Consider the following 144,179-nt stretch of genomic DNA (forward strand, 5'->3'; position numbering starts at 1 on the left):
CCTGCCTTCATGACAGCTACAGCAGTAGCCAGGTCCTCATCACGTTGAAGGACCCCTGTAGTTGTGCTCCAGCATCCCCTGTGTTCAGGAGCATGGGAAAAGAGCACATCATGTCCCCGAGCCCTTAGATTGGAACTCACAGTACCCCGAGAGCCAAGACAGCCAGTATCCTATTGTTTATTGCAGTTGAACTGCTTGGAGCCATGTTTCCAGAATTGTTTGACAACTCATTGTTTGTCTTTTTAATCCTTTTTTGCAACCTCAAAGAATATTCTTTTTGAACATTGTGGTTTTTTAATATCCTTTTCTCCTGCTGTCTCATTACTCAGAGTGCTGCATCTATTCAGGCTTTGATATTCTGTGTTCCTTCTACAGGGGTTGGGTTTTACAGTATTTTCTTGTTATTTATTATTGTACATGGTGTCTTTTATTAATGTGTATATTTGTACAGAACCCTAATTGGACATTCCTTTATTTTGGAATATTATTACTTTGTTGTTTGGGTTACTACTGAACCACATTCACACAATCTTGAGAGAGTAAAGACTTTCCGCATCCCACGTTACCACAAAAGGTGAAGGAAGTACATGTCTTAACTCCCACTCTCGAGACCCCCCCTAACTGTGGTTACTGTTGTACTGTGATATGTGTCCCATGGGCTCTCTCGCACTCTCTAGGTCCCCCGTGACTGTGGTTACTGTACCTGTCTGCCCCTTCTGTTTGTTCCCTACTGTGTGACCCCCTCCTGTACCTCCTGCATTGTGCGGCACTGAGATGTGCACCTCTCCTCTCTCTCTTTTGCTCCCTTCTCCTCCTACTACTTCCTCGTCTCATCCTCTATGGTGCTTTACATCTCACCTATCTTCTCTAATTGCTACTCTATCTCTTATCCTATCCCTCTCCCTAAGTCGGGAAGGAGGAAGTTCAAGAGGGACATCCTGGTCTCCAACTCAGGCCACCCTATCGCTGATACCTACATCAGTGCTTCCTCCAGACAGACTCTTACCGACATCCTCTTTGTTGTCCCCTCTCCAGACCTATGGACCCTGAATATGGTCTCTGTTCTCTCTGCTTTTCCCTTCTCTCCATTAATGGTGGCACTCGGTTCTCCTATTGGCCTCCTTAAACTCCTCCAAGACCATAATTAATGTCTATCTGAATGGCACTGTCTTGGTCCAGGGCCCTCAGCCCAATCTCCTCCTTTTCAATAGGCGTTGCCCATGTTTTATCAACTTCCTTCCTTCTCCTGCTACTCTCCTACCAGCACCTATCTGGCTCCTCCAACACCTCCTTCTTCTGCCTGCTCTCTGGCACCCTCCTCATCTGCTTGGGGTACTTTGCCTTCTCTTTCTACCTTCTCTGCCCACTCTCAAACCTCTCTACCACCTACGTAGGGCATGCCTCAAATCTGTACCCCTCCACTGAAGTCTTTTAAATGTTGCATCCTGCTCCACGTTGTGTCAAACACTCCTCTGACATCTGCCACCTTCTTGAAGAACTTGACCTGTATGTCCTCGCTCTCACCAAGACATGGTTCACAGCCAGCTCTGTCACAAGTTTTGACACTCTCCTCCCTGATGGCTACAAGATCCTCTCCAAAGCAAGAACCAACCGTCCCACAGCAGGAGGAGCTCTGATCTTTCTGGAGTGGGTCCTGCTTCTGTCTTTCCTATGCAGACCTACTCCTCCTTTGAATGCCTGGTCTGCAGGCTCTCTATCTCTCCTGGTCTCTCTATGACTATGGCCATCATTTATAGACCACCTGGCCAGGTCGCCTTCTACCTCTCAGAGTGGGCTGACCTCTCCTCTTCTCTCCTTGTTCTCTACCTCTTACCTTCTCCTACTCAGAGACCTCAACATCCGACTGGATGCTTCTAATCCCTCTTCTGGGCTCTTACGCAACCTCTGCAACACTCTCTCTCTTTTCTTTCTACCCTCTGGTCCAACACACTCTGCCGGGCACTCTTTGGATCTTCTCATCTCCTCAGAAATCCCTCTCTTGAACCCTCACACCGCTCCCCTCTCTTGGACTGAACACATTCTGCTGTCCTCTCACCTGAAGTTCTCCTTGCCCCAGGCAAAGCCCACCCCAGCGCTACCACCTACCTTCTTGGTCATTCGGCCCATGAACCGTGTGTCAGTGGAAGCTTTTGGTGCTACTTTCTCTGCTCCTCCTATGCCTGCGACTGGCTCACACTCTGACAGGGTCCTCTCAAACCTACATCTTTCTATCTCCAACACTCTGAATGTCCTTGCCCCTGTCATGAGAATCTGTCTGAAGCATAACTCCAAGTGCAACTCTTGGTATGACTCTGACCTCACCATCCTGAAACGCAAGTGTGGGGTGGCTAACAGGAATCAGATGGAATTGGGCACGAACTGGCATGCCGCCTGCTCCAAAGACAATACAGACCCTCTGCCCTGTCCAAGAAGAGAGCCCATATCCAAGCCTGCATCATTGCAGACTCTAACACAGCCACACTTTTTAAAATCTGCAAGGAGCTGGCCAATCCTTCTGCAGTCTTCACCTCTCCTGTTCTCTCCCATACCCTCTGTATGGTTCTGGCTTTTCACTTCTTTTGTTTAATTTTTATTTAACATGTTTTATTAATTTGATTTAGTTGCTTATGCAACTTTACAAATATGCATTTGTTGTTTCCTGAGGGAAACTTTTTTTTTAAAAGGATTATACATAATATACAAAATACATTCATACTTAAAAATATGTTGCAATTTTGGGTTCTAATTATCACATATCAGCAATTATCCAGGCAATATAATTCAAAATTCAACAATTCACAATACTATCTTTAACAAGCATGATTGTCTGTATTATGTTTCACTGACATTATTATTAGACAATGACAGCATTGCCCCATAGTTCACAATGCAAAGCTTGCAGTTGTTTCATATAGATACACAGTTCAAAACTTTTTATTGTGTATATCATTTTTGTGTCCCATATCTTGAGTCTATTATGGATGTAGATCTGTAAATTCATCAAATGGTATTCTTTCTAGACTAAAACACGGACATCCTGTCCTCTCTCTCTCTACCTCTCTCAGCCCCCCTCTGGCTGCCTCTCCCTCTCCTCCTCCTTTTCCCTCTTTCCGACTACACTTGATGATGTTTCTAGACAAGTCTGATCAACAAAAGTGTCGTCCAAACAAGTGTTCCTCTGCACTCCCTTGTGTACCCCCTCCTAAAAAAGCCTTCTGCCAATCCTACCTCTCCGGCAAACTACTGCCCGATCTCTATCACTGCTTTCCTGACAAACTCCTGGAAAAGCTAGCGATCTCCCAGGTTACTTTCCACACTGAATCTGTTGGTTCTCTCCATGACGATCAGTCTTGCTTCAGAGCAGCCAGAGGCACGGAAACTGCTCTGCTGAACACCCCTGAAGATCTGCTCATTCATCTCAATTCTAGATTTCCTTCTGTTCTCATCTTCCTTAACCTTTCCTCTCCTTTTGACACGGTCAATTATGCCATTCTGATCAATCGTCTCCAGGCAGAGAGTGAGGGTAGATCTCTCTCCTCTGCAGGTGCCTCCCCCTGGAATGCCCTACCTGCCACTCTCAAACTTGTGCCTAACCACCTGAAGTTTCAGAAGCAGCTCAATACCTCCTCTTCACCTCTGCTTTCTTTCTCTCTCTCTCTTTCTCCCCTGCTGCCCTTCCTGTCTGCTGCGCTGACTGGTTGCCTGTCTACCCTCAGAGTCTCACTGGGTCCCATGCTCCTCCACGGTGTGTAGCCCCTGCACTGCCTTTGGGCCTACCACTCACTTAGGGACTGTTATGTTATGTTATGTTATCACTACTTATATAGCGCATGGTCGCCCAAAGGCATCATGGCGCTTAATCGAGAGAGAGCAGGCAGCTAGGAGAGTTAGAAAAAGTAGGTTTTGATCCTCTTTCTGAACGGAAGGTAGTTAGAGATTTATTTGATGGCCAGTGAAAGTTTATTCCACAGAGATGCTGTGGCAATCGAGAAGGCTCACCTGCCTACACGTTCACGCTTGTATCACCATAACACCACTAGTAAAAAAACCTACGCTGGACCCTCGAGACCCCAACAATCTAAGACCTATTATTAATTGTAATTTTACTCTCAAAATACTGGATAAAATAGCAACAGCCCAACTCCAGGAGTATGTGGAAAGCCACAAGATCTTACACCCCCAACAATCTGGCTTTAGAGCAGCTCACAGCACCGAGACTGCTATGCTGGACTTACAGTCCAGAATGCTGAAAATTATGGACAAGGGTAAGGCCGGCCTATTTGTCTTGTTAGATCTAAGTGCTGCATTCGACCTGCCAGACCACCAGCTCCTACAGAATGCACTCGAGAAAAATTGCAAACTGTTCTAAAGAGTCCATATGTTGGTTGTCATCATTCCTGGAAAACAGAATATCCAGAGTACACTGGGACGACAAATTCTCATCTGAGTTTAACATCTTCTGTGGGGTACCACCGGGAGCTAGTCTGTCCCCTCTGCTCTTTAACCTACACATTTGCTTCTTATGTGAGCTACTACAAAAACTCCAGGTTTACTTTACCAACTATGCTGACGATACTCAGCTGGTTCTAGAACGGAGTGGGGATCATACTAAAGATAGTATGACACTAAACACACTATACGAAAACATCAAAGATTGGATGGACAATAATTGGATGTGCCTGAACAGCAATAAGACCGAGTTAATGGTTTTCGGCTCCACTCAGGCCTGTGCCAAACTCTCTGATGATTATAAGGCCTTCCAAATTAAATAAACCCAAATTCCAGTGGCAGACAAAGTCAAAACATTAGGCATGACACTGGAAGCCTCCCTAAACTCAGATGCACAGGCTATGTACGTTAGCAAAAATTGCAACTATTACATTAGGCTCCTTAAAGCAATTAGACCCCTACTGAGCGAGAAAAACTGCGTAACAATAGCAAGAGCTACCATCATGTCGCGTTTGGACTACGGGAATGCCCTCCTGGCAGGAGCTAGCAAGCAAAGTATCCGTAAACTCCAGCTGGTCCAAAATAATGCGATTAGAATGGTAAAAAAGAAAGCAAGAAGTGAACACATTAGTGAAGCTAGACGGGAACTTCACTGGCTGAGAATAGAGGATCGCATTCAATTCAAGCCCATGTGTCTAGCCCACAAGTGCTTATATGGTAAGCTTCCGGCCTATCTGAAATCCAAACTTTCCTTCTACCATCCCCCTAGGACATTAAGATCAGAAGCAAACAGACTTATGACTCCCCAGAAATATAAGAAGGAACTCGGCTTGGGTAGAGCTTTCCCCAACCGAGCGGCAGCCAATTGGAACAAACTGCTGAAGTACATCAGATTGGAGCCAAACCTTACAGCTTTTTGTAAAAAGCTTAAAACTGAGCTATTTAAGTAACCTCGACCTAGAACCACTTAATTAGGTCTCCAGTATCTTTGTATCTGTCCTGTTTTACCTTCTAGGCTCTCTCAGAGTCTTGTCCTTGTCTCTATGTGAGCGCCCCGATGCCTGCGGGTGGTCGGCGCTATACAAATAAATAAATAAAATACATAAAATAAATCAAGGTACTAAAAGCATTTTGGCAGCGGCGGAACGAAGATCTCGAGTAGGATAATAGCGAGAACATTTTGCTTGGAGATACTCCGCTCCCTGATTGTGAAGAGCACGATGAACAATACACAGGGCATTAAACTCCACCCGTTGGGCCACCGGAAGCCAGTGCAGAGTCCGGTGCACCATTGAGATGTGAACTCCGTACGGGATATCAGTGGCCACTCGAGTGGCCAGGTTCTGTAAGTGCTGCAGTTGTTTTATCAGCTTCTTAGGTTGGGCCAGATATAGAGAATTACAATAGTATATCTGCGATAGTACCAAGGCGGCAACTACCAGGGATGAAGAGGGCCCGGGATCACGGGCAACACCTTCCTAAGGGTTTTTAATTGGAGGTGACCGGCCTGGCACACTGCCGTAACCTGTTGGTCCATAGACAGAGAGGCTGATAGCATGACACCAAGGTTTTTTACTTTCTTAACCAGGGTAGGTAAGGGACCCAAAGAGGAGGGCCAGAAAGAGGACACCCAGAGTTTAGGATTAGGGGGGTAGCCCACCACCATCACCTCGGTCTTGTCACCATTCAACTTGAGCCAGTTGTGGCCCATCCATTCCCCCACCGCCGCCAGACACCCCCGCAGGCACGACGACACCTCAGATTGATCAAGATCTAATTGAATCAATATCTGGGTGTCATCGGCGTACGAGTAGCATCTGACGCTGAAGAAGCGGATGAGACACACCAGGGCTCAGATATAAATGTTGAACAAGATAGGTGACATGGAGGAGCCCTGTGGAACCCCACAGCTCAAGTGACAAGGAGAGGAAAGGAAGGGTGGCGTTGCTAAGGTCTGTGAACAATCCGCAAGGAATGACTTGAACCAGGCTAGTACCTGCCCTGAGATACCAAACTGGACGAGGCAGGACAGCAAGATGGAGTGGTCGACTGTGTCGAAGGCCGCTGATAAATCCAATAAGATCAGGGCCCCCACACCACCAGTGTCCAAAAGCCTGGTCATGTTTTCCAGAAAGGCTACCAGAACACTCTCCGTGCCTCAGCCAGGGCGAAAACCGGATTGAACTGTGTCCAAAAGCTTATTGGATTCCAGATGGGAAGAGAGCAGAGGGGACACCAGTGACTCCAGGAGTTTAGCCAGGAGAGGGAGTAGAGAGATAGGGCAAAAATTAGATGAGATAGCGGGGTCCAGAGTCGGTTTTTTCAGCAAAGGGACCACTCTTGCTGATTTCAATTCCCGTGGGATGAGCCCTGTCGGAAGTGAGTTGTTAACAGCAAGAGTGATATCCGATACTAAATAAGGAGCCATCTCTTTCATGACCCTCAAAGAGATGGCATCAGAGGGGGAGCAAAATTTAATCTTCTTAATAGCTGCCAAGACTGCTTACTCAGAGAAAACTGGGAACCAGTGGACCAGGTATTAGTTGTGTTAGGAGCTGTGATGATGGGAGAAGAAATAGAAGATGTCAGGGCCGCCCGACAGTAGTAGAAGAAATATTTTGCCTAATAGTCTCGATTTTCGTAATAAAGAGACGAGATGTGCATCGCATAGTTCTTGAGATTTATATTGTGCTTTAAGAATGGGATCATAAGTCCTACACCATTTCCGTTCTGCTTGACGCAGTTTAAGGCGCTCCTCCTTCAGAAAGTCAGTGAACCATGGCTCCGAGGGCAGTCAGCGAGGTTGGATCAACCGGAGCGGGGCCACTTCATTAGCAGCCTCAGTGATTGCCTCGGATAGTAAAGATAGAGACACTGTAGATTCCTTACAGCATTTCGTTTGAATTATATTAAGCACATTAAGGGTATTCACTGCACCCCAGGAGCGCTGCCAGATTTTTCCTATTGGGATGTTAGTGGGCTTACCTATATTTTCAAGTCTGCCCGAGATCAGATAGTGGTCGTACCATAAAACAGGTTCGACTGACTGAAGTGTCAGGAGAGTTTTTTCAGAGAAAATCAAATCTAACATATTGTAATCTGTAATCTGGAACCCTACAATCCCCTGCCTCCCTACAATTACGCAGAGCCTCGCTGCTCTGGTTGCATTTACTCAATGCTGCATAGATTGCACTTCCCCCTTCCCTCCCCCTGGCACGTCCCTCTTCCCACCTGCCCTGCACTTTGCATTATCGAAATTGCGCAATCTCAATGACACAAAAAAGCCTAGTAAGATTTTTTGTTTTGTCCTCCTTCTGTCTTCCCTCCATTTTCTTGTTGCGCCTATAAACACTTGTGTACAGGCGCTTTATAAATAACATATGTCATATCATAACTGTGGCTGTTTTAGATGTATGATTGTATTGGCTCTTGCTTTGTAGAAGTGTGAGGGCTGAGTGTGTACTTTAGCCTATACTCATCCTTGTACTCCTGCAGGGCAGAAGTCAATGTCACAGAAATCTCCAGCTCTCCTACCGCTTTGTTGTTATGCTGATTGACTTGTTGTCTCCAACAAGTTGTTGGAGCCATACTTAGCGTTCTAATCTGTCAATACTGTAGACTAGGTACAGGTTATCTGTTTTGCATTGTATTGTGTGGGCTCTTTCTTATCGTTCCACCACCCAACGTGCTTTACTCTTCTCCCATGTGCATTAACTTAGAGGTATCCTGATCAGAAGGTTCCAAAAACTGTGAATTGCCTTTTATGAATTCCTGCATCCTTGGTCTTGTCCTAACCCCTTTATCGTGAGTCACCACTAAGGAAGCTGCACATTGCAGCTGATGCCATTTACATGAACAATAAATCCACAGATCCATACATATTGTGCTTGCTGGGCACTATGAAAAATAAATGAAATAGAGTCATACTGAACACGAAGGCCAGCATAGTATGTGAGACTTGTAATGGCATCATTCACACTACATCTTTAAAATGTTTAAAGTATAACTATTACATGAACCTTTTCCGTAAATCATGATAATATGAGAAATGTTGATCACATAGAGACTTGGTGGGTCATATCCACATGACTTTACAAAACGTCAGGCTTATGGGTACAGCTGGTCGGTTCGGCGAGTCGTGATTCAATGGTTATGTTAGTGTTGTACTTCCACATTGACGAAATATATTCAAACAGTGGGAAGGGGGTAGTAGATCCCTACTCCCCCTTATTGATACTTTTGTATAGTTGCAGTTCACTGGATTGACTGTAAGCCAATAGAAACCCGTCATAAACAATGAAAAACACTAGAAGTAAGATCCAGGACTCTGCGCCCAGTTTTATGAGTACGTATTTTTTATGAGTTGCCCTTAGGTTGATAACACGTGTTTCGGTCTTCCTCTGCCTTTTTCAAATCAGGGTTGTTATAATCACAATTTATTCAAATGAGTACCCCTCTGTGTAGGTCAATTTATAAATTACATATAATTTTGCCAACAAAAAACCCCAACTCAAAAATAAGCATCCATTGAAATGATCATTGAAAAATAACAGTGAAGTCACAAAAGATGCATATGGATAATAAACCATAACATCGAGCAAATCAATAGACCATTGCATCACCAAAGACAGAAATAAGGGTTGGTGTTGGGAGGTGATGCAAAGGGTATGTAAAGAGACAACAAAGTAACATGATGCATTAAACAAGTCAAAGTAAAATGGGTGGCGGAGAAAAAAGGGGGGCAAACAAACAGACAAAGACAAGAAAATGGGAGAAAAAAGTATATCTTCATTAGTCCCAAATATTCAAATTAAAGGATAATATTTGTTGCTATGTCGCAATGTTCCAATGACTTACCCTCTGTGGGAGTCACTTTATTAATTCTTAGTCTTGTTCTCATGCACTTGATTTACTGGTAAATTCCCTTGATCATGATTCTGGTGGGATATTGGTTGTTAAAATGTCATTAGACCCTGTCATGTTACTGAAATTATGTATATACATGAAAATATGTTAAACCCCACATTCTAGACCGCAATGTTTGTCTGTTCATGTTAAGGAAGGAAACTAATCTGTAACTATCCCTGAATACAGGGGTGCCTCGTATCTCTACCACGTATTCTTCAAGTTATGTGCTTAAACTATTGTAATCTAAAAATGCACACTGTGGTTAAGCCGAGTGTGTGAACTTACTTGAAACTGCTTCGGTCATCCGTGTTGGTTTGCTGCTGTGTCCTACAATGGCTGCCGCCATTTTTGGGACTATAACTGTTGTCAAGGCGACGGATCGCCACATCCGCCATTGTGAAAAGGCATACGGAAGAAACCCCTACCAGTTAAGTCTATATGCTAATGCTTCATAGTGCGATATGTGCAGGAATTGAAATTTTGGAGGGCAGAAATCGCTTCCTCCAGACCAACGGTGCATGTATTAGGAGCTCTGTTTCCCGCGCTCGGAAGGTCGCCATGATGACAATAATGTAAGCAAACCTCATTAAAGGCATACTCACGTCCATCCTGTCTCCGGATTTGCAGTGATTTCAGTGAAGTCTTCACAAAGAATGCTAAGACTTCTTCAATGATCAGAAGGAGCTAATCATATTAACAATACTTCAGTACTTGAAATGCGACAGTCTGATACAAAACTATCACATTACTACGTTAGCATACAGTCGTATCTCGCCTAGGAACACATGAGTAACGTGTAACTAAATCCAATATTGCATCCTTAATCAGTATCTCTCATCAGTCATAGATTATTATCATATCAATCTGGTGTTAACCATAAAAAAGAGAGACTAGGTTATATTTGAAAATCCAGAGCTTCCTCATTCTGGTTGTGTAATGGGGGACATTGTACCCAATCTGTTATAATGGGAAACCAGTGGCAAAGCGACATAGCTGCAAAATTCATTAGCAGATTATAAACAGTTAATTGAAGGCACACATTTAATATTCTTGCATATTACTCTGTGATATTATACAACACTAATCAATCTGAAACTATGGTGCATATGCTATAGCCTACTTATGTAGCCCTACAGGAACGACGCCATTTCAGTGTCAAAATTTAAGCCTAACACAGTTGTATTAAACAAACAGATTAGTCTGGCTTCTGCTTGGCGTAATGCTTTCACTCTATCACCTCCTCTTTTGGTTATTGTAACATACTTTAAGCCCACAAATCTGATAAGGCTTGTATCATCCATTTGGTGGTTCTTTTGCAAATACACGGATAGTGGTAGGTCTGAATCCTGACTTCCAGTTTTCATCAGCTGCTCCCGAATCCTAGTCCTCAGTTCCCTTTTTGTACTGCCTATGTACATTTTCTTACAGGTGCAGATTATTACATAGACCACATCCTTGGTTATACCATTGATCATATGTTGGATTATGATGATTTTTCCCTTTGGACCTTCAAGTTCTTTCGTCATGTCACTTGCAAATTTGCACATTGTGCAAAAAACACATTTTCTACAGCCTGGTTGATTTGTATTCAGCCAGGTGTGTTGTGTCTCCCCTTTTGGGTCAGGTAATAATGATGGGCAAATGATTGATTTAAGTGTATTTGCTTTCTTGAATGTAATGATTGGTCTGTCCTCAATATGATCACGTAAATGGTCATCCAAATGAAGTAGCTGCCAATATTCTTGTAAAATATTTCTAATTCTTTGATGGTCCTTATTAAATTGGGTTACAAACACTGTTTTCATTAGTTTTCCGTCTGTTTTAATTTTCGGGGTTAGAGTATCCTGCTGTTGAAGATTTTTTGTTTTCTCAAAGGCCTTTTGCAGGCATTTATTAGGGTATCCTCTTTTCTTGAAACGATTCCTTAGAAGGTTACATTCCTGTTGAAATTTATGGTCATTTTTGCAATTGCGTCTTGCTCTAATATATTCCCCAAGAGGGATGTTACCAATAGTTGCACGTTGGTGACAGCTGTTCACATGCAAAAGAGAGTTGACTTCGGTTGGCTTCCGAAAGGTACAAGTTTCCAGATGGTCATCTTTGACATAGATGGTAAGCTCCAAAAAGTTCATTTGGTGAACATTATTTTCTCCAGTGAATACTATGTCAATGGGTTCTGGTTGAGTCTATTAGTAAATTCATGAAGCAGTGTATCCGGTCCATCCCAAATTAGAAAAATGTCATCGATGTATCTTATCCATAGTTTGACTCTCTCGTCAAAGCATGGCTCCTGATACACTGAGAGTTCTTCCAGCATGCCCATGAAGATGTTAGCTAGTGCGGGGACATATTTCGTCCCCATTGGCGCTCCTTTAAGTTGTTGATACAAGCAATTATTGAAAGTGAACAGGTTGGAGTCCAATGTTATTTGTAACATCTCTTTGAGCATGTCAATTTGTAAGTAGTACGAAGCAGAGTAGTTCCTGAAGGCAAAATCAATGGAGGCAAGTGCCCATTAATGTTGAATTGACATGTATAACACTTTGACATCCAAGGTGGCCCGTCTGAAGGAGTCTTTCCATACAAATGTTTGAAGTAAACGAATTACACTGGACAAATCCTGTAAGTAAGATTTCACTCGACTTGCTCTTGGTTTTAGTATACCGTCCAAGTATTCTGATAGATTTTCAGTCCCCCATCCAATACCAATTAGAATTCGGTGACCTTCAGGTATGTTTTGATAGTCCTTATGAATCTTAGGTAGAAAGTACATGGTTTGTGTTGTTGGATTCTTTGTCATGAGATAAGATCTTTCCTCATCAGTAATCAGGCCTTTTCTGTGCCAGTTCATTATTGATTCCTCAATGTGGGTCAGGATTTCTTGATGTACTGAAAAGTTAATTGACCTGTAACATCCCGGTGTTGCCAAATGATTAGCGGCCATACGTAGATAATCTTCTCTGTCCATTCTAACAATATTGCCCCCTTTGTCTGCCTCCTTGATGACTATAGAGGTGTCCTCCGAAAGGGTCTTGAGAGCATCCCGTTCTGCTCTTGTCAGATTATCTTATTCCAAGGTGGGGCATCTTGTGTCATATGTAATATGCTGAGAGAGATTATATACATCTTGCGTGACTGCTCTATAAAATGTATCAATGATGTTATCACTTGATAATTGCGGAATGAATTTGGATTTGGTTTTTAATTCTTTAGTGGTCAGGAGGTCTGGTTTAATCCGTAATTCATGTAGTAAATTCCGTATCTCAAAGTTCTAATCTTCCGTCAATGATTGTAATACAAAAGTGTATTCAATATCTTGTATAGTTAAATCACTGATTGCTGTTGGCACTTCTTTAGTCTGGTAATCCCCAGGTGCCTTTGTAGCGAAGAATTTCTTGAGTTTGAGTTTTCGTATGAATTTGAACAGGTCAATATGTATATCAATATCTTGCAAGCTTTTAGCTGGTGCGAATGATAATCCCTTATTCAATAATTTTCTCTCATCCACTGTGATGGGTCTTTTAGAAAGATTCATGACCAAATCCTTATTTATTTGTTCTTGTTGGTTTCCTTCAAACTGGCCCTTGTCTGTCTTTTGTTTTCCGCTGTATTTTCTTGTCCTCCGCTGCCTGCATCCCCCCCTCTTTCCTCTCCTCCTTGGGGCAAATTGGGTGTGTTTGCTATTGGTGGTAATTGAAAACGGACTGTTTTCTGTGTCAAATTTCTGTTCCCCTTCTTAAACAGCTTGATCTGATTCATATATCTTTTATCCTGTTTTTCTTGTGTGATATCCACACCCGCAGTATCTGGTTCAGAGTCAGCCTCTGAACTGGCAGAAGATGTGTTCGGTGTGGAGCTTCTCGATGATGGTTTTATGCTACTGTCATATTTCGTTTGGATGTTTGCACCCTATCTTCGCTATAGTCACGGTCATCCAGATAACTTTATCTCAGTTTTCTGATTTTTACTTCATCCTGGTTTATTTGGAGAATATCATACATTTTGTCATAATTCTTGAGTTTGGTTTCCTCATTAGATTTCATCTCTGTTATTTCCTTGTTAATGGTCTTAATCCCTTCTACTGCTCTCTTGTGCTCTCTTGTAGCATGCTCAATTAATAAATCCATCATCTTCATTGAACTGTTGCTGAGGTTAGCCTCCCATGCTTCTGCCAGATAATTATCTTCACTACTGTTATATTTGGGAATATTAATATTCTTAGACCCTGTGGATCTTGGTCATTCTTTACATAGTTCTCTAGGGAGACTTTCTCCCAATATTTCTCTATTTCCTTTTTTGACAACCTTTCCAAGCATATAAATTTGCTACGGAGATCTTCTTGTCTTTTTCTCAAGTTAGAGAATGCATGTGTCATATTGCCTTTTTTCGTAAATACATTTCTAGTTTCTTCTTCTCGATTTTTAAGGTATGCTGCCATTTTTGTGAAATACGTCAATAGGTCTGCCAAGTTGCCAAGCTGCAATGTTACACAAGTTTACAAAGCGTCAGGCTTATGGGTACAGCTGGTTGGCTCGACGACTTGTGATTCAATGGTTATGTTAGTGTTGTTCTTGCCACGCTGGCAAAATATATTCAAACAGTGGGAAGGGGGTAGGAGACCCCAACTCCCCCTTATTGACACTTTCGTATAGTCGCAGTTCACTGGATTGATGGTAAGCCAATAGAAACCCATCATAAACAATGAAAAACACTAGAAGTAAGATCCAGGACTCTGTGCCCAGTTTTATGAGTATGTATTTTTAATGAGTTGCCCTTAGGTTGATAACACGTGTTTCGGCCTTCCTCAGCCTTTCTCAAATCAGGGCTGTTATAACCACAATTTATTCAAATGAGTACCCCTCTGTGTAGGTCAATTTATAAATTACATATAATTTTGTCAACAAAAAAACCCCAACCCAAAAATAAGCATCCATTGAAATGATCAGTGAAAAATAACAGTGAAATCACAAAAGATGCACATGGATAATAAACCATAACATCGAGCAAATCAATAGACCATTGCATCACCAAAGACAGAGAAATAAGGGTTGGTGTTGGGAGTGGATGCATAGGGTATGTAAAGAGACAACAAAGTAACATGATGCATTAACCAGGTCAAAGTAAAATGGGTGGCAGAGAAAAAGGGGGGGGGGGACCAAACAAACAGACAAAGACAAGAAAAAGGGAGAAAAAAGTATATTTTCATTAGTCAGGCAGGCTGCGTGTGTTCCCACGAACTAGTCAGCCGGTGGCTGGAACATGCAAAATTAAACAGAAGCAGACAAGTGGAGGGCTGCAGCCCATAAGTAATGGTATGGCAGAGCAGGAGCTCTGTGGAACAGACATCATGAGGTGGCAGGGAGGTCTGGCTCGGCATGTGTGGTGACCTGCCTCTAAGTTCCGGAGAGACTGGTATAGCACGGCGAGCTGTGATGAAGGACTCTGGAAGGAGGAGGGCAATCACTTGTAGCCTGAAGCCAGTGATCGCGCGACGGATATCGCAGTGCCAGAGCACACTCTACTCCCTTGCGGGCATTGAAACAGGTCAGCAACTTTTGCATATAGGTTGGGAGTACCAGCAGTTTATGAAAAGAACTACTGCTTCACCCTGTGGGTGCTCTGATCAGCTTGTACTACATGGCTACTGAGCCCAAGGCTAGTTAAAAGTAGAGGGTGGAACAACTTTCCCCACAGTGTTGCTGAGACTTGTACCAGCAGGGGGGAGAGGGGTAGCATGTCCCCTGCTGTTGTGGCTTGTGTGTTCTGTAGAATCCTGAGGTCCATATAACACATAGCACTGAGATAATCCAAGGGAGAGAACAAAACTCACGCTGCACTTCGGAGACTTCGGCTGCTGTCTTATTCGAAAGACCCCCCACTTCACGCTGTAGCTAGTGCAAGCTTGCCAATAGGACAATGCTACTGGTGCTGGTTATTGACCATCTATGCTGTGAGGGTGCAGTCATTGTAGGCAAACCCTGCTGTCTTGAACCGGCTGGATCATTGACTTGCATGTCGCGGTGCACCACTGTGCGCAGTTGCTGAATACCCTCTGGCATGCCGACTAACAAACAGAAAGGAGGGAACAGAAGCACTATGTCATGATCCCAGCAAAGGAACACTGTTCCCATTCAGAAATACCAGTGAAGCAAGGAACTTCATATCAGTCAATGGGTTGTCAGTGGCTTCAAGCCTTGCACAAATGGCATTTGCCTCATTCATAGCATAGCGCCCATAGGCTCACATAGCGCTTACATTAGTTTTTTCCTACACTCAACATGGCTGCCGCCAAGTCCATTGTTAACTCACAGCACATACTACACCTGTTGCAGAGGGAGCTACTTAAGCCCAGCCCCACTGGAACACTCGCTTCGCATCTTCTCCACTGACAGCGGGTAACGCTTCCAGCGATCTCCTGAAAGAACCTGTCAAAGGAAAAACAAAGTTAAGAGATATTAGTTCCACAGAAAATCGATATAATTCCATTGTTGTAGTTGTAAAGACTTACTGAACAGAAGTATTTCCGAAGCGTTTCCTCAGCCAGCAGTTTATTTCGTAGTCTCTGCATCTCCTGTCAGAAGTTCCGTCGCAGCCGCAGCACCTTCCTCACAGCAGCCTTCGTTCGCAGTCGCAGTGCCTTCATTCAAAAGTTTCCCTCAGCAGTCTCTGCATCGCCCAAAGGTATTTAATCCACAGCTTTCTGAAAACCTGCAAAACAAAAGGTATTGTTGTTAATGAATGATCTTGTTAAATAAGAAAGAAGAAGTTTTACATATGTTGCTTATCTGAAGTCCCAGCAAGTTTTTCTTCGCTTGTTATTACCGCGCTCATCTCTGAAGGCCGCAAATTACTCTGTTAAGATGAACTTTCATTCATTAAACGTTTCCCCATACCGAGTATAGTCACAGTCATACCGCAACATTTATCCTTTTCTAAGAACCAAGAACCTGCAAAATAAAAGGGAACATTTTAGAAAGAGAGATCTCTCCAACGTAGGGACTATTCACAATCTGACAAACTATATATTTTTTCACCAAAAACTCACCCAAGATTACTGTAAGAAAAGACAAGGACATTATTCTCACAAGACTCTTTTGAACACCGCAGCCTCTCAAGTTAACAGTTTTCCAACCAATGCGCCCCTGTACAGTACAGGATGGAGAGCTCCACAAAACATAAGCACAGGTGAGAAGAGAGGGATTTATCAAAGGCACACTTCACTACAGTTTTTTCATGCAAATAGAAGATAGAGTAGTTCTATTGTTATAATTGTTGTTTTCACAGAATAAGAGCCGAGATAACAGATCCTCTAGCTGAGAAGGCATTATGCTCCCGGGAGAGTCCCAGGTAAGCGTTACACACTATTATGGAATCATTTGCAGCCATGGGAAAACAACAGGATCCTGCATCATTGTGGGAGGAGGAGCAATCCATGGCCCTGACAGCCCAGGGGGTCGCACATAAGGAATAATTCCTAGCAGCGATTGCGACTTCGCAAACCTCGCAGGAGGACAAGCTAGACGTGGTTAAGATTGATGTGAGGACAAGCTAGAAGTGGTTAAGATTGATGTGAATCTGTTACTGCATGATGTCTGCTCTCTGGCTGAGAGGGTAACGGTCACAGAATCACTGTTGAACAAAAATGTGACTGCCACCTCTGTTGGAGGCCAAAGTATATCATCTGGAAGCTAATAATGCCTTGGAACTATGTGTTGAGGATGCAGAAAGGAAAAATGATATTTGTATCCAGGGCCTACCGGAAGGTGAGAAGGGAACAGATCCAACCTCCGATATGGAGAACTTCATCCTGCAGGATGTGAGCCCAGGTAAACTGTCCTAAGGCTTTGCAATCAAGAGGGCTCACCATTCCCTACATAGAAGACCACCACTGGGTGCTAATCTAAGACTCATTATTGCAGGGGTCCTCAACTTGAGAGACAGCAAGGTGATCCTGCAACACTGCAGGGGAGGAGGCTCATACAACACGGTAACCTGAAACTCGCTATATTTCCAGACTATACATCTCTGGTACAGAAAAGGAGAAACATGTTTGTTCCAACAAATTAAGGGCTCTATAGCCTCGGCCTCAATTATATGCTCAACTACCCAGCCACACTGAAAGTGCTTTACAAGGGGAGAGCGATCTACTTTGAAACCCCAGAGGCTGCAACTTGTTGGATGAACCATAATGGTATTAAGGATAAACTGCAGGGGATGGACATGATCCACATGGGAAGAGCCCTTGAGCCCAATGATGCTTTGATCCCTGCTGTGCTATGCTGGATTGGATAAGATATACACACACACTACTGCTGACTGTGGAAGCAAGCTGCAGTGGGAGCATTGTGCTGCCCCACACTGCATGGAACATCTTGTAGTCCATAGATGTACATACTAAGGTGGTACCAAGCACCTGCTGGAACACACCACCTGACACCCCGATGGTGACGTCTCATCTTGTGGAAGCGGGCAGCCTCGATCAGGACTGTGCTGTTGAGCTTTGTTGTTCCCTCATTGTTTGTGCCAAATGCATTAAGTTATGGAGAGGTTGTTTTTCTTTGTTATGTATGGTTGAAGGCATCTGTGGAATAGAGGGAGGTGGATGGGAATCCACTTGGGCATGAGCAGGGAGGTTATGTTGCGGAGGACGTATTTAATCAAAGTTGGACCCCAATGGTTATCCAATCAACATTGGCAGCAGGACAGTACAGTTTCTGGACCCAGTGGGTGTGGCGTGGCTGCTTGTGAGGAAGGTACACTAGACAGATGGATACGCTCAAGGTGTTGACATGGAATGTCTGGGGGATGGGCTCATATTCAGGGATATGAGCCTCGTCGCAGGGGCTCTCCAGCCCCTGCGACGAGGCTATACCAGCAGTAGACCCGCCCACCCTCGTCCTGCAGTCTGCTCCTGGATCAGGTGAGCATCACCCTGGATGCCCATATCTGCTCCCTCGACAAACGATCGGCAGCGCGGAAAGGCTGCATCCCGAATTCTACATGCTACGACCATTTTCCTGGCCGCTCGGCATTGTTGCATCAGCATTGCTGGGCAACGCGTGTAGACTATTACTGCTTTATTTCCACCGGCGAGGCGGAAGCTGGCCCACTCCTGCTAAGGCCCACGCATGAGAAGGCGCCTGTTCTGCGCCTGTTCGCGCACTGGTCGCCAGTCCATAACTAGCTCGCCCACCGGAGGTAAGACAGCATTCACGGCCACTTTTTGCCTTACAGAACTATAAACTCACACGTTACCCAATCAACTGCTCACATACGCGATTGCCGGGCTTATACCTGTGCATGAGTTATACTGCGTAGTGTCTATACCAACTCGGCATCCCATACTTGCAACCGTGCAAGCAGTGCACACCGGTCTGGTGTGAATTGCGCTAATCTCAGCAGACATTCCAAAACCTGCAACTACTGCTCTTGCAAACTCGCTCATCATACGTTCAATAGCATCCTAACGTGTGTGACTGCATAACAATCTATTACAATGTATTATGAACGCCTGTACTCTTAATTCAAGTAATATTCGAGAGATCAGCTCATACTGCAAGCCACTATTGTGCTATATATGATATATATACATCTATATATATATATATATATATATTACATGGCCACGCTAGTGGCCATGTAGTTATGGTTAAGTTGCTGTTTCCATAGGAAGAGCACTTTTTGGGCGGCTTATAACTTCGCTCTCCCGGGACAGATCCTCACCAAACTTGGCAAAAAAAAGTAGTTGGGTCACTCTGAATTTTTTTGCAAAGTTTGGTGAGGATTCGTCCAGGGGGGGCAAAGTTATAGGGGGGGTCCCAAAACTTTTTTTTTCCCATAGACTGAATGGGAAAAAACTTTGTGCACGGCTACAGCCCGAACCGCTGGACGGATTTACACCAAATTTGCGGCAGGAGCGGCGGCCTGGTCCCAAAAGCGTTCTTTTGTAAATTTGGTGTAAATCTGTCCAGTAGTTTTTTTAAAAATGACTAAAATGTAAGGCAAAAAAATTAGTGATATCTGCGTTCGCTTCGCGGACGGACTTCCCTGTTCGCTCCGCGGGCAGCACCCCGATTGGCCCATGGGCTTGCGTCATGTCCGCGGACATGCGACGTGTTCACTGATTGGACGGCGAGGGGTGTGGAGCGCGTCAGATTTTCTGTGGCGCCCGCCATCTTGTATTCGCAGTCGACCGCATACAGCGCAGTGAAACGTGGATAAAAAATTGCATTTAGTGCCGTGTGTTGGTGTGTAAGAGTGTTTGGGGAGGGTGGGGGAGTATGAGATAGGTTCAATGCTTTGTTCTTTTATGTGCTAGACGTTTTTGTTGCGTTCGATTTGTCCGCGGAGAACACGGCTGTTCTGACATTTTGTAAATAAACTAAATGGTGGGGTGTTTAGAGGACAGAGTATGTGTCATTTTTGTTCGCAAGGAAGGTAAAAATGAGCTATGAACACTCGCGGTGTACTTAATTGTTCGTAAATACACAAACTGGGGGTGTCCTCAGGACGCTGTCCGTATTGTAATCTGTCTAGTTGATTGTGTTCTAAGAACACTCACAGTGTCCCGAAATGGTTGCAATTACACAAAATGGGGGTGTTCTGAGAACGTTGTTTGTATTGTTCGTTTTCAGGGTGAAAGTGTTTTAAGAGCACTCCTTTTGTCCGCTAATAGTACAATTTCCTAGGGGCGTCAACCGACTATTTGTCCACTAAAGAAACGATAAATCCGGCTGGTGTGCGTCGACATTATGTGATAATCCTATGACTGGCGCTATTGACCTGGCTGACTTGCTTTTGCGACACTAAATCATATCTCCCGCCACTAAGCCTGATATTATCAAAGCATTCATATTCCCCGCCTCTCTCCGTGACGTTACAGGGTGCGTAATGAAACGCGCCCAGTCGTCTCCAGTACTACGCGACTTTACACAGAACCCGGAAGACAACACACATTATGTCACAACACAGCGCGCCACAATTCAGAATATGAAACTGTGATTTAAAAGCAAAGAGCAAGATTGTAAATGTTGTAAAGTACATTTATTTGACATCAAATGTTTAGAGAATATTCAGCAATTTGCATTTGTCTTTGTTGTCGATCCGCAAAAGTTCATGTTGAGACACGCAATGTTCCTTTGCGGTACAGAGAGTGTTAGATCAGGTTACAACTCAGTGCGCCACAATTCGGAATATGAAACTGTGGTTTAAAAGTAAACAGCAGGATTGTACATTTGGTAAAGTACATTTATTTCACATGAAATGTTTAGTGAATATTCAGCGATTTGCTATTGTCTCTGCTGTCGATCAGCAAAAGTTTATTTGGAGCCGCGCGTTGTTCCTTTGCGGTAGATAGGCTGTTGGTTTATGATAAAAGCAGTAAATGGTCTCTCTGATAATCGGCAGGTTGCTCCAACAACGAGCCATTAGACCACCATATTGGTTGGTATGTTGTTTGTAGTCGCTAGTACTGCGTAAGGGCATATTGGTCCTTGGCGATTGTCCCATAAAATGGTGAGGGTCATGAAGTTGCATATTTGGACTTGCACCTGGCAGTTGAAGACCCCATCCGCTGGAGTCTGTAAATCGTGACATAGACAAAACGGGGCCACGTACCTGTTTTAAAAAACATAAAATACTCTCACCAGGCGATCTTCATTAAAAATCATCATTTTATTTATTAGGGCGTGAAACTATTTGCTATCGAAGATAGTGCAACAGAGTATGTTAATAATAAAATAATAATATTTTCCCATTCATATAGCGCTAAGAACTGTGAGGTATCTAAACGGTGCTTATTATTAACCATGGTGTGTGGTGCTCATTTATCGACCACGGAAGGATGAAAGGCTGAGTTTGGGCTTGCCGGGATTCGAACTTGCGTTAGCAAGCTGTGCACGGATGTCAAAGCGAGCGCTGTGCTCGCTGTGCCACTTGACAGGCTACAGTAAAGTGGCACAGCGAGTAGAGCGCTTGACCGCCTATAGACCGGTTAAATTATTTCTATTAACCCACTCTGTGTCGTCTGCCTTTTTCAGAGCCCTCTAAACGACAGGGGATCAATTCGGCGGTGATAGTACGCGGTAGAAAACATTATGCCACTTTCAACGAACAAGTTCAACTTCAGCGGTCTTTAATGCTACGCTATTGTAATTATATTTGGTATAAAGTAATGTAAAGGGTTACTTACAGTCCAATTGCAATTTCCATTGTCTACGAGTGGTGCAGTCCGAAAATACGACTCCGCGTGTGCCAACGATCTTTCGCATAGTGATATAATATGTAAAAGTGGTTTCGTTTTCGAAATTTCATCTTTATCTTCTCTTACGTTTTAGCAACACTCCTTCAAGAGAAGTCTTTCATCACAATCTCTGTCTGTCAAGGTCAAAACACAATACAACCTTATAGTCTGCTTCGTGAGCCTCTCCGGGGCCCGAGAAAAAAATGAAGCAGCTGACCTTCACTGTGAACGAGCATAAATTCTTACTTTGCAACATTCTGTGTAAAGCCATCTGTAGAAGTTGGTTTTTGCACGCCATGTTTGTATATTGTTTGCGTGATATTAAAAAAAGTTTGTTTAAAGGACGTTATAGTTCTAAGTACAGCCGAAAGACCCCTGAAAATAGCAAGTTATGGTAAGCTATGAAAAATAACTCGCGCCAACACCATGCACTGCTAAGACTAACACCCAGGACATCAAAGATGACATCGCAAATGTCATTGATGAAATCACTGATGACATCACATGTGTATGTATTTTTCATGGAATTTGTGTACTAGGGATTTTCATTATAATGTTTTTAAAAAAGTGTCAATGATATTGCAATAAATATCATACCGTTATTAGTGCTTTGAACGATGCAGTTATATAAATAAATAGCATTGTATTATGGGATTCTATGTAGTATACTGAGCTGCTAATGGAGAAAGATAGCATTGTGTGCAGAGTACAAGATAAAAGTATAATATTTGTAATGTTAATATGTAGAATAATGAAATGATAATTGTCCTGAAATGTTGGAAAATTCACAAAATGGGGGTGTTCTGAGGACGTTATTCGTATTGTGTCATTGCTTAGCTGTATGCAATGAGGGAATGGTACAGAGAGTAAAGTGGACGCCGTCCGCGGACACCGCGGCTGTTCGTGGACAGGGCGTGGTAAATCCGGGTTTTTCCAGGAAATCCAACATGGAAAGAAGACTGTGCGGATCAGCCAATCAGATGTCGAGGTTGTGGATTTGTGTTGAAAGAGACTGTGTGTGGTGAAGATGGCAGAACTGGAGAAAGTGAGGGTGTTGGTGCTCGGACATGGTTTACAGCAGTACGCTGAATGCAGGCATGTTGCAAAGAACTTTGATGTCAAAGGAGTGGAGATGGTGTGGAGCACTGTGCCTGATTGCAATGTACAGGAAATTGTACGAGTTTGTGCGGATATGGCCACGATAAAAAGTCCGCATGTGGTAGTTTTGCACTATGGTGCTTTCCATTTGGGCAACGTCAGTGCCCCTACTTTGTTGGCTGATTTGGAACGCTTGGTTCAAGCCGTAGTGAAGATCCTTCCAAATGCGAAAGTAATTTTTTCTGGATTACTACCTAGGGCAATATGGGACAATAGTTCAGTTTTTTGTCCTCAGCAAAACATTGCTAGGTGTGTCATCAACCGAGGCATGTGTGCCTTCATGCTTAGAGCTGGTATGTTCTTCTGTAACAATGAGAATATTGATGCCAGTAATGCTGTTAATTTTAAAGAAGATGGCATTTCTTTATCTTTTACCGGAAATGCCTTTTTATTTTGGAATGTAAGGGTTGCTTTGGAGAAGGTTATGTTAAGATTTTAGGAGTAAAGTAAAAAAAAAAACAAGAAAAAAAATATAAAATAACAGGTGTCTGTCAAGCATCTGTAAAAAAAAAAAAAAAAAAATGTCTCTTTTTAGAGCCAACTTCAAAGGGGAAATGGGGCACACTATTTAAATTTACATTCACCACGCTCAGATTTTCGATGTGTCCGCGGACATGGCGGTAGTCCGCGGACATGAAAATCACTACGAGGGGGTTAGTATGTTCTATGTTACATGTCAGGGATATTATGGTTAAGTTGTGTCACTAAAAACGTATGAAATTCAGTGAAAAAACTTTGTTAAAGGGACGTTATGGTTCCAAGTAAAACCGAAAAACCCTTGAAATTCGCCAGTTATGGTAACATAAGCAACCATAACTCGCGCCACCGTGCACTGCTAACACTAACACCAAGGACATCAAAGATGACATCACAAATGTCATTGATGACATAACTGATGACATCACATGGCTGGCTCTCCCTTTTTATCCTTTAGTGACATATCAAAGCCACATAGTTTTCTACAGTAACAGTCAGGAAGTAAAAATTGAAAAGGTACTATATTTGTAGACTTGGGTTCCTGTCACATCATATATGAAACATGTACGTAGCGGAAGATACAGGCTTGAAAGAGAGGAATCCTTTCTGTGCATGAAGATAATCATTATGGTATCAGCACTTTGTCTAGTTTTATTTTTATTACTCTACCTTCCCTCTATATGCTCATATTTGTATACATTATAGTCACTCTCCATAGAGTGAATGGGAAAAAATGTTTGCTCGCGTCTACAGCCCAAACCGCTGGCTTGGTCCCAAAAGCGTGCTTTTGCAAATTTGGTGAAAATTCGTCCAGTAGTCCAGTAGTTTTTTTTTAAAATGACCAAAAAGTAGGTAAAAAAAATTAGTGATATCTGTGTTCGGTTTGCGGCTACACTTCCCTGTTCGCTCCGCGGAAATTGTCCTGATTGGCCAATCGTCTTGCGTGATGTTCGCGGACATGCAAAGTGTTCGCTGATTGGACGGCGTGGAGCGTGAAGCGCGGCAGATTTTTCGGTAGCGCCCGCCATATTGGATTCGCGGACGTCCCGGACAGCGCGGTGAAACTTTGTTCAAAATGTGTATTTTGTAGTGTGTGTTGGTGTGTAGGAGTGTTTGGGGAGGGTGGGAGTGTGTGAGATAGGATGAAAGTTGTGTTTTTTATGTGTTAGACGTTCTTTTTGTGTTCGATTTGTTTGCGGACATCACGGGTGTTCTGAAATTTTCTAAATAAACTGACTAGGGGGTGTTCTAAGGAGTCAAAATGTGTCCGTTTTGTTCGCAAGCAAAGTGAAACTGTTCTAAGAACACTCGCGGTGTCCGGGGAGTGTTCGTAGGGGGTGTCCTGAGGACGCTGTCCGTATTGTTCTCTGTCAAGTTGAATGTGTTCTAAGAACACGTGCGGTGTCCTGAAATGTTTGCAAATAAACAAAATGGGGGTGTTATGAAGACGCTTCTAAGAACACTCGCGGTGTCCGGGGAGTGTTCGTAGGGGGTGTCCTGAGGAGGCTGTCCGTATTGTTCTCTGTCAAGTTGAGTCTGTCCTAAGAACACTCGCGGTGTCCTGAAATGTTCGCAAATAAACAAAATGGGGGTGTTCTGAAGACGCTTCTAAGAACACTCGCGGTGTCCGGGGAGTGTTCGTAGGGGGTGTCCTGAGGACGCTGTCCGTATTGTTCTTTGTCAAGTTGAATGTGTCCTAAGAACACTCGCGGTGTCCTGAAATGTTCGCAAATAAACAAGATGGGGGTGTTCTGAAGACGTTTTTGAGAACACTCCCGGTGTCCTGGAATGTTCGTAGGGGGTGTCCTGAGGACGCTGTCCGTATTGTTCTCTGTCAAGTTGAATGTGTCCTAAGAACACTCGCGGTGTCCTGAATTGTTCGCAAATAAACAAGATGGGGGTGTTCTGAAGACGTTTTTGAGAACACTCCCGGTGTCCTGGATTGTTCGTAGGGGGTGTCCTTAGGACGGTGTCCGTATTGTTTGTTGTTAAGTTGAAAGTGTTCTAAGAACTATCGCGTTGTTCTGAAATGTTCGTAGGGGGTGTCCTGAAAACGGTGTCCGTATTGTTCGCTGGCAAGCTCAAAGTGTTCTAAGAACACTCACATTGTTTGCGGACATTAAAAGTTTCCCATAGATCATAGTTGAAATGTTTGACTCTATGGATGTGATATGCTGCGGTGGTTTTTGCCAGGGCATAGAGTCTTGGGTGCATGGCCATTTGGCCATGCACCCAAGACTCTATGCCCTGGCAACAACCACCCCAGCATATCACATTCATATTTGTTTATAACTTTGGGTGAAAAACAAATGTATAAGGAACAAAGGTATTAGATACTATGGATGTGATGTGCTGCTATGGTTGTCCTTATTATTGTATACTTACTGTTTGGTCTAGTAATGGGTGTCCATGTTTTTTTTCTTCATTTCTGTGATAAAAGAAAATAGCATGTTAGTATTAGTATTTTGTAATGACTTATTACATTGTATAAGCAATATACTTTTATTTTTTTTCGACCCTCATATTTAGTAGAGTACAAATCAGAGTACTGTGCAATTTGCTCAGTTTCTGTATTTGTTGCTAAAATCATTGGGTCTGTGGGAGAAAAAAGAATCCATGTTGGATTTAAAAAAAAAACCTTTTTCTGTTATGCTACAGTTTATTTGTTTGTTTGTTTTCAGTGTTCACTTGTTGTTTCTGGCTAATTCTTTATACTTTGCTTTGTTGTATTTCTTTTGGAACAGTAACAGATTCTTCATTAGTTTTGATATTATAAAATTTTGGAGCAGTTAGATACCAATTGGCGTATTCTAACTGTCTATTTTTTTAATATATTGTAGTGGTTTTCATTTACCTATTTGGATATTGTTAAATTTTGGGACAGTTAGATACCAATTGGCGTATTCTAACTGTGTATTTTTTGGCCTAATTTAGTCGTATTCATTTATCTGATTAGTTGTTGTAGAATCTTTGAGTGTTAGATAGCTTTTGGAGTATTCTAACAGTTTATATTACTTTAACACACATTTATAATTTTGGGACAGTTACATACCAATTGGCGTATTCTAACTGTGTATTTTTTGGTCTAATTTAGTGGTATTCATTTATCTGATTAGTTGTTGTAGAATCTTTGAGCAGTTAGATAGGTTTTGGAGTATTCTAACAGTTTATATTTTTGTAACACAAATTTACTTAAAGGTTTAAATACAGTTTATTTATCAAATTTTGGTTTTAAGAACATCAAATAAGCGTTTGTAAGATTTGCTGGTAATCTCTGCTTTAGAGTAATGGTACTATCATTACATTCAAACCATCCACATTTCTTTTTTATGTATGCAGTGTAGTGCCCTGAATTGGTTGCGGCTCCTGCGTGGTAGATTATACCTATTGTTGTGAAGGTTTTCTTACCAAGTGATATTTGACCATGTGTTAATCCAGTCAGCTTGCAGTTGTTTTTGGTACCATCTGCATTGTAACGTAGAAGCATTAGTATTACGTATTTACTATGTATTTGTATTACTAACGTGGAGCGATTATCTGAATTGCAGGTAGATCATAATCTACCATGGTTTGCATTTTGTACAAGTTGCTGAAATGGAATGGATTCTCAATTTGGTATTGATATATATATGAAGCGTTCATTGGGGATTTCTTCTTGTGTCACATTGTTGCAGAGAGTGCATGTATGTTTCCACATGTATGAAATCTGAAAGATTTCATTTATAAGTATGTTTTTGTTTTCCAGTACTTGTAGTAAGTACATTAGAAATTCTTGTGGATCTTCCTGTGAGTTTATAGTGAATTTCACCATTCCAGCACAGTAGTCCAATTGTCGTCTTATTCCAAAAACACTATATGTGTTGTCAGGATTGTTTGCTGCATTTCTGTGAAGTACTAACATTTGCAAACACAATGGGTTTGTACTGTGTGAGTAAATGTTGTCAACAATTGGTGCTAATTGAAATAGAATATTCATTGCTACATTTGCATAGCAACTTACACCAACTATATTTGAGAATTTAAATGGTCCATGTAGTTCTGTATCTAACTGCTTTTTTGGAGTTTGTCTTCCTTCTTTAAAGAAGTACCTGGTTTACTTTCTCTAATTGATTCTTTTTTGTTTGTGGTACTTGATGGAGTATTAGTTTCTTTTACTCTCTTTGGAGGATTTCCATTGACATCCTGTTGCATTTCAGTTTGATTTAGTTTTCTTTTGCAACTTTTGCAACACAAAATGGGGGTGTTCTGAGGACGTTATTCGTATTGTGTCATTGCTTAGCTGTATGCAATGAGGGAATGGTACAGAGAGTAAAGTGGACGCCGTCCGCGGACACCGCGGCTGTTCGTGGACAGGGCGTGGTAAATCCGGGTTTTTCCAGGAAATCCAACATGGAAAGAAGACTGTGCGGATCAGCCAATCAGATGTCGAGGTTGTGGATTTGTGTTGAAAGAGACTGTGTGTGGTGAAGATGGCAGAACTGGAGAAAGTGAGGGTGTTGGTGCTCGGACATGGTTTACAGCAGTACGCTGAATGCAGGCATGTTGCAAAGAACTTTGATGTCAAAGGAGTGGAGATGGTGTGGAGCACTGTGCCTGATTGCAATGTACAGGAAATTGTACGAGTTTGTGCGGATATGGCCACGATAAACAGTCCGCATGTGGTAGTTTTGCACTATGGTGCTTTCCATTTGGGCAACGTCAGTGCCCCTACTTTGTTGGCTGATTTGGAACGCTTGGTTCAAGCCGTAGTGAAGATCCTTCCAAATGCGAAAGTAATTTTTTCTGGATTACTACCTAGGGCAATATGGGACAATAGTTCAGTTTTTTGTCCTCAGCAAAACATTGCTAGGTGTGTCATCAACCGAGGCATGTGTGCCTTCATGCTTAAAGCTGGTATGTTCTTCTGTAACAATGAGAATATTGATGCCAGTAATGCTGTTAATTTTAAAGAAGATGGCATTTCTTTATCTTTTACCGGAAATGCCTTTTTATTTTGGAATGTAAGGGTTGCTTTGGAGAAGGTTATGTTAAGATTTTAGGAGTAAAGTAAAAAAAAAAACAAGAAAAAAAATATAAAATAACAGGTGTCTGTCAAGCATCTGTAAAAAAAAAAAAAAAAAACGTCTCTTTTTAGAGCCAACTTCAAAGGGGAAATGGGGCACACTATTTAAATTTACATTCACCACGCTCAGATTTTCGATGTGTCCGCGGACATGGCGGTAGTCCGCGGACATGAAAATCACTACGAGGGGGTTAGTATGTTCTATGTTACATGTCAGGGATATTATGGTTAAGTTGTGTCACTAAAAACGTATGAAATTCAGTGAAAAAACTTTGTTAAAGGGACGTTATGGTTCCAAGTAAAACCGAAAAACCCTTGAAATTCGCCAGTTATGGTAACATAAGCAACCATAACTCGCGCCACCGTGCACTGCTAACACTAACACCAAGGACATCAAAGATGACATCACAAATGTCATTGATGACATAACTGATGACATCACATGGCTGGCTCTCCCTTTTTATCCTTTAGTGACATATCAAAGCCACATAGTTTTCTACAGTAACAGTCAGGAAGTAAAAATTGAAAAGGTACTATATTTGTAGACTTGGGTTCCTGTCACATCATATATGAAACATGTACGTAGCGGAAGATACAGGCTTGAAAGAGAGGAATCCTTTCTGTGCATGAAGATAATCATTATGGTATCAGCACTTTGTCTAGTTTTATTTTTATTACTCTACCTTCCCTCTATATGCTCATATTTGTATACATTATAGTCACTCTCCATAGAGTGAATGGGAAAAAATGTTTGCTCGCGTCTACAGCCCAAACCGCTGGCTTGGTCCCAAAAGCGTGCTTTTGCAAATTTGGTGAAAATTCGTCCAGTAGTCCAGTAGTTTTTTTTTAAAATGACCAAAAAGTAGGTAAAAAAAATTAGTGATATCTGTGTTCGGTTTGCGGCTACACTTCCCTGTTCGCTCCGCGGAAATTGTCCTGATTGGCCAATCGTCTTGCGTGATGTTCGCGGACATGCAAAGTGTTCGCTGATTGGACGGCGTGGAGCGTGAAGCGCGGCAGATTTTTCGGTAGCGCCCGCCATATTGGATTCGCGGACGTCCCGGACAGCGCGGTGAAACTTTGTTCAAAATGTGTATTTTGTAGTGTGTGTTGGTGTGTAGGAGTGTTTGGGGAGGGTGGGAGTGTGTGAGATAGGATGAAAGTTGTGTTTTTTATGTGTTAGACGTTCTTTTTGTGTTCGATTTGTTTGCGGACATCACGGGTGTTCTGAAATTTTCTAAATAAACTGACTAGGGGGTGTTCTAAGGAGTCAAAATGTGTCCGTTTTGTTCGCAAGCAAAGTGAAACTGTTCTAAGAACACTCGCGGTGTCCGGGGAGTGTTCGTAGGGGGTGTCCTGAGGACGCTGTCCGTATTGTTCTCTGTCAAGTTGAATGTGTTCTAAGAACACGTGCGGTGTCCTGAAATGTTTGCAAATAAACAAAATGGGGGTGTTATGAAGACGCTTCTAAGAACACTCGCGGTGTCCGGGGAGTGTTCGTAGGGGGTGTCCTGAGGAGGCTGTCCGTATTGTTCTCTGTCAAGTTGAGTCTGTCCTAAGAACACTCGCGGTGTCCTGAAATGTTCGCAAATAAACAAAATGGGGGTGTTCTGAAGACGTTTTTGAGAACACTCCCGGTGTCCTGGAATGTTCGTAGGGGGTGTCCTGAGGACGCTGTCCGTATTGTTCTCTGTCAAGTTGAATGTGTCCTAAGAACACTCGCGGTGTCCTGAATTGTTCGCAAATAAACAAGATGGGGGTGTTCTGAAGACGTTTTTGAGAACACTCCCGGTGTCCTGGATTGTTCGTAGGGGGTGTCCTTAGGACGGTGTCCGTATTGTTTGTTGTTAAGTTGAAAGTGTTCTAAGAACTATCGCGTTGTTCTGAAATGTTCGTAGGGGGTGTCCTGAAAACGGTGTCCGTATTGTTCGCTGGCAAGCTCAAAGTGTTCTAAGAACACTCACATTGTTTGCGGACATTAAAAGTTTCCCATAGATCATAGTTGAAATGTTTGACTCTATGGATGTGATATGCTGCGGTGGTTTTTGCCAGGGCATAGAGTCTTGGGTGCATGGCCATTTGGCCATGCACCCAAGACTCTATGCCCTGGCAACAACCACCGCAGCATATCACATTCATATTTGTTTATAACTTTGGGTGAAAAACAAATGTATAAGGAACAAAGGTATTAGATACTATGGATGTGATGTGCTGCTATGGTTGTCCTTATTATTGTATACTTACTGTTTGGTCTAGTAATGGGTGTCCATGTTTTTTTTCTTCATTTCTGTGATAAAAGAAAATAGCATGTTAGTATTAGTATTTTGTAATGACTTATTACATTGTATAAGCAATATACTTTTATTTTTTTTCGACCCTCATATTTAGTAGAGTACAAATCAGAGTACTGTGCAATTTGCTCAGTTTCTGTATTTGTTGCTAAAATCATTGGGTCTGTGGGAGAAAAAAGAATCCATGTTGGATTTAAAAAAAAAACCTTTTTCTGTTATGCTACAGTTTATTTGTTTGTTTGTTTTCAGTGTTCACTTGTTGTTTCTGGCTAATTCTTTATACTTTGCTTTGTTGTATTTCTTTTGGAACAGTAACAGATTCTTCATTAGTTTTGATATTATAAAATTTTGGAGCAGTTAGATAACAATTGGCGTATTCTAACTGTCTATTTTTTTAATATATTGTAGTGGTTTTCATTTACCTATTTGGATATTGTTAAATTTTGGGACAGTTAGATACCAATTGGCGTATTCTAACTGTGTATTTTTTGGCCTAATTTAGTCGTATTCATTTATCTGATTAGTTGTTGTAGAATCTTTGAGTGTTAGATAGCTTTTGGAGTATTCTAACAGTTTATATTACTTTAACACACATTTATAATTTTGGGACAGTTACATACCAATTGGCGTATTCTAACTGTGTATTTTTTGGTCTAATTTAGTGGTATTCATTTATCTGATTAGTTGTTGTAGAATCTTTGAGCAGTTAGATAGGTTTTGGAGTATTCTAACAGTTTATATTTTTGTAACACAAATTTACTTAAAGGTTTAAATACAGTTTATTTATCAAATTTTGGTTTTAAGAACATCAAATAAGCGTTTGTAAGATTTGCTGGTAATCTCTGCTTTAGAGTAATGGTACTATCATTACATTCAAACCATCCACATTTCTTTTTTATGTATGCAGTGTAGTGCCCTGAATTGGTTGCGGCTCCTGCGTGGTAGATTATACCTATTGTTGTGAAGGTTTTCTTACCAAGTGATATTTGACCATGTGTTAATCCAGTCAGCTTGCAGTTGTTTTTGGTACCATCTGCATTGTAACGTAGAAGCATTAGTATTACGTATTTACTATGTATTTGTATTACTAACGTGGAGCGATTATCTGAATTGCAGGTAGATCATAATCTACCATGGTTTGCATTTTGTACAAGTTGCTGAAATGGAATGGATTCTCAATTTGGTATTGATATATATATGAAGCGTTCATTGGGGATTTCTTCTTGTGTCACATTGTTGCAGAGAGTGCATGTATGTTTCCACATGTATGAAATCTGAAAGATTTCATTTATAAGTATGTTTTTGTTTTCCAGTACTTGTAGTAAGTACATTAGAAATTCTTGTGGATCTTCCTGTGAGTTTATAGTGAATTTCACCATTCCAGCACAGTAGTCCAATTGTCGTCTTATTCCAAAAACACTATATGTGTTGTCAGGATTGTTTGCTGCATTTCTGTGAAGTACTAACATTTGCAAACACAATGGGTTTGTACTGTGTGAGTAAATGTTGTCAACAATTGGTGCTAATTGAAATAGAATATTCATTGCTACATTTGCATAGCAACTTACACCAACTATATTTGAGAATTTAAATGGTCCATGTAGTTCTGTATCTAACTGCTTTTTTGGAGTTTGTCTTCCTTCTTTAAAGAAGTACCTGGTTTACTTTCTCTAATTGATTCTTTTTTGTTTGTGGTACTTGATGGAGTATTAGTTTCTTTTACTCTCTTTGGAGGATTTCCATTGACATCCTGTTGCATTTCAGTTTGATTTAGTTTTCTTTTGCAACTTTTTAGTTTTTGTGGAACAGAATATTTGTTTAGATGGAGAGTGTACAGTGAGCGAAGTCTATTATATTCTAAAATGCAAGGAATATCAGCGTTTACTTTACTTGCATCAAAGTTGATTAGAAATAGACCGTCAAGTGTACGTAAGCGTGATAGTGCTACGTAGTTCATGCCTTCTTTAAAGACTGTGTTACCAATATCTATCATTGCCTTGTCTAGGGTAAGACCTTGTGATTTATGAATTGTGACTGCGTATGCAAGAGTTAGAGAAAATTGTTCTCTGCGTACATACATATCTTTGAAGAGAAGGAATCTAGCTGTTGAGCGTCCTATAAGTTTTACTCCTAAAAGTTTGTCAAAGAGTATATTGACAAACTGAATTTTGTTGTCACGTGGGTATGTTTGAAAGCCAACAACTGTACCCAGTGCTCCATTAACTAGTCCTTGGTCCACGTCAAGGTTACGTTTAAGCATTACTCTGCAATTTAAGGATAATTTTAACATCTTTTCTAAGCCTGCTGTGTTTGAGATTGATTTTTCTAAACTATTTAGTCTTGTTGTGGCTTGGTCACACATGGGTAGTGTCATACCATGTACATCTAGTTTGTCTGTGGTGCTAATTTCCATTATTGGTTGCATTTCTTTACTTAGCATGATTTCATTGAATTTGAAACAGCTTGCAAGAGTGGGCATTAAGGCCATACAATTGACATTTTTGTGGGCTAATTGTTCCATAACATCTGTAGCACATGCATTATCGCCATAAAGTGCATTAATGTGCCGGGTTTTCAATGTTGCTTCTGCTTCTTTAGAAAGTATACCAACTCTCAAACTTTTTAAAATGTTGGCATAAGTGAGATCTGCAGATTGGCGCATGTTTTCTGTTAATTCTCTGTATTGGAAATGTTGCCAAAGGTTGACATTTCCAATGCTGCCAACAGTTTTACGGCAGAGTTTGTGCCCTAATGTTTTAAAAATAGGTTCACCTTTTACTGGTGTTAATTGAAGCAGATCTCCAAAAACAATAATGTGTTTTCCTGCAAAGAGCTCTTCATAGTCTGTTTTGAGTACTTCTTGTAATCTGAGGTGAATCAAAGCTAACATCAGGTTGGAGACCATGCTCACTTCATCTATTAGTAGCATTTTCATTTGTTTCAATACTCTGCATAATTCCATTGCAGCTTCTGCAGAAAGTTTGTAATAGTCTAATTTGTTCTGGTGTTCTACTGGTAATAGTAGTAATCGGTGTAATGTAACACCACCTATGTTGTAGGCAGCTAAACCTGTGGGGGCAGTGACAACAGCTGACAGTTTGTTGTTTGTCAATTGTTGAAGGAACTTACTAATGATTTTGATTAGGAATGTTTTGCCAGAACAAGCTTCACCACTGACGTACAGTAGTATAGGTTTATAATTATGGCAGGAACATTCTTTATTTTCATGTTTTACACCATGTGCAATTTGTTTTGTTACTTCTTGAAAAATGCTACTTTGCTCATTGTTTAGTTTTGATTGTAGTATAGTTAAGTCTTCCTTATCCTCATACTTACACATGGTGTTTTCTACTTCTATCATAGCTAATTCTGTCTCATTTGTTATTAGTGGTTCTCCCAGTGGTTCTTGGCTTCCTGTTACAGAAGGTTGACTACTGTCATGAGTATCCTTATCTAGTTGAGCTTGGAGTTCTTCTTCATGTTGCTGTTCATTGCGCAACATTGTTTTGTACTGTGTAAAGTTTACATCAGTTACAGTGCTTTCATTTGCTTTGAAAGCATCCCCATATGAGTCATAGTTATCTAGTAATTGTTCTTCTTTTCTCCATGGTTTGAAGAGTTGTAGCAGGGACATGTAATATACTTCTTTATGTTGAGGAGTCTTCAATGACAATTTGATATGATTAATTAAATTTGGTTTAGTGAGTTTAACTAAGCTGCCTTCACAGTCTGTCACTCTATATTTACCTTTTTATTCATCGGGTTTCATATTATTTTTGTATGTGTAGTTTTGGGCTATTTGGTATAGACACATGTTTTCCAAAGTATTACTTCTGTTTGGGTAGTATGTGTCCAATAAATTGTTTTTTAAAATGTCTTGGCTGTTGGGATCATGTTTGGCTATTGTTTCTATATCTTCATATGATTTTAGAACTCTTTTTCTAGATTTAGCTGGACCAAGACTTAGCCATACTATATTTTCAGATTTACCATACAATGAAGTACCAGTTAAACGATCAGCTGCTTCATAAGATCCACATTCTCTATGGGTGAGCATTTTTATGCCCAAGCTGTATAATTTCTGAGATACTGTTTTATCTGATGACAGGTCATTCCAGAGGTCTTGGAGCTCTGTCTTTTCTGCTTTAGTTAAGTATGCTGTGACATATCGTGCAACTGCAGTAGAATTGTCTGCAATGTACTGCACATCTATGTTTGCATTCCATAAGTGGGCAATGATTGCATTATAATCATTGATATATTTTTCTTCTTCTTTTCATTTTATGTAATATGTATTTTTAGGTGACTTTCCTTTAACAGTATGTCTAACTGAAGACATGAGGTTGTTTACTTGACCTGTATTTGTAACTGGTCTAGGGAAACCAAATCGGCATTTGGTGTAGTATTTGCCTTTGTTTTTGTATTTGCGACGACAATATTTTCCCCATTTGTGTCTTTGAAATTGTAAAATTTGTGCACAAAGATCACTATTTGTGGCTTCTGATGGAATTTGACAAGTGATATATTTTTCAATAAACTGTAAAACAGTGGCATCACTGTCTTGACCAAATTTAGGAGCATCTTTAATCCATAAAAGCATGTGGATATGTGGTGCTCCTCTGGCTTGGTATTCTTTTCTCCAAAAGAAGTGTTGCACTTCTCCAAGGGGAGGAACAGTTTTATTACAAATAAAATGTAGCATAGCAATGAAGCGATGGTGAAAATATCTTGAAACATTAACAGGATCCAAAGAACAAAGTTCTCAAGGTGTTAGAATATCTATGTTTGTTTTGTTTTTGTTTGATATGCGTAGGAAATCATGTAAATCTTCCCATGCATATTCTGCACAACTTAATGTAACAAACCAAGTGGGTGGGCCAAGGTTTCTGATCATACAACGTACATCTCCATGACGTCGAAACCAGTACTCTTTAGTACCACGCATATTTGCTAATAGATTTGTAATATTTGATTGTAAAATCTCATCCTTTTGTTGCACTTTCTCTAATAATTGTGTAGCTGTCATATTTTGAAAGTGTGATCCTGATTTTAATATGTGCATAACTCCGTAACATAAAGTTGCTAGTTCACTTTCAAAGAGTAGGTGGAATATGTATTCCACATTTTGTCTAAATCTGGGATCTTCAGAATACATCCGTAATGAGCGGTATTCTGAAGCTGATATTTGAATAGGTCTATCATCATATCTTCCTCCTTTGCCAGTTGGAAAGAGTAGAGGAAAAGCACGTCCTTCTATACTTTTTTCCCATATACTGATTGGCGATCCTTTTGTTTGACGCATTTGGTAAGTTTCCAGTACATCTTGTACGGTGTCATTACAGTGCAAAGGATGCATTGTATACTGGTCTAAAGTATTTGATATTGTAGCAGGATCTAGTAGCTCAAATTGACCAGCTTCTTGTGTTTCTTGAATTATTTCAGTTGTATCTTTCAAGTTTTCTTCAATATTAATTTCTTTGTAATATTCATTATTCTCTTTAAGATATTGGAAGGCTTGTCTAACTTTATATAAATCTACCAGCTGTTGCCATATTTTTTGTCTTTTGTAGGTACTCCATTTACTAATATAATTAAAGATTGGTGCATTGGACGTTGCACTTCTAGAGTATGCACATTTTCTTTTAGATTTAATGGTAAATAAACTACTTTTCCATGAATGCCTTTTACCAATTCAGAGGGAGGTAATTTTGTTGTTTTTGGTTGAAGGCGTACTATTGCTTGAAATGGGTGTACTGTTTGAATTATGATGCTCTCATATAAATTAAGTTGTTGTAGAGGTTTTGGTACTGGGTATAATTCCAAATTATTTTTGATAGAATGTGAAGGAGTTTGGTTGTTGTCAAGTTTTGTGGTGCAATAACTTCAAAGTATTAAGGGCTCAGTTATTTCATATTTGTTTTCTGCTAGAAGGTAGAGAGCTAATTCAAACCATTTAGAATCTTCATTGTCTTCTATTTTGTATGATAGGTCCACAGTTTTTGTGTTACTTTTATAAAAAATTGTACCGCAACATACACATACATGTTTTGGTACTTCAGCTGATGTACTTTTAAATTTTAGTATTTCTTTTTTGTATGTGTTTAGCAAAAGGTTGCCATGTGTAGAATTGTTGCTTAATTGGTTTAAAGCTATTTCATTCTGTAAGTGGCTTTCACTTCCAAAATATTTTTTCTGGATATAGTGAATTTCTTCAAGTAGGTCTTTTGCTGTACCATGTAGAAGGATGTTATTTAACTTTGCTAGTGCTAAAGCAGGACTTTTAGCATAGTACAGTTTATAGACTAGATTTCTTATAGTTGAATGATGTGTTGATATCCTTTTGATATCATGGAAAGTGGTTTTACAAGTAGGTCCTGTAATGTCCTTGTAGTCCTGTGTACTTGCACACTGGACAGGTATCTATATTTTGCAGTAATTTAATTTTGATTTTGTCTTTGCTTTTTACATATTTATTGAGGAATTGGTGTAAAGATTTGAAACATTGTTTGGGAATGTTACACTTTGACGTGCATGGCCATTTGTACACTAGACATTCTGATTAAGTTGAATGGAGGGGTAATTCTAGGTTTTCAGGGCATATTTTTGTAAGGGGTACTTCTTGTTCCATTATGGTATTATTCACTTTTTCATAACCTCGACCACTGCTATTTATGGCAATTGTATTTGTTTGCTTTTGTTTGTACGCTTCTTCATTAAAATATGGTTCTGTGCTCGTAGTGTGATTCCATTCACCTCCGCAGATACTTAACAAGTTCTTTCTGTTGACATTTCGCTTATTGAGAAGTCTTTTTTGTAATTTAGTTATTAGTTTTGTTAGTGGTTTCATTTTGTATAACAGTAAAATAAATACATTTCTTTTGAGAAGAATTGCACTGTCCATCAATGCTTCTAAGATTAATTTTCTATGATACGTTTTAAGCTTTGAACCTGATTTCTCTCCTGTTTTTATAAGATTTTGAAGGACTTTGTGACGGTATATTTTGGCTAAAATACTTTTCTTGGTATGCTTACTTTGCACTATATTAAAATTTGAAGAAGTAGTTTTATCTGTACTGATAGGTGATTTTCTGTTAATTGTTTTTTGGTTTGTTTTACATTTTGATAGAGGAAGCGAAGTTGTTGTACTTGAAACTTTTTGTGTTTCACTGAATGATTGTATTAGCTGTTTTGTTTCAACTTTTTTTACAAATTCTGCTAGAGATGGATGCTTATGTTGGACACCTTTATTTTCATTTGCTATAATTTTGCGTTGCTTTCTACGGAGTTGTCTTTTGGTAGGCATTCTTTAGGGTCTGTTGAAAAAAATAAAGAAGATATGGGTTGGGGTGTTCTAGAATGTATGCGTGCTGTGTGCATGAGTGTTTGAGTAAGATGATAAAGATGTATGTAATGGTGTGTGATTGTGCATTGGGAACTTAAACTAGTAGGGGTAGGTATTCTTGAATTTATGTGTCACTAAACTGGGGTTCAGATGACAAAAAAAAGTAAGCTAGTGCTGTGGGAAAGTACAAATAGTAAATGTAATGTATACAATTAAAACAGTTGTTTGTTCTATAATATGAAAATTGTAGTGGTTCAGTTGGCTAATTTGTGTGTCCAAAAATAGAAATTTGTGGGCCATTCTGGTTGTAAATCGCTGTTTACGACATGGAAATTTTTGGACAAAATGGTACAAAATCTGTATTTTAAGAAACCAAAATAGCTGGTATTAATGTTATAGTATATTTGATTAATAATATAAATAATATGGTGATATTTTACTTACTTTTTCTTTTAAATTAACAGGTAACTTCTTAGTTTTTCTTTCTTGTTCGAATTCGGCTGCTTCTTTTCAGGAAACTGGTCTTCACTGCAACTGTGAAAGCTTCAAATTAGTAACTTTGTTTGTATATAGCACTGTTTTTAATTTAGATATTGATTTTTTTAATTGAAATACTCAGTGCCTTCTGTAAAACTATTAAACTAATTTATTTACATAAGATACATTGCATCAGTTCAGTGTATATGATATGTTCTTAATGAACAAATTGTATTGAATGACTAACTGTAGCAAAAATAAAATATCTTTACTATGTCTTGTGAAATTTATAATATATTAGTGAATACCACTATTTCTGTAAGTAAACTGTTCTAGGTAATAGCGCCTCAATGTCATGTCTAATTTAAAGTAATTAAGTAAATAAATAAATAAAAACAAAAAATATGAAATTGTATAAGTATTTTTATAAAGGTTTAAACATAGATTGTGTTTGCATGCAATTTTGTTTGAATATATGTAGTCTATATATTTCATTTAAAAAATGTTAGTTTAACATGATTTGAGTGTGTGTGTTTAAAGAAAGTAAAAAGTATAAAGGTGTATACTTGGTAGTTGATTTTAGGAAATTGAAAAAAGTACAGTAAATTCATTTAACAGATTTTACAAGGTAAAAGTCTGTTTGAAAATGTGTTCATCTACCATAGCTCTCAAGTCACACGCTTTTGGCGGGTGTCACATGCCTTGTAAAGGGCAGACTCACCCGCCAAGCCTCCTGCACACCCATTCATTCCAATGGGCGTCTCACCCGCTAAAAACAAAATCGGGTGATTTCACCCGCCTGTAAAACAAAAATGGTTGAGAGATATGTCATGTACTATACAGATAATATGCATACCTGAAGTTTGTGTTCATGCATATGGATATGCGTGGAGCTGCAAGTAGAAATCTTGAAGACTTGTACAGTATTTGTGGTAGATGCTGCTTGCCAATGATATGACACTTGTACTCAGAGAGATTCAGAGTACATTTGCAGTGCTGATCTATGATGATGCAGTTAGCTGTAGAGGTCTTGAATGTGATTGGTGCATGGTCATGTGATTTTTGAGGTACATCCAATGAGGGAATGGCAGAGAGAGTGTAGTGGAAATGGTAGAAGTGCTGTTCATGTTACGATATGTCCGCGGACATGGCGCTAGTTCCAGGACATCGGGAGTTACATCCGGGGATTTTTGGGTTCAGAAGTCATGCAAATGAGAATAAGCACTGAAAGGGATTGGTCAGGAAAGTTTGGTGGGTGTGTTGTGCCAGGAGAGATTTTTTGAGATACTATTTTTGCTGAGAGAACAAAAGATAGCTATGGCTGTGTGTTTCAGAAAACAGATTGTTTGGATTTTAGGGGATTCGTGGATACATTGGTTGAAGGTGCATGCAGAAAGCTGTGGAGTAGCTGTAGATCTTGGATTCCCACATGTGGAAGTACACTGGCATGGAGTACCTGGAATGAAGTGGTTGGATTTGCTACCTCTCTGTGCTACTTTGGAGACAGAGCAACATCCAGACATAATTGTAATTCATTGTGGAGGGAACAGTTTAGGGCATGTGACTGGAATTTTTTTGCAATTTGCTATGAAAGAAGGACTGAGGAAGGTTATGGACATGTTTCCTAATTCGCAGGTGATATTTTCACGGATTGCGCAGAGACAAATGTGGCTTTGTTCTTCTTCATTTGGTCCACAAATGGAAAAAGCAAGGCGTAATGTTAATAAGGCTGTTTGTGGCTTTCTAAGAGATTTTGACATGTCTTCTTTTCACAATGAAAATATTATGTTTTGTAGTACATACATTTTTCGCAGAGATGGAGTCCATCTTACTTATGCTGGCAATCAGATTTTTCTGAGAAATGTACAAAATGCATTGCGACCTTTTTTGGAATTACAACAACGATTTTGAAGAAGATGTTAAGCATTTACAATTTTTGACTTACAAACACCACCCAAAGGCTCTTTTCAGAGCCACCACTTCTTTCCAGAGAAAATTACAATGTTTGTGATGGAGTAGTAACCCAATTTTTTTAATGTTCGCGAACTGTTCGCAGACTTCTAAAAAATACAAAGAGCCCTGCTTCATTTATTTTCACTTCTATTTTTTAACTGGGAAAGGCGGCTCTGAAAAGAGCCTTATTTTTTTTTGATTTTTGTAATTTTGTATTTTTTTTGGTTTTTCAGACACGACACAGTAAGAGAGGAGGGTAAAGGAGGTTAAAGGGGGGGACACCAACCACAGGGATAAGAAAGGGCGAGCTGAGAGAGGAAGATGTAGAGTGGGTTTTATTTGGGTAGTGAGCAGGTCTTCTCGTGCTCTGAGACGATAGTCTCAAAAGCACTCAGAAGTCGCTCCCCCCTGCAGAGTACTGTGTCACAGTACATACATACAACTGTGACCCTCGAAAGGTAAGGGTCATCAGCATTCTGTATGGCCTGTGAGGCAGCTTGAGAAAGACGCTGTCCCACAGAGGTGGTCCTTGTGGTGACAGGATCAGAAACAGAGGATGAAGTAGAGGAAATCAACCTGCTACGTTCTTCGCAAGGTACAAATAGCCCCAGAGTGAAATGACCTCAGGTGTCGCTTCATAGTAGTGGTCCCAAAGCTGTAGTTACCGTGATTCACGCGACTGAGTATCATTTTGCACTCATTGCAGGTAACATGGTTCGCACGAGCCTTAGGACCATTACCATGAATGGTAAATAACCGCCACACCCAAGACTCACGCCTAGTGCGGGTAGTAGGGATTTCCTCTACCTCATTCTCATCATCCTCTTCTTCCTCCTCCGCATCCTCACTCCTGTTCCCCTCTTCAGGCCCTTGGGGAGGTGGTGGTGGTGGAGGGGGTGGTGGTGGTGCTGAAGCAGGTGCAGCACCAAGTGGCAGTTCAGCAGCCAAGGATGCCATGTCGTTGATGGTGTAGTCTGCAGGTGGCAGCAAAAATCACTGTGTTCTGAAGAATAGCCAGAAACACAATGGGAATAAGCTCTTGGGCGTGGTCTTTTATAGGGGTGCTTGTGCGCGGTCCGCGGACAGATCGAACACAAAAAAAGGATCGGAAAGTTTCAAAACGTATATAGAAAGTCAAGATTGCTATGTGGGACTTGTGGCATGGTGAGATTTTATTGAAAAATATTATGGATTAACTGAAAATGTACTTTTAAATTGTTCGGGGACACGAACAGTGTCCACATTTCAGGACACACGATGAGCGTGGGCGCGGTCATATGATCTGTTTGCGAACTAGTCTGCGAAGGAAGCGCCTGTCCGCAGGACACCAAGTGCACGGAGATTGGTTAGCGCATGCGCATTGATGTCCTACGGACACTGTTCGGGTTCTGAAGTAATTAAAAGTACGTCACACGTGAAACGAATATTTAAGGACACCGCGTATGTTCTTAGAACAGTTTAAACTTGGTAGCGAACAGCAAGGACAGATATGGTGTGATGACATCACTGATGACATCACATGTCTGGTTCCGCCTTTTTTCCTTTACTGACATATCTAGGCCACATGGTTTTCTTCAGTAACAGTCAGGAATTAAAAGTGGAAATGGTAGTATATTTGTAGACTTATCCTTTAAGTATGTTCTTACAATAATTCCCTTAGGATCCAGTCATATCATATGAAACATATACATAGGGGAAGACACAAGCTGGAAAGACAGCAATCCTTTCTGTGCATTAAAATAATGAGTAGAGCTGTCAGCACTTTCTGATAGTTATGTTGTTTTTGTATTACTGTACTTTCCCTGTATATGCTCATATTTTTATATCTTGTATTCACACTACTTTCCTTAGAGACCAGGCACATCATGTGATATATATATATAGGGTAAGTAGCAGCTTTGAAACAGAGCAATCATTAAAATTAAAATTAACATTACAATAAGAAACCCTTGTACAGACTTTTCATGAAAGGTAAATGCACATGTGATGTCATCAGTGATGTCATCAATGACATTTGTGATGTCATCTTTGATGTCCTGGGTGTTAGTCTTAGCAGAGCACGAGTTATGGTTGCTTAGCTTACCATAACTGGCGAATTTCAAGGGTTTTTCGGTTTTACTTGGAACCATAACGTCCCTTTAACAAAGTTTTTTCACTGAATTTCATAGGTTTTTAGTAGCACAACTTAACCATAACGTCCCTTTAACAAAGTTTTTTTCACTGAATATATATATATATATATATATATATATGATAAATATCTGCTAGACCCAACTTCCCTGCACTTTGCCTATGTATGACTGTATCCATGTGCCATCTAGCATTTTAGCCTGTGCCAACCTGCATAGTACACGTGCATATTGCTACTTTTGCACTGCATCAGGTCTCCTGCATGTGTTCCATGCTATATCTGCTAAACCCACCTTCCCTGTATGCATGCCTGCATTTTATATAATTTTGTCATGCTTGGTATTTGCTTAGCTCCCTCTGAATAGCTCTAGGTTTCTATACACCCTATTGTGCTAGATCTGCCAGATTCATGTTGCTATGTGTTGTATTTGCTCAGCCCCCATTGAATAGCTACGTGTTTCTATGCACCCTATTGTGTTAGATCTGCCAGATTCACGTTGCAATGTGTTGTATTTGCTATGTGTTGTATTTGCTCAGCCCCCATTGAATAGCTACAGGTTTCTATGCACCCTATTGTGTTAGATCTGCTAGACTCACGTTGCTATGTGTTGTAAATTTATTACATAATGCTAGCCTTCCTAGCTGTTACCGAATCCTGCCTTCACCTGGCAGCTGGTCCAACAATTATGCTAGCCATACCAGATGATTATACCCTTCTAAGACTTGATCGCACCACTTCTCGTGGTGGAAGTATCACCTTAATAGCCAAAACTAACCTAACATTGAAACTTTCTCCATCCCACAGTACAGGTTCATGTGAATCCCTAACTGCTAAATTAACATTATCTAATACGCAGTCTGTATCTATTCACATCATATACCCACCTCCCGGCCCTTTAGGATTGTTTGAAGAAGACCAAACAAACATCCTATCAAATAACCTCAAGAACTCCTCCCAAAGCATCATAATAGGAGACTTCAACCTTGGTTTCAGCGACCCTCTAGATGCTAATGCGACTCTAATTAATAACACCTTAGAGGAATTAGGCTTCACCCAACATATTACAGATCCTACTCACATCAAAGGTAGAACCCTTGATTGGTTAGCTGTGCATAATTGCCCAATTACGGTCTCATCTATAATGCCACAGCCTTGCTCTGATCATTACTTGATCACGTTCTCCTTAGAGGCAGTATCACCCTCGCAACCTGACAGCATAGCTCCAGCTGCCCCGACTAGAAACAAAAGAAACATTACTCCTGAAAACCTTATTCCCTTGATCCTACCTACTCTTAACTCCATCTCGGACCACACAGATCCTTCTACTATGGTAGACTTGTATAATAAAGTAATGCTATCTTCCCTGGACGCCATAGCACCACTGAAGATGAGAAAGAGTAAACCTTGCAAACACGTGAATATGTGGTTCTCTCCCGACCTTAAGGCTATCAGACAAGAGAAACGACGTTGTGAAATAATCTGGAGGTCAGATCCTTCAGTAAATACCAAGAAAAAGCTGAGCAAACTAGCCTCCCAGTACAAAAAAGAAATTATCCTCGCTAAACAAACCTCCTATAACCTCAGAATTTCCCAAGCCAAATCTAGCACCAAAGAACTCTTTGTAATTCTGGAAGAGGTAGAATCCCTTGTTAAATCCCAGACTCTTGCCTTAAGGATAAAAATTGGTGCACAGGTATACAAAATGACCTAGCTAACAAAATTACCTCCCTGCAAACCAAGATTAGTAATAAAAAAAGACTCCCTCTTCTCCACTCCCATATCCAGCAACACTAACTCTTCAACGTCACAATCCATCCTAACGCCTCCAGCAGCGCCTATTACCCACTTTAACTTTCGCAAAGTATCTACCAAAGAGGTTGAGAAAGTCATTCTCACTCTCAAACCCTCGAATTGCCATGGGGACCTATGCCATGCACAATTGATAAAAGATGCAGCTCACAAACTTTCCCCATTTATCACCAAACTAATAAACGCATCCTTTATGTCAGGCAATATACCCAATAATTTGAAACAATATTGGGTCCTCCCACTCCTTAAAAAACCTAATCTAGGTCCCTCCACCCCCACCAATTACCGCCCTATCACACAGTGCCCTTCCTACTCATAATCCTTGATAAAATAGCGTACCAACAAATTCAACACCAGCTTGAACACAAACACCTTCTAGGAGTCCGACAGTCAGGCTTCAGACCCCAGCACGGAACTGAGACTGCACTTATAGATCTCAAGGCACAGATAGATGAGCTGAGAGATGAGGGTAAGACAGCATTACTGCTACTCCTTGATCTCTCCGCTGCACTCGATCTGGTTGACCATGAGATCCTCTGCAACCACTTACAGTCGGCAGCCCATTTTTCCCAAGAGGCAACCGACTGGATTCACTCCTTTCTCAATAATCGAACCATGCGAGTCTTCTCCCCACTAGCAGCTGCTGACCCAACGCCCATCACCTGCGGCGTGCCACAGGGCTCCTGTGTCTCCCCTACTCTGTACAACATTTTCACAAAGCCCCTTTTCGATGATCTAGATGGTCTGGGTATCACCTACACAAACTATGCTGATGATACCCAGATCCTCGTCCCGCTGACGGGGAATTATGACAAGGATTTGGTCTTTGTAAATAGGGTGTACCTCATCATCCAGGCATGGATGGCCTTACACGGACTATGCCTGAATGATGACAAAACGGAACTCCTCATCCTAGGTACCACACCCAACCTTAATAAACTCGACCAAAACTACTCTTCTTTTGTAATTGACAATAACAACATCTCCGTAGCCAAGGAGGTTAAAACCCTCGGCTTCTACTTAGACTCCACTCTTACCATCAAAAAGCAAGTAAATGCTATGGCATCCGCCACGTCTTATACATGCAAACTTATTAGAGCAGCCAAACCGTTCCTTTTACCTAATAACTGTATCACTTTAGCTAGAGCGTTGATCCTGTCCAAGTTGGACTATTGTAATACATTACGAATACAATTCAAATTTTACAAAATAATGTTTTAAGAGCAGCCCTAAGCTTCCCGAAGAAAGCCCACATTTCTGAGACTAGAAGATCTGTTAATTGGCTCTCAACGAAAGACATTTTCCTTAAATCTGTCTCTCTGACTCACAAATGCCTCCACCAAGCTGCCCCTCAATACCTGATAATGAGATTCTCTAGACAGGTATCCGGCCGCCCCTCCAGAAAGGCATATTCCAACCACCTTCTGGTGCCAAGATTCACATGTACTATGACTGGGGGGAACAGCTTTCCGCTTAGAGCAGCACAATTTTGGAACTCCCTACCACCATCCTTTAGGGAAGACCTTCCCTACCCACAATTCAGATCCAATACTATCCTCTGGATGAAGGAACATGACACCTAATGTATTTCCATACTGCGCTAGAAGATAAACACTGTAAATTGTGCATATTCAGTGATCCTCTATGCTTAGACTTATTTATAACCTGTAAACTATGTATACTTCCTTGTAATTATAACCTGCTGTATCGGTTCTCAATGTTTTGATGCTTCCAGCAATGTAACCTCAGTTGGATTCTATCTACTGTGTTCTCTGCAACCTAAGCTTTATAATCCTCTTGTTGCTCTTGCGCCCTGCTACCCCTGGGTTAGGTGCGCACTACAAATAATAAACAATCAAACAAAATATTTGAGAAGAAACTGGTTAAGGTGCTACCTTCGCATATTACAGGAGACGCATCTGCTGCCTGCAGATCAAGAGAGGGTGGTAGCTAGATGAGAGGGGGCTGCTGGATCCACATGCTCATGATATGCCAGAAGAATCTTGGTGTGGATAGATGATGATGTCCCCTGATGATGTCCCCTCCCGGCTACTTGATATTGGCACTGCCAAAGAGGATAGACTTGTCATAGTACACGGCTACATTGATCATCAGGAAATATATATAGTGACTTCCTGGTCTCCCAGTCACTCAACACCTACATTTCCTTGCCCCTAGAGTGGTAAACTAGCATGTCTAGGGCATACATTGTTCTATTAGGGGGTCAACTTTAATTGCACGTTGGACCCCGTTCAATATAGGTGATGCATACCCCCGGGCATCCAGACCACGTCCATCAGCCCCGGGAGCACGCATCATGTTGCCTTGAGAAAACCAAGCAACCCCTGCTAGGGGCTGTCTGGGTTCAGTCCTGGCACCAATGGCGCCAGGCTCATATGGGACATCAGTCCTGGCGCCATAGGCACCAGGCTCATAAGTGCACACTTACCTGATGCAGACCATGCTGCAAGAAGATCCAAGCCCATGTGAGGCCTGGAAGGGACTACTTTACCTTAGGGACTATTTTGTTACTCGGGTGTGGTGGGGGAGGAATGCCTACCTGGGACTACTTTGGTGGCTATTTAAACCACGCCCGAAGAGCAGCACATGCTTTGCGTTATTCTGCATCCAGCAGCGTAACGTTCACTGTGCCAGCAGCAGCATCCAGCCTTCTGCTATGCCCGCCTCGAACCTGCAGCACCTAGAAAGAAGGAAAGAAGCAAAGGTTAGAACAAGAATATTACCTGATTTCTTACCTGATCCCGGATTCATCGCATCTTCAAACCTGAGGAAAGACTTTGTTTTAAACGCGCCACATCGCCAACAACAGCGCCGCGCCATACTCACCGTTCCACGCAGCATCTCTTCGATCCGGCGCTGTCTCCATCTTTACATCGCAGAATTCCGGCACCTAAGGGGGACAAGAAACAACAAGGTGAGCAGAGAGAACAGACAGAGACAATCTCTTTAGCCGCCATATGCTTACCTGATTTTACTGCCGGAGGTATTATTCATCAGCACGCCACCTCTTCTTATGCCGCACCTGTGAGAAAAGGAGAAAGCAGCAAGTTTAACCCTGGGCATTATTTACCTGACAGTGTTGGGTAACTCAGACTTTTACCGGAGCGCTTTCAGTTGTCAATCTTCTTATTGGGTCAAAGCTGCAAGATAAAAGAGGAATTGGACAGGAGTGAATTCCAGACATTTTGAACTCTTACGAACTACATACTTACGGCTCTTCGCCAGGACCTTTTGGAGTCAGGATTCGTCTACAACTCTTCCAATATCTTCAGGCCAGTGAAGTAACTGGTTATCAACGAGCCCCTGTGTACTTCGCAGGATGGAAGGCTCATCCTTCAAGAATATAAGGTGCAATTGCTGAGAGGGTGCTTCCGTGGTGATTAGAGGGGAGGACAGTGGGGGTGCTATCACTTGAATCCACAAGTGGCTTAATCCATCTCTCCACTTGTAGGAGAATATTTCTACGAGTCAAGCAAACAAGAATTGGAGGGCAGATCCAGTCAGTCATTGCTGCACTACGCATCACGTGGGTTGAGGCCGCAGCAATCCGGGTTCGACCGACGCCCCTGTGGGAGCCAGGTGAGCGTAACAGTCCTTCTCTGAGTCTCTTTTTTGATGCTCTGTTGTAAGACATTCAGGAATTAAGTGAACATCTATAATAATTGTTTTTGGAGAATTAATGAATCCACCGCATAAGAAAGATGCCATTGTTTGTATACTAACCTGTAGAGAATAAGAGTTATTTTTCTATGTGATCATGCAAATCATGATGTGTTATATGTTTTATAACAATGATGTACTTTAGACCAAGGATCTCCTTTAGCAGACAGAAGTTGTTCCTGTTTCCCGTGGTGGGACTATGTCAATTTAACACTTGAGACTTACCAGACCTGGGACTACACATTCAAGTACTTAGGCATTCACATTGCAGACACACCGTAGAGAATGCATGCCTAGAAGACAATTAACAGCAGATGGAGAGAAATGATCTATGACATTTTGGAGCAGATGGTCCTTGTTGTTAATTGATCGCATAGAATTGATGAAAATTGTTGTGCTACCAGGTCTGCTATATTATTTCACCAAATTACACTGTTTTATTGCGGTTGGTTTCCTCCGACACCTTGATTTCATGATTAGGAACTTCCCGTTGGGACATGGCAGACATAAAATAGCTCTGACCACACTCTGAATGATTTATGATGATGGAGTGTACAGATTCCATGGTTCAAACTCCAGTACATAGCTGCTCAGCTCCTGTATATATCTGGCTGGCTACCAGATGTACTGTGTACTGACAGTGGAGTCAAAATTGTTGATGGTCATGACACACCCTGCAGTGCCCAAAAAAGCCTTGTGGATGACGGACCGCTGTCTAGGGCAAACATCACTCATTACTAGACTAGGAATATGGGTAGGAGAACGATCAATGACAGGGACTCAGACTGCGGAACCCATACTCTCTGCACATACCCATGACGGCAGACTCATGCTTCGATGTTGATGACTTAACAGTTGCCAGAAGGTGGGATGAGGGACGGCCCACTTCATGGGGAGACATGTACAAGAACAGGATGTTTAGGGACTTTGAAGACTTGGTAGAGATAGAAGGGCTTCACAAAGATACATTCTTGAGGTACCTGAAACTTGTTAAGATTGCAAAATGCAAATGGTCTGATTGGCCAGGGGAAACGGAACCTACTAAGCTGTTAACACTATGGTATGAACTTGAGGATGGCTGAAGGCCTGTCTCCTGGCTGTATGGGAGTTTAGAGTCACACAATTGAGAATGTTATGGGAGACTGACTTGGGACAGGTACTGGAAGATAAACAATGGGGCAATGCATTCTATTTAGTGAACAAGATCTCCTGTAATGCCAGATCCCCCCTGCTCCAGTTTAACCTGCTACATAGGTCATACATGACCCCCAGGAGGGTTGTTACACGTGATGCAACAGCGTTGCCCAACTGCCCATGGTGTGTGAATGATAGTGAGTACATTATACATATGTTTTGGAATTGCCCTAAGGTGCAGGCCTTTTGGCACCAAATTGACTTGCCATGCGTAAAGCCAGGGGTCTGCAGATACCAATGGTCTCCGAGGGAATGCGTCCTTGGCACCTATTCCAGGCCTGATGAAAATAGGCATGTGGTCAAATTCATGGAATTGGCTTGTGTTTTAGCTAAGTGGAGAATAGCCATGGCATGAACGCAGAAAGGGTGCTCTTAATATCACCTTTGGTGGAGCGCCCTAAAGGTATGGAGTGCTGCTGAAACTATGACTTTCTACAGAGCCGTTAAGCAAAGAATTCGGGAAACCACTGAGATCATTGTAGCTCTGGATGCTCTCCTTCTGGCAACGTTTAGCCCCTCTGATGATAGGCCTCCGTGAACTCCTAGGGGTTTCTTCACTCAGATGCACAGGCTAGTAAGTGGACATACTTGGGACATAGCTTGAAATTGTAGCATAGGCCCATTATGATTGATTCTGGATGTGAAGCTGTTCCTCCCCCTTGCAGCTTAATATACAGATTATGTAATTGTGAATGTCTACCAACCTCTACCTGGAAATTGTATGATAAGCATGTCTGATGCCTGGTTTTATTGTTATCTTTTATTTAATGATATGATCACTACATTGACTTCTGTATTACGATAATACACACTCACCAATAAACAGATATAACAAAAAAGAAATAGCATGGAGAAATAGTCATTCTAGTACCTGCATTCTATTGTCATTGTGTGTAACATTTTTGCCACGTGTAAATCGCATTTAGTTTAGACACACTGTATAATATATTTTAGGGAGTAGGCCTGGGTGGCATATTGGGCAGTTGCAAGTGAGCAGTAGCTGAATTGGATTGTGCCACGCGTATACTAAGGAGAAGTTGTGGTGGATACTCTTTTGTATTGAAGGAAGATTTTTTATTTAGTTTTAAGGAGTCCATCAGTGCAAATATTAAGGAAAATAAATGCAGTGTTTATTAGCAGACCCTCGGTTATGTTAGCTAGAGTTTTTTTCAGGTTGAATTGTAGTTGTAATTTTTGGGTGCCCCAGATGACTAGGCTGCAGCTTTAACTTTGGTTTTCGTTGTTAGATTTCCTTTCTGCTTCCCCAGCCAGTGAACAGTCAGTGTCAACGTCCTTGGAGGTGGGGTGAAAGGCTGCCTAGTGATTGGTTGATGTTGTAGGGCCTAGCAGTATCCTAGGCTTCAAAAAAGGACATTGTTTTGGGCTCATGAGATTGGCTCAGCACCTTCGTGGCAAAGGACATATCTGGGTGAGAACAGGGTAGTGCTGAGCTGTGGCCAGAGGGCTCCGATCAGGTTGTGTTTATACTGCCCCAGTAAAAAATGGTAACACAATTGGAACTGCTGTTAGCAGAGTAAATAAAACCCATAAATCAGAGAAATGAATTTCGAAAGAGTGGTGTCTTAGTGGTATTTTTTGTAAGGCTATCCATTCTCATAGGAGATAGGGAAGGATACATCCTTAAACTGAAGCATATTTCCAAATGGGAGTTGCAATATAGGATGTCAATTATAAAGCAATAGGAGTGAGAACCATCAAAGGGTGCCAAGTCTTCTGATCGCATGGGAACATGATTATGTGTTCATTTAGGTTGTCACACTGTTTACACCTCACCATCTGATTGGTCAATTCTAAGGGGTGAGCTCACCATGAGATACTTGGTGGTGAGTCAACCAATGGGGAATGGTTATCATTCCAACAACTGTACTCCAAAAATTCAGCCAATGGGGACAGAGAATTTCTGCTGTCTCAGACATTAGGTCTTTGATGGAGGGGTTGAATTTGTTTGGTATTGGGTAGAGTTGGGCTAATGGCGTCAACCGATGGGATGTTCGGGATTTACAAGTGCCTTGTAAATGTTGCAACTTACTGCTTGTGATTTTTACTTTAAATAGCGCCATTTAATGTGGGCATTTTGAATTAAGCTTGCTTTTTTCCCCGGATGAAATAACATGTAATAAAACCTTGTTTCCCTTGCAATTCATGAACTCTTTATTGCTCCTTGGATTATTTTTGCTCATTCAGGCTTTGGCCCAACCAATCAACCCGATAGAGTTGCCACTGGAGCAGATGCACTGAATTCATGCCAGAGCCCGATGTATGAACTACAAACTGTTCCAATGCACACCCTTAGGAGAAAAAGCCTTAGGAAATATCCCATGGTACTTAAAATAATCCCCTATCAGAAGATGGAGAAATTACTTTCTAAGATTCAGACTTAATCTACACCCAACGCAAGGAATCAGTGGAATAAGAGCACATGCACTGCAACTCTTGAGGGTTTGTAGATTCTGTGAGACAATTATGCATTTGAAACTCTTTACCATCTGTTAATGAATTGTCACCATTGTCAGTGGAGATGTATGGCTTATTTTTCAAGATTTCTTGAGTCGTTTAACAACATGTCATTAGAAAGTATTTGGAGTTCTATCATGAGTAGAATTTGAATCTCTTGGAGTATTGCAGTGGTGAATTGTGTCTATGCTATTTATAATTATAACAAAGAAAATATGTGAGATCACATTTTACGAAATATTATTCCTTTTATCTATTCTGATTCACGTATTAGGAAATGTATTGCTATTTGTATTAACTGTGTGATCTGCGAAAGGTCTAATCTAGAAACCATAGCACAATTAAATTACTGTTTGTTGGATGCACATTCTATAATCCTCAAGTGACAGAAAGGGTTTTATTTTGCACTGTCCGCCCATAATTATACACCATGTCCTCCAAGCAACACATCGTGTCACTTTCAAAGACAGGGGCCTGTTATGAAAGTAGTTGCAACATAGAACAGGAGGCTTTATGCTGAAAGCGTGCCCCTGATTAAAACATTTCTTACAGACAAGGGAGCCTGAGCAAATAGGCACAAACACATGGTCATGTGACCCTCCTAAAGGGTGGGGCACTTGAAAGAAGGCATCACTGCAATAAATACACTTTGGAGATGTTCAAAAGACAACAGTGCAGAACTTGTAGAGCACTGTGACCAACCACCTGCAGAATTAAATGTGTAGAAAACGGGCATTTGTGCAGCCCAGTGACCACATGCCTAAAGAGTGGAGAGTGTGGAAAATGCAGCCCTGGTAGTGATCTATGCCCTCTCTGGACTGGACAGTGCAGAAAATACAGCAGTGCTGCTTCAGAAAGCCTCAAAGGAACAGAGCGTGTATAATGCTCAGTGCCAATACAGTCCTGTGACCCTCAAGAACTGATGAGTGAGAAATCACAGCACTGTTACAACCCTGTTGCCCCCCAACAACTAGAGCGTAATGAAAACACATCACTCGTACATCCTGGTGACCCCAAGAGCAGGTGAAAGCACAGCAGCACTGTACGTTCCTGTGACCCCCAACAACTGGAGAGTGGGGACCCCTCAGCAATAGGGAGTGAGGAATGCACAGCACCTGTACAGCACAGAGCTGCCTCCATCAATTGTCAAGTGAGGAAAATACAGCGCAGGTGCAGTCCACTGACCACCTCACCATGGATGGAGGATATAGAAAAGATGCATATGGGTGCTTGTGTAGCCCAGTGACCCCTTACATTTTATGGAACTTGAAAAACATAGCAACGGCACAAGCAAGTGACCCCTGAAAATAAGAAGCCTGCATGGACGTGGTACTGAAGATAGAATGAATAAATATTGAAGTTATCACCTTAACTTAGGCAAAGACTGTAGAGAGCCACTGATTTAGGCAACTCTGTGAGAGCAGTCATTAATTGTATTCTGAGAATAAAGGGTGTCCCTCACCACATTGGCAATATACTTCCCTCCCTTATCATATATGGTCCTCATATTATAGTGGTATAAATTACCCATTGTAAGTAGCAGTTTCAAAATGGTGCGAGTAGCTGGGAATCTAATAGCAGTGCCTGGTAAAAGCTTAAAACGTATGCACAAGTTGAAAATGTTGGCTCTGACAATGCTTCTTTTAAACAGGACTTCAGTGGCTTTGCCAATGCTTGTTTTTAACAGGACTTCAGTGAAGGACACCCAGAGTGGTCACGAATCGAGTGGCTGAAGTCAGGCCTGGTAAAACAGCGTGTTTACAACTCCAATTAATCATTAACTCTCAGAAGACTACTTTGAACACATACTAGCAGGCACTTTGAATGCAAAGCCTGATGGGAAGGCTTGTTTAAAGTGATCTCAAAAAGAGGAGACGTTTTGGGCGGACAGAGGCAGGAATGGGTGATAATGTCCATAGGAATTGGCAAGGCCATGCAATGGGCGGGCTCATTACCAAACAACACTATCAAACTGTGTGTCCCTCCACATAAGTCTTTCCTTGCTTGGTGTCCCTCCTATGCCATTCCTCGCCATCTGTAGTCAAATGCAAACGTTTTGGTTTACAGGAGTCACAAGTGATACCTACTAGCCGAAGCTAAACATGTTTTCGCTACGAATTGTTTGAAATCTGTTCATGATGAATTGTGCTGCACCTGAGGCCTCCAAACAGCGGGGTGACTGCGATAACAATCAGGATCCATGCTTCTAGAGTTTTGAAACATGCATGGATGGGTGCAGTAGAACAATACAACTGCTTCCTTCTAGGGTAGCGGTTTCATGTTAATAAGACACCTGCTTTCTGATGAACCTTTTGTCTGCAGTCTTATTCTAAGAAAGGAATTGATTGGGGTCCCTCCTTATCTAGGGTCCTCCTGGCATTGAATGTAGACCAGGAGAGATCCCATCCATTGTGGCATAAAATGGGGCATGTGTAAAGACAGAAAACTGGTGCTTGACTGAGGACATAAAACAGTTGAAATTGAAATGAACTAGTGCTTATGCCTATGAAGTCTTAACAAGGCAGCAGGTGCCTCAATTGTATGAGATAAAACACAGCTCACTCTCATAACACATAATATAAACACATGAAACAGTCTACCCAGGCATAGTGAATACATCAAAATGTTTATTCAGTTTGAAGCATTTAAAACATTTCATTGTATCCATTTTTTTGAAGAACTGGTACCTCCTCTCTCACTGCTCACATATACCCCAAGTTCATGAGGCCCACACTCCCACGACTACATCATGCTGCCAGGAGCGCTGGCTCACATTTCTCACAATACATACATTGAAGGATAACAGGTGTTAGGGCACCGCGTTGTTTCACCAAAAGTCATTAACTTCATGGTCATTTACAACAAAGCAATTACTTTGAAATGTTATCAAATTGTATAGGTATTTGTGGGTAGAGGGTAAAAAGCGGGTGGGGGATGAAGTAGGGGCGGTAATGGGGGACCCATCTAAATATAAAATGTAAACAAATATGGGGAGGCCGCCAAAATAAAATGGTATTTTATTGTGCAAGGAAGTTTTTGATGTTTATTCATCAGAACGCTGACCTGAATCCAAGCACCTTCACACGGCACTGCGAGCACAGCTCTTGCCGTGAGGCCCCCTGCTTCCTGGAGGAGGCGGGACCAGTCCGTGCCACGTGACTGATCACGTGACTTTTCGAGTGCATTTAACGAGACTCGAGCGGCCCAAGCGGCATATTTTATTGTGCAAGGAAGGATTGTTTATTCATCAGAATGCTGACCTGAATCCAAGCACCTTCACACGGCACTGGGAGCGCAGCTCTTGCCATGAGGCCCCCTGCTTCCTGGAGGAGGTGGGACCAGTCGTGCCCTGTGACTGATCACGTGACTTTTCGAGTGCATTTAACGAGACTCGAGCCGCCCGAGCGACGTATTTTATTGTGCAAGGAAGGATTGTTTATTCATCAGAACGCTGACCTGAATCCAAGCACCTTCACATGGCACTGCAAGCACAGCTCTTGCCGTGAGGCCCCCTTCTTCCTGGAGGAGGCGGGACCAGTCTGTGCCACGTGACTAATCACGTGACTTTTCGAGTGCATTTAACGAGACTTGAGCCGCCCGAGCGGCGTATTTTATTGTGCAAGGGAGGATTGTTTATTCATCAGAACGCTGACCTGAATCCAAGCACCTTCACACGGCACTGCGAGCGCAGCTCTTGCCATGAGGCCCCCTGCTTCCTGGAGGAGGCGGGACCAGTCCGTGCCATGTGACTGATCACGTGACTTTTCGAGGTGCATTTTAACGAGACTTGAGCCACCCTCATGGCGTTAAGCCCATCGGGGTCAAGGCCATTGGCTGTTGTGCGGCTGTTTGGCGCGTGGTTTGCGTGTGTACTCTGGTGCATACAGTAAGGGGAGCTATTTGGGGTCCTTCACACTGTATGTTGGCGTGTCGTCTTGATTTTTATCTGCTTGAAATGAATAACTGTACATAAATCGATGCTCCCTGTATATCATACTTCTTCCATTGGGAGTTTTTGTGAGACCTGGCCCAGCGAACGACGGGAGACTGCGGGGTGAAACCCTTTGATCCCAGTTGCTTCCAGGCCACATTTAATGACGCACTTTATAGCGATTGTATCCAGTCTTGAAGTTAAGAATTTTGTCACAGTGTTAGTGCATTAGTGGTAGCCAGAAAGCCCCGGTAAAGCACTGTGGGCACACAGCGTGATACTTTATATGCACCATTTGTTGTAAATAGTATTACTATTTATTTGAGGAGTTAGGGCTGCTTCATGCCAATTCTACTTACCCCACTTCCCGGTAAAGAAAGTATCTTGTATGCTTTTTGCTCCTTACACGCTGAAAAAAAACATGCCAGACGCTCTGAGCGCCTCACTAAACACTGCAGTGATTGCACCTAAACAAAAGAAATCATCTCGCATCTTGAAAAAATCGATCATTTTAACACCTATTTTAAGAATACCATTGGTGAATAAAGACATTCGTAACTTCTGCGCAAAGCGCAAGGAATGCATGTCTGATGATACTGCCCCTGTGCCCTCCACGACTGACTCCATTATGGCAGTCATTTTGAGCACACCTATTGTTTCCGGTGCTACTATTTTAGCTAATGCACAATCAGACTCCGTTTGCCTGGATATTAGACCTAGTGTTCCTATCTTTTGACCTTTAGCAACAATACTAGAGATAGCTCCCCAAGTTCCTGACTTGTCGGATGTTTCTAATATTTCCATCCATGCTAGTGTAAATAAACTAAGTAGATCCCATGAGATTCACCCTTGTGAAGATGCCATTCAAAGCATAGTGGGCTCCACTATCCACTCTATTCATGACTCCTTTTTATTACCTATACGTCGGCGGCGCTTACCGACTGATTCCTCTGCAAATCCAACTGAAAATCTGGCTTTAATTGAAATAACTTTGGCAGCTGTAAACACCACTATAGCCAGCATATACAAACTATTTGAATCGCTTGATGTTAAAATCTAATCACAAGCTAACCAGATAAACCAAACTGCAGAAGGAATCACAAGTCTATCTGCCTCCAATTTAAATCGTCCAAATGGTCCCCACAGAGTGGACGCTGCTGTTGGCTCTGATATACCTCTGTTTGAAATTCAGGACGACAATAGTCTAAATCCAGCTATACCTATCTTTACTAACATCATTTGTTCTGTCTCTTCTCCAACGTCGGAGGTGCCAACTGCCAATGACTCTTGGATAAATCTAGACAGTAGTCCCAAAGATAGTCGCCCTAAAAGATTGCCAACTTCTGTCTTTGTCGACTCTCAAAGAATATCTAAACTTGGCAATAGACTGAATAATCTAAAGGCAAAAACTGTACTCAGAAAAAGAGGTTGTGGGGCCCGCCAATCGCAGGCTTCTGCTCAACGTTCAGTGACTTTGGCTCCAGTGTTCTTACCTGCCAAACAACCTTTAGTAACACCTTTGGTATCTTCACACAATCTTCCTAATGTGCAAACTGAATGGTTGGTGTCCTGTCCCTCATGTAGCACCCGGGCCTGTCATCAGGGTACGTGATATCAGACCCAGTCAAATTACCCAGGTGAATTCTGATAGGGGACCCCTTGCAAACGAATTTGGTGTTGAAGATCAAGTTAAATCCATTAAGGCGGCTGTTGAGGCTTATTTAACCGAGCGCAAAGCCTTAATTCCTTCTGCACTAGCGTTATACGCTAGAAACTCCACCTCGCGCATAACGATATCCACCTCTCGATAAGTCTCTAATTAGTGTGAAATCAAATACAACGGGGACGAACTTTAACCAGACCTCTGTAAGTGACTGTCCGAACTCTCAGAAGAAAGTCCACTTTGGTTCTGAGTTGGGGGCCTCATTAAAAAATGATAAACGCCCACTAAGACCCACAAATAAAAAGGATGTTGGTCGAAGGGGACAACACTCACTCTGGAATACATTCTCTAATTGTCATTCCATCATCCTTAAATGCAGAGACGCTCCATATGAAAAATACGATCTTTGTAGGTCTAGCATTTTAAATATCTTTGATGACGTGAACAACTTGCAAGATATTGCTTCAGGTGACATAGACCAAGTTGAGTTTGTATGTGACCAAAATTTTGCAATTGTACGTTTATGGATCAAATCAGGACTGGTCCTGAACTTAATATGGAAAGAAAAAATTTAACTTTTCAGGATGGGTTTCTTGGTTGCGCAGGATCCAGAACGTTTGATAGCTGAAGCGCAAAATTGTGATCAGTCCGATCCCTCTACCCCAGTATTAAACTGCCCAACGGTCTGTACTTGTTCTGTATTGTGGCCCTGTGACCATCCCTGTCCAATCACATCCCACCACGCATCATACAGAACCATTAATAGAGTGCCCTCAGAGAAAACTATCGTTATTATCCTGGAACACTAGAGGTCACTCCCACCTTCAATGGTCCTCTTCACTTAATATCGACAACTATGATTTAGTGGCCTTACAGGGAACCTGGCTTGTACCAACTCCTGTGTGGGATGACCATGTTTTATTCTTTTGCCTGCTCTCACGGCTGCCAGAGGGAGACCTACATCTGGCCTTTTGGTAGCCATCAGAACTATCAGGGGACTAAACATTACGGAGTGGGCATCACCTAATAACTTCATTCAATTGGTGAAAATCACTTTTGCTACCCAAACCTTAGCTTTAATCAATTTGTACCGTAACCCTCTTGGAGTGACTGATGACATTTTCTATAAAGATTTGTCAATGGTTATGGAATTGATAACTTGTGACCAATCCATTGATGCTATAATGATGGTAGGAGACCTACATTAAATTGTATAAGCCGAAAACAAAGTGTCAAAAGAGTGAGAGTATGAGATGGATCAATTTTGTGAAAGATCACAATTTGCATATGGTGAATGGAGCAATTGTGGGTGACATCCCTCCTAAAGTAACGTGGGAGAGAGGAAGCTCCAATTCGATCATTGACTATATCTTTGTCTCGAATAGTCTCTTCCAAAGAGCTGTCAATTTTGAAATTCTATCACAATCACTAAGCGATCATCATATGCTGGTTTTTGTGTGGCAAGCAAATTGTGATCTTACTTCACAAAACCAATTATGGTCAAAGCAGACTTTAAATGTGAACTCAGCCAGGACACGATTCAAGTGGTCGGAAGCCTCATTAAATGCCCTTAATCGTGTCACACAGGGTTTACATTTGACAAAGCGTGATTTTTATATAGATATTCTCCCTTCCTTTGGTTCTAAGAATTTTGGGAAACTTTGTAATGTAATGAATCACAGACACCAGCATGATCCAATTCTTCAACAAGTAAGACATACTTATCGAAAAGAATAAAGAGATACTCTCAAGCTCTCCCTTGAAGAACGAGAATGTATTCGTAGGAAAATAAAATGCCATTATCGCAACTGGAGTCGAGCTAGAAGGGCCTCACTCTATCAGCGAGACAGTGAAGCCTTCCTATGCTCGGATAATAATAAGAACTCTGCTCAAATTTGGTCGCTGCTTAACAGCGCATCAAGTCATTCTCAACTTAACCTCCAAGTGTGTAGTGTTTCTGAAACACAATGGCTCAATCATTTTTTGAAATTGTATGCAGACCCCAGTTTCGCTGGCTTTACTTATTCTCAATCGTCTTTAACATATTGGAATCTAGAATCTTCTCCTTCAATCATTGAAGCTCTTATTAAAGAATCTTCATCCTCACGCGCTGCTGGGCCAGGTGGTCTAAATCATTTTATGCTTAAACAGCATTCATCCAAATGGGCTGTAATATTAAACAACGTATTCCAGCAAATTATTCTTTCCAAGAAAATTCCCACTTCATTGCAGTCATTGTTACTCGTTCAGTTTTCGTGAAGGGTGACAGGGAAGCGCCCACTAGCTATCGTCCGATAGCATTGCTTGATGCTCCCGGGAAACTTTTTGCCCGGTTAGTATTGAGAGACTTCTCTCGTTGGACTGATAGCTGCAAGCACCACGACCCGTGTCAGACTGATTTTGTTGCTGGTTTGGGTACAAACATTAATTTACTGACCCTTAATGCCCTCAAAGCTTAGGCAATATTAACTAAACAACCATTATATTTTGCTTTTGTTGATTTACACAGCTTTTGATTCTGTCTCTCGAGTTAAACTAATGGAAAAATTACTCTTGGCTAATTGTCCTTCAACTTTGTGTGACATTATCTATGCTTTTCATTCGTCCACAACCATAATGGTCAGACTATCCATGCTCGGCCTGTTATCAGCTGCGATACCCACTTTTAGAGGGCTGAAACAGGGCTGTGTTCTGGCCTCAGCCATCTTTAATTTTTTCATTCATGATGTGAGTGAATCATTTGCTCAGGTATCGTCTGATGCTCCAAAAATGAATGGTATGGTCATCAAAGCTCTTTGGTATGCAGACAACGTGATATTGGTTTCTAAAACGCTGGTAGGTCTTCAGAAGCTATTGTCTGCACTACATGCATATTTGAATGATAATGAGTTAGTAATCAACTTAAACAAAACTCAAGTTGTTGTGTACGCTCCAAGACCCTCTAGAAGAATGCAATTTGATTGGAAAATTGACAACAGGACAGTGGATGTAGTGCCTTCGTATCTCTATTTAGGGATCTTATTTGACGGCTCTCCTTCCATTGACTCACACTCAAGGATATTAGACCACAAAATCATAACTGCCATCTCTCAAACCAAAATTATTTTATATAAATTTGGTGAATTTACAATCAGACCGGCTATCTCCTACTGTAGACAGAAAGTATTGCCTACCCTATTGTATGGTCTTGAGACTAAGAATATTATCTCCTCTACTGCTCTACACCGATTGGAGGCTAAATACTGGAGAGGTGTTTTACACCTCCCTCAATGTGTACCTGGTCCTTGGTTAAGACACAAACTGGGCCTTACTTCCTTGAGTGCGGAGTATCATTGGAGATTGTGCGCCTTATTTCGTAAATGTCTGACTTTTGCACAAACTGACAATATATTTACCATTCTATCATCATATATGTTAACATCTGGACATCTATTTGTTAAAACCTGGGTATAGTACATTTATAACATCATGGCTAAAGCCGATTTGACGTTGGAAGTTCTCATTGCCAATCCCACTCGAGCAAAAGAAAAAATCTTTAGACACAACTGGATTAATATGAGAACAGAGTGCCTTTCTTATAATGATTATCAAGCACTAGTTTACGAACATAAAAAACTCAATGTTCTGGCCTCTTACTTAAACCAGTCTCCTTCACCTCGAGTAAGAACATCTATTCTACGTCTTCGTTTCAATCTGTTCCCTACGCGTGACATTTTGGTCAGAAGAAGACTTTTTCCTTCGACTGAAAATGACTGCTCCTTCTGTCAAAATGTTGCTGTAAAGGAAACTATTAAACATATTATAGCTGAATGCCCGGCAGTAGAGGTCCAGAGAAAAAAATATTTTCAGTCACATATGTCCTATATTAGTGCGATACCTGCTGACACTCAATGGTCAGTATTGCTTTCAACTAGCTCAAATAACATTCAGATTGCTATTCATAACTTTCTGGCTGTGCTTAAATTGAATGTGAATTTTGTTTCATGTTTGGGATCAGAATCATAAGAACTTTCTGGGTTCATCACCTTTTGGATAATCTTTTAGGAATTTCACCCCTGAATTGAATTATCCTTTTGTCCTTTTACCAATTGAGTGGTATTCCAATTGTTTTAATTGTTCTTCTGGTTTGAGTTCTTCTTCAATTTTGATCCCTTATGTAATCTCACAATTTTTCTTTCTTTTCTCTTTATTTACATTAAGTTTCTGCCAGCTGAGTCTTCTTCATTCCTTTGCAACCAGTTCTGAATAATTAGCACATGAGTAGAAAAGTGGAAGCAACACCTGAAAATTTGAAAATGGAAAAAGTTTTGTGATGTTTTGTGCTCGTGAGAAGGTTATGTAGGCCCACAGACATTTACTTATTGAAACTCATTGGAAACATGTCTGCACTTTATCTTACACTGAAAACCCTGTGCAAGGAATATGAACATCTGTATAACATTTCTCTACACCCTAATCCCAATTGCTTTTCAGAATTTACAGATTGATTTCACAGGACCAGCACAGCAACATTCTTAAATAAACAAATATGTTAACTGACACAAAACTGTAAGTCTGTGGGAGTCATTTTACCACTGAGATCATGAGCAAAATGTGTAATAAGGAAAATATGATTATTATTATTATTATTATTATTATTATTATTATTATTATTATTATTATTATTATTATATTATGTACACTTCTTAATAATAATAATAATAATAATAATAATAATAATAATAATAATAATAATAATAATAATAATAATAATAGTATTATCATTATATTATAGTATTATAGTGCATATGAGCATGAACATTGCTTCTGGATGCAACAGATTGCTCTACAATTCATTGGTAGAAATAAATGGAAGGGGAAGCTGATTGCAAGTGATCAATACAAGGGAGTGGAGAGCTGACAATAGCAAAGGGTGGTCAATTTGGAAGTAAGGGATCTACAAGCATCCAGGAAGTATAAGGTATAAGGACTGGTTGTTAGGGAGGAGCCATCACTTCAGGAGGAGGATCTTGAAATCCTTCCTGAAATACCAAAGTGAGGGGGCGAGTCTGGTGATGAGGAAGAGTTTCTAGAGTCTGAGGGCATAGAAAAGAGAAGGTCTGTGTTCTGGTTATTTCTTTCCTGCACCAGCAGAGTTTGATGCAGTGTTCTTGCAGTAGTTGGCCTTGGCAATGGTAAATAGTCATCTGCACGTAGCACAGAGTTCCTGGAGCAGGATGAGGTTGGAAGTGCTGTGAACCTGCCAATTAAGGAAGTCCTGAGCTTGGGGGGACCGTAAACGACATGGAAAGTGACTGTGTCCATTGGGGAGAGCGGGAAATGGCAGAAAAGATTTTCGGAAGATCTCATAGTAGTGACATCAAGTTGGGTGCATGGCAACAATGTCTTGTGAATTATGGCAAGCACTCTGCACATCTTGTTTGGTTGGTCTCTTTGTATAAGAGCTTTAGTCATTGGGGATGAGGTTTCTAGGATGTGGGGGCGTGGATGATGTCATACAGGACCCAGTAAGGAAGATGGAATCCAGGGTCTGTGTAGTGATGAGGTTTTTGATGTTTTCTGGCTGGTTGATTGCTGAGCAAACATAGGCAAGCATCAATGTTAATGTAGTGGTGAATAAAAGAGTGTAGATGGGATCTATGATGACAAAGGTGAAGTTGCAGTGATGCCTTCTCTGTGATGTTACTGATGAGAAGCATGATTGGCCATGAATGGTGCTGGTGAAATTAGGCTATAGAGAGAGAGGGATGAAACACATATTTGAGGGGGCTTACCTTATGTCTGAGGAGCAGAGGTTCTGATCTGATCCATTACAGGCCAAACAGGTCCAAACAGGAATTTATCTTTTGTTCAACTACCCTTTGCTTCATGATCTAAAAGCTTAAGAAAGAAAAGGAATGGTCAGTGCTATGTAGTTTGGTGGGAAAGATGTCACGTGAGCTAGGTCTACTTTTACCAGCTGACCAACTGCAAATTAAATGAGGCTAGAAGTCTGTTTAAGTATGATATGATATGATATGATATGATATGGCATTTGTAACGCGCCTATACACAAGTATGGAAATAGAGCAGCAGAGCGGAAAGAGGTCAACAGATTAGAAGTGATTGACATGTGGGTAGGGAGGAGGTCATGTGATCTTGAGCCACTTGAAGCAGCTAACCAATTGCAAAAGAAATGAGGCTGGAGGGCTGCTTATATAGGGACAAAAGAGCAGCAAACAAAGAAGGCACTAAAAGATTAGCAGTGAATGACTGCACCATCCTCACTGCTGAAGCCCATAGCCCAGCTCAGGAGAGCTGTAACATCTGCAATACTGAAACCGGCAACGTGATCAAAATTCACACTAAGGGAAGCCCAGATGGGTTACATGTGAAGGCATTGCCTATTAATAATTACATGCAGACCCCTGCCGAAAACAATAAAAATTTGAATTGCCATCACTTGATTTTGGCCCTTTTAAAATGGTTGTCGTGTTTTCTCCAAGCTGCCCTGCTGATGTTTTGCAGGCCCATAGCCCGCCTCCAATTGCAACCGATTGGCCCTTTCCTGATCATATTCCTAGGACCAATGGGAGCAAGCTAGTGATGCGGGGCACCAGCAAAGGCCAACTGCTAAGGCCTGAGACCTCCCGTGTCTAGCCATGTCAGACCGTGACAGCCAGGACACCACTCTCCAAACCTCTGCACGCAATAGCCATCCTGCCATCGGATAAACACGGTAAGGAGAGATCATGTGCTGTACCCCTGACCTGTACATGCATTGTACCCTTGGATGTCCTCTGCCTGTTTCCTTATGACCTACTTCCCCCACCCCCTTCCTACTGCTTCTAATGCTCCTTGTCATTCCAAGCCCACTTTCTCCATTGCACCACCAAGCCCACTCCTACCACAGTGCTCGCCAAGCCCACTGCCCCATTGCACCCAACAAGACCACTCCTACCACAGTGCCCGCCAACCCCATTGCCCTGTTGCACTCTCCAATCTCACACGTACCACATTGCCTGCCAATCCCACTTTCTGCATTACAGCCGCCAAGACCACTACCACCACAATGCCCGCCAAGTACCATACTGTCTCTAAATCAGCCCCCCAAAAATCCCCTCCACGAGATATCTCAATTCTTAAACAGGGAGCCAGTCTCTCCCACACTAACCTAACTAGTCTTGCAGCTACCTCATCTCACCTACACCTAAAACATGCACCACAAACTAGTAACAATAATAATACTATTCTAGCATCACATCTATCCACTCTCTATCAATCCACCACTCCCTCCCCAATATATCCTAGCTCCTTTGACTGGTAAAGGAAGCAACACCCCTAGCAACATTCGACAAGAACTTAACACAGTGTTGCCTAGCCCTTTACCACTCCTAGCAATCATGAACAAGCCCCCCTCAAAATCATCTAAGTACCCCAATTCTGAACCCAGATACAATGCACCGGCCCATCCACTAAGAATACATAACTGCTCGTGTGTCCCCTGGAGGCACCCGCACACCACTCCTTACAGTCCTGACAACACTAATAATGCTAAAGCCTGCGCAGCACTTGCACACTCCTCACAATTTAGAACCAGAATGCTTCATGTCAATAACCACCTACCCCCCTCAACTGTCCCCTCTCTAAGCACCCACATCCTTAACAGACTTGGTACTCGTACCTCCTCCTGGCTCCTCACAGCTTGCCAGGTCCCACATCTCCCACAGCACCTGAACAATCCTGAACCCACCCCACTATTTAATACCTATGTACATCAGGCACGGCCGTTTTCGGCAAGCACAGCCACACAACCACAACCACCCTCCTCTATCACTACCACTCCCCCGTGCCCATCAGAGATCACCCCCTGAACAACATAAAACCCTAAAATGTGCCCTCAATAATACCCGTCGCTAGGAGCACGTGCTATAGACATCCACAATCTACTGCTAGAAGACCAAATGGATATTCTAGCTATTATGGAATTATGGTTGCATACGGCCTCAGGCCCCACCCTTGCCCTGGCACTCCCTCCTTAATACACTATCCTCAGAGATGACTGTCCTGGCACCATAGGTGGGGGAGTTGCACTTATCGCAAAAACCTCCCTACAAATCAGATCCTCACCCATAGCAACTATCATTGGTTATGAACTGCTGTTCCTGAAGCTACCCACCAACATCAAAATGACCTTTAAGGTCTGATTGTTATTCCGACAACCTAACGACCTAAGTCACCCTGCCCTAGACATCCCACTCCTTGTCACACCATTCCGGAAAACCTCAACTAAGTTCATCAGATTAGGCGACATTAACCTTGGCTTTAATGACCCAGATGACCCTAAAGCATGTGCCTTCTCCGCAGCCATGGATGACATGATCTTCAACCAATTAGTCAGCACACCCACACATAACAAAGGCCGACTCCTAGACTAGATTCTCACCTCCAACACCAGCATCAATAGCTCTGCTTTCACAAAAATCCTCTGGTCAGATCACTTCCTCATCAACCACCAACCTGCTCATTACATGCCCACCCAATCCCAAGACCATCATGGTCAGAAATACACCAAAACTCACATTTGATGGCCTCAACCCTGCACTACTTGCCTCAGTCTCCAAGCTCAACCACATCCACAGCATTCCACACAACATTTCCAGCCTCTACCACAGCTGCCTGCAACTTACGCTAGATTCCCATGGTCCACTCATTGGTAAAACCCTGAAACCTCACAAAGTAGCTAACATTTTTTTTTGTGAGGAACTCCTTAATTTATGTCTCACCAAAAGAGTCTGTGAACAATTGTACAAAAGAACCCCACCTCTCCCAATGGCAAAGTCTTAGCCACAGCCTCAAACATTTACAAAACAGCACTTGTGGAACACAAAAATAATTCCTACAATATACGCATCTCCAATGCTAGCTCTAACACCAACGAGCTCTTACTATACACAGAGAACTGGAATCGTCAACCTCTAATGCCCCACTACCCAAGCTGACAAAACATGGAGCACAGTCATTCAAAATGCAAAAGCTAACAAAATGGACTCTCTCCTAACCAAAATCAATGCCAAAAGAGACTCCCTCTCAACCAAACTGCCCTCAGCTAGCAGAATCGACCACAGCAAACATGTCCTCCCTCCTGACACTCCACCATTCAAGTTCCCAAAAGTATCACAAGAACAGGTGCAGTCCATCAGCCTCGCCCTAAAACCTACTTATTATAAAGGCGACACCTGTCCCGCACACGTAGTTAAACTATGTGCCCCCACTCCCAACCCCATTATCACAGACTTCATTAACGCATCTGTAGAGAAGGAACTAAGTACCCCAACCTCAACCACATCACCTATATTGCCTATATCTTGGGTGCCAGAGTGTGCAACTTGTGCAGTACCAGGGGAAGTGCCCATACCCAAGAGAATCTGGAAGACAAGGTTCCCATTGAGAAAACCATACCTGCCTCCAAGACAGTATGATGGCTACTTGAATGAAAACCCATAAGGAAAAGGACGAATGCATGAGAGAGCAGATTGTTGACGTCATGCGATAGTCGAGCTGATGAACGTAGAAGAGATGCAGAGACTAGAGAATACGGATATTCTATAAGGCATCAAGAACGTATCAAAGATAAGCAACATCTTGGGCTCAAGATGAAGAGGCTTATGCTGAAGAAACTATTACATTTTTAAAGTCAATTCACACATGTACAGATGCAAAATAACGCAAGCAGACAAAGCTTTCATGAGGCTAGCTTATAGTAAAATAGATTGCGGCAAGCGCCAATATATATATATATATACATATTTGTGTATAAAGTACAAGTAAGAAATGGAGTCTTCCACCACACATTATAGCAGAGGTGGACCAAAAGAAGGAAAAACGTTTGTTTCCACATATGTTGCAGTAAGAAAAGAAGTGAATTACCGGCTAATTTCAGAAAAGCGAGGTTGACTGAGCCAAGAAGCCATGGTCATTTTCAGCTGGAAGGAATAGGAATTAGTTACAATCTGTTAAGGAATGAACCACCTGTTCTGGAGGTGTGGATAAGAACAAAAAAGATGTCAGAGGCTCAATGGAGAATAGTCTTTTTAATATGCCTTGGCTGGATTTTGTGGTCTTCTGTCACGTGGAGGGAGGAAGTTGGACAAGTATAATGGTAACACCTACGCATGAGAAATGAGTGTTTCTCTTCTCCCCTGTATTCTGCAGGAACAGAGAATATTTTCAAGGACAATTTCAAAAGGCCTAATTGACAGCAGACCACTGAGGTGATGATAGATGATGTTCTAATTGGTGAGAAACTATGGTCATGACCAGCTCACCAAGCACCTGGCAGTCTGGACTTCGTGCTGCTAGTGTGGGTGGAAGAGGTCTGACGGAGGTTAGAAATCAGCCAATGATAGATGGCTGCATAATTAGGAGCCCTATAGTTAAATAACCAATGGGACGTTGTGTATTTTAGTGATGTTCATACTGACCTGTTTTGAGGGAAGGGCTTAGTTGCCCCACCTGATGTTAAGAAACCTATCACCACTTTCATGCCCATTAGACTAGTATGGAACATATTCAAAGATATTCCTTAGACCCAATCACACTTGCTAGTAGGTTTTGTAGTTTGCCACATAGGATGATGTCAGTAATACACAGGTTGTACGTCACCTATGATGAGATTTTAGTATAAAAGAGTGTTTTTTGTGAAGTTCATTGAATTTGTGCTATGATACGCCAAATGACATTTGTTGTACTCCCTGTTTTATATAATTGATATTAAAACAGTTATCTTTTTGCCTGCTTGCTGAGTCGTTTCATTTATTGATGTTTTGAGTAATTTCTGCATCCCCATTCATCTCACAGTATTGCTACCTCGTCTTAAAGGGGTGGAAGTTCTCCAGTTCACGTGGTAGCAGAGAGAGGATGGTTAAAAGTCTATGGAGATAAAGTAAGCTTTGAGGTTCCCGACAATATCGGATGCCCTCTGCCATTCAGCTGAAAGGACGTGAGGCTCCCTATAGATAGCGGATTAGAATAAACGCAAATTCTTGCAAGCTAGTGTAGACGGGTCCCTTGTTTTCAGTCTGAAACCCCTTCCCAGCATCTATGGGAAGCTGATCGGATGAAAGGTTGAAGGGGTGAATAAAAGAGGTGGACGATCCCAAGGGTCGAGAGCTGAAAATAATAACACACTGAGTGATTTGGCAAAAAGTGTGAATGGGGACTAAGGGAAGACAGTGAAAAGAGATAAATCAGTAACAGTGGGTTTTAAGGGATGGTGGACTTGAGATGACAAATGTCGAGTTTAATGGGGATAATTGACTGGAGACGATAAGAGCGTTGAGTAATTTAAGAAGGTTGACTTGAGACGACGAGCATCAAGCAACAAACTCTGTGAGGTGAGGAGCGTCACAGTGGGATATGCCCAGTTCCTGAGTTTCAAAGAACTTCAGCAGGATCTATTCCCTAGAGCCCTATTACGGGTGACGTAGGAGACAAACTTGTTTTAAAGAACAGTTTAAAGAAGGAAGATCAAACTCAACCGGAGTATTTTTTTAGGGGTGAAGAGGTTGAGTCTTGAAATATAGACTGATATATGTGACCGGTCGAGTATTTCTGTCTGTCTGTTTGTTTTATGTGATTGTGTAATGGTGAAGAAAATATAGAGGAATTGGTAAATGTGGAAAGGAAAGATGAGAGTTGAAAAAGTTGATTATTTATTTATTGGAATTTAATTGATGTGTTTAGTGAAAAGAAATTAAAAAATAAGATAAACATGTTATAAAAGGTTTGGAGCCTGCAACGATTGATGCAAGCTCCTATTGTATTATTCTTCTGAAAAAGTACCTGTTTGAATAAAATTGCAAAGAGTAACCGATGATTATTGACCGTCAAGTCTGATGAGTCAACAATGGAGGATATTACTCCGCTTACACACCTATGTAAACAGCTACCGAAGCACACACCCAAGCTTAGACAGTATAGTGTGGAATGGGTTAAGGGCATGGCAGATGAAATGTTTATGCCATGGCCAAAAGGCGGATCATTATCCAAAGCAGTTTTGCAGCATACGATGACATATTTGCATGCTGTATACACCGGTAAAAGTTAGACAAACGACTAGCAAGCTTAGAGCTCTGGAAAATGTATCAGGAGGAGAGTGAAGAGCCTCCTCCTATAGATTGGATACTTAATGTATGCACAGAGGGGGTTGACGAGCCTTCCGCTCCACCTGCTGCACCCGAACCAGATGGCGATAGTAAGAAAGATAAAGGGTTCTACCCACTAAGGGAGCTCAAGGCAGCAACAGGGTCTAGTAACCTGACATATGAATCGCCTTCGAAAAGCAGCGATGAGGGCATGGAAAGAAAAACTGAGAGATATGTAATCTCTCAGGTCCTGAGAGACAAGGAACGTGATAAGGAGAGAAGTGATCGACCAAGTACATCCATAAATATAGGATGAGAGATAAAAATATGGAAAGGGGAAAGGATAAGGCTGATGAGGTAGCTCTTTTACAGAATGAATAGATGGGAGGTCAGATTTGGCTCAAACACGATGGTAAGAGCATCGATGACATAAGGCAAAGAGAAGATCGTGATGAGCAAGATAAAATAAATAGAGAAAGAGAGGAGCAGCTGATAGAGGAAAGGGTGAAAAGGAAGGATAAACAGAGACAGGAACAACTGTACCAAGATGAGCAACAGCGAGAGAGGGAAAAGGCAGAAGAACAGAGGAAACATGATAACAGACAGAGGGCAATTACGGAACGAGAAAAGATAGAAAGAAAAAGAGAAGAACAAGAGGAATAAAGATTAAGGGAGAAACAGATACAAAGGTGAATAGATGAAGAGATATGGAGGGTGAATGATAGAACAGCACTGAAAAGAAAAGAGGAGTCAAAAGCAAGAGAGGAAGCAACAAACTGTAGAGAAATTGATGATGACATAGAACAAAAGAGAAGGCAGCAAGCATGTGACATTGATCTCCTAGAAAAGGAAGTAATGGATCTTGATCCAGTTTGTATCATGGGAAGATTTAAAAGAGTTCTTCCCCACACACGAGCCACTACCAGGTCCGTCTGGAGTAAATCTGGAGGAAGAATTCTACTCCAGGAGTCTTGGGGAAGCAATGGATAAGGTCTATCATGAGATGAGGGAGAAGAAGGATTTAAAAGGGAAGGGCAAACATAATTGACTTGAGCGTAGGCAGCTGTATGATAAAGAGGGAGGCTCATGCAGTTTTGAGCCTAAAGAGCTGTCTTTAGACAGATTTACTCTGGATAGAGACAAAGAGGAACGATGTTACACTAGTTGGGGACAGGAGATATCAGGTGAAGATGCTGAAGTTATCTGTGGGGGAAAGGAAGGTAACGCAGGTGGGTCTGAAGGATGTTTTTCTATGGATAAGGAAGTTAGATGGTCGGATCCAGGCCTCCCTATCTCTCAGACGTCATGGTCCTTGACGGGCTGGGTCAACCTAGAGGGCGTTCCTATGGTAAGAGGGGGGATTTGCCATTATATGTGAGCAGATTGCGATCGTTGCCAGGTAGAAGGCAATGCGGAACCACTGTCTCTGGTTTGGAAAGAGTAACTGAAGGGGACAAATGTGAGTTTGGGCTTGCTCAGTTTCCTTTACTAGAAAAGGGTGGGGCCAGGCCACATTATATACCATGGCCACAAATAGACAAGGATAATTTGAGGAGCAAACTCACAAGTTTAACTTCTGGTGCTGGGAAGTGGATACATGAGATAGAGAAAATGACTGGAGGGAACACTTTAGCTATAGGCAATATTAAGGGTCTTCTGATTGCCATTCTTGGAGAAAGAGCTGATGATGTTTGCTCGAGAGCAGGGTATTCTGGTGTTAGTACAGTTAACACTGCTCATGATGGAGCACCGTTCAACAACTGTAGGCCGGCAGTCTGGAAAGTGCTTAGAGTATTGTATCCAGACACGTCTGATGTGGGAGCTATAAAGATCAAAACATGCAGGAGGGGCAAGTTAGAATACTTCCTCCTATATTTTGGATGTGTGGTAAGTCAGGGCACCTTGCTCGCATTTGTAGAAGTCATTGATACGTGCAAAATGGGCAGTTCTCAAGAGGGGGGATTTCAAATCTGCCTACATATTCGCAGCTGAGTGAAGATGGGTTTTTTCAGGATCAGACAGCGCAGCAACCACATGCGGCGAGAGTGCAACAAGGCTTCCAAACACCGCAGACAGCAGTAAATCTGCCACAAGGGCAGTCACAGCAGTCACCTATGCAGATAGAGCAGAGCACATATACAGGACAGTTAATGACTCTGAGGGTAGGGGGTGTTACTGTCAATGAAGGGAACCCCTTCACAGGTACAGGGATGAGACTGTATCCACAAAAGGACAGCTCACTGGGAGTCTTGACGTGTTCAGTACTATCATTGATGCCTAATCCTCAAGAGGAACCCAGGGTTGACATCAATATAGGGGGTAGATCTTTCTCGTGTTTAGTAGACACGGGGCAACATGCTTATGTATACGGGAGGGGCCATTTTCTATGTCTGGAAAAGCCATGAATACTCAAGGTTTCACAGAAGCTACACGTATAGTTCTGTTTACTGAAAACTTGCCAATCTCTATAGGAGAGTGTGACATGTCTGCACCATTGTTATATTCAAGGCAGTCACTTGTCAATATTTTAGGTAGAGATTTAATGACTAAGTTGAATATGACAATTTTGTTTACTGATGACGGCATAGTGTGTTCAAGACCAGGAATGCATTATTTAAATGTATGTGAAATTATCAAGGCATTTACGGGACGAATGGCCATGCAAACCATGCCACTAGAAGCAGAAGTTTTTCTCTATGGAGTGCGCATTTTGTTACATGGTTGCCAGGATTAGTTGCTAAAACTGAGGATTCCTGATGAAATGTTATTCAGGCCAATTATACCTATGGATGAAAAGGAAGGACTAGTCTTTCCATTAGATATTGTTTCAGCTATAGTATGTGGAGAAATAGCTATGCTTGATGGAGTTGGTTATGATGGCAGATGATGGTTGTGAAGTAATTGCTATAGGGGAAGGTTACAGATAGGGGAAGGTTACAGATTAACAGATGTCACTGATGAGGATATATTTGGTGCCCACCTGGCAAATGAAAAAGTATTATCTGAGTTAGAACTGGATATTACTTATTGGGGGAAAGTCATCAGATCAGAGGTCCCTCAGGTAATGATGGTAGTGCGGAAAACATCTGAGTATATTGATGAAGACATGGCAAAAGTGCCAATTTCATTATGGACCTAAAGCTCATATGATGTAAGCCTATTTAAGATTGGAGAAGATTAAATTGAAACCAGGAGCACAACATTTATCCTACATCTCGATAGTCAGACAAAGGTATTTTTAAGATCATATCTGCCATGATGAAACAAGGTATCTTGGTGACATCAGAGTCACCATGTAATACCACCGTTTATCCGAATAAGAAATCAAAAGGTGGGTTGTGGCATCTAATTCAAGATTTAAGACTGATTAACCAGATTGTAGAAGCTGAGTTCCCTCTAGTTCCTAATCCTGCCACGATCATATGTAATGTCCCTGTTGAGGCACAGTATTTCACTGTGATTGACTTGAAAAATGCATATTTCTCAATCCCACTGCATAAAGACTCACAGGATTTGACGTCATTAAGTTTTAGACAGACTAAACTGAAAAGTACTGGCTTTCCTCTGGGGTACTGTGAGTCTCCATCGATTTTCAATAGAGTCCTGCAGATGGACTTGAGCAATATTGACTTAGAAAGTGTTGTATTGCAGTACGTAGATGACATATTGGTCTGTAGCCCCACAGAGGAAGGGTGCAGACATGATTCAATTCAACTAATGATTATCCTTGCAGAAAAAGGGTATAAAGTAGACAATGAGAAATTACAGTACTGTCAGGAGGAAGTGCTGTATATAGGGTAGCTAATCTCACATGATGGAAAGAAGATTACTCCAGAAAGGGCTGAGGCTATTTTGAAAACAGCAAAGCCACACACGATAAATCACATGCAGAAATATTTGGGACTCTGTAATTATGTCAGAGCTTGGGTCTTTGATTACAGTACATACATAAGCCCATTGTTGCAAGCCTTAAAGACAGCACAATTGAATGGGGATAGAATGATCTGGACTGAGGAAATGAAAGAAGGGTTTGATGAGTTTAAAAAGGAAATCTGCACAGCCCCAGTTTTAGGGATCCCCAATTATGGGGAGGAGTTCTTTTTATTCTTGCATACGAATGGTACAGTGATGACAGCTGTGCTTACGCAGAGGACCACGTTGGGGTACAAGCCCCTGGATTATTACAATGGAATCTTAGATCCAGTAATGAGGGGTCATTTTCCGTGCAAACAATCTTTGGCAGCCATTGCTTTCGCCATTGAGAAGGCTGCCAGCATGGTAATGGGGTGTTATTTGTTGAACATGCATTATTTGCTATTTTGGAGAAACCTAAAAGTATGTTGATGTCTCAAAGGCCTTCGGACTACAAGGTGGTCATATCAAACTCAGCGATTAAAGTAGTTAGATGTAAGATTGTGAACCCTGCCATGTTTGTAGCAGAACCACTGGCAGAAGGTAAGCAGGCACATGATTGCTCAAGTTATGAAGGATTCTATGATGAGCTTGCAAGGATAAAAGAAAATGCATTAGCTGCTGGGGAGATTCTCTTTATTGACGGTTCACAAATCGATCAGAATGATGGGAAAAGATATACAGATGCCTCTGTGGTAAGGCACACGGCCAATGGAGAATTTGAAGTGTTGGTAAGTTTACAACTACCGTCTCACTTTTCTGTACAGGCTGCAGAATAAGTGGCACTGATTGTCATGCTTGAGAAAGATGCCGGTCAAGAAGTAACGATGTACAGTGACTCCACCTATGTGACATCGACAGTACATGCAGGGTTAGCACGTTGGAAAAGGAGGGACTACCTCCGAGCGGATGGCACTCCAGTACAACACACAGCTTTATTGGATAGACTCATTAAATCACTGCAACTCCCAGTAGCTATTGCAGTGGTTAAATGTGCAGTACACACTAAGGGAGTCAATTTTATTTTATGTGGAAATCAAAAGGCAGATGAGTAAGCTAAACATATTGCATGCACAGATGATGTAATGACTTTTGAAACACCTGATGTGGATGAAATAATTGTGGTAATGAGGAGTGTGTCTAAGTATTGTAGTAATTTGTCTATAACTCAGCTCATGGACGTCCAAGGGGAAGCGCCTCAGGATGAGAAAGACCTGTGGAAGCGGAGGGGGTTTTCCTTATCCCCTTCCGAAGCTCTATGGTGACAGAACAGCATTGGTAAACCGGTGATGCCTGTAGCCGTATTAAGGGTAGCATTGGAACAGCTGAACTACCCTGCGCATGTCACTAGAGAGAGCCTCAGCGCAACTATTGCAGAGGAATGGTTTGTTCCAAATCTGGTAGAACACGTTACATTTTATATAGTAAACTGCATCGTATGTCAGAAGTTTACCGCTGGGCATATACTGTGCACAGTTAGAGCAGTTATGCCAAGGTGTGTAATGGATACAGATATAGGATTGTAGTACTTTGTCCCTTTTCAAGGTGGATCGAAGCTGAACCTTGTACTCACCCAGATGCCACCAGTGCTGCTAAACTTTTAATATGAGAAGTGTTTCCTAGATGGGGAATATGTGAAGTATTAAGATTCGATAATGGCCCCCATTTTTTTAATTAAGTTTTTGAGCAGATTAGCTTGTTACTTAGCATAAAGCAAACGTTCTTGTCTGCTTATCACCCGCAAGCAAATGGGATCTGTGAGAGACTCAATGGATTTCTTAAAGAAAGAATAAATGATAAGCGGGGTCACAATGAAGGACAAGCAGGAGGCAGGTATGTATGTCAATGGGGAAGGCAGTGGCCTGTCTCTCCCTCAAGAAGAACACCCTAGCCCTAGCGGGGGTGCCTATCCTCAGAGAGCGATTGATGAGTCGCCTATCTAAAAGAGGATAGATCAAGGATGCTGTCCCTAATTCTCAACAATGTGTGGGCAAAATTCTCAATAATTTGCAGGTATAAAAGTTTAAGGAGCAACAAAATCCAGCATCAAACAACTGTAAACAATGTGTGTCAACAGCAAGAGCTGTGATTACATCTTGCGAGGATTCAGCTGAAGAGCTGTTCGTATGATGAGTGGTGCCGTGTGGATTTCCATACTGCCTTTATTCACCGTAAGGCAACCACTTAACCAAATGTGGGTGTTTTGGGCATAAAATAAATAAAATCGACCTTAAAACAAAGTTGTGTAAAAAAAGGGTGTCCCAGTACAAACTAGGGCTATCCTAAAAAACTCACTCAACATGAGGAAATTGTATCAAGCACAAATAGAGTCCCCTCTGACTCATGGGGATATCTCATCACGTTATGTGAAGTGAAGCGACCGGTTTCGATGGTATCAGTGGTTTTAGACCATCTTCCTCAGGACTGGTGTTTTTGAAGTAACAGCATTACAAGTTCCAGCACATCTCGAATGGAGGCTGCATGGGTTGGCTGCTCAGTCCCCTTTGAACGGGGAGCTTGACTAGCAGGACGCCAGATTGTGCGTGGTTTTTTTGGGGGACACGGGACAATGGTCCATGCTTGTCCTAAAATATGGATCAGGGAAACTAAGCCTTGATCGCAGCGGTGACTGAGGGACAGCATCCTTGATCTATCCTCTTCTAGATAGGCGACACATCACTCGCTCTTTAAGGACAGGCACCCCCGCTAGGGCTAGGGTGTTCTTCTTGAGGGAGAGACAGGCCACCATCTTCCTCATTGACATGCATACTTGCCTCCTGCTTGTCATTCATTGTGACCCCACTTATCATTTGTTACTCCCAAAGAACGGTGTAGGTTGTGTTACGTCAACTGCCCTGTTATGGTTAGGGAAGGTAGTTTCCTTTCTTTTTGCTTCTTTAGACAAATAAGCCCTGTTGTTATTCAGTGTTAAGGAAAGAATAGCCAAATTGAAGCTCACCGTAAAGAAAGGATGGTTGCATTGCCTACCAATGGCATTACATGCATTGAGAAATCAGCCAGGATCTGATCACTATCTTACCCCGCATGAGATAGTGACAGGGAGGCGAAAGAGGACACCCCTCACACCTCCATCTAGAACTAGAAGAGATGCCCAGTCAACCACAGAATTGTTAGGAAAGGAGATATGTGAGTATCTTACATGTATGACTGCAAGTATCTCTGTCATTTCAGATCAGCACAACGACAGGGGTGTAGGGCCACATAGAACACAACAAGCCAACAACCAAAGTTAAAGGACTGTGGGCCTCATTTGGAGTTTGGTGGTAGCCATGGAGCTATTAGCTCCATGGCTCCTGCCAAACCGGGCTCCTTTACCGGGTTCCCAGAATGGGGAATTACCGGGCCATTCCTAGTTTGGAGCACCCGGTAATTCCTTCCTCTGGGAACCCGGGCACGGACATTCCCCATTCCCATCTGAACCCCCAAAGGGCTCAATGGGAATGGGAGAGGGAGCTAACAATGGGCCGATTACGACCAGCCCGTTGTTAGCTCCCTCTTCCCCTCGAGGGACCCGGTAACGATGCCTGGTTTTACCAGGCATCGTTACCGGGTCCCGCGATGGGACCTTGTAATGAGGCGGAAAGGTGTTAACGGGCCCGCCACCATTAGCGGAGCCCGTTAACCCATTCCGCCTCACTTGTAATAAGGCTGTGTCTCAGAAAATCCTTTCCTGGAGATGAAATTCTAATTCGTAACTTAACAAGGAAGTGGCATGAACCGCGCTTCAACGGGCCTTTTATTGTGGAAGACGTCACACTGTCTGCAGTCAAAGCACAAGGCCGACATGCTTGGGTCTTCCTTGGCAACACAAAGATCTACACTAGAGAACCCCCATTACCCACCCCCCCCCAACAAAAGCAAGCTTCGGGGTAGAAATTCAGCATGTGCAGACTAGGACAATGATGAAGAAGTAGGACCAAGAAGCAGCTAAATAAATAAAAGGAGTATAGTGGACTATGGCTTGTTGCAGGATATTCTTTTAGGCTAGAAAAGAAGAGAGTTAAGGAAGATCATTTGTTCTTTTAGCCATAAGAGCTTGCTGATATTGGACTAAGACATGTTTACGTCTTGATCTGGAAGGAGAGTTTGCCAAATTCAAAGAGCCCCCCTTTTCGATGACTGGGATAGGATACAGTACCCTGATTCCTTTCCCATTGGAATTCTCTTTGGTGGTGCCCATGGTGCTTCCCAATGACAATGTGCACCGGATGGTTCATGCTAAATCTACCTACATTTTGCTCTCTTATCCTTCACTCGTGGAAAGAACTTTTGACGTACAAAGTTTTCTGCAAGATTCTAAAAATGGCCCAATCGTGAGGAGACTGCTTGCAGCTATTATAAAACAAGTGCTCCAGCTTCCTGAGTATCAGCTGAAAAATAGTACAGATGCCGCTATCTGAGAACAATGCACAGAGACTGGTTGGTATGGTCTTCTATTATCTTATAGAGGAATGCCCACATCTCGTTGGACGATCGACTGATGTCCGGACCTTTCTGAGAGACCCAAATAATAATGCATCGCTCAAACAATTGCTAAGAGACATTGTTGTGCAAGTGAATTGTTATTCCGAGAGGACACTGAGACCCGAATGAAGCTTCTGGGTGTTGAAACAGAGAACATACTATCTTTTGTCTTCTACTACCTGCTGGAGAAATATCCACATTACGCATTTAGAAGAGATGATGCTTTTGTGTATATCAGAAATCCAGTAAATCATCCAGTAATTAGCCAGCTGATCGAGGAGCTTGTAGAGAAGATCAAAGAGCTTCCGGAGCACTTTATGATTTTGCCCCAATAAATGTCATTCTTTCCTCCCATGAAAAGAATAAGAATGGGCAGCAGCAGTAGTACCAACGTAGTGACTGACATCGAAAGATGACCATGATGGGCAAGAGGCCATTGCTGCAAGAAGTGGACCTACTTGTATTTGATTTATTCATGCATTTTGTTCGTAGTGGTGCTTCTTTTGCTTACAGTACTCACTGCATATTATTTTGATTTCAATAAAGCAAAAGGTTCTGTTCATCTTGTTCCCAAGGAAGGTACAAGTGTGGCAACTACCAGAAAACCAAGACCTTATATGATTATCCCTAATGTAAAGCCACATGTGCAGGTGGTTAAGCCTGAGATAAAAAAGCCAGGGCTTACTTTTAAGGAAAGGTTGCGTACAGAGGCTTTAGTAGAATCTCTATGGCCATCATTTGCCGCTGCCAGGAGACGGCATCAAAGTAGGCAAAGGCTTCTAGAACTCTCTCCTACACAGGTAGCACCTAGCATACTGACAAATGATATGAGAATTGGTCCAGTAAGAAGAACATACACTGAGATCCGTCATGATTTGATCAAAGAGGCTCATGAGAGAAACATTAGACCTAAAAGAAGCATTAGGGGGGATGATCACGAGTTAAATGATTACCTGGACAGTACAGCATATTTGGGGAATAAAATATGGTATCAGCATATGACAGAAGTGGGGAGAAGTCCCTTGAAGGAGGAATGCTTTGTATGTGCACTTCTGCCTTATAGTATGGGAACGTCTAAAATCTTAATAGCCATAGAGGTAGACGTTCCAACTACACATTGTCTATCCCATCTTGCATTCTCTCATTCAAGAGGCCAGTTCATGGGTCGAGATGCCTATCTCAAATGGGCAACTGAAAAGACAGATCCAGATGAAGATGATTATGTCCAGGATACAAAGGCAAGACATAGGGCACATACCAGGAATCATGTAATCATGTATGAGGCACCTGGAGTGGAAGGAGCAGCAACCAGATGGGAAGTAAACTGAAGACTTGAGAGTCCAGGAAAGACTACTGAAGACATTCCGATATGGAAGAACAGAGGCCAAATGCAGGTCAGGGGATCAGTGTTATCACCAGATGGATGGGAAGATGTAGTAGTTATCTGTAGAACCTGGATGATAGCTAATCGCCCTGAATAGACTGTGTGGGATGCACAAGTGGCATGCAAATCACTGTGGCCAAAACTTGACAGAGGAGGACCTTTACAGATAGTGCCCTTGAAGAGTATGAAGCTGTGCTTCAGAAATAATGGCACCAGGAAAGTTGGAGAGAATCAAAAATGCTGATGAATCTTTGAAGCAACAGGAATGAACATCGGCACAGCAGTTCTCATGGATCATACATAATTGGGCATGCAGCACCAAGGCTTACATGAAGCTACCCAAAGATTGGCGAGGAATATGCACCTTGGTGAATATTCATGTTCCAGCATTAGTGATTCCGAAAAGTGATTTGAACATTGATAGTTTCCCAAAAGCAGACGCTCACCTGAGGAAGAAGAGATCTGTGGGGCTGATAAGTAGAATGAAGAGGAGAACTATTTTTCAGCCAAGTCAATAGAAGCTTTTGACTCTATTCCCTTTGAGCACAGACTGTTCAGCCAGACTACGTCAGTATTTATGATGATCGTCATGCCAAGAATTCAGGTTGGCGCAAATACCAAATGGCTGCGGATTACCAGATGGGAATTGCTGCAGACAATAACACGACCATAAAGGGATTCAATGCTATCAAGGAAGAATTGAGAGCTGTAAGACTAATGACTCTTCAGAACAGATACGTCCTGAATATGATTACAGCTATGGATGGAGGTGTTTGTGCAAACATTGGAAAATCATGTTGCACATTCATACCTTCTCATGACGAGAATGGCACCTTGACAAAAGCCATAGAAATGCTGACAAAACTGCAAGGCCAGATGATATAAGAAGTACAAGACATTGCTGATGACAGTTGGTTTGGATCATTCTTCTCTTGGATTTCACAATGGAGGGCAGATATGTTCAAATTCCTTAGAGCACTGATTAGTGTTGCTAGGATTCTGTGTGATCAAGATAATAATTTCTGAATGCAGGAAGACAGCAAAGAAAGCCAGGGATGTAGATCATGATCGATGTTGAATCAGGATGGAAATTCAAAGACTTGACAGATGAAGAAATCAGAAACTTTGTAAAGGCCAGTATTTATGCACCTGAGGGAACAAAATTCCTGTATCCAAAGGACTATAGGAAGTATGTGGGAAGATGGATTTACTGCAGTCCAAGTGGACAGTGCATGCTCATGACCTGGAATAAGGATCAGCATGTGGAGACAGCTGGATGCCTGGGGGTGGGGAGGGTCAAAAGATATGGGTCCCGAAGAAACATTTCTTCAAACAAGGATCTCTGGATGTAAATGATGAAGGAAGAGTGGTCGATGAAGCACCCAGAGGAAGGAGTGTAGAGAAGGAGCTAAGTACACCCACCTCAACCATCTCACCTATATTGCCTATATGTTGGGTACCAGAGTGTGAAACTCGAGCAGTACCAGGGGAAGTGGCCATACCCAAGAGAATCCGGGAGACAAGGTTCCCGTTGAGAAAACCATACCTGCCTCCAAGACAGTATGATGGCAATTTGAATGAGTCCAAGTGGACAGTGCATGCTCATGACCTGGAATAAGGATGAGCATGTGGAGACAGCTGGATGCCTGGGGGCGGGGGGGTCAAAAGTTATGGGTCCCGAAGAAACATTTCTTCAAACAAGGATCTCTGGATGTAAATGATGAAGGAAGAGTGGTCGATGAAGCACCCAGAGGAAGGAGTGTAGAGAAGGAGCTAAGTACACCCACCTCAACCATCTCACCTATATTGCCTATATGTTGGGTACCAGAGTGTGAAACTCGAGCAGTACCAGGGGAAGTGGCCATACCCAAGAGAATCCGGGAGACAAGGTTCCCGTTGAGAAAACCATACCTGCCTCCAAGACAGTATGATGGCAATTTGAATGAAAACCCAGAAGGAAAAGCACAAATGCATGAGAGAGCAGATTGGTGACGTCATGCGAGATCGAGCTGAAGTACGTAGAAGAGATACAGAGACGAGAGAATACGAATATTCTATAAGGCATCAAGAAGGTATCAAAGATAATCAACATCTTGGCCTCAAGATGAAGAGGCTTATGCTGAAGAAACAATGAAATTATTAAAGTCAATTCACACATGTACAGATGCAAAGTAACGCAAGCAGACAAAGCTTTCATGAGGCTAGTTTATAGCAAAATAGATTGCGATTGCGACAAGCGCATATATATATATATATATATATATATATATATTACATGGACGCGTTAGCGTCCATGTAGTTATGGTTAAGTTGGTGTTTCCATAGGAAGAGCATTTTTAGGGTGGCTTATAACTTCGCTCCCTCTGGACGAAGCCTCACCAAACTTTGCAAAAAAAGTATATGGCTCACTCTGAATTTTTTTGCAAAGTTTGGTGAGGATTCGTCCAGGGGGGGAAAAGTTATAGGGGGGTCCCAAAAACTTGTGTTTTTTCCTATAGACATAATGGGAAAAAACTTTGCGCACAGCCACAGGCCAAACCGCTGGACGGATTTACACCAAATTTGCAGCAGGAGCGGGGGCTTGGTCCCAAAAGCGTGCTTTTGCAAATTTGGTGTAAATCCGTCCAGTAGTTTTTTATAAAATGACCAAAACGTAAGGCAAACAAATTAGTGATATCTGTGTTCGCTTCGCGGACGGACTTCCCTGTTTGCTCTGCGGACAACACCCCGATTGGCCCATGGCCTTGCGTCATGTCCACGGACATGCAACGTGTTCGCTGATTGGACGGCGAGGGGCGTGGAGCGCGTCAGATTTTCTGTGGCACCGCCAACTTGTATTCGCCGTCGACCACGTACAGCGCGGTGAAAAGTGGATAAAAAATTGTATTTAGTGCCTTGTGTTGGTGTGTAAGAGTGTTTGGGGAGGGTGGGGGAGTATGAGATAGGTTAAATGTTTTTTTTTTATGTGCTAGACGTTTTTGTTGTGTTCGATTTGTCCGCGGAGAACACGGCTGTTCTGACATTTTGTAAATAAACTAAATGGTGGGTGTTTAGAGGACGGAGTATGTGTCATTTTTGTTCGCAAGGAAGGTAAAAATGAGCTATCAACACTCGCGGTGTACTTAATTGTTCGTAAATACACAAACTGGGGGTGTCCTCAGGACGCTGTCCGTATTGTAATCTGTCTAGTTGAATGTGTTCTAAGAACACTCGTGGTGTCCCGAAATGGTTGCAATTACACAAAATGGGGGTGATCTGAGAACGTTGTTTGTATTGTTCGTTGTCAGGGTGAAAGTGTTTTAAGACCACTCCATTTGTCCGCTAATAGTACAATTTCCTATGGGCGTCAACCGACTTTTTGTCCACTAAAGAAACGATAAATCCAGCTGGTGTGCGCCGACATTATGTGATAATCCTATGACTGGCGCTATTGACCTGGCTGACTTGCTTTTGCGACACTAAATCATATCTCCCGCCCCTAAGCCTGATATTATCAAAGCATTCATATTCCCCGCCTCTCTCCTTGACGTTACAGGGTGCGTCATAAAACGCGCCCAGTCCTCTCCAGTCCTAAGTGACTTTACACAGAACCCGGAAGACAACACATATTATGTCACAACACAGCACGCCACAATTCGGAATATGAAACAGTGATTTAAAAGCAAACAGCAAGATTGTACATTTTGTAAAGTACATTTATTTGACATCAAATGTTTAGAGAATATTCAGCAATTTGTCTTTGTTGTCGATCTGCAAAAGTTTATTTTGAGCCACGCGTTGTTCCTTTGCAGTAGATAGCCTGTTGGTTTATGATAAAAGCAGCAAATGGTCGCTCTGATAATCGGAAGGTTGCTCCAACAACGAGCCATTAGACCACCCTATTGGTTGGTATGTTGTTTGTAGCCGCTAGTACTGCGTAAGGGCATATTGGTCCTTGACGATTGTCCCATAAAATGGTGACGGTCATGAAGTTGCATATTTGGTTCTGCACCTGGCAGTTGAAGACCCCATCCGCTGGAGCCTGTAAATCGTGACATAGGCAAAATGGGGCGACATACCTGTTTTAAAAAACATAAATTAGTCTCACCAGTCGATCTTCATTAAAAATCATCATTTTATTTATTAGGGCTTGAAACTATTTGCTATCGAAGATAGTGCAACGGAGTATTTTAATAATAAAATAATAATATTTTCCCATTCATATAGCGCTAAGAACCGTGAGGTATCTAAACGGTGCTTATTATTACCCACGGTGTGTGGTGCTCATTTATCGACCACAGAAGGATGAAAGGCTGAGTTTGGCCTTGCCAGGATTCGAACTTGCGTTAGCAAGCTGTGCACATATGTCAAAGCGAGCGTTGTACTCGCTGTGCCACTTGACAGGCTACAGTGAAGTGGCACAGCGAGTAGAGCGCTTGACCGCCTATAGACCGGTTAAATTATTTCTATTAACCCACCCTGTGTCGTCTGCCTTTTTCAGAGCCCTCTAAATGACAGGGAATCAATTCGGCGGTGATAGTGCGCGGTAGAAAACATTATGCCACTTTGAACGAACAAGTTCAACTTGAGCGGTGTTTAATGCTATGCTATTGTAATTATATTTGGTATAAAATAATCTAAAGGGTTACTTACAGTACAATTGCAATTGCCATTGTCTACGAGTAGTGCAGTCCCAAAATACGACTCTGCGTGTGCGAACGATTTTTCGCATAGTGATATAATATATAAAAGTGGTTTCGTTTCAGAAATTTCATCCTTATCTTCTCTTACGTTTTAGCAACACTCCTTCAAGAGAAGTCTTTCATCACAATCTCTGTCTGTCAAGGTCAAAACACAATACAACCTTATAGTCCGCTTTGTGAGCCTCTTCCGGGCCCGAGAAAAAAATGGAAGCAGCTGACCTTCACTGTGAACGAGCATAAATTCTTACTTTGCAACATTCTGTGTAAAGCCATCTGTGAGAAGTTGTTTTTTGCACGCCATGTTTGTATATTGTTTGCGTGATAATAAAAAAAGTTTGTTTAAGGGACGTTATGGTTCTAAGTACAGCCGAAAGACCCCTGAAAATCGCAAGTTATGGTAAGCTATGAAAAATAACTCGTGACACCACCGTGCACTGCTAAGACTAACACCCAGGACATCAAAGATGACATTGCAAATGTCATTGATGAAATCACTGATGACATCACATGTGTATGTACTTCTCATGGAATTTGTGTACTAGGGATTTTTATTATAATGTTGCGAAAAAAGTGTCAAGGATATTGCAATAAATATCATACCTTTATTAGTGCTTTGAACGATGCATTGATATAAATAGCATTGTATTATGGGATTCTATCTAGTATACTGAGCTACTAATGGAGAAACATAGCTTTGTGTGCAGAGTACAAGATGAAAGTATAATATTTGTAATGTTAATATGTTGAATAATGAAATGATAATTGACCTGAAATGTTTGAAAATTCCCAAAATGGGGGTGTTCTGAGGACGTTATTCGTATTGTGTGATTGCTTAGCTTTATGCAATGAGGGAATGGCACAGAGAGTAAAGTGGACGCCGTCTGCGGACACCGCGGCTGTTCGCGGACAGGGCGTGCTACATCCGGGCTTTTCCAGGAAATCCAACATGGAAAGAAGACTGTACGGATCAGCCAATCAGATGTCGAGGTTGTGGATTTGTGTTGAAAGAGACTGTGTGTGGTGAAGATGGCAGAAGAAGGGAAAGTCAGGGTGTTGGTTCTTTGAGATATATTTGTGCATGGTTTACAACAGTACGCTCAATGCAGGCATGTTGCAAAGAACTTTGATGTGAAAGGAGTGGAGGTGGTGTGGAGCACTGTGCCTGATTGCAATGTACAGGGAATTGTACAAGTTTGTGAGGACATGGCCATGATGAACAGTCCGCATGTGGTAGTTTTGCACTACGGTGCTTTCCATTTGGGCAACGTCAGTGCCCCTACTTTGTTGGCTGATTTGGAACGCTTGGTTCAAGCCGTAATGAAGATCCTTCCGAATGCGAAAGTAATTTTTTCTGGATTACTACCTAGGGCAATATGGGACAATAGTTCAGTTTTTTGTCCTCGGCAAAACATTGCTAGGTGTGTCATCAACCGAGGCATGTGTGCCTTCATGCTTAGAGCTGGTATGTTCTTCTGTCATAATGAGAATATTGATGACAGTAATGCTGTTAATTTTAAAGAAGATGGCATCTCTTTATCTTTTACGGGAAATGCCTTTCTATTTTGGAATGTAAGGGTTGCTTTGGAGAAGGTTATGTGAAGATTTTAGGAGTAAAGTAAGAAAAAAAAAACAAGAAAAAAAATACAAAATAACAGGTGTCTGTCAAGCATCTGTAAAAAAAACAAAAAAACCGTCTCTTTTCAGAGCCAACTTCAAAGGGGAAATGGGGCACACTATTTAAATTTACATTCACCACGCTCAGATTTTCGATATGTCCGCGGACATGGCGGAGGTCCGCAGACATGGCGGTAGTCCGCGGACATGAAAATCACTACGAGGGGTTTATTATGTTCTATGTTACATGTATATGGAGTCAGGGATATTATGGTTAAGTTGTGCTACTAAAAACCTATGAAATTCAGTGAAAAAACTTAGTTAAAGGGATGTTATGGTTCAAAGTAAAACCGAAAAACCCCTGAAATTCGGCAGTTATTATAAGATAAGCAACCATAACTCGCGCCACCGTGCACTGCTAACACTAACACCCAGGACATCAAAGATGACATCACAAATGTCATTGCTGACATCACTGATGACATCACATGTCTGGCTCCCCCTTTTTTTCCTTTACTGACATATCTAGGCCACATGGTTTTGCTCAGTAACAGTCAAGGGGCCTCATTACGACCCCCTGGCGCTAAGGGATTACCGGTACCGGTAAGTGTACCGGTACCGGTAATCCCTTAGCGTCTGATTACAAGGTCCCTTTGGGGGTTCCCTCCTTAACGGCTGGTTTTACCAGCCGTAAAGGATTGGACCCGCAAAGGGACCTTGGTGCTAATTACGGTACCTTCACAGTACGCAAAACTCTAATAAGAAAGCAGTTATCTTTTCACTATTCAACATGGCATGGCAAGATTATAAATATTGCACCTTCATCATGTATGCTGCACACACTGCCTATGTTTCTGCATGAGTAGCTTACTATACTGGATAGAACTTCATAATAGAATGCTATTTATATCAATGCATTGCTTAATGCACTAATTAGCTCATGATATTTATCCCATTGATCCTTGACAGTTTTTGGTCAGCATTATAAGAATCCCTTGTACAGAGTTTTCATGAAAAGTACATACACATGTGATGTCATCAGTGATGTCATCAATGACGTTTGTGATGTCATCTTTGATGTCCTGGGTGTTAGTGTTAGCAGTGCACGGTGGCGTGAGTTATGGTTGCTTATCTTACCATAACTGCCGAATTTCAGGGGTTTTTCGGTTTTACTTTGAACCATAACGTCTCTTTAACTAAGTTTTTTCACTGAATTTCATAGGTTTTTAGTAGCGCAACTTAACCATAACGTCCCTTTAACAAAGTTTGTTCACTGAATATATATATATATCACATGGCCACGGTAGGGGCCATGTAGTTATGGTTAAGTTGGTGTTTCAATGGGAAGAGCACTTTTTGGGCGGCTTATAACTTTGCTCCCCCTGGACGAATCCTCACCAAACTTTGCAAAAAATGTATATGGCCCACTCCGAAAAAGTTTGGTGAGGATTCGTCCAGGGGGGTAAAAGTTATAGACTGAATGGGAAAAAACTTTGCTCGCGCCTACAGCCCAAACCGCTGGATGGATTTTCACCAAATTTGGAGCAGGAGCAGCGGCTTGGTCTCTAAAGTGTGCAATTGTAGATTTGGTGAAAATTCGTCCAGTGTTTTTTTTTTTAAATGACCAAAAAGTGGGTCATAAAAAATTAGTGATATCTGTGTTCGGTCCGCAGACACACTTCCCTGTTCGCTCCGCGGACAGTGTCCTGATTGGCCAAGCGGCATACGTCATGTCTGTGGACATGCGACATGTTCGCTGATTGGATGGTGTAGGGCGTGAGGCGCGTCAGATTTTCGGTGGCGCCCACCATCTTGGATTCGTGGACATCTGCGGACAGCGCGGTGAAACTTGGTTCAAAATTTGTATTTAGTAGAGTGTGTTGGTGAGTAGGAGTCTTTGGGCAGGGTGGGAGAGTATGAGATAGGTTGAAAGTTGTGTTTTTTCATGTGGTAGACGTTCTTGTTGTGTTGGATTTGTGTGCGGACATCACGGGTGTTCTGAAATGTTCTAAATAAACTGAATGGGGGGTGTTCTGAGGACTCAATATGTGTCTGTTTTGTTCGTAGGGGGTGCTCTGAAGACGCTGTCCATATTGTTATATGCAAGCTTAATGTGTTCTAAGAACACTCACGGTGTCCTGAAATGTTCGCAAATAAACAAAATGGGGGTGTTCTGAGGATGCTGTCCGTCCTGAAGACGCTGTCCGTATTGTTCTCTGGCAAGTTGAATGTGTTCTAAGAACACTCGCTGTGTCCTGAAATGTTCGTAGGGGGTGTCCTGAAGACACTGTCCGTATTGTTCTCTGGGAAGTTGAATGTGTTCTAAGAACACTCCTGGTGTCCTGAAATGTTCGCAAATAAACAAAATGGGGGTGTTCTGAGGATGCTGTCCGTATTGTTCGTTGTCAAGTTGAATGTGTTCTAAGAACACTTGCGTTGTCCTGAAATGTTCGTAGGGGTTGTTCTGAAGATGCTGTCCGTATTGTTCAATGGCAAGTTGAATCTGTTCTAAGAACACTTGCGGTGTCCTGAAATGTTCGTAAATAAACAAAATGGGGGTGTTCTGAGGACGCTGTCCGTATTGTTCATTGTCAAGTTGAAAGTGTTCTAAGAACCCTCGCATTGTCCTGAAATGTTCGTAGAGGGTGCTCTGAAGACACTGTCCGTATTGTTATATGGCAAGTTTAATGTGTTCTAAGAACACTTGCGGTGTTCTGAAATGTTCGCAAATAAACAAAATGGGGGTGTTCTGAGGACGCTGTCCGTCCTGAAGACGCTATCCGTATTGTTCTCTGGCAAGTTGAATATGTTTTAAGAACACTTGCGGTGTCCTGAAATGTTCGTAGAGGGTGTTCTGAAGACGCTGTCCGTATTGTTCGATGGCAAGTTGAATCAGTTCTAAGAACACTTGTGGTGTCCTGAAAAGTTCGCAAATAAACAAAATGGGGGTGTTCTGAGAACGCTGTCCGTATTGTTCGTTGTCAAGTTGAAAGTGTTCTAAGAACTCTCGGGGTGTCCTGAAATGTTCGTAAATAAACAAAATGGAGGTGTTCTGAGGACGCTGTTCGTATTGTTCGTTTTCAAGTTGAAAGTGTTCTAAGAACTCTCGCGTTGTCCTGAAATGTTCGTAGAGGGTGTTCTGAAGACGCTGTCCGTATTGTTCGATGGCAAGTTGAATCTGTTCTAAGAACACTTGCGGTGTCCTGAAATGTTCGCATATAAACAAAATGGGGGTGTTCTGAGGACGATGTCCGTATTGTTCGTTGTCAAGTTGGAAGTGTTCTAAGAACTCTCACGGTGTCCTGAAATGTTCATAAATAAACAAAATGGAGGTGTTCTGAGGAGGCTGTTCGTATTGTTCGTTGTCAAGTTGAAAGTGTTCTAAGAAGTCTCGCGTTGTCCTGAAATGTTCGTAGCGGGTGTCCTGAAGATGCTGTCCGTATTGTTCACTGGCAAGTTGAAAGTGTTCTAAGAACACTCGCAGTGTCCTAAAATGTTCGTAGGGGGTGTTCTGAAGATGCTGTCCGTATTGTTCGATGGGAAGTTGATTGTGTTCTAAGAACACTCACAGTGTCCTGAAATGTTCGCAAATAAAGAAAATGGGGGTGTTCTGAGGACGCTGTCCGTATTGTTCGTTGTCAAGTTGAAAGTGTTCTAAGAACTCTCCGGGTGTCCTGAAATGTTCATAAATAAACAAAATGGAGGTGTTCTGAGGACGCTGGTCGTATTGTTCGTTTTCAAGTTGAAAGTGTTCTAAGAACTCTTGCGTTGTCCTGAAATGTTCGTAGGGCGTGTCCTGAAGACGCTGTCCGTATTGTTTGCTGGCAAGTTGAATGTGTTCTAAGAACACTCGTGGTGTCCTGAAATGTTCGCAAATAACAAAATGGGGGTGTTCTGAGGACGATGTCCATATTGTTCGTTGTCAAGTTGGAAGTGTTCTAAGAACTCTCACGGTGTCCTGAAATGTTCATAAATAAACAAAATGGAGGTGTTCTGAGGAGGCTGTTCGTATTGTTCGTTGTCAAGTTGAAAGTGTTCTAAGAAGTCTCGCGTTGTCCTGAAATGTTCGTAGGGGGTGTCCTGAAGACGCTGTCCGTATTGTTCACTGGCAAGTTGAAAGTGTTCTAAGAACACTCGCAGTGTCCTAAAATGTTCGTAGGGGGTGTTCTGAAGACGCTGCCCGTATTGTTCGATGGGAAGTTGATTGTGTTCTAAGAACACTCACGGTGTCCTGAAATGTTCGCAAATAAAGAAAATGGGGGTGTTCTGAGGACGCTGTCCGTATTGTTCGTTGTCAAGTTGAAAGTGTTCTAAGAACTCTCGGGGTGTCCTGAAATGTTCGTAAATAAACAAAATGGAGGTGTTCTGAGGACGCTGTTCGTATTGTTCGTTTTCAAGTTGAAAGTGTTCCAAGAACTCTCGCGTTGTCCTGAAATGTTCGTAGGGCGTGTCCTAAAGACGCTGTCCGTATTGTTTGCTGGCAAGTTGAATGTGTTCTAAGAACACTCATAATGTCCGCCGACATTAAAAGTTTCCATAGGCCATAGTTGAAATGTTTGACTCTATGGGTGTGATATGCTGCGGTGGTTGTGGCCAGGGCATACACTGTTGGGTGCATGGCCATTTGGCCATGCACCCAACACTCTATGCCCTGGCCACAACCACCGCAGCATATCACAGTTATAGTTGCTTATAACTTTGGGTCAAAAACTAATTTATAAGGAACAAAGTTATAAGATACTATGGGTGTGATATGCTGCGATGGTTGTGGCCAGGGCATAGAGTGTATAATATACTTACTGTTTGGTTTAGTAACTTGAGTACATGTATTTCTTTTTCATTTCTGTGACAAAAGAAAATAGCATGTTAGTATTAGTATTTTGTAATGACGTATTAAATTGTATAATCAACATTTTTTTTTTTTTGGGACCCTCATATTTAGTAGATTACAAACCAGAGTACTGTGCAATTTGCTCATTTTCTGTGTTCGTTGCTAAAATCATTGGGTCTGTGGGAGAAAAAAAAATCCATGTTGGATTAAAAAAAAAACTTTTTCTGTTATGCTACAGTTTATTTGTTTGTTTGTTTTCAGTGTTCACTTGTTGTTTCTGGCTAATGCTTTATACATTGGGTAGTTGCATTTTTTTGGAGCAGTAACATATTATTTATTTCTCTGGATATTATAAGATTTTGGAGCAGTTAGATACCAGTAGGTGTATTCTAACTGTCTATTTTTTGACACATTTTAGTGGTATTGATTCATCTGTTTGGATATTGTTAAATTTTGGGACAGTTAGATACCAATTGGCGTATTCTAACTGTCTATTTTTTGCTCTAATTTAGTGGAATTTATTTATCTGATTAATTGTTGTAGAATCTTTTGGCAGTTAGATAGCTTTTGGAATATTCTAACAGTTTATATTTTTTTTACTACAAGTTTAGTTAAGGTTTAAGTACAGTTTAGTTATCAAATTTTGGTTTTAAGAACATTAAATAAGCATTTGTATGATTTTCTAGTAATCTCTGCTTTAGAGTAATGGTACTATCATTACATTCAAAACATCCACATTTCTTTTTTATATATGCAGTGTAGTGCCCTGAATTGGTTGTGGCTCCTGCGTGGTAGATTATACCTATTGTTGTGAAGGTTTTCTTGCCAAGTGGTATTTGACCATGTGTGAATCCAGTCAGCTTGCTGTTGTTTTTGGTACCATCTGCATTGTAACGTAGAAGCATTAGTACTACGTATTTACTATATGTTTGTATTACTAACGTGGAGCGATTATCTGAATTGCAGGTAGAACATAATATACCATGGTTTGCATTTTGTACTAATTGCTGAAATGGAATGGATTCACAATTAGGTATTGATATATATATGAAGCGTTCATTGGGGATTTCTTCTTATGTCACATTGTTGCAGAGAGTGCATGTATGTTTCCACATGTATGAAATCTGGAAGATTTCATTTATAGGTATATTTTTGTTTTCCAGTACTTGTAGTAAGTACATTAGAAATTCTTGTGGATATTCCTGTGAGTTCAGTGAATTTCAACATTCCAGCACAGTAGTCGAATATTTGCCTTATTCCATAAACACTATATGTGTTATCAGGATTGTTTGCTGCATTTCTCTGAAGTACTAATATTTGCAAACACAATGAGTCTGTACTGTGTAAGTAAATGTTGTCAACAATTGGTGGTAATTGAAATAGAATATTCATTGCTACATTTGCGTAGCAACTTAAACCAACGTTATTTGAGAGTTTAAATGGACCAGGTAGTTCTGTATCTGACTGATTTTTTGGGAGTTTGTCTTCCTTCTTTGAAGAAGTACCTGATTTACTTTCCCTAATTGATTCTTTTTTGCTTGTGGTACTTAATGAAGTATTATTTTGTTTTACTCTCTCTGGAGTTTTGCAGTGACATCCTGTTGCATTTCTGTTTGATTTATTTTTCTTTTATAACGTTTTACTTTTCGTGGAACAGAATATGTGTTTAGATGGGGGGTGTATAGTGCGCAAAGTCTATTGTATTCTCAAATGCAAGGAATATCAGCATTTATTTTACTTGGATCAAAGTTGATTAGAAATAGACTGTCAAGTGTACGTAAGCGTGATAGTGCTACGTAGCTCATGCCTTCTTTAAAGACTGTGTTACCAATATCTATCATTGCTTTGTCTAGGTTAAGACCTTGTGATTTATTAATTGTGACTGCGTATGCACGAGTTAGAGAAAATTGTTCTCTGCGTACATACATGTCTTTGAAGAGAAGGAATCGAGCTGTTGAGCGTCCTATCCTTTTTACTTCTGAAAGTTTGTCAAAGAGTATATTGACAAACTGAATTTTGTTGTCACGTGGGTATGTTTGAAAGCCAACAACTGTACCCAGTGCTCCATTACCTAGTCTTTGGTCCACGTCAAGGTTACGTTTAAGCATTACTCTGCAATTTAAGGATAATTTTAATCTCTTTTCTAAGCCTGCTGTGTTGGAGATTGATTTTTCTAAACTATTTAGTCTTGTTGTGGCTTGGTCACACATTGGTAGTGTCACACCATATACATCTAGTTTGTCTGTGGCGCTAATTTCCATTATTAGTTGCATTTCTTTACTTAACATTATTTCATTGAATTTGAAATAACTTGCAAGAGTTGGCATTAAGGCAATACAATTGACATTTTTGTGGGCTAATTGTTCCATAACATCTGTAGCACATGCTTTATCACCATAAAGTGCATTAATTTGCCGGGTTTTCAATATTGCTTCTGCTTCTTTAGAAAGTATACCAACTCTGATACTTTTTAAGATGTTGGCATAAGTGAGATCTGCAGATTGCCGCATGTTTTCTGTTAATTCTCTGTATTGGAAATGTTGCCAAAGGTTGTCATTTCCAATGCTGCCAACAGTTTTACGGCAGAGTTTGTATCCTAATGTTTTATAAATAGGCTCACCTTTTACTGGTGTCAATTGAAGAAGATCTCCGAAAACAATCATGTGTTTTTCTGCAAAGAGCTCTTCATAGTTTGTTTTGAGTACTTCTTGTAATCTGAGGTGAATCAAAGCCAACATTAGGTTGGAGACCATGCTCACTTCATCTATTAGTAGCATTTTCATTTGTTTCAATACTCTGCGTAGTTCTATTGCAGCTTCTGCAGAAAGTTTGTAATAGTCTAATTTGTTCTGGTGTTCTACTGGCAAAAGTAGTAATCGGTGTAAAGTGACACCACCTATGTTGTAGGCAGCTAAACCTGTTGGGGCAGTGACAACAGCTGACAGTTTGTTGTTTGTCAATTTTTGAAGGAACTTACTGATGATTTTGATTAGGATTTTGATTAGGAATTAGAACCAGCTTCACCACTGACGTATAGTAGTATAGGTTTATAATTATAGCAGGAACATTCTTTATTTTCATGTTGAATACCATGTGCAATTTGTTTTGTTACTTCTTCAAAAATGCTACGTTGTTCGTTGTTTAGTTTTGATTGTAATACAGTTACAAGACAGTTAAGTCTTCTTTATCTTCATACTGACACATGGTGTTTCTTACTTCTATCATAGCTAATTCTGCCTCATTTATTATTAGTGGTTCTCCCAGTGGCTCTTGGCTTCCTGTTACAGAAGGTTGACTACTGTCAGGAGTGTCCTTATCTAGTTGGGCATGGAGTTCTTCTTCGTGTTGTTGTTCATTGTTCAACATTGTTTTGTATTGTGTAAAGTTTACATCAGTTATAGTGCTTTCATTTGATTTGAAAGCATCTTCATATGAGTCATAGTTATCTAGTATTTCTTCGTCTTTTCTCCATGGTTTAAAGAGTTGTAGCAGGGACATGTAATATACTTCTTTACGTTGAGGAGTCTTTAATGACAAATTGATATGATTAATTAATTTTAGTTTAGTGAGTTTAACTAAGCTGCCTTCACAGTTTGTCACTCTGTATTTACCTTTTTTTTCATCAACTCCATAACATAAAGTTGCTAGTTCACTTTCACAGATTAGGTGGAATATGTATTCCACATTTTGTCTAAATCTGGGATCTTCAGAATACATCCGTAATTAGTGGTATTCTGAAGCTGATATTTGAATAGGTCTATCATCGTACCTTCCTCCTTTGCCAGTAGGAAAGAGTAGAGGAAAAGCATGTGCTTCTATACTTATTTCCCATTTGCTGATTGGTGATCCTTTTGTTTGACGCATTTGGTACGTTTCCAGTGCATCTTCTATGGTGTCATTAGAGTGCAAAGGATGAATTGTATAATGGTCTAAAGTATTTGATATTGTAGCAGGATCTAGGAGCTCAAATTGACCAGCTTCTTGTGTTTCTTGAATTATTTCAGTTGTATCCTTCAAGTTTTCTTCAATATTAATTTCTTTGTAATATTCATTATTCTCTTTAAGATATTGCAATGTTTGTTTAACTTTATGTAAATCTACCAGCTGTTGCCATATTTTTTTGTGTTGTGTTTTGTAGGTACTCCATTTACTAAGATAATTAAAGAATGCTGCATTGGATATTGCACTCCTAGAGTGTGCACATTTTCTTTTATATCTAATGGTAAATAAACTACTTTTCCACAAATGCCTTTTACCAATTCAGAGGGAGGTAATTTTGCTGTTTTTGGTTGAAGGCGTATTATTGCTTGAAATGGGTGCACTGTTTGAATTATGATGCTCTCAAAATAAATTAAGTTGTTGTAGGGGTTTTGGTAGTGGGTATAATTCCAAATTATTTGTGATAGCATGTGAAGGAGTTTGGTTGTTGTCAAGTTTTGTAGTGCAGTAACTGCAAAGTATTAACGGGTCAGTTATTTCGTATTTGTTTTCTGCTACAAGGTAGAGAGCTAATGCAAACCATTTAGAATCTTCATTGTCTTCTATTTTGTATGATAGGTCTACAGTTTTTGTGTTACTTTTATAAAAAGTTTTGCGGCAACATACACATACATGGTTTGGTACTTCAGCTGATGTACTAATTTTAGTATTTCTTTTTTGTATGTGTTTAGCAAAAGGTTGGCATGTGTAGAATTGTTGCTAATTTGGTTTAAAGCTATTTCATTCTGTAAATGGCTTTCACTTCCAAAATATTTTTTCTGGAATAGTCAATTTCTTCAAGTAGGTCTTTTGCTGTACCATGTAGAAGAATGTTATTTAAATTTGCTAGTGCTAAAGCAGGACCTTTAGCATAGTACAGTTTATAGACTAGATTTCTTATAGTGGAATGATGTGTTGATATCCTTTTGATATCATGGAAGGTGGTTTTACAAGTAGGTCCTGTAATGCAGGCCAATGAATGTCCTTGTAGTCCTGTGTACTTGCGCACTGGACAGGTATCCATATTTTGCAGTAGTTTAATTTTCATTTTGTCTTTCCTTTTCACATATTGATTGAGGAATTGGCGTAAAGACTTGAAAAATTGTTTGGGAATGTTACACTTTGACGTGCATGGCCATTTGTACACTAGACGTTCTGATTCAGTTGAATGCAGGGGTAATTCTAAATTTTCAGGGCATATTTTTGTAAGGAGTACTTCTAGTTCCATTATGATATTATTCACTTTTTCATAACCTCGACCACTGCTATGTATGGCAATTGTATTTGTTTGCTTTTGTTTGTACGCTTCTTCATTAAAGTATGGTTCTGTGCTCGTAGTGTGATTCCATTCACCTTCGCAGATATTTAAGAAGTTCTTTCTGTTGACATTTCGTTTATTGAGAAGTCTTTTTTGTAATTTAGTTATTAGTTTTGTTAGTGGTTTCATTTTGTTTAACACTAAAATAAATACCTTTCTTTTGAGAAGAATTGCACTGTCTATCAACGCTTCTAAGATTCATTTCCTACGATAGGTTTTAAGCATTGAACTTGATTTCTCTCCTGTTTTTATAAAATTTTGAAGGACTTTGTGACGGTACATTTTGGCTAAAATACTTTTCTTGGTATACTTACTTTGCATTATATCAAAATTTAAAGAAGCAGTTTTATCTGTAGTGATAGCTGATGTTCTGTTAATTGTTTTTTGGTTTGTTTTACATTTTGATAGAGGAGGCAAAGTTTTTGTACTTGAAACTTCTTGTGTTTCACTAAATGACTGTATTAGCTGTTTTGTTTCAACTTTTTTTAAAATTTTGCTAGAGATGGATGCTTATGTTGGACACTTTTATTTTCATTTGCTCTACTTCTGCGTTGCTTTCTACGGACTTGACTTTTGGTAGGCATTCTTTAGGGTCTGTTGGAAAAAAATAAAGAAGGTATGGGTTGGGGTGTTCTGCAATGTATGTGTGCTATGTGTATGAGTGTTTGAGTAAGATGATAAAGATGTATGTAATGGTGTGTGATTGTGCATTGGGAACTACAACTAGTAGGGATAGGTATTCTTGAATTTATGTGCTACTAAACTGGGGTTCAGATGACAGAAAAAAGTAAGCTAGTGGTGTGGAGAAGTACAAATAGTAAATCTAATGTATACAATTAAAACAGTTGTTTGTTCTATAATATCAAAATTCTAGCGGTTGAATTGGGTAATTTGTGTGTCCAAAAATAGGAATTTTTGGGCCATTCTGGCTGTAAATCGCTGTTTAAGACATGGGGATTTTTGGACAGAATAGTGCACAATCTCTATTTTAAGGCACAGAAATAGCATGAATTAATTTTACAGTGTGTTTGAGTAATAATACAAATATTATGGTGATATTCTACCTACTTTTTTTCTAAAATGAACAGGTTACTTCTTAGTTCTTCTTTGTTCTTCAAATTCGGCTGCTTCTTTTCAGGAGAATGGTCTTCACTGCAATTGTAAAAGAAACAAATTAGTATTTTTGTTTGTATATAGCACTGTTTTTAATTTAGACATTGATTTTTTTAAGTGAAATCCTCAACCCCTTCCTCAAAACCATTAAAGCTATCTTATTTACATAAGGTACGTTGCACCAGTTCAATACATATGATATGTTCTTAATGAACAGATTGTATTGCAATGACTAACTGTAGCAAACAAAATATCTTTACTATGTCTTTTGAAATTCATAATGTACCACTAAATACCACTATTTCTGTAACTAAGCTCTTCCAGGTAATAGTGCCTCAATGTCATGCTTAAATTAAAGTAATTAAATAAATAAAGAAATGAAAAAAATATGTAATTGTATAAGTATTATTTTTTGAGATTTGAACATAGAGAGTGTGTGCGTATAAAGAAAGTAAATAGTATAAAGGTTTATAAGTGACAGTTGATTTTAGGAGATTGAAAAAAGACAGTAGATTCATTTTACAGATTACACAAGCTAAAAGTCAGTTTGAAAATGTGTCCATGTACTGTACAGAAAATATGCATATCTGTAGTTTGTGTTCATGCATATGGATATGCATGGAACTGCAAGTAGAAATCTTGGAGACTTGTACAATATTTCTTGTAGATGGTGCTTGCCAATGATATGACACTTGTACTCAGAGAGATTTACAGTACATTTACAGTGCTGATCTATGATGATGCAGTTAGATGTAGAGGTCTTGGATGTGATTGGTGGATGGGCATGTGATTTTTTAGCTACATCCAAAGAGGGAATGGCACAGAGAGTGAAGTGGAAATGGTAGAAGGGCTGTTCATGTTACGATATGTCCGCGGACATGGTGGTAGTTTGCGGACATCAGGTGTTACATCCAGGGATTTTTGGGTTCAGAAGTCATGCAAATGAGAATGAGCACTGAAAGGGATTGGTCAGGAAAGTTTAGTGGGTGTGTTGTGGCAGGAGAGAGTTTATCAGATACTCTTTTTGCTGAGAGAACAACAGATAGCTATGGCTCTGTGTTTCAGAAAACAGATTGTTTGAATCTTAGGAGATTCGTGGATACATTGGTTGAAGGTGCATGCAGAAAGCTGTGGAGTAGCTGTAGATCTTGGATTTCCACATGTGGAAGTACACTGGCATGGAGTACGTGGAATGAAGTGGTTGGACTTGCTACCTCTCTGTGCTACTTTGGAGACAGAGCAACATCCAGACATAATTGTAATTCATAGTGGAGGGAACAATTTAGGACATGTGTCTGGAATTTATTTGCAATTTGCTATGAAAGAAGGACCTGGGAAGGTCATGGACATGTTTCCTAATTCTCAAGTAATATTTTCACGGATTGCGCAGAGACAAATGTGGCTTTGTTCTTCTTCATTTGGTCCACAAATGGAAAAAGCAAGGCGCAATGTTAATAAGGATGTTTGTGCCTTTCTAAGAGATTTTGGCATGTCCTCTTTTCACAATGAAAATATTATGTTTCGTAGTAGATACATTTTTCGCAGAGATGGAGTCCTTCTTACTTATGCTGGCAATCAGATTTTTTTGAGAAATGTACAAAATGCATTGCGACCTTTTTTAAAATTACAGCATCCATTTTGAAGTAGGTGTTAAGTAGTTATAATTTTTGACATACAAACATCTCCCAAAGGCTCTTTACAGAGCCACCACTTCCTCCCAGAGAAAAATGCAATGGTTTTAATAGGGTAGCACCCCAATTTTTTAGATGTTCGCGAACTGTCCGCGGACTTCTAAAAAATACAAAGGGCCTTGCTTCATTTATCTTCACTTCTATTTTTTAACTGTGAAAGGCGGCTCTGAAAAGAGCCTTATTTTTTTTTATTTTTGTAATTTTGTATTTTTTTTGGTTTTTTATACACGACACACTAGGAGAGGAGGGGAAAGGAGGGAAAAGGGGGGACACCAACCACAGGGATAAGAAAGGGCGAGCTGAGAGAGGAAGATGTAGAGTGGGTTTTATTTGGGTAGTGAGCAGGTCTTCTCGTGCTCTGAGACGATAGTCTCAAAAGCACTCCGAAGTCGCTCCCCTCTGCAGAGTACTGTGTCACAGTACATACATACAACTGTGACCATCGAAAGGTAAGGGTCATCAGAATTCTGTATGGCGTGTGAGGCAGCTTAAGGTAGACGTTGTCCCACAGAGGCGGTCCTTGTGGTGACAGGATCAGAAACGGAGGATGAAGTAGAGGAAATCAACCTACTACGTTCTTCGCAAGGTACAACCTTGCGAATAGCCCCAGAGTGAAATGACCTCAGGTGTCGCTTCATGGTCCCAAAGCTGTACGAACCATGCCTCCCACGACTGAGTATCATTTTGCACTCATTGCAGGTGACATGGTTCGCACGAGCCTTAGGACCATTCCCATGAATGGTAAACAACTGCCACACCCAAGGCTCACGTCCAGTGCGGGTAGTAGGGATTTCCTCTACCTCATTCTCGTCATCCTCTTCTTCCTCCTCTGCATCCTCACTCCTGTTCCCCTCTCCAGGCCCTTGGGAAGGTGGTGGTGGTGGAGGGGCTGGGGGTGGTGCTGAGGCAGATACAGCACCGGTTGGTAGCATTGGAGCCATGGTTGCCATCAGGTTGAGGATGGATGTCTGCAAATGCCAGCAAAAATCGCAGTGCTCTGAAAAATAGTCAGAAACATAATGAGAATAAGCTCTAGGGCGTGGTCTTTTATAGGGGTGCTTGTACGCGGTCCACGGACATGCGCGCTGTCCGCGGACCGATCGAACGCAAAAAAGGGTTCAAAAAGTTTCAAAAGGTATGTTGAAACTCAGGATTACTATGTGGGACTTGTGCCATGATGAGTTTTTATTGAAAAATATTGTAGATTACTCGAAAATGTACTTTTAAATTGTTCGGGGACACGAACAGTGTCCGCATTCAGAACATGCGATTAGCGTTGGCGTGGTCACATGATCCCTTCGCGAACATGGCCGCGAAGGAAGCGCCTGTCCGCAGGACACCAAAGTCACAGACATTGGTTTGCGCATGCGCGTTGATGTTCTACGGACACTGTTCGGGTCCTGAAGTAATTAAAAGTGTGTCACACGTCAAAAGAACATTTCTGGTCACCGCGTGTGTTCTAGAACAGTTTGAACTTGCTAGCGAACAGTACGGACAGATATAGTGTTCTCCAGGACACCTCCATCTCCATTTTCGTTTATGTATGAACATTTCAGGACACCAATTGTGTTCTTAGAACAGTTTCAACTTGCTAGCGAACAGTACGGGCAGGTATAGTGTTCTCTAGGACACCTCAATTTTCATTTAATTACCAACATTTCAGGACACCAATTGTGTTCTTAGAACAGTTTCAACTTGCTAGCGAACATCACGGACAGGTATAGTGTTCTTCAGGACACTTTAATTTTCGTTTCTTTATGAACATTTCAGGACACCGCGTGTGTTCTTAGAACAGTTTCAACTTTCTAGCGAACAGTACAGACAGGTATAATGTACTTCAGGACACCTCCATTTTTGTTTATTTACGAACATTTCAGTACAGCAATTGTGTTCTTAGAACAGTTTCAACTTGCTAGCGAACACTACAGACAGGTATAGTGTTCTTCAGGACACTTTAATTTTTGTTTCTTTACGAACATTTCAGGACACCGCGTGTGTTCTTAGAACAGTTTAATCTTGCTAGCGAACAGTACGGACAGGTATAGTGTTCTTCAGGACACCTCCATTTTCGTTTATTTAGGAACATTTACGAACACCCGCACTGTCCGCGGACACCTACATTGTTTTAAAAAAAAAAAACAGAAACTTATTACAACACAATGTAACAATTTAACTTTATTTAACATATATTAATAATTTATGACAGAGAAGGTGAGGCAGAAACGGAAACAAAAACAGGAGAATTAGGGGTTTCAACATGATTGGTATCAGGTGAAGAAGGGATGGAAGTCTCATTAAAACATTTTGGGTTATGGGGAGGGTTTGGGGATAATTGACTGGGATATGGTGAGGGGGGACAAGTACATGTGGGGCAATGGTATGAGGTTTTTGTTTTAAAATGATCTTCAACAAAAGTTTTCAAATTATTAAAATTGGTCAACAATAAATCAATTTTTTCTTTTATGCTGTCAAGCTTGTTATCCATAACAGTTTCTTCAGAGGTATTTTCTATTTTGGTATGCTCTGTACAAAAAAATATATGTATGTTAAATGTATATAAAATAATAATAATTAAATGGTTTATATTGTAAAGTGTTTACCATTAGTTTCACTATCTTGTGACATTTCCTCATGTGGGAAATGCTCCTCTAGCCATTCCAGAGTACTAGACATTTATGTGAGAAAGAAAAAGATAATATTTTTTTTATCTAATACAGAAAGTTTATAAATATATGAGTAAAATGAAGTACACTTACTATTTCAGGTAAGATATGTTCTAAGTACTCTGTAGGTCTGGTCTTGTTCTTAGTTCTGTAGTGTCTGTGAGGTAATTTTGTTGGAAGCCAATTTATCTTCTTTTGGTATATTCCATTTTAGAACATACGTAGTGGTACTGTTCTCCGAACATGTCGCAGACATTAAAAGAGTTCGCAGACATCAAGTCCAGTAGAAGATGTTCAGTATGTTCCATATTACATGTACATAAACTCAAAGTTATTATTGTTAAGTTGCGCTACTAAAAACCTATGAAATTCAATGAAAAAACTTTGTTAAAGGGACGTTATGGTTCCAAGTAAAACCGAAAAACCCTTGAAATTCGCCAGTTATGGTAAACTAAGCAACCATAACTCACGCCACCACCATGCACTGCTAACCCTAACACCCAGGACATCAAAGATGACATCACAAATGTTTGATAGAAAGTACTGTCATGTGATCTTTACGCTTGATAATACCAAGGAAAATGGAGCACGGATACAAAATACCTAAAATAAGAACAGCTTAATAATATAACAAATGCCTTCTAAAGTTTACAAAATGTCATTTGAGTTAACAAAGATATATTGACTAGAGTAAGATAGTCATCTAATTACTGAGTGTAAAACAATCCCATCACAGAGCTGAATGGATGCTTAAGAGAGGCAGAGGTGAATGGCCTTAGGAGCAAGATTCACAATTTATATCATAGTATAGAGATTGTAGGTACAGTGAATTGACCATACGCATCTAGAAAGAGTCCCCAGCTTTCTTGAAATAAATCCTGCCCCCCCTCATTTTAAACACGTCCCTCTCAAGTGTTGAGTCAGTAATTCATGGATCCAGTCATTGGGGCTCATTCCGAGTTGGGCGGTCTGATAATAAAGTGTCGGTATCCAAGAATACCAGCACTTTACCGGACCGCTCGACTACGGGAGTGCCGGTGGGGCACCTGGGTTATCTCCAACAAAATTTTTGGAGGTAAGCCAGGTGCCCTACTGTCCAGAAATGCCCTTGTTACTGCCACCGGCATCTCCGGTGGCGGTAATGATGGCAAATCCCCTCATGGAGTCCTATGGGGCTCAATGAATCGGGATCAACACCATTCCGCTGGCACCCGTAATCTGGCAGCAAGTCACCCAGACCGAGTGCTAGAAATGGTATCCACATTTGCCGCTACCCTGGCGGCTCTACCACCAGGATACTGGCAGGGTCGGAATGAGGCCCAATGCACTGATTTGATTTCCACAAACAGAAGATTATTTATTTGGTTAACATGCACTCTCTGTAAAACCAGCCTTTATTTGCTTTGATCAGAGCACATATCAGCTTGCTGTTGCTCAGGATGAACAGGGAGGCTTCCATCTCTACTTCAGTTTTTAGAGTAAGGTTTTATCTCTCCTGTACTTCCTTTTAGAATTGGTTATTTTTTTGACAGGACCATATTACACGGTTCAGTGTCTCATGGGCTTCCTTACACTTCGAGCACACCTCGTCATCGCCCAGATTTCTTGTATACATCTGTTTGGGTGTCCAGTATATCTGATGAAGAAGTTCGATTTGGCAATCCCTCTGGTTCCAGGTCAGCAATGTCAGTTGCACACTGTGGCAAAATATAGTCTAGTTTTAGGATTGGGCTAAAAAGTTTATGTAAACGACCTCCTATCATACTAAGTAGCCGTGCATGGCAGAATACTGCAACTCGCAAGCATTGTATTAATTAGTGTCTAGTAATAAGTGTCATTACTAACCAAAATGATGTAACTGTAGGTTATGCACACATCTCTGAGGCGAATGCTTAACATTCTGAATGATCTCACCTACTGTTGTGGGAATGTGAACTGTTTACTCTTATTTATATGTAATCTAGTTAATTAAGTTTAACAATTTGCGTTGAATAGTTGTTACAATACATTTGTAAAAAAAAAAGATTTGTTTTCTTTGACATATACCCTTTGTATTTCTAAATCAAAATTCAATATGAATAACTCACATATGCCTAAAGTTGTCTCAAGTCAGGTATGTATAGTTTATCACAGCATTGTTTTGCTTTTCATTCTGACACGTCACATGTCTACTACACTATAAATGCACCGCTTCCAGTGCTAGAATGTAAATAAATAAGTATGTCTCGAACAATTGAAGATTTCTTTGGTCATACTGTTAAAAGCATTTTTCTAAAGAGTAGGGATGTCCTTACATTTGTGTATTGTGTGATGAAGAAAAGACTGAGTGATAATCATGTTAAAAACAAAAACAATGCTGTGGGGAAAATTCACTGTCCTAGGGATTCAGTCATATTCAAGAAGTGTGAGGATATGAGCTTCATTGAAAATCAGAATGATAAACAAATCACCATGTTATAGCATGTAGCCTTTCACACAATATATGCAATGTTTTTAAAAACAGATTTTAGAGCATACTGTTTAAGTTTTACATTTAACTGATTTCCCATATAGACACAGTGCATCATTGGTAAAGAAAACATGATGAGTGTTATTACATGGATAGGCTGCCATACATTCAATGTAGTCTAGCCACGTAATAGCACTTTACAAGTTTGCTTTACCCTTTTACTGTTATCCTAGACTGACCTACATTGAATGTAGGCCAGTCTATCCACCTATTACTTCACTTATCATGCAAATACGATATGTGTCATTATGTAGCTAGACAGGCCTATGCTCAGTGTAGACCAGTTGAGCCTCATAATAACACTTATGTTTGCTTTACCATTGTACCACAGAAACTGTGTTAAGGGTAAAGCAAACCTGCGTGTTATTACGTGGCTTGGCTGGCCTTCATTCAATGTAGGCCATTCTAGCCATGTAATAACACTTCAAAACACACTTAGGTTTGCTTTACCCTTGATGTGCATCAAAGGTAGAAAAAGCCCCTCACTTGGAATTGAATATATAACACTTTTTTAAAGCTGATATTTAAAGGTACTCAAAACAGTGGCCATTTCACTGTGAAGCTCTCTACTACACAAACAAGCACACAACCCAGTGCAGACCATTCATGGGTTGTCTCTATTAACATAGTATGCAAGTGCTGTGCATCTGGGGAAGAGATTTAAGTGTTCTCATCACACAGTCACTTAGATAGTCATGCTAAAGTATTGATAGTAGATTAACATGAAACACTTTTTCCTGTGGCACCAGAAAGAGAAGAGGATACACATTGCATATATAATAGATATATATAAATACATGTTTGAAAATATTTCCTAATACACATTATAAAAACATGTTAATTTCAAGTGCCTAGAGACTTCATTTCAAAGATGATCTCTGTAAAATAATGTAAGATTGTCTTTTTCTCCGAGGTTGACTTCCCTACTGTCCATGTTCCCATACTCAATATGTGAAAAGAATGTTCCTCGCAACGTTTCGAAAATGGTAATTGTGTAAGTCATGAGAAGAAAGGATGATGAATACAAAGAATGTTACATTAAGTCAGCAGATGCTCATTCCAGCAAAACACATTAAAACACAGGGCCATTTAGTGTACAGATTTTCTGCAGTTTAATGTGTCTTGATGTTATAATGTTCCTGAGCTAATGTGGCATGTGGACTGAAAGCAGCAGATTTCACTCTGAAACCCAACAAAGCAGCACTGGATTAAAAATACAGAATACTTTATTGTGTCAAACATGAGAGCCAGCACATTAAAATATAATGTTTGTCCCTACTGTATAAAATTGCATTTCATTCCGTGACACTCATCTGTTCTCGATTCCACACATGTAGTGACAAACTGCACTCATTTAATATTTATTACATTTATATAAAAATACTTTAAGTGCAGGAAAACTCCTGTATTTGAGTCGCTATGCCCATTGTCTTAAACCATCAACGCTCTTCGACTTTCTGAGAATATTGCTTTTGCCTTGCCCTTTGGTGTCTTACTCTGATGCAGGGGCCAATGTGCCCAAGAGTGAATTATTATCAATGTGATTTATATTGTGCATCATGCATCATGATTTATGTTGTGCAGACACCTCCAGCTTCTAAGCGCTCACCATGGAATGACCCTATGTTGCACAGCAGCCTAGCCAATGTTCTGTCTTTGACCGAGAAAGGGTTGTTGCTGTAACTTTATTGCTGTCCACAAATGTAATTCATCAGGAGAACTGTCTTAATAATTGATCTTAAACAGCATTAATTGAAATTAAAATACACGTTTTATTCACAGATAAGTAACTCATTCTCTGAAAAATCCATCCAAACTCCTTTGATTATCACAGTAAGTCGCGCAGAGCTGCAGCCTGTCTGGAAAAAAATCATTGGGGATGGAAGAGTCATTTTTTACAAACATGAGAAAATCGTTTTAACAAGAACACACACAACATGAAAATACAGGATTCTTTATTCAGGTGTCCTAAATTGAAATGATTTAGACAGACCAAATATGAACTGAAATAGTTTAGTCTGAATGGTCTTCGAATATTGTAGAGGAGTCTGGCTTGGTATTCTGTTTATGAATTATAAGTAGAAGTGGGTCTGAATGTGCCTTCTTCCGTGTGCTGATCAATAGTGAATTCTGTCTCCATCTAATCAATAGCACTTCATGGACCTGATTTACAAAAGCGTTTTTCAATGGGAAAGCCCCATAGAAAAAGACTTTGTAAATCAGGCCCATTATGTTCTAGTGAACAGCGTTTGAGGTTTTTGAACACACTTTCATCTCTAACATGATATTTTTGTTTCATATCAAGGATATAAATTTGCACATGCACGACCCATTAACATATTGCTGTTTTTACAGGTATGAGGCACAACTGTGCAAGCAACGTTAGTCCCTGAGATAGTGTCACAAACATTGAAATTACTGCCAACAACCCCTAAACCCAGCGCACTAATATTTGACAACCACAGTTGTCGCAGCCGGCCACTTGGTCTCCACAGGCCGATGTCACACACGGTTGAACCTTCCCACTTGGTGGCACCACAATTCTAGAAGGTAAGTCCTGCCAGCAGGTCCCAGCAAATGTATCTCCTACGAGCGTTTTCACGAGCTGGCTTAGTCAACAACCTGCCCCGGCATCAGATCGCTCCCCAATGCTCCTTTTTACTATAGTCTCATGCTGCAGCAGATACAACACTTTGCTTACCTGCTCGATCCTGCTGCTCATGCTGCTTTCCTAACTTGCTTACAACTTGCTGGATCGGACCTGCAGTCCTGTGCTGTCTACTTTACTTGCTATGGCTATAACATGCCAGACTGAACCCGTTGTTAGCTAATAGGACTCATCCTGCCTTGTGCTGCGCATGATTTATGCCTGTTAACTACTGTAATCACAGATTGTGCTTTGTCGGACTCCAGCCGATCTTTAAATATCATGAGTGCTCCCCGCTCCATGAGGTGTGGCATTTCAATGTTGCATTTTACCTATCTTGACTCTACATACTTGTTTCTCCTCCCCGCTCCATGATGTGAGGCATTTCAAAGTAGCATTTTACCTATCTTGACCCTGCATACTTGTTGCTACTCCCCGCACCATGAGGTGAGACATTTCAATGTTGGATTTTACCTATCTTGACCCTGCATACTTGTTGCGCTACTCCCCACTCCACTTTCTGTGCAATTATACCAACTTTTGTCTGATATGCTGCCTGAGGTAACCCCCTCTGAGAGCTTTTCCAATCGGTCTATACTCTCCAATTATATCTGCTACCTTATGTGTATTATTGCACTTTACCTATGTAGCAAACACTTTCTGTAACTAGCGCCTAGATGCCTCATGGCTTTGTGTGCAGAAATACATTCAAGAAATACATAAATAAAATAAACAGTGATTAAACATTCAAATCAGCATTACATTAAAGCTCTTTTGTCTCACATGCAAATATCTGGAAGGATCAGCTCCCAGTTACTTGCACACAACAAATTATGATATACTGTGTGACACAGCACTGCGCCCAGGAGTAGCACACATTCCAGGTCTCCAGAACAGACAAGCATTTCGCTTCCTTGCATCAGTGTATCGGAATCGTTCTGAATCCCCACTCCCTCCCTCATGTTACCCAGAGCCAAACTGATCACTCATAAAACAAGCATATTTAATACAGTACATCTTAAGAGAGAAGAAATAAAATCCATATAAAAAGCAAACAAAATCCTTACAAACGTTAAATAATTGCTAGACCGATCACCATGTAAAATTATGTATATATATTTCACAATATAAAATGTACTATTCATTTTCCAGTACATTTAAAACATCAGATATCATCAAAGAAGCCTTCCCTTGTTCACATAATCTTCAAAGTGAATGTCTCTTACATGATCTCTGCAACTATGTATCATGCCAGCAATAAATGCTACTACAATGTGAATGATGTACTTTGAAAAATGCAGCCTCTCAATGTACTCTGTTGTGAACTCCAAGAAGCAATTGCATTTGTGTTCGCTGTGCAAAATAAACATGAATATTCATGTTAAGCTTACAACCTGGGTAGACATAATGTCATATTTAAAAAGGTTCAGATAGGCCGCAGAGTTGTAATGATGCAGATTGACACGCCAGACTCACACCGGCCTAAATAATCCCATGTCATATTTCAAAATCCCTCTTCAACCATAACTATACATTGCTTTACATGGATTCTCAATCCATATGTCTTCTTGATTTTATATGTTATTCAATATTATAGAAAAGTCATACAGTTGGAGGGTAAATCATTAGGAAGCGAAGGAAACATTGAACTCACAAAGCCATTAATTATATAATCCAGAAGGGATTTATTAGGGCATGGAGGAAGAAAGGAATGGGTATGGGGGAATGTAGGGGGAAGACTCACATATCTCCAATATGCTTCATTATGATAGGGGATTAAGGTGATGTGAACATGATTGTCTGCTCTGTGAGGCACATCCTTAGGTTAATCGTACATACATTACAGCATACAAGGGACATTATTTAACCAGGTGCGCAATCATGTTGTTTAGTTCCTATGAGAGCTAGCAGGACATCCACCAGTAGATAAGATTGTTCGTGGATTTACGTGATGTGTTCAAGCGTGTAGTAGTTGACAGGTTTCCATTACATAACACTGGGGAGCTTGTTAGGAGAGTCCACCATTAGGTTAAACGACATCCCCTTTATGGAGACATCCCCATATGTACAAATGCACATTGCTTATTCAGATACAAAACGATACCTTTTGGACAAGTATTGGCCATGTAAACATTTCAGAGAATATTGCATGTCGTACATGGAAAAAGAGAGTAATAACATGATAAAAGGTTAAGGATTCCCCCAATTTCTTGTGTGAGACATGTCTTACATTGAAGAAATAAAAATGCAATTTTGAGAAGGAGTAAATAAACTGGCCACGATCCTAGTGGTGTAAGCAGTCTACCCAAAGTAGAAGTTGGTCAGACAGGAGTTATGTCCTTTCTGGGCTTTGTAGAATGCTATTTAATTGTGGAGCATTTTGCAGACCACACACTCCACATGCAGCAATTGTGTAAAATGGCACACAGCGTATGTACCAGGGATACCGAATGACAAAAAGTGTTTGAAGGCGTTAACGAAGCTTCTGCACCTACATTAGCTAATTTTGACAATCACTGTGAATGGATTGTAATGACTAAGGCTAACAAAACAGGCCATGCAGTAATACTCAAAATTCAACCTATGCTTCACATGCACTCAGACGGGTGGTGCACAGATATTCTGTACAAGAGCATGAGGATATGAGTTGTGATTGTGGGATACATAGATTCTGCACATTGTAGTTGAGTAGGACGTTTAATATAAAGAAGATCCATAAGCTCCTGACAGGTGTTTTCACTGCAAAGGGGTTGGATGGTGTTCCTTGATCTTTAGGAGGTGGCTACACCCACGGAGGGTCATGGGTTTGAAATAGTCATGTTCTAGTGAAAGAGAATTTGATCATCGATATTTTAACAATGAAGGCTCTAGATAAGGAACATGGCAATAGTGCATGCAACTGGTGGCCTCCAGTAAATGCAGAGGAGCACATGCTTCATGCAATACGACTGTTATTGATAAGGGCATCTCGATATAAGTTATTTCCCATGACAAGGTGCTGTGGGTTGGAATAGCATTGGAGAGAAATGGATGGGTACAAAGTTCCCTGAGTTAGAGAGGATGATCAGGATGGGCAGAGAAATTACAGCAAGGTAGGGACAAATTGTGTTCTTCGGTAGATTTCTTGTGGAAGGGAAGCAAACTGGTCCCACCGCAATGTGGTAGGAAGGAAGGGATATTTTGGAGTTGTTCCACCAGAGTGATTAGGCAAGGGTCAAGAAAGAGTGAGGTTGTGTTGATGATTGGCGGCCGGGAATATACAGCGAGTTTGAGGAGCTCTTAAAGTATTTTGCTTTATGCCAGGAGAGTGATAAGGTACTTAAACCACATGTTCATGGTATCAAACAACAAAAGTGCTCTTAGGAGTTCATGAGACTGAATGACTGGGGACAATGCCAGCCAGTGAAAGGCAGAGGACATATGCTCCATTGTTCATTGCCCTGCTTTCGAAATGGGTGGAAGCCAAGGTCATGCATCCATTCCATGTTGTAGATGGTGGTAATCAAAGAAAGAGTCTCATGGACAGTATAGTCCAGATGAACTATAACCACACGGAAAGGTTCTTGTGCCAGCATCAGTTGGATCACCACAAAACCTCACTTTTTTAGCACAAAACCAATGAAATGGTTGAATGGTTCAACTGCATGTTGAAGGACGATGTTCGCATAGCAGTGGCATCTAGATATGAATGGGATCAAAAATAGAGTAGCAACATATATATTTGTTCCTCAAAATCACAATGTGTTGATGCTTTTTGCAGTCCTTAAAAGAGGAAGCCTATTACTATGGTATGTCTACCATAGTTCGACAAGGACAGGTACATTGATTGGGACAATTAACTTATGAGGGAGATGATTAGCAGAGGCAGGGTGAGGACGTAGGACAGATTTGGTGGGTTGAAGTGCAATGCAGAGACAGCTGTTAAAGCAGTTGCTTGTGTAAAAGTGAAGAAACCATGATTTGAAAGAAAAGGGTGGTGGTTTAGTTCCTGAGCCCCAAAGTGTTGAGAAGGTTTGGATGATGCCTTTATTACATAGGATGGCAAAATATGGAGTACTGTTAGCATTGTATATATGTTGTATTGATTTGCATTGTACAAATGTTACTTTCATTTATCATCACAAACCTCTACCTTCACAAACAGGGCAGAATGGGTACAAACTGTGGGAGCATGCAGTATTCTGAAGAGCTGACGTTTATGATGTTTGATGTTTGATGGAAATCAGTTTGCGACTTAGAGGGTGCCCTGCTGTATGTGTGCCTTATTCCTTGAGCCATGCATGAAGACGAGTTCTAATACCTCCTATTTTATAAAGGAACGAGTAATACCCTTCACTGCCACCTACCTCTCATCTCTCTTTAATCTATACTTATCTTCTTGGATCTTCCCAAACTGTTCAAAGTAGCCACTGTACCAACCCTTCTCAGGAAACCCAAAGACTCCTTCACTACTGCAAGATATTTGAAAGTGCGGTCTTTAAACAAAACACCTCTTACCTGGAAATGCACAGACGCAATGACCCTCCACAGAAACAGCTCGCAATTATGCAACTATTTTTGTCACCGGCCCTCACCACTCCCACTCATCCTCCATTATTATCCTTCTAGTTCTCTCTGCGGTCTTTGACAGTGCTCACTATTCATTACTTCTCATGACTCTGACCTACCTAGTCTTTCAGGTATTTTCCTTCATCTGGATAGCCGCCTACCTGATTGGCCAATTGCTCTCCATATCATGGCAAAGGATGCCATTATCAGAAATGTGCTTATGAGTCGGGCGTTACCCAAAGGTCTGTCTTTATGCCCTTCTGTTTCACTTACAATACATTCTCAACTACGGTGTCCAGGCATTGTTTTCAATATATATTTTCGAATGCCAAAGTTTTGAAAAAGAATGCATCGAAAAATGCATTTATTTGCAGGGAAAGTTTTTTTTTACTAAAATAAGTGTTAAGGGGTAAAAAAACAGGCGTTGGGCCCCCCCCCATTATTTTATTTTTTTAATACATTTTTTGTGATGCATTTTTTTTAAACATTGCCATTCGAAACTTTGGCATTCAAAATAATCACTAGGAACCCTCACTAGGCAAGCAAATAGGTTTTGTCCCTAACGTTTGCCATTGTGCACTCGTGACCACAATTAACTCTGCCTACCCTAAGCTCTGCCTCCATGAACCACCCACCTTGGGCCCTTTTTTAGGTGCTGCACACAAGGCCCTTTGATTTAAATCTGCCACTGAGTCTGGGTTACCCAAGGGTCTGTCTTTATGTCCTTCCGTTTCACTTCCGTTTCACTTACGGTACATCCTCACTAGACAAGCAAATCTCTACATTTGAGAAATCAAACCAACTCTTTGCAGATAACACCCAGATCCTTTTCTCCTTTCACTGCTTCTCCTTAGAACTTTCTTCCAAAATAACGGACTGACTGGCAGACACCTTTGGAATGCACTGTGCTTTGCATGCTTAATTCCTCAATGACTGAACTCATACATTGCCCTGCCTCTCATACTACTGTTTTTCCCTCTCCCCTATCTTTTGCTGTTAATACCCTCATCCTGTCTTCTATGGCTCACAACCGTGGGGTCCTCTTGGCAAACTGAAACTTCAGCAATGTATTGCTAGAAGGCATACACTCCTAAGCATTTGCAGAGTGTGTCACCATCTTTCCTCCCCTAGTTGCGTGTAGATCCATTGCTGAAAAATGTCCTCCCGGCCCATCCTCTGTTGTTAGATCCCTGCTTGTTTTTTTCTATGCTTCCCTCAGATTCAGTCAAAATGACCGAATCCAAATGACCTACACCTCCAAATTACCTAAAATAGATACTACTAAATGTCCTACTGACTAAATATGTGTAGAACATTTTGAAGTATCTATTTGGTGGTGCAGGTCATTCTTTTTTTTTTATCGCAGCAGCTGCGATCCCCCGCAATACCCTGCTCACTATACCCTGCTATACTATACTATAAAGTATAGTGAGCAGGGGTTGCAGGGTAATTCCCTGCAGCTGACAGACTAAAATCAAAATAAAAAGGCTGGGGGGGTGTCCCTCGCAACACCCAGCTCACTATACTGTATAGTATAGTGAGCGGGGGTTTGCTGGGGACACCCCCACAGCTGATCTGACCCAAAAAAAAGTCTGTGGGGGCTGCCGGGGTGTCCCCCGCAACACCCCGTTCACTATACTTTACAATAGAGTGAGCGGGGGTTGTAGGGAACACCTCTGCAGCTGACTCAATAAAAAAAAAGAAGAAAAAGGACCCTGCATCGCCGGTTCTCGATCACGGAAGTGAAAGAGAACCAGCGTTGCAGGGACCAGCGAGACAGAAGGAAAGGTAAAAGGTAAGTACAGGGTGTGGGTGTGGGTGGGGTGGGAGGTAGGTGGTTATGGTTTCTATAGATTTGGGGTTATTTTACCTTGGATGTCTGAATGGGAAATGTACGAACAATTTTGTATTACGTACATTTCTCATGCAGTCATTTCCGTTGCAAACTTTTCAGTCGCGGTAAAACAACCCCAAATCCTTCCCTCACCACGTTCTTCGCCCTATAATTGTAAAGCACTGCATTGCTTCCCGAACCTAGGTCCGCACTCAATAAATACAATAATAATAATAATAATTTTAATAATAATAATAGTGCATGGGAGGACAGGTCTTTAGGACCCCCCTCCCGTACATTGCCCACCTGCGTGTGACTCATCGGCAACCCCCCATGCACCTGGGCCCGGGAGGCAGGGTGGCTGCGGATCAACACGTGAGGCTGCACGGCCCGCAGTGTAGCATAACATAGACATCATTTTATAACATACCAAGACTCCATTTTGAGCACACTGAACTCAGGCCTCAGTAGAACAGCCTGCGTACAAACGCTGCAGCTCAGCCCCTACTTGACCACGCACAGAGAGTCCTGCACATCCCCCCTTCCTCCATGGCAGATCCGCTGAAAGCCCATTCTCACGAGCAACTTGACGCGAAGAAGTAACAGAACAAACACTGTATCATTTACCTTCCGCAGTAAATCATTGCCCTGGGAATGACCGGGCTTGCAGTGAGGTCTGGGAAAGAACAACAGTCGTCCATATCAAGTATAGCCCGACCCTGCGCCTAACCACCCTCCCTTGTGATATATGGTGCTCATGACCCCCAGCCCCACTCTCCCAGATGAAGTGTTAACCATATATGCTAAACTCTCGAGCCTCCCAGTCTTATCCATGCTGCTAAAGGATGTTTGTTAAAAAGTGTTAAAACGGATAATGCAAGTCACTTGTATTCAAGCGAGGTGATCCCCGCTCACCCCTGAGATGTGAAATGTTTTTACCCATGCATCCGAGCCCTACCTCAAAACTGTGCAGTACTGACATGGAAAACATCATGATGGCCAGAGCTTCCCAGAAAATGCACAGGGAAATGCATGGAGAATAGGCTGCCGCTCATTTTTGCTGATGTTATGGGCACAGAAGGGCACTGCCTAAAACCACCATTGGACTACCCACACAGTAGTCTGAAACCATTGGGAATGGCAATGCTGATTGCCAAAAGCAACCTAGAATTGTGGGGAATTCATTTTCTTAAATCCCAAAAATGGGTGCATTACCAGTACTCACCACTATCAGAAAGCCGGCGTTTTAAAACAACACCAGACTTTTTTTTTTGTGTAAAACTGAATAAATGAACCCAAAGCAGGCCAAAGAAAGACTTACTGAGGGGTGGATACAATGTAAAGTGATATTCTGAAGTGACTTGAAGGTTTATAACAAGACTGGCTAAGCTGTGGATTTCAGCAGTTTAAGTAAATTTGGACTGAAAGACACTAAAAATCTAAATGTTTAAAAGAAATGAGTGACCTACTTTTGAGTGTCACATAGGTTGCAATTGTTTAAATGTCATAGTTTTAAACTTAGAATCAGCATTCTAGCTGCATATGTAAAAATGGTTAATTTTATTTGAATGCAGAAAACTGGGTAACTAAAAGTGACATTAGCTGGGGCCTGGCATAAGGAACTGAATTCTGCCCACCAGCTACCCCCGACAGGAGTTGAGACTTGCACAACAGCTGTGTTCCCAGGCCTAGCTGCCCTTTTGCTGCTCCCACCAAAAGGGATATGACACTTATCTGATTGAATTACCTGGGCTCTGCAGGAAATTGAACAAAGCCCTGTCCTGACTCAGGCAAATGTTTTATTACGGGGGCCGTAAAAGTGGCTTCCTCCTGAAGGAAAGGGGAGGAGCACTGCCTGTGAGAGCAAGCTGGCTTGGCAGAACTGGAAAAACCAGAAATTCAACCTTGTGCTGGGGGGAAACCACACCCCTTTGGGGCCAGAACATAACTCTAAAAAGATGGATCATTCATAGAGCGGACTTGTGAAAATTATTTAAATTATACCATAATTCTTGTGATTTTTCTGCCCACATTTTAAGAGGTTTTTAGAACCGGTGGCATGATCTGGGGGGCAAGCTAGCAGTTAAGAGGGTATTACTTAAAATGTCTGCATGTGAAAAGTCTGATACTTCATCAAGTAATGTCCATACTCCTTGTGCACATGTGTATAAATTTGGGGTAATGTCCGATATTACAAAACCAGTTAAAAAGTGCAAATGTTGCCATTTCTGAATGCAAGCTCCCAGGAAGAGCAGATTTGGACAGGGTATACCTCCTGTGATATGTGATGGGTGCATGTAATTTTAAACAAATGTGTACCTGTGCAAATATGTCTTTTGGGTCAAAATATAGATTGTGTGTAATTTGACAGGGGTGGGTTCTCTGTATCATAAACATACCTCATCATGATGACACTTCATTTCATTCCCCCAATCAAGGGGAAGAGGAGGAAGTGGCCAATGACAAGTGGAGAGGGGTAGGGGCTAGTGATGCTGCACACACACCCACTTTCAAAACACATAAAAGCAGACAGACAGGACAGATAGGGACCTTCAATTCCATTTGCTGCGGAGCATGCTGCCGGACCATACCACATCCAGAGATCCAGACTTCAAATCCATCAATCTCCAGAGAAAGCTGTGCAGAAAGATCCAGAGAGAGCAGAGCTGACCCAGATCACTGTGAAGTGCCGAGACCAGACCAGAGTCCAGTCTAAAACCTGACCAGATCCGTGGCGAGGCCCATTTATTTCAAAAATATATAGTGAGTACCTAGCAGAACTGCGTAGAACCAATCTCTTAGTTAAAATAATATAATTCAATCTATTTTAATCTAAGTAGAACTGCCTCCTAACTGTCACCTGTCATTTTTAGTTGCTAGCTGTCACTTGTCACTTTGAACTTTAAAATTTCAAATCTGAAAAACGACCTTTACCATATCGCTCATATGTCTGTGACCGTTTGTCTTAGAGACTTGCAGTAACTTTCCTCTGAAAGCTGGGAACCTTGCCGCAATCGCGAAAATCGCACGCGCGAATTTTACCGCGATTTGAAAATTCCTCCACGTGTGAAAACAGCAGCCTCTTGCTAGAACTGTTAGAAAGTCGTTTGCAACCTGCCAATCATTCCTAGAACATTGCTAAAGTAAGCCTGAACTAATTTAAACCAACTAATCCTCAACCTGAACCTCTAGAGGGAATTAAAAGCATTTTAGCATATTTTTCACTTCATTGCCAGCACATGTAAAAGCATTTTGGGCCTGTGTTTCAAACTTCTGTAGTCTAAGCTTGCTGGGGTGAACTGAATTACATTTGATTGCATTTCTGAGAACTGTGTGCTTTCCTTCCATTTCCTTGCATTGCATAGAAGGGGGGGTGAATTGCCAGAGAAAAGTGATTACATTGTTTTGTTGAAATCATATTGAGCATTTTCTGTATTGCATTTTCATTCAACATTACATCCATCTGAACTTATATAAGGTATTCTCTACCACCTTATTCTTCTGTTCCTATTCACAAGTGTGCTAGTGCCAGACTATCCATTATTGATTACTGCTCAGATTCAGTGTGATATTCAATTATTAATTATTATAAAGTGTGATATATATATCTATTGTTTAAATTATCAAATAAACCTTTTAAACTTGCAAAACAGAACTACCTCTTGGCTCAGTGGGGTCAGGGGGATTCCAAGAGAGGGGTTTTATATAGGGGTAGTCATCCAGAATGCATGAACTGGACATAAAGATATATCAATAAGGGTTTCCATTCAGTATCCCAGACTAGGCATTGACTTAGCTGTAGTGTTGAATTGAATCCTCTTACAGAGACACCTCCATGGTCTAAGGCCCAGTGCATGACCACTCGAAAAAACGCTTTGTACCCGCTAATGTTTGCTGCTATTGTAAAAAGAGTAACAGAAAAGCAATATATAAAATGCTTGTGTGTGATATGATGAAATATGCTGTATTATATGAAAGCCACCTAGGGTATTGAGCCAGTTTTTACTATAATCAAAATGTTAGATTAACACATTGCTTTCTTGCTCCCGAGTATATAACCCAACCTGACACTACCTCACATTTCTTATATGTTCACCTTCCTCATGAATTGCAAGCATATGACTGACTAACGCTATGTAATGTATGTACCGATAAAAAACCTCCATTGTTATGAACCTAGTAATGTGAGCACATGGAAACGGCAGAAAATGTGTAACTCACCTGATGCCCCCAGCCCTAGCATCTGTCCTCTCTAATAGTATTTGTGCAGCCCAGTGAATAGAGACCTGCACAAAGTTGCAAGGCCATCTCCCCTTCCACCCGCCAAGGCCCGCCGGGGCTCGCTGGTGTTCGAGCAGCACAGTTTCACCTCCCCACATTCCTGCTGGACCCGCTTCAAGTATTTACCTCCCCCATGTCAGAGGCTGCCATACAACCACTGTGTAGTGCCATGGCCAGGCCAAATGAATTACGAGCCACCCAGTCCTAAATCCCGCCACCTTTGAGGTGCCAGCTATGTGTGTCCCCTGACCTAATGGTATTCCAGTTCACCCCGAATCCAACAGACCACAAAGACAGTTATCCGTCCTTGTGCAAACATCCCCCAGAGTCATCATTTAGGGTGACAGTTGGGTGACAGTTGCTGAGTACCAAGACCTACCACTCTGCCATCAAAACCTACAAAGGCTTGAAGAGCAGAGACTAAAATGACTTGCATTGTTCTGAGGCCCCCTGCTTTTGGTCTTACAGCAACCTTGAAGACAGAAAAGCTAGGAACCCAGTTTTGCCATTTGAACTGATATGGGTCACGTTCAACACATTTGAACTAATGGCACCAGCTGGAGTTGCCATCGGCACTATCAGGAACTTCAAACAGTCACCTTTTCCATAATTGAACCGACTTGATGCTGCATCATCCTGTCAGAGCTCATAGCTGGCTTGAATATAAGCACACTCAAAAAGCTTCATCAAACCAAGCATCGAACTGGCAGGACTTCACATTGCAGATTGACTTGAACAACTAGATCATCGCATCACTCGTTGACCCAAACTCGTGGTACTCATCGTTGCAAACTAGGAATAATCATAAAAATGATCCTGTTGATACATTGCCCTGCATAACTTGATGCCACCTTCCAACTGCATGAACTCGCACCTGGGATCAACACAACTCAATTAATTCAAACCCAGTTTAACTGACAAGCACAACCATTCGAAGCATGGCTCAAACTGCCTCGCGTTGGAATTAGGTACTTTCAAGTGACCCCTTCCGACTGGTCCACCTTTTGTGGCCTTAGAGATTTGTTATGTTCTTTTTTTCACAAAGACATATCCTTCTGAAAAACAAAAAGTATCTAAAAAAAATGTCTTTTTTGTTCTTGAAGGGTTGTTTATTCCATGTTATTGCCCAACTGTTTACACGAGTTTCGCCACCTGGCCTTTTTCAAAACTGGGCTGTTATAAATTTACAATTTCTTTTATTGGATATTATCCTAAAACAAAAATTATGTGTATCAGTTTATTTATAAATATCCCCAATAACTATTTGGTACATACATACATTGTTGAGACAGAAAATAAGGATTGGTAGTGGCGAGGATTAATTAGGGAAATAAAGAAAATTAAAAAGACCATATTTAGTGATAACATTCTCAGGTAGAATAAACAGTTAGATACTTCTAACATTTCATCAATCTCTGAGATGTTCACTGCAAAAATGAATGTAGAGTCTACTGGTTCCAGTCCCCATATTGTAATATCAATTGAGTGCTGTCAACATTTGTTTAAACAAACGGGTGCTTGTTATAATAATTAATAATATTATCAATTCCTTTTTGGCAGTCTGTTCCATTTTGCCTATGTCCAGATCTAATAATGTTAAAGCCCTACTTACCCTTTGCTTCCTTGACACTTTTCTAGGATCTTCAGCTTGCAGTCATTCTTCAACCATTCTAATAGAGATAGATCCTAATATTCCTGTAAGGGAAGGAAACTTCTTAACATTTCTATTACAGATATCCTCCAATATATGTTGTAACCATTCAATTTACATCAGGGTGATTTAATATCCCCTAATAAGGCTCTTGGTGCACAGACTTTAAACCTTAAGATATTCTTAAATTTCCCTTTCAACTTCATTGCCCCATTAGAAGGTTCACTATTAAATTTCTAAATTGCTTTCTTCGAAATAGATTTATATGCTCTTCTAATTAGCAATGTTCTAATACTAGAGATGTTCTAATGTTCTAATCGTTTGCTACATGTGCTATTTCCTCTAAAGATCCCAAACACACTTATCGTTGATGTTATTTAACTTTTAAAACCACTCCCTAATGTTGTAACACGCTTGATTTCATCACGTTTCTGTGCACCATCTTTTGGGAAATAGACTTGGGAAAACAATTGATTTTTACCATTCAAAATGATGCATTACATTAGACTGCATCATCCCATGTCATACAACAATCTTGAAGTCACATTTTTACTTTAAGGATGGGCTAGTGTTCAATTTAGCAAGCCTCTGGCCACCTTATTCTATGATTTGATATCCGTTCTTATGGAAAAAGAATTTAGGGATGAATCAAAGCCCACTCTATGTCTACTGGACAAACATGTTAAACTTGTTTGTAACTTAGTGCTTAATCAAATATATATTCTAGCATATGTGTTAAGTTATACAAATATTACAATACCATTGTGAATTTAGATTGGAGTTCCTATGCATCTCCTACTATTCATTTCACTGGCTATTCTACTGCTATAAACACATATCTCATAAGAAATCTCCCATCTTGTGGTCTGTATTCAAACCAAATTCAGTCGCCTTCATTTTGCATATTACTCTGGCTTCTGTTTGCCTCAGTAAACATTCTCTGTCCTCTCCCTTCTTTCCTAGGGAGATTTTCCTTAACACAACCCATCTCAGGTGTTTCCGGTCATCATGATTTGCTACTCCGACTCACTGAAATCACACTTGTCACAGTAGCGCTGGCTGAATACCGAGGATCAGAAAACAGAACATAACAAATTTTGATAAGTGCTTCAAAACTATTTTTTTTTAAAGTTGGGAGGTAAACATTTACATTTGGAATGTGAACAGTCGTTTGTTTAAATATTACTAAGCTATTCATGTAGACTTTAAACTACTTAAAAATAATAATCAATTGCATCTTTTGTTTACTGTATAGCAAGTGAGAAGACCATAGTGCAGTGTGGGTATTTTATTGGATGAAAGACGTACAATAGATAAGCCTGCAGCTCTCTGGTCACATGAGGAGACTAAGAACATAACTTAAGCTAGACCTGTGTAATGGCATCTCTATAATATTGACAAGTAGCCTGACTTCCTGAAATACTACTCACACTTGCTATGACCACCTTTGTCCAAAGAACCTTAAGATAAGGGGGATGTTCTGTATCTCACTGGAAAAGTCGACTTGGACAAATCTTAAAAAAATTACAAACTCTTCTTTTCCTGCAGGGATTGCTTGTAGCTGAAAGCATTATGTTTTTGTATTCAGGACTTGTCTATCCTATTCCTCGTAAGGGTCTTATGCACTGTGCTGCACATGGGAATGCTAGCAGGAAAATGATAGCTAATCTTCTGGAAGAGAGTCCTTAACAGGTAGGTCTAGATAGGCAGATAGGTGGGACAATCCTGGGTAATGCCTGTATTAAGTAATTAACTTCTAGGTTTGTGTTCAATATCCTTTGCTTTCTATTCATAAACAGTCTATGACAGGAGGCAAGTAAAAATGAAAAAGAAACAAAAAGCAACGAAGGAGGGGAAAGTGGAGAAGCAGCTCTAACCCCCACTTCTGCCAATTGATTATTGTAGCTGTTCAATGCTACTGTCATGGAATCAATCTTGCCTCAAAATGAGTTCCCTAAATAACATTTCCTTCCCAAAATGTGTACAGCATATAGGCTGATACGGCAAGGATCATCCAGTAGAAGACGATGTCAAATCATTGCTTCCCCCATTTTTTTCTTTTTTCTTTCTTTTCTCCCTATGAGGATAGGATACAAGTTAGCAGTAATATCTGAAAGTGAACTGAACACTGGTATTTAAATAGTCTCCAAAATACCAAGTGTTCAAAATGCAGCCTCTTAAAACAGGCACTGCAGGTAGCCTATGAGCATGAGGGCAAAGGTGCATTTAATACATTTGAGGGATTTTGTTGAAACATTTACTATTATTACCACTTTTGCCCACACATGTGCAAACTGCACAAATCATCGCGAGGCAATGACATGGAAACCATAACCCTCAAATAAGATATATGTTCTAGTCTAAACCAATGCATAAATAAAACATTTCTCATGTTATATTAACATTGATTCTGCTTAAACAAGCATGCAGCAAGAAACACAAAGAAGGCAAAAGCCTTAAAGCTATAAATTAGTATCATTTACTTTAACACAAACGTCAAATTCGGTAATGTAATGAAAAACGCAAATTGTCCAAAGTTATTTTGACTAATACAGATGTTTTTATCAGGTGTGGTTATTACTTAGATACCATTCTATAACTCTGCTTTCTGATTAGGATACATTTAAATCCAGTCCAGTGATTTCTCATGTTATGGTCAGTATCTTACAGCAATTACTGTCAAGCGTTCCCTGAAGACATTAATTATGTTCAACCTCCCTACCAGGATGAGCCTGCCTTATACTAGTGCAAACCTTGGATGATACAAAGATCTGTGCAATTCTGTATCAAAGCCTGTACATAATGTTCTTATTAGAGTCTAGATTGAAAAAGGAAGATTACAACACTACTCAAAATGCATTTTAGTTGTTTGAAACGGAACAATGCCTGCTGCCATAGCCAGCAACAAGTGGTGTGGCAACGACAGCTCTCATGGAAGACTTTAGCAGCCAATAAAACACAAGCTTTTCAGAATCAATATTTGATAGTAAAAACATTTTTGTAGTGTGCTAATTAAGTACATCATCACGTATTTTACACCACGAGGCAAGGTTATTAATTCATTTGGGATCTGTTGTTTTTTTCCCAAACTGAACAAATCTAAATTTGTTTTGCAACATTAGGAAGATTTCTTTCACCAGAGCAAGTAAGGGAAGGGGTTACCATGTATTTTTAGGAGTGGGGTACACTCTAACATACATTAATAGGATATGCTAACACACTTCAGAGAGCTATGACCTAATAAAGGAGCCTGATGTACAACCTCATTCCAATGTTTGGCAGCTGATCTCGGAAATGATTGGCACTATCCCTATAACATACATTAATGGGTACTTTGCACCATGTGTTAGAGGCCAGCATCACCTGTCACCTGTAATAAGAACATTACCAATTCAATGTAAAGTGTGATATCAAAATTCCTGCTATAATTGTGTGCACACAGTGAGAAAGAGTGCTCTGTAGGTGGAATTCCAGTGGAGGCAACTCCAGGGACGTCATTTCACCAAATTGCCTAGGGCAGCGGAAGTGAAATCACAGGACCCTTGACCTCTGATGACACCACAATAAGTGATGTCATTTGGCCCCACCCCGAAGTGACATCACGGGAAGAGATGGAGCACAACCTTTCACCCCTTGGCAAAATAGGAAGTGGCATCACATAGCATTGTTCCTAAGAACACAACGAAAAATATGGTTACAATATCACAATAATGTGAGATGCATTTCATACATATGTATTGTTAATATCAGTGTGTTTTGGCCATATTACCAAATTACTGTGTGTTATTATAGAACACTTCCATTTAAGCGCTTTATGTAGAACAAATACACATACAATATCACCCAACCTGTGTGTGTACTCATTTATCGACCACAGAAGGATGAAAGGCTGAGTTTCGGTGTTTAAGAACAGTATAAATCAGTGACGACCCGCCTGAAGTGTGCCTGAAATAAACCTTTAATGAATCTAGCAATTATTGCATAGAATTCCATAAAGACACATTATTTGTTATTCCTATTCTTTCTGATTAAGGGTCACTGTTGAAAGTGTTACATTTGTGTAATCCCCTATTTTTTTAAGAGGCCTGAACAAGAAATCCAGCCACTCCAGAAACAAAGAGCCACATGGCACTAGCCACAACCCAGGAGATTACATTTAAAGAAAAAAACAAGCTTTATTTTTTAGGGATTGCAGAGACCACAGGGGGAGCAAGTGAGACCCCAGGGGTCGCAGCCCTGGCAACCCCCAAATGACATCCCTGTGCAACTCTTTAAGTGTTAGATTCCCTATTCAAGGGCAATATCGGGCATTAGATGTCTGGAAGTGCGTCTTAATGGGTGGGTGTTTCTCTTTGCCACAAAAATAGAGAGGCAAAATGTGAAGGAGGATCGTGCTGCAGCTGCCAGAGCAGGAGCAGAGCTGCTGACAAAAAATAATAATCGCACTGGAGGGCGTTATTGGATGCCGTGTTGCAATCAGAAAGTCCCAGGTGCCTCAACAACTGGTCTGTGTCGTTTTAAAAACATGTACATTTTTTTGTTTTACCAAATGTTATCATTGAAAAAATAAGAAGTGGTTTGCTTTTATTAAGGGATTACAATTTTGCCCATTTTCATGAGGACGGCACTAGTAGGTCCATGGGTTACCAGAATACTTTCAGTGTTATTTTCAATTTTTCTATGACTCACTTTAGCAAGAGAGGGCCTGTCAGTGGATAATGTAGTTTGACTGAGGGTCCAGTTCCTTCATCCGTATTGAACCGAATAATGATCGTAGGTAAGTTGTTGCTTTTATGGGTGATTTTGACGCTAGAACACAATTAGTTTAGATCTGGAAAATGAATGAGTAGTGGCTAAACCATCTAGTCAGCCAAAACACTACTACACATCAACAGTTATCCCAATCATACGGGTGAAACAGCCACAGCCAAGAGATATACCTCCTTCTCCTTTTCTGGTAACCTGGGTTGAGAGAAGGCTATACTCTTAGAAGTGGTGCAAATGAGAAACAGCAGATACCCAAACCACAATAGTACAATAGTTCCAAAAGCAACAGTGCAACAGTTCCAAAATAAAGAGAATACGCAATCAAGATTCTATAAAATATATATAATTTTATTGAACAAATCAGCCAAACAACTAACTATTAAAACACGATCAAAAACACGATCAAAAACCCATTGCTGTAAAAGACAGAAGATACAGAGCAGTAATGTAAAAGCACTCTGGACTCTCTGTCAGGGAGGAAACAGGCAAAAAAAACAAAATTATTTTTCAGAAGAAAGCGAGTCCTTCTCTTTTGGGTATTATGGCTGTCCTCCTGAGACAATTTTTAATTCTCTAAAGAAGATCTGCATGTCACACTATCTGTGTGTAATAAGGATAAACCCACTCCTCTATAACATAAACATAACAAATGTTATTCTCCAACGTTGTGTTGTACACAAAAAGTATCTCAAAAACGTATTGAAGGTTTGTTTATTGCATGTTATTGACCACCTGTTTACATGTGTTTCGGCCACCTGGCCTTTTTCAAAACTGGGTTGTTGTAAATGTAATCCTAAAACAAAAATGATGTGCATCAGTATATTTATAAATATCCCAAATAATTATTTGGTACATATATACATTTTTGAGACAGAAAATAAGGATTGCTAGTGGGGAGGATTAATTAGGGAAATTAGGAAAATGAAGAAAATAAAGAAATACCATATTTAGTGATAACATTCTCAAGTAGAATTAACAGTTAGATACTTCTAGCATTTCATAAACTGCAGAGATTTTCATTGCAAAACAAATGTAGAGCCCACTAGTTCCAGTCCCCATATTATTATATCAATTGCGTGCTTGTGAACATTCGCTTAAACAAATAGGCTCTTGTTATATTCAGTAATAATATAATCGATTCCTTTTTTGCCAGTCTATTTCGTTTTGCCTATATTCAGATCTAATAATGTCAAAGTCCTACTTACCCTTTGCATCCTTGACACTGGTCTATGATCTTTAGCTTGCAGCCATTCCTCAGTCATTCTACTATCCTGTGTATTCCTGTATATTCGAGAGTAGCAAATCCAAACAACTTTCCTGTCAATCTGTGCACTGAATGCTTGGTCTAGTCTTACAATGCTCATCAGTAGAATGCATCGCCACATACTTTCCTCTAGATGTCACATGCACCCCTATCTACATACTCCTTGGAGGGTCGTCACTGATGTGCTCGAACTTTTCGGATGGACTCCAGAGAAGCCTTACCTTAACTGATCAATTTCACCTTCACCTGTCACTTGTCTTAATTTTGTGTAGACATCATGGTAATAGATTTCAGGAAAATAAGGTGGGCTTGGCATAGCTGGGTCCTTCACCCCTTCGTCCTTCCGAATACGTTCTAATGCGCTACTCTAAAAGTATTATACAATTCCTTCCTTCTGGACTAGAATTTTCTGGAAACTAAAATCCACCAATGTGCTATCTGGGTGGACATTTTTAAGGTGAATACAAAGCTTACTTTTCACAAATCCAAATCCCGGTGCACTGCCAGTTTAGCCTTTCATTGTTCTCAAGACAATAAATTGTGTATCATAAAATGTGGTAAAGATAACTCCTGTTATCACAGCATTCAAAAAAAGGAGAAAGCTGATGTACAACAAGATCACAAATTACTATCATTAGGAATACTCGAACCAGCAATCTACTTGTATTTCAGGATTGGGTGGGTTTTGGGGTACAGAGTGAGGGGACTGGAAGCAAGACAACGCAGCGCAACAGTGGTTTGAATCCCGATCCTGCGCTTGGAAACTACTCACTGGTTAAAGAGTATTATAAATGAACAATACAATTTCTTTTTTCCAGTGCCAGATTGTGGGGGCTGTGCAAGGAAATCCTTCAGGCAGGTAGTAAAGGTGCCTCTTTGACCAAAATATAACTTACCCTGAATTTCTATGGAACTTTCTTCTCTCACACACTGAACTCATGGCCTCCATGTGCTCCCTCACATGCAACCCTCAAATTTATTCTCCACTCAGCCTGTGGGTCTGCATGCATTAATTCTCTCCCTCCTTACACAACAACACTCTACAACATCTTTCTAAACTAATAATCCTCTCCCAGGTGGCAGAGGATGTAACATACACATGGTGAAGCTACATCCAGGAAAGCTATTGTGCTTTGTGAATTCTGATACATCTTCCAGAGTAAGAGAGGCTAAATTCCTTAATTGAAGGTGCAGGACAAAGAAAATCAGACACCTGGCAGGGTCTCTCAGCAGTCTTTATTGGATGTAGGTTCAAGACAAGCGTTAGACACACTCTAAAAGACATTATGCGTCTCTCCTACTTTTATAGTCTTTTGTAAACCAAGCCAACTTTAGTCATACTTGGCATGCAATGCAAGTGCATGTGGTTGTTCCAATGGGCGAAAACAGGATCTCTTCAGGGGTCTCTAGCAGCTCAGGAAGGTGGTTGAGGTGATGAAGAATAACTTCCCACTATTCAAGGAGGACTTCCACTTGAAGGGAGAGGCAGTTCCAGAACGCGGGATGGAGTCGCTAGTTCACACTAGCAGTGGAAAGGAGAGGGACCCTCAGGGGCCACTCGTGCGTAAAAAGGGGCCCTGGCACTAGGGGTCACTGATTAGTGTTAGAAGTACTCACCGGTCCCAGGCGCTCTCAGATCCAAACTTAGCCAGTTCAGTCCACTTCGCTTGCAGGTTCGAATGCGACAAAAATTACGTCTCTGCGGCTTTCAGTTCCTGAGATAAAGGGAGGATTCCCAAATGGGACAGTGGCGATTTCTCCACTCTGGGTGGATGAATTGACCTTGTTTCACTGCAGCAGGCTTCAAGGGCAAGAGGGTCACAAATGCAACACACTCACAAGGGTCATTGCCGTGGCAGGTCAACACGGTAACCACGTATGCTCTGGTCCTGGCGCACTCGTCTCACATTCGACCTGGGAATGCCAAGTGTAGGAAATTCAGGGTGATGGTGCCGTGGACAAAGAGCTAGCAGTATACCAAGTTTCGAGGGCCTCCTTAAAACAGTGGCGGTGACAGAGCAAAGCAACTGGGTAAGCTGCTCAGTCCACTGGTTGGCCCAGGGACACTGCCGAGAAAGCTTACTTGCAGGTTTTGAAGAAGGTGCCGAGAATAGTTGGTTCCACTATTCCAATGTGTCGAAGCGTCGTTGCAGACCTTCTAGGACGACCAGATTCACAGGGGTCCCATGGGATGACAGCGGGCTCAGGGTGCCAAACCTTCCAGCGGGTCACCAGCCGTTCGTAGACTCAGCTTCGTAGTTTCTGGATACTTGGATCCTATCCTTCGTTCAGTGAGAACTCCAGAGATCAACATGGTATGGGTGTTTTTGTCCTCCTCTTATCCAAAGTTCCCTTTGCGCCAAAACGAAGAGGACCCAATGGGAGATATGCTGACAAACAAACACTTCATACGTGGACCAATCACGGACCACAGTGGACCGAGTCATTCAGGGCACTATAGACTCTGTGGCACCCAGGATGTGTATTGGACTCAGACTGTCCAGCCCAGATCCTGGAGGCACACACACAAGGCATGCAGAAGCCTGCAAAAGCTTTGTGGTTTGCAGGAAAATGCATGACCAAATAAGGACGGACCCAGGTCGACTCGACCTGGGAAGGTGAAGGCGCAAGATGGCCAAAGGACAGGACAAAGAACCTTGTGGCAGGCCTTTTTGGAGCCAGGCCACCTATTTGTGCCAAACACGGTTTACGCGGTTAACATGGCAGGAAAGGGTTAAAAATAATGTGAAACAATAGCTGCCACTAGCCCTGTCCATGACACATCTGCACATCTCACAAAAAGTCAATCGGGAGTATTCAGAGCCTTTGGAAAATGACTACAGACCCAGGTGCACTGTACTGGAAGGTACATTGTGTAATTGTTACATGTTGCACAAAAGTTGCAACATGGGAAAAGGACTAAGGGAAACAAAGTCTCCCAGTATTGACTGTCTTAAGGGCAGGGCAGTTTCTCCATTAAAAGTGAGTGAAAGCCCAGATAAGTGCAGCGGAAGGCTGTGCTTCTCTGGCAAAGTCAGTCTATGGTGTCTAAACAGCAGCAAACATTTTTGGGGTGTACACATGGAGGGTAAATTACATACAATTATGAAATCTTTCCTAACACTATGTGGACCTAACTTATCTTGCTCAAAACTATGTTCCTTAGAAGAATTGCTGAACCCACTGCAGTTTACCACTACCACCACTATTAAGGTCAAGCTGCAAAGCCATTAACAATCACCTAAGAGGCTAGCAAAGTGTGAGCTATCAAAACAATGTCAATTCAAAACACCAATGGTTTCTAAAACCCAAAGAACCTTAATTGTACATTTGAGATACATTTAAAACACCAATAGTTTCTAAAGCCCAGAAAACCTGACATAAATTCAAAACACCAATAGTTTCTAAAGCCCAAAGAACCAACACGTTTTTATAAATTCAAAACACCAATGGTTTCTAAAACCCAAAGATCCTTAATTGTACATTTGAGATAAATTTAAAACACCAAAAGTTTCACGGGGGGGGGGGGAGAAGGGAGAAAAACGGAGAGGCATTTGGAGAAAGAGAAAATGAAAGAAAAATGAATAACCACCTACAATGCATTGCATTACCTTATAATGTTGTGTCTAGCACAGTCATTACTAACCACCTTCAATCGTTATGGTCTAGGACCGGTGATGGTCTTCCCCAAAGCAATATTTGAAATTTGAATGTTAGTGTTGTGCAATATTTCACCTCCGTGCACCATTAATCTAGTTCAAGTATGGTGTTTATTGGGGGAATATGTAAACCCAGACTGCCAGTGCTGACATGCTGATACGTTGTGACATATTTAAGTGAAATAGTAACAGGCTGATACCTGTTCTGATCACTGATGTTGCCTTGCTTGGTATGTTTGTCCCCCACAATGTCGTACAACATGAATACTTCTCATAAACTGAATTATTCTGATGTGAGTTTAATAATTTAGTCGATTGATCTGTTTAAAACATAAACATGATATCTATGGTATAACTGTTGTCTGGAACAACAGTTGCGGAATGCAGGGCGCCAAGGCTGGAGGCGAAATTATGCGCACATTCATACGGGCGTGAATGCCAGGCACGGGCAGGCACACCACGGCCCGAATAGGGAGTGCAGCAAAGAGGCCAGTGGCATCTGAAGAACTGACGGGACAGTCATGGGGCTGACATAGGACCAAGATTCCCAAATAAGTGGAAGCGGCGAAGGCCCAAAGAGGGTTGGCTACAAGGGAATCAACAGCGCCAGTAGTCGGGAGACATGGGAGAGCACAATCCATTTGTAGGAGAACACAAACGATTCAAGTAGACCTGACCAAGTCTCCCCCACGAACCACAGCTACCCACACAATAATCCAGAAGAGCTAGAGGCCACACTTCTGACATCCCGGATTGAGGCACATAACAACGGAGAGATGGCGAGCAAACAGACGAAGACAAAAGGAAAAGAACCCACGATGGAGGAATACACAAGAACACTGCAGCCAACAGAGGGGGCGAGGAGCAAGGAGAGAACCCCGCCCCCACGGAAGCCACCCCAGAGCATAAGGATCAGCAGATCCTGGAAGCGATTGCGGATCTGAAACTAACATGGGAAACTAAACGAGTCAGCCAGGTTTGAACTTAAGGCAGCACTGGAACTCAGAGTCAGCCCAGTCCAGGGGGAAGTCCTCAGACAATGGCCAGGGTCCCAACGTGGAAGCTTAGAGTGGAGGCATTGAAGGATATCGCATTCCGAGAGGACTTAAGGGAGGAGATAGTGGGGTACTTTGAGAATAACACAGGAAGTGTGGAGTCGGAAGGAACCCTGTGGGAGGCCTTCAAGGTGGAAGTGATAGGGGTGGCCATATCTAAATCTAGAGAGCTCCAAGGGGGAATACAGCGTGAGATACAGGAGACAGAAAAGAAACTGGAAGTTATTATGAAAAGAGGGGGCACCTCACTAGCAAATGCCGAACAGGCGAGCTAACTGAAACAGACTTGTAGTGGGTTCTGGGAAGGGCTATGCAACCTGAATTATAAAAAATACATTGAAAGACAACATGCAGGGGGAGACAAACTGGGGAGGCTGCTAGCATGGCTATACAAGAAAGAGACGCCAAGGCTAGCGATCAGGGAGATGACGGGAGAAGCGGGCCAAGCCTGGAACACCCAAGAGAGTGTGAATGAGGGATTCCTTAGATTCTATAAGCACCTCTACGAAGATGCAGGGGAGTCCGCAGAGCAGGAAACTCAGGAGACGCTGGAAGACATAGGATTACCTAAATTGAATGAGGAAGACAGAGAAATCCTGCAAGCTCCGATCACATTAGAGGAACTAGAGACAGTGGTAATACACCTGCCCACGAGCAAAGTTCCTGGGACAGACGGCCTCCCCAGTGAATTCTATAAAACATATAGTGCTCCCCCACTGCTGGCAATGCAAAATGAGGACTTTGGGAAAGGGAGACTGCCTGAATTCCTGAGGGAGGGGTTGATAATACTGCTTCTCTAACCAGACAAGCCAAGCACAGACTGTGGATCGGACAGGCCATTATCCATGCTAAACCAGGATAGCAAAATTCGTACTGCTGTACTGGCGAATAGACTGAAGAGGGTAATAAACAAACGTATACACCCCGACCAAACCGGATATGTCCCAGGCATAAGCATATCCGATAATCACAGGAGGCTCCACCACATTATAGAACAGGCGGAGGGCGATCCAAGCGAAATAGCAATAGTCTCGCAGGATGTGGTAAAGGCCTTTGACTCTGTAAGGTGGCCATGGCTGATGGCCGTCATGAAAGAATACGGGATGGGTCCGGGGTACGTGCGGTGGGTGAAAATGGTGTACAGCTCCCCGAAAGCTAGGGTAAAAATGGGAGTGATCATTTCAGACAAAAGACAACTGAGCAGAGGCACGAGACTGGGATGCCCATGGTCTCCGATGCTGTACATCCTTGCGTTAGAACCATTAGCGATCAGTTTAAGACAGCAGTACGGAGAAATTTGGGTCCACACTAAAGGGGGACCACACTTGATTTCATTGTATGCAGACAACGTGCTGCTGTTCCTGCGCTACCCAGAGGAAAACCTACAATACATCCTGGAGGTGATGGAGCACTATGCGACCCTGTCGGGCATAGCAATGAATCCCCGCAAATCGTGCATGTTCCCCTTAGGGAGGTAAAGAATAGTCCCACGGGAGAACTTGCCAATTTTGCAGATAGCCCGTGAGACCACAACATTCAGATATCTGGGGATAAACATATACCACACGATTGAAGGTGAGCATAAATACAATACGGAGAGGGCAGTTGAAGGAATCAAGAATAGCATGGGGTTCTGGTCAAAACTGCCCCTGGCCTTGGTGGGGAGAGCAGCTTTGCTGAACATGGTGGTCCTACCCAGGCTACTACACTTCTTCGTAAACATACCACACATGCTGCCCAGACGGTTTTTTAGCAGGCTCGAGAGTTTATGCAGAGGTTTCTTGTGGCACAATTCTAGAAACAGGGTGGCCCTATGGAAATCACAGAACACATATGACAGAGGGGGCATAAACCTGCCGAACTTTGAGATATATCACCTGGCAGGGCAGCTACAAATGTCGCTAGGTGGCTGTCAGAAGATGAGACAGCAGAATCTAGACTGCTGAAGGGCAAGTGTGACCCCTATTTCCGAAAAGAAATGATATGGCTACCCAAACCGGAGATGCAAGGGCGATCGAGACTGCTGGAACTGGGGTTGAAGTTATGGGAAATCCGACCCCAAGCTCCCCGCAGGCGCCACTCGTGACGCTACGCAGGGTAGATGAGCAACTGTGGAAAGTGATCCGTAAACACTGGGAGCCGGTAGGCTTAGCGACCCTGGGAGGCATATGGCAAGACTGGAAGGCATTGGACTTCCAAACGATAGTAGACGAGACAGGTGTACATGTCGGGCAATATTTCACATATACTAGAATTATCAGACGGGTGAAAGATACATAGTCCAAAATAACATTAGCAGAACAACCTGATACTGCCATAGAAACGATGTACAATATCTCAGAGGGAGGGCACGAAACATCCTGGATTTATTAACTAGTTATGTCGAGAGTGGGTAATGAGCTGCCCCAACTGAGACGCGATTGGGAGGAGGAGGCGGGTGAACCCATGCTATACGGGCAGTGGGAGAGAGCTCAGCGATACCACAAAAAGGTGTCTAGAAATGCTAGGCTGCAGCAAATACAGCTGTATGTCACTCATAGGGCATACATGACCCCCAGAAAGGTTGCCAGATTTGGAAGTAAAGAAGAATAAAAATGGCCCAAGTGCGGGGAGGTGGATGCCGGGATGATCCACATGTTCTGAGCGTGCCCAGAGGATGGAAAATTCAGGGAGGAAGTTAAGCATCGACTATTGGAAAAGGGGATCAAGCTAGACGTGGAATCTATCTGGGCATGCATGGTAGGGGGTTTCACCAGACCAAAAGGAGAATAGCCATGAGCTGGAAAGCAGCCCACAGACCCAGATTAGACATATGGTGGAACAACCTCCTGAAATGGGCAGAAGCTGAGACAGTAGTATGGTACGATACAGTCAGGAGAGGGGAGGATGGGGAAGTGCAACCTCTGACAGCATGGAGACAACTGGTAGCTACATTGTTAAGATCCTTCCACGCTAATTCTAGCGAACAGGACACATCCGAGAATGATGAAGGGGATTAGCCCCAGAAAGAGGGCAAGCTGATAAACAAAGGTGAAGGCTCGAGTTGGAATGGGGGCCGGGGGGGAAAAACAATAATAATCACATGTAAATGTCCGCTGAAGAAGCTTGAAAACGAATTTGTCAGGTGTGATGGTTTTGTTTTGTTTGATAAAAATTAATAAAATTATTTTAAAAAACTAAAAAAAAACTGTTGTCTTTTGAATTACATTGCATTAATGATATTAGGTTGACTTGCATATTATATTTTTACCTGTAATTGGATTGTTGGTTAACAGGTCTGTTTGGAGAAACTGTTCCTTTGTTGTGGTACATATGCTTTCAGTAGCAGTTAGATTCTTGTCAAACCTTTAGGTGTTAATTTCTATAAAGAGAAATCCACCCTTATTGTTATGGATCTGAAGTCTGTTAAGTGGTTCAGTGCAGAAATCAAAAAACTTCCCACTGCTTACCCTATTGAGGTCTGTCCTGGGCTTGAATGCCGTAGATGAGTCAGAAATGCGACGGGCGGTCTGCGGCTGGCGGAGCCTTGCCGGTGTATTCTCCTCAGTATTCTCTGTGTATTACTTAATGTCCTATTGGTCGTGGTCGCATGGCCACACGTCCGCATCCGCGCATCCGCGTCATCGCGTTAACGCAATCGTGTTATCACGTGACCGCGGCCATACTTGTTTACATTTGTCCTGTCGGCTGAAAGTGAACGAGTGACAAATGAATGCTGAGAGATCCTTGAACTAACAATCACATGATTTGTGATTTTAAAAGAGTTAAAAGTGTCCACACATAATTGTTTGTAATGGGTTCATGCTGGTATGTTAAATTGGTATGCCCGTTGACTTCTGTTGATAAAGTGCAAACTCACTCTGATACAAAGTCGGTAGATGGATAAATGGAGAAGTACCCCTTAGAACAATGTTGGACGTCCCACTGTTAGAAAGTCCACTTTTGGTGTCAAATACTGCTTAGTTACACAATCTGTGATACTGCCTACGGGATGGCCAAAGACCTTCCCAGTCTCATAACATCATGTGGAGTTTCGTGATCATCAATTTCAACACATATTGATTTAGATATTAAACCTGTCTGTTAAAACCTTTGCATACTAAATGGATAATGATCACTGGATTAGTACTTCAAGTTTGACATGCATGGCCAAATGCGTCCTAAAGGCAAAATACCCCCGTGCTCGTACCAAAAAGACATAATATCATGAATGAGAAAAAGTATATATATATGTATTTTTTGTTGGTCTGTAGCCAATTAATGTCTAAATAGTCAGAGAAACATGTTCAGTTTGTGGTCATGGTTAAACCAATGGTAGTGCACCTACCAGATCATGCGAGTGTCGAGCTGCCGTAAGAAAAGCTGATGGTCTCCTCCTCTTGTATGTTGTCGTGCTTGTTGCAGCCCCACAAACCGAATATCCTTGTTATTGTCCAATTGATGTGTTGTTTGCCAATGTATGGCTAATGGCAACTTTGGGTCTTGTACCTTCAAATTGTTCAGATGTCCTCGAATGCACACTTGAAGTTCCCGTATGGTGCTTCCAATGTAAACTCGCTTACAGACACATATTAAAGCATAGACTATTAACTTGGATCTACAATTGATTTGGTCACAAATCTTGAAAGTCAATCCTTGGTGACAGGTGAAATCTGTGACTGGTGACATTGTGTACTGGCAAAAATTGCAATGTCCACATTTATGAAAGCCTGTTGGAGGGCCTTTAAGCCACTCTAAACGCGTACTGATTGCAGGTCTGAGCTCAAAGAAAGAGGGACTAAGTGTGTTCCTTAAAATTTTGTTTCTGGTAAAAATCACTTTTGACCTGTCGGCAAGGTATGGGGTCAAATCTGAGTCTATCTTTAACAAGTGCCAGCGTTTGTTGAGTAACTTGTAAAGTACTTAATTGTCTTGGACATACTTGGTGATGAATAACATGAGGATTAACAACTGCTTGATGGTTCGCATTCCCTACCGGAATCCAAACTGCTTCTCCGATAGGACGGTTTGTGCTCTCGCCAAGCCAACACTCTGTTATGAATCAAAATGCCAAATGATTTAGTTTATTAATCAAATTGGAATCTAGTGGGTGTAACACCTAAGGTTCAATCTTTCTCCCTTCTTTAACATGGGAACAATGATTGCTTTCTTCCAACTCCACAGCAGTGAACAGCTGTAGAATATGTAAGAGTGCAGATGTAAGGCTCAGACACAAAGGTGGCATAGTTTTGGTTATAAACTTTTATTAACCAGTAAAAGTGTTGGGAAAATGGCCTTTTTGTCCCTAAAGCTAAGCGGGGGTTCCCTGCCTCAAAGAAATCTAAGGAAAAAGTCATCATGTCAAACAAATAGTCAGTCACAGTCATGTCCTAAAAACCCTATTTCTGACCCTAACACTTATAACAGACCTCTAACATGGAAGGGCCTTATTTTGCAAAATGAAGTGTTATTGGCAGTTCTTGCCAACAGAAAAGTTCCCAATGTCTCGGGTGGTCAAAACGACAAAGGAAATGCTCCAAAATCTATTACTCCAAGGAGTAGGGGTTAGCTACTTTCCCCTGGATTCCCTCGGGTTGTGCTTTCGGAGTTTGTCTTGTTCTTATGTAGTTTCCTTTCCTTTTCATATCCCCTTGGGCCCGAGACTCTGTACCTTCTTCGATGAACTTCACTGTATTTCAAGATTTTCATATGGGTGTCCCAGGCTTGCAATACTGTATTATACCAACTTGGTGTACTCCCCTGGCAAGCGTATGTTTTCTTCAGATCTGTCTCTTTTGCTTTCAGGGCCCTAGACCCTCTCATTCTCAGATTCACATTTCGGTGCAGGTCCCTAACTCGCAAGGCGTGTTTGCAATAACTTTGTTTACTCTCCTATCAAGCATATGCTTTCTTTTGTACTGTCTCCGTTTCTCTCAGAGTCCTGGACCCTCTTATTCTCTGGCTCTTATATGGGTGCAGGTCCTAGACTCACAATACGCTGCTGCAATAGCTTGGTTTACTCTAATGCCAAACATATATTTTCTTCTGTACTGGCTCTGTTTCTCTCAGGGTCCCAGACCCTCTTATTCTCTCGCTCTCATGTGGGTGCTGGTTCCAGATTCCAAATGCGCGGTTGAAATAGCTTGGTTTACTCTCCTGCCAAGCATATGCTTCCTTCCGTACTGTCTCTGTTTCACTCAGGGTCCCAGACCCTCTTATTTTCTGGCTTTCATATGGTTGCAGGTCTCAAACCGTCTTATCTTGTGCTCTTCGGGTGTCCCCTGATTCCTCTTGGACCTCCAGCATCTCTTTGTCTGTCTGTGTACCTGTTTGTGTGGTTCGCATCTTCTGAGCATTGGTGCTTTGCTCTGACAGCATTCGGGCATTCTCTCCGATCGGCGCCATCTCCATAAGTCAATTCTTTTTCCGCAGGCTGGACCTTCTAGCTCCAGACACCTTCGGTTCCACTTCTCATCGGCAGTTGCTCTGCCAGTCTCTGCTCCCTTCTGGGGCTAAGCATTTGCTTTCCAGTATGTTTCCAGAGTTTGGGACCCCCAGAGTGTTGTTCTGGCAGTGTGTGAAGTAGCTCCATCTCCATGGACTATCTTTGCGCTCCTGTTTGCCTCTGTGCATGCCGTCTTTTGCTGCGGTCCCCGGTTTGCAGGGTCAGCGTATCCCGGATTTCCTCATCAGAGGATGGCTCTCTCCATGTTGGTTTCCCCCTCATATTGTGTATTTCCTTTGACCAATCAAATGGCGTGTGAGATTTGACCATTCACTCCGGTTCTCTGGAGTGATCTCATACTCCTTGTCATCTTCTACACAGTACTTGTAGTGGAATTACATAGAAAGCAGTTTGTATTTTCAGGGCCACTTGTCAGGTCTAACACAGTAGATTGGTTGACATTACAACAAAGGACATTGGCACTGGTTGGGAACAGGGAATGAGAGTTTGGCTTGGGGAAGAGGGAGGGTTTAGCAAAGCAGAGTTATGTCACGTTCTCTGGGAAGGATCGTCCCAAATCCCATAATGGACTTCCTCTGCCAGTGCACCATCCCCAGGGGGACTATAGTACTGTGGACACACCATCCTGGTCCCATTGGAAAGGTCCCCCCCTAGAGGAGAAGGGACAAAATCCATAGATTTGTCTAAAATATTGCATAACAAATGTTAGTGAATACTGGCACCAAAACTATATGGATGTGTTTTATCAAAGTGAACCAAATCTCCTCCTGGGGCTTTCCTATTTTCTGACAAAACAAAGTTCATTGCATCAAAAGTCGATTTACTCCCATCTGAAAATGTCCTGGGTTAAACAGGCCTATGACATTTTTGGGTATTACATAAATGAGTGAAATTATTCAATCGAACAGTTGGAGGAGGCTTGTTGCCATGAACCACAAAAGGCTACCTCATCCCTTGTAAAACTGTTCTGCTGAATTCAATCTTGTTCTTGCTTCATGAAGCATGTTCTAGATTTTGCCAGCCCTCCCATGACACGACAAGATTAGTGACACCATCAGTGAGGTCATCAGTGATGCTATATATTATGTAATTAGAGATGTCACCAGAGATGTCATTAGTGATGTCATCAGCGATGCAATTAATGATGTGATCCCTGTAGTCATATGCTGTGGAACAGGGAGCCCGAAAATAAGGTGGACTTGCTTGAAAAGCGAGTGCTGAATTTCAGGGGTTTTGTTGAGTTAAATCTGATCACCTTAACTCTCTCTTAACCAAGGTTTTTTCACTGAATTTCAAAGGTTTATTGCTATATTTTTCATGTTAAATCTAATAACCTTAATGCTCCCTCTTCTTTAAGGTTTCTTCACTGAATTTCAACAGTTTTGCTATACTATAGTTTCTTTGGGGCCAACTAGCCATGGCCTTTGTTCATGGCCACTATACACATTGCACCAATAGGTTTCTGTGTGACCCTCTAGCCATAACCTTTAGCCATGGCCATGTACATGTTGCACCAAAACATTTCTTTGCGGCCCATGCCCAAATAAGTCTCTTTGGGGCCCACTAGCCATGGCCCTCGGCCTGGCCACTGTATATGTTGCACCCATAGGTTTCTTTGAGGCCCACTAGTCCTGACCTTTGACCATGGCCACTATACACATTGCAGCAAACTGTTTCTTTGGGCCCATTAGCCATGGCCAACCATGGCCTTTGGCCTTGACCACTGTTCTTGGCGGACTAATAGGTTTCTTTGGGTCCCACTAGCCATGGTCTTCGGCTGTGGCCACTTTACATGTTGCATCAATACATTTCTTTGCGGCCCATGCATCAATATGTTTCTTTGGGGGGCTCTAGCTATGGCCTTTCCGCCATAGCCAGTGACAAAGGCCAAAGGCTGTGGCCACTGTACATGTTGTACCAATAGTTTCTGGAGTTTATAAATCCAAAGGTTGTTTGAGTCCAAATATATTGCTGCTCCCCAAAGGTAAATGGCAAGTTTGTACTGGTCTTCCCCACTCACGGGTACCATCCAGTCATTGATGGTCAAATCAATGCCTGAGAAATCTTTTAATCTCTGAATCTGCATCAGCCCTTGATCGATGTAGGGAAGTGGCCATCTCAACATGTAGACCCCTTTGTTCAACTCCTTTAGGTCTGTGCATAGTCTCCATGGTCCATTAGGTTTCAATATCCCTAGTACCGTGTTGATCCATTCCTCAACCATCTGCCTGAAACCTGGAAATCTCCTTGCACTTGGAAATCTCAGCCGTATCCTCCAGTTTGATGGTGTTTACCTGGACATGAGGTTCTGTGTATTTGAGGTAGGGGTTTTTGACCCTAAATACCACCTCAGCCTGTTCCTGATATCACTGGTTGCCTCTTCCACCCCATAGAGGCATGAAGAGTACACCAGGAAATTGCCCCCATGACGGTTAACACCTAAAGTGCTGAGGAGGACTATGCTCATCCTATTTGCATAGACGTGCATAGATCTCAGCATTTAAGGAGTTAAAAATCATTCCCAAAATCAATAGAATAGTGTTGGGCATCAACCGCCATTCCAATAGTGGTGTCTGCGCCCAAAAAATACTTGTAATCCACCAATATTCAAATGGTGTCATGTTCTAAATCCACTAGAGGTGATGGACATAAATACAACCATTGTTGTTGGAAGTGAAAGTTCAAATTTGTGTAAGCGTCCTTATATTCAAGGTTTTGTCCTTGCTTATTTTTGATGGAAATTGTGAATTGTTGCACTTGTCCTGGGATGGTAACCTATTCTCCTATTTGGACTTCCACTGCATAAGGCAACAATTGAGCTGACCAAAATGCACACTGGAAGTTGTCAAAACCCATGGGGTCACCCCCCAGTCATGCCCATACTTTGCTGTTAATCAAATCTAGACTAATTGAGAATCAATGAAGAATGTCACCAACCAAATAAAAGTCAAAAGGGACATCTTTAATGACCCAACCATTACGTTCTATAGTTTTGTTTCCAATGGACATTTAAGCATACACCTGATAGGCAGGAAATAATTAGAATTTGGAATTTCCAAATCCACTTCCCATTTATTAATCAATTCTTTGAAGCTGCCTGAACATTCCTTCGCTGGTTAACGTTTTTCCATTACTCAGACACACTCTGATAAGCACTGGCTCCTCCCCCTAATTTATCTGAATGGGGAAGAACAAGTGTTCACCTTTTTTCTGGATATTGGAAAGACTTTGAGCTGGTTTTTAATTGGCCTCTTTCAAAGGACTTGAGGTTTCTTCAAAATGTGTATAAAATCTCAGTGTTCCTACTGGTGTGGAGTAACACATGTAGCTTGGTTGATCTTCACTAGTTTGGAAGACTTCCCATTGCCGGTTTGTTCTCCTCCAGAGATGATGGGGATTTCTGGGAACTTGGATGTTCTCAAAGTGAAATTTCAATTGATCGGTACGCCGCTGAATCAAATGGCAGGTGCCATTTAGGTTAAAGTAATGTGTATTGCTATTGAGTATGATAAGTAGATTAGTCTGAGTGCAGAGGACCTGGTTCACACAATCAATCAGATGTGAAAACCTCCAGAGGAAATTGTTCCCCAGTAAACAGGGAGTGCCCTCTGGTGTCATGACTACTACCAGGTGCTTAAAGCAATGTCTCCCAATGTGTGTTCCTAGATCCACAGTCCCTTTGACGGAAATAGTGTTCCCAACAAAGTTTTGGAGTTGTCCAGAAAGAGGTTTGAGGGTAATCTGGTGACTCTCCCCCATTCTCTATTCAGTCTGTCAAAAGCTTCTGTATGCAGGGGAGTAGCTTGGGATCAAATATCCACTAGAACTGATCATTCACATTGACCATGTACCTTGACTGGGGCATAATATCTGCCTTATTGTGCCTCAAGTCTACGAAAAAAGTGTGAGTTAGTTGCCATCTCAGTGCTCATTTTCTTAATGTTGAACCTAATCACTGAGTGATCTTGGCCAGTTCCTGTGGAAACCTCACCCTGTTTAAGATTGAGTTCCAGTTTCTGAGATCGAGAATCTGTGGGAATAAACCTGCATTTGGAAATGTATTGTTAGGAGTGGGATCCTCTTTTTCCCCAGACTCTTTTCTGTACTTTGTATCTGAAGACAGTTCTCACAACCTGGTGTGGTGAGGATACCTCTACGGTCCTGGGGTTATCTAGCTTGGGGGATTGAGGTTCAGGAATTTCTCTACCTTGGTTGGTCTCCACATCTGCACTTGCCAGCTTTTCTTCAGCTCTTCTACCAACCCCCTGTTCCTTGGGTACTAGCTTCCAGGGGATGGAAGAGTCACTATCAAGTTGGGAGGTTTCCAGGGTGTCTTTCCTGGTAAGAAAGCAAACTTCCTCAGTGGCTTGGCATCTCCCTTCAACCAGGGACCCATCATTAGGAGTCTCTTCATTGTCTTCATTGCTCTGGATGTCAGACCCACTGGAACATTGTCAGTCTTAGTGTTTGACTGAGCTCTTATCATGCACCCAATATCTAGGCCAATTGTTGGACCTGTCACTCCAATACAGTTACTTTTTCTCTTCCTTCGAGTTTGTATGGAGGTCTTTGCTGATACCTCGATTCCTACCTAGAATGGTAACTATCCCATTTAGTGAAGTAACTTAGGTATTGAAAATGTCCACCATCATTTTCAGTCCTGATTCTCCCTTCTCCTTGCTTCAAGGATCTATTGTCCTAGAACCGGGAAGAAGGAATTTGTTCTGAAAGTTTGTTTCTGGAGGGTACCCGTTGAAATAATTCATGTTTGAAGGTGGTGTGGTACTTCTTTCCTGCAGGAACTTCAGAGGGAAATTCCCCAGGGAAGTACTTACCTGTTTTGAGTCCCCCTGTTGTGCGGGAGCACTGTACACAAAACCTAGAATGGGCCTTATACCTTTTTGTACCTAGGATTTATGTAGGTGGTAGCGTCTAACAGTTCATTACTTTTATACCCTGATTGACTAGCATGCAGGAGGAGTAGTTCTAGGCCACTCGTTCTCCAGGTTCAAAGGAGGGGTAGTTTTCACTTCTGCCTCTTTAGCAGCTGTAGGTGTGGTAGTGGTTTTTGAGGTTTTGGGCATTACCTTCATTATCAGTGGGTTTCTGTACCTCATAAACCTAGTGGCTTTCTCTATTAATCAATCCAGTGTCCTACACTCATGACACTCTCTCACTTGGTAATGATCTGCTATTTTTACTCACCCGCCTTAAAGTATGCGCAAATGCATATTTCAATTCCTGTGCAAACTCCTGATGCGCCTGATCTTCCCCACATTGTAACTTATAGGCAGCCTTGCATGCCTCTTGTGGGGTCCAGTATGTTTCAAAATGGCTACTTTACAGGTGGACCGTTTATAATAATCTTGGTCTTCCGGACCCGCAATAAAATTGGAGTTTCTGGAGAAACTGTCCATTTGACAAATTCAGTACAATTTACATTATTTTTTATGTCAAATGATGACATAATTTGTTCATATAGTTCCTAATGTTAGCACACTAAATACTTAGCATTCTTGTGGAATAGGGTCATGAAGCTCTTTATGCTTTTGATCTGTCTGATGATGTCCTTAACAAAACGCTTTTCGATTTTTGTATTCCTTCTATAACTCTGAACCTGTGTCCATTCTCCTTCAGAGTCAGTGCTGCTATTTAGACTCCTGTCCCACTCTTTCAGGCGCTCCCTATCTCAGTGACATTGGGAAGGCCTCCCAAAAGCCTGGGATCTGGACTCCTTTCGCCTGTGTCGCCATGAGCTATCAGGGTCACTTTCCCTGTAGTCACTTTTTGGCACAGGACAGTGCACAGTCTCTTCTTCAAATTGTTGAAAATATGCAGTAACCCTCCTTTCAGGTGGCCTGGGGGAATCCACCCATTCACCTGAATGTGTGGAAGTTTGTAAAATGCCCTTCCTTGGTTGAAACCTTTGCCTTTCCCTTTCAGCTAATCAGGCTGGGTGGTCTCTCTGCATCATCATCTTATGGAAGTCTAATTCTCTGATCTTCTCTTCACATGTATTTTCAGGTTCAGAATTACAGGACTATCTTTGATGTCCCAAAAAACACCAGTCCAGCCACCTTCGATTTGTTTGGCTAAGGTGGGTAGCCATCAATGTCAGATATACACTGGACTTCCTGATCAGACTGGCTAGGGAAAGGTGAGACCACCTGCCTCATATCCCCCTGATATCTATGGTGGGCACGTAGAAGCTCAGTCCCAGTCTGTACAGGGGGTTGTAGGTAAATTACATGAGGGCCTTGATGGGATGACTGGCCCCCTGAATCAAAGGACCATATCCCATACATTAGTCAGACTGTTTCAGGGCCAGTTTGTAGTTTTTTATTTCATTTTTTAATTTCTAATAATTGTTTCTCTTTGCCATGATTTTCTGCTTACCTCCAGATAGTTGGTCTTGTAAATTTTGCTTCAAGCTCACTGCTCTTAGCAGCTTATCAGTCCCTCACTTTCCATATCTTTTCTCGGATGATTTCATATTCCCTCTGGGAGCCATGCATTATGCTTGCATTTTCACAACATTTTTCATTCAAAATAACGAGTTCTCTCCCCTGAGCATCTCAACAGTGTCCTGTCTGTAACAGTTTAGTCTCACCTTGCCTCACATTAGCTCCATATTGTCCTCCCCGATTCTAGCAAATTCCTGAGAAACTGGCTGATCCATATTTCCACCCATTTTCAATATTTGATCAAAATCCCTTTGTGAGTAAATCTCTTTGATAATCAACTGACTATTTCCTCATTTTAGCTCATTAATGGACTGTTTGAAGGCCATCATGTCATACAGCAAAACACTATTGTGAATAGTATGCTCATTCAAATTATGTTGCAGTTGGCTTACAGTTTCTATACATTGTGTGTGTGTTCTGGAGCACAGAGAACTGCATTTCTCAGCTTGCACTGTCTATTGAGTGTGGACCTCATTTTTGAGTTGCTCAATGAGGATTTCAATTTGACTTCAAGAATTTGGCTTTTCTGTAGTTTATCCTCTAATTCCCTGAGTGAATGCTGGGCCTGCTCTCCTGACTGATTGGTTGGTTTCTGGTCTCTCGCCTCTTTATTTTGCAATCGCTCATCTATCAATTGTAAATGGAAATACAACTGAGCCTTAAATTGTGCCATTTTAATGTGTTCCTCACAGGTATTTTGTGTCATATGCAAATGTTCTAGGGCTTTATGTAAAATTCCACCATCATGCCAAATTTCAGTGCCTACTAATGTGACTTCAGTTACCATTTTGGCTTTCTAACACCCTTCCTCCTACTCAGGACAATCTCCCTGAATAAAGAGGTTGGCTAGGATATGTTTCCTGGCATCTTCTACCTCTGTCACTCATTTTGGGACTGTCTATCACGCAACCTTAGACATCTAACTACACAGGAGCCATACATCATGCACTTATTCCAGCTATGTTTCACAATTATCAATACTGACTGAAATTATCTTTGCATTAACTCTGCACTATCGTATTCTTCTGGACACGTCCCTTGTATCTCAAGGATCACGAAGAACAGCTGTGCTTTAACAACTGCATCAAAGACTTGCCATGTATGTTGCTGAGATTGCTCCAAAATGAATAGACTGTTAACAATGCAATTGTCCTGAATCAAATCAGAGAGTTAGATCCCAGATGATCCCCTTATTTCTGTAAGATATATTTATGGGGCTAATATGAATGCAGGGAGTTCATTCCGCACAATCAAGAGCACCATACCAATTGAACAGTGCATTTATAAGTTCAGAGGCTATCCTGGTGACCAGTGCACAGAGCAGTCAGGTACATCAGCAGAGTAAAGGAAGAGAGAAAGCAGAATCAAAAAGGAAGGTGTGGAGTTGCTTCCGGAACCGGAGGTGGTTCTGCTCAAGTTTGAGAGAGGCAGGGAGGCTGTTCCAGAGGGAGGCCCCAGCTGAGGAGAGAGATCTGCACCCAACTCTCTGCTTGGAGAAGCGTCTGACCCTCAGTGAGCTGGAGGTGGATAAGCGGAGAGCTCGAGAAGGAAGATGCTTTGGAAGGGAAAGTTGGAGGTAGAGCAGTCCCATTCCACAGAAAGCCTTGTAAATGATGTAGAAGGTCTTCAAGTTGATCCCGGCAGCCACAAAGAGCCAGTGAAGAGATTTCAGTGCTGGAGAGATATGATCCCTGAGCTTGAGGCCAAGGCCAAGTCTTGCAGTCCTGTTCTGGATACTTTGTAAAGTCGAAGAATAGAGGCAGGCAGATTGATTTAGAAAGAGGCTTTTGCAGTAGTCCAGACTAGAGAGGACCAGAGATCTGGAGACAGTGAGCTTCTGGGGGAAAGTGAGAAAAGGAAGAATACCTCTGAGGAGGTGCAGCTGATAGTTGGACTTCTTAGAGATGTCAGAAATGTGAGGAGAGAAGGAGAGGGTGGAGTCAAAGATGCCATCAAGGTTCTTAGCCTCACAGGAAGGAGCAGGGCGAGGGCTCAGAGTGGGTAGCCAGAGAGATAG

Source organism: Ambystoma mexicanum, chromosome 2p (assembly GCF_040938575.1).
Source record: "Ambystoma mexicanum isolate Mex_15411 chromosome 2p, UKY_AmexF1_1, whole genome shotgun sequence".
NCBI lineage: Eukaryota > Metazoa > Chordata > Amphibia > Caudata > Ambystomatidae > Ambystoma > Ambystoma mexicanum.